This window comes from Cyrtonyx montezumae, unplaced genomic scaffold, assembly GCF_038088225.1.
Source record: "Cyrtonyx montezumae isolate F1298 unplaced genomic scaffold, pur_monq_1.0 scaffold_29, whole genome shotgun sequence".
NCBI lineage: Eukaryota > Metazoa > Chordata > Aves > Galliformes > Odontophoridae > Cyrtonyx > Cyrtonyx montezumae.
Window position 1 is genome coordinate 7,096,824 of NW_027072033.1, and position 144,179 is coordinate 7,241,002.

Consider the following 144,179-nt stretch of genomic DNA (forward strand, 5'->3'; position numbering starts at 1 on the left):
CTTCCGGCCGGGACGGCGAAGGAACCAATCAACGCCGCGGCAGAAGCACTGCCGCGATCACGCAATGCATGATGGGAGGCGGGTAGAGACGGATGTGTCTGTGGCGCCGCAACGGCGCCATATTGGATGGGTCTCCGTGGAGCTGGCCTCAGTTCACGTAGCCAGCTGGTTTGTCTGTGGCTGATCCTTAGCAATCTCCACTAACTGTTCCCTGCTTTAGTGCTACACAAAACAGCAAATTGCTCTGACATTCATCACTTTTCCTGCCTCTAAAGTACACGCTCATCAGGCTTTCTGCCCTTCCTTCTGTGCAGGGAGCCCTGATTGCAGGACTTGGAGACTTTTCTGTGAGCCAAGAGCAATTTCACAGCAAGAGAAGGCATTTGTGGGTTGAAGGCCTGTCTTCTGGCTAGATGTAAATGCGCTGTGGCTGTAGGACCTGCAGTCTTCCAGTTAATCCCTGATGAGAAAGCAGCAGCTGCCTTCCCTTTCCCACCCCCACATCTAGCAAGGTGTGCTCTCCCTGCTCTTTGGAAAGGGCTCAGGGTAGAGAATTGTCTGCAAAGGTCAGGGTACAGCTTGAATTCCACCAAAAGAAACCACACCCCAAGAGCCCTTTCTCTAAATGACCTTAACATCGCGTGTTCCACAACAAGCAGCGTAAGTTTTTAATAGTAAAGAAAAATATGAAGGATGAACTTTAAAAATAATTCAAAGGGAACACAGGAAATAGTTTCATTTTTGTACATACTGTACTTCTATTAATTTATACTTCCATAAACACATAAAACAGAGGGCTCATGAACTCTACCAGTTACTACGTTTGTATGTAATTATATTAGCATGGGGAGCAAGCAAGCATCCTTCTATTTTTGTTTATACAGTGATCCATAGTGATAATTTGGTTATATACCATTCCTATATAGAATCATTTGATACTGGGACTATCTGTATGCACTTCTGTCCACATTCCATTATTGTTTTTTCTAAACTTATTCCTTACGCCTTCTCTCAGTTTCCATGGCAGCACTGCCGTTAGCACTAGTTAGTGCTTGTTTGTACAAGCATTAAAATTGCTGGTTTGTTTAAATGGAGAAGCCTTTGAAGAAGAAGTGTCAAAGCAGGGAGATTTTTGTTTTGTTTTGTTTTGTTTTTCAGGTTTCAACACTAAGGAATTCTAATTATGTGGTGAGGACTTCAGTCATTTAATCATTCATGAGAGAGCAACTAAAGTGGCTAAGGAGACTGAAAGCCACAAAAAATAGTCCATTTCTATGGGTGGATACACATTCAGGCCTGGCAGTGCAAATGGTAGAAGAAGCAAAGCAGCTTCAGTCTCACTGACTGCTGAAGAAGACTTGTGCTTTGATTCGTTGGTGGGAAAAGGCTGTGATAACTCAAGTCTGTCAGTTACTGCTGTGTTTGGAATCATCTGAACACGAAGAATCAGTGCCATTCTGCAAAGCAAACTAACTGGAAATGTCAGAGCAATGTCAGTGATGGTGACTTCATGCACCTACTGAGAAGGATTTCCAGACCTGATTTGATACCTATGCAGCACTGAACTCCAAGTAAAGACCTCAGGTTTGTACTCTTAGTACAAATAAGTATCTCAGGTCAGTATTAATTAAAGGCAGTGTTCTCATTTGTGTATTGCAGAACTGGGCTAGGGAATGTGGATGAGACAGTGACCCACTACAACCAAATTTTTGACCCAGGAGATAAACAATATACAGCTAAGCACACAATCTTGGATTCCCTAGAAGACTTCACTTCCCAAAAATATCAAAAAATGCTACAAAATCAAAGCAGATAAAAAGATAGCCTCTTATTTTTTTCTTAATGTACATACTTAATGCTGACCTGTTGATATTACCTTCTTTCCATGTGGAATAGAAAAGCACACACAGAGTGTTCATGCTTTTGAAAAGAATATGCTCAAACTGGCTATATTGAAAAGACTGACTGAAAAGGCTTACAGCAGCCGAAAAGCAGAATATAATTCCCACAAATGGAAACAGAAGGAGTACCACAAAACTTGCAAGGATAGAGCAAAGACAGTTAGAGCCTAGTGAGACTCAGAAAAATGAATGACATAGGTTTAGCAATTGGAGAACTAGACAAAAAATCCTGGATACCCTCCAACTGGAGTGTCTTCATCTGGCCTATGACAGAATTGAAGACAAAACTTACATAGCCAGAAATGGTACAGACGTGGGCAAATAAAAGCAGCATGCCCATCATGAACACAACATCAGATGGCTTGTACAGTCAATGAATACACTCACAGATCACATTCAGTAGTTCACATTACTCTAAAAAACAGACACTGACTTATCTGTTGTAGAATACCTATTGCCTCCTTATGTATCTCACGGAAACAAAGCAACAGTTAATAATGTTCATGATGTATGTGTTAGGATGGGCAGTTACTTCCTAAAATGCAATCACCCCTACCAAATGCAGGCAAATACCTGAATTTGTATGAAGGCATTATTGTATAAAATCTTAACATCAGATCAGTTATTGCCATCAGACACAAGACAGCTCAAATACCAACAGCTCCTAAGAAAGCTTCACAAAGAGAATTAACTAAAAACATGGCTGTATGTTTTTGTAATATATTTACTGTGACTCTTTAATTCCCTTAGGCCTCAGTAGAGCCCAAAATCAAATAAAAAACACGATGGTTTCTAACAGAAAATATAAAAATAATAATAAAAAAACCCATAAGATTTCCATTACATCTAGCAGGTGTTCTGAAACATCAGAGTAATACAACATGCATCTGGGTCAGAAGTAACAGATACAGGCAGTCCTACTGTAAATGGAAGGAACTGATTAAAAGTAATGATTCTACATTACAAAATTGATACTATCATTGTACCATCTTGTGTAGATAACTCACACAAAAAAAGAGATAACAAACATGAAGGCTGTCTTAATTTTTAATTTATTTTTAATCACACTTAATACAATACACGTTTTGTGTTCTTTTTTCTCAAGTGCTGTACTTGATCATTGTCACTGATTATGACACTGATCTGTATCAGTTGTTCATTTCCATAAGTAACTATAACTTAGGTATAACAAAGGTAGCACTAAGAAAACATGATTAGCTATTCATAGGATACCCTGAAGCTTTTCCAGTGCACCTGGGGCTACCTAGGGTACTCAAGGGAACTCACCCAGGGGAACTGCCTTTCAGCCAATCAGACCCCACCAGGAAAATCACCTCATGTACTGTAATAATGGGAAAACTGCTCTCTTCTCTCAGACATGCATTGTTTGGCACAGATTCTTCCATAGCTACTCTTTCATGAATTGCATGCCATTTCTGACTGGTCATTAAAGTATTCATAAATTCTGGACATAAAGCTTTGTAGAGCTAGTACTGAAATCTTTAAGTTATTAAATTCATGCATATCAATGCATTTACCAGGGAGTAAAACAAACAAACAAACAGTATTCCAGAGAATTACATGAGAACATTCAAAACTAGTTTTAATAAAGGACACATTTGCCATAGGATACTAGTCCTCACAAGACTTCACAGAATCAAAGAATTGGAGGGGTAGCCCCTACAGATGACCAAGACTGACTGCCCCACTAAAGCAAGTTTCTTACAGTAGGTCACAAGAGGAAGACATCCAGACAGGTTGTGAATATCTTCAGGGAAGGAGACTCCATAGTCTCTCTGGGCAACCTATTCCAGTGCTCTGTCACTCAAAGTAAAGTTCTTGTGTTACACTGGAACATTCTGTGTTCCAGTTTCTGCTTGTTGCCCATTGTTCTATCTCTGCAAACCACTGAAAACAGTCCTCATCTACTTATCTCTTACATTTTAGATATTTATTATCAGTTACAGGATGTCTTCTCAACCTTCTCTTCTGCAGACTGGAGTCCCAGGTCTCTCAGCCTTTTCTTGTACAGGAGATGTTCCAGGTCTCTATTCATCTTAAGACCCTCGCGACTTAAATGAATTCAAAGAGGAACATACATCCCTACATTTGGGATACTATTCACAGTGTCTACTTTAAAACAACATTTTTAAAGCTCCCTAGAGCACTCTTAATTTAGCTTGTGCTAAATTTTCTGAATCGTGATCATGCAGAAACAACTTGAGTAGACTATTATTTTTGATCTTCCCCAGTGCTCAAGGAACAGCTGATAGTTTATGTTCAGAATACAGCCACAGGACATTGGGAAGGTCCTTTACCACAGGGGTCATGGATGGGGTCATGGATATCCCTGTGTTTCCACTGGGACTGACCCTAGCTGTGTTCCAGTGTGGTACATTCAGACTCATCTCAAGACAGAGAATACCATCCAGCCCCCATAATGATGGGGATCATGTGTTTCTTAGTGGCTTTTTTTTAAATTACTATTACTTTTTTTTTTTTTTAATTTGTTTTATTGTAGATAACTTATGAGTGCAATAGTGAGAGTGGCAGAAAATGGCTGGATTACCCACTAGTATCACAATAACAACACAGGTATGACAAAAGTGGGTGCTTTTCCTGTGTTACCAATGCAGCCTCAAGAATTAGAACTATCATGTGTTATCTAGGCTGCTTCTTCAATTCTAGTAGTGGATCAAATGTGAATTGAACACGATTTGATGTTACCAGCACTGGTATGTATGGGAATAGCTTTTTTAGTGTAATTTCACCACTTCATTATCTGCAATGCCTGGTCATGGGGCTATTAACTTACCAATTAGCTTTTTCTTATTTTGCAGAGGCAGAACCTGGAAAGGAATCTGAAGCTGAGCTAACAGTGGACCCTGTACTATAGAGTGATTAACTGTCTTTCATCCCACTAATGAGAATGCAATTAATATGACCATACATCACTCAAGACAAAGGTGCACACTATTTTACTTTCATTCAACATCTGATTCTTAAATAGAATTTTGGAATAGTGCCTGACAAATTTTTTGTTTCACTGATCCCTTCAATTGGCACCTATGTCAGGGACCTAGAGACCCTGACTGAAGAATGATCCTGGGTGGAACAAGATATTCTGAAGTTTTAAAGGAACTGATATTTGTGAATGTAGCTGTAAATGCTTTGTTTTGTAGGATAGGAATGACCTTGGTAGATTATCCTATTTTTGCAAAGGCTTGTTTTACAAGTATTCCTGAATTGCACTACAATTCAAGGTGGAAGCTGAAGACTCAAATCCAATATCCCAGAGCCACTGTTGACACCAAACTCACGAACACAAGTCCAAGTTGTGTTCAGGAATTACTCCAGGATGAGGGGCTGTTATTGGTCTTTAAACAGATAGGAGTTTATTATTAATACAAAATACTATATTAATTTATCTGCTGTTCTAATTTGTGACTGAATGCAGCCTGATTCAATGTGTGTGATTGAACAGTATTCTATTATGATTGTCAGGTGACGAAGCAGCAGAACACGGCCAATGCAGGGGGAAGGCAGGGGGAAGGAGGGAAGGGAGGGAAGAGAGGGGAAGGGGGAAAGGGGAAGGAGGAAGGGAAAAAAGGCAAGGAAAGGGAAAGCCTGGAAGAGGAATGGGGAAGGAAGGAGGCAAAGACAGGATACCTGCAGAGCAGCCTAAAAAGCAGTAACAGGTTCTGGGAGGACTGTAAAACGCCAAATTCTGTGATGGGTATATATATGTGTGTATACTGCCATTACCTGTTAAGTTTGGGGTCAGGGTGGGTGTCATCGCTTCTGAACTCCTGCAGTGGGAAGAGCTCAAGCAACTACAGTAGTCCATGCAGACCAATAAGATCAGGAAGTGCTTGGTAATGAAAACTCCCCAAACCCAAGCCTTGGCTGAACAAGCTTCCTTTGTGTGCCCTGCTCCAGCCCAGAACCCATTGCCTGCAGCTGCATCTTTGCTTCCTTCCATCCCCCACAGAGCCCCAAGTGCACTCCCACAGTCCCCTGCCCACACCCAAAACGCCAGAGAAGACGTTTGGCAGTGAGACAGAGGAGTCCCAGCACCCTGTTTTACCTCTGCTTGCAGCACTCTTCTCCTCAGCCTCAAAAGGCTCTGGCCAGAGCAATGGGAATGGCCTGGGGGAGAGGGAGTGCTTGCAGGAGTAACTGTAGCTGGCTGAAGAGGGCCTGCATGCCCTGTGACCTCATGCTCTCACTCCAGCTGCAGCAGAACTGGAGAAGGTCAGATGAAAAGCTTCTGCTGAGCCTGATGGACCTACACAACTGCAAAAGGTTAATTTCTTAATTAGAATTACTAATTACTTCTCTTTGATTTGAAAAATAAAGTAAATTTTTGTCTTCTGTTTTCAGCTGCCATGACATGACTTATAAACAGAGGAAGGCAAATCAGATCTGTTTGAGTTACCTACAAGCACACAAGGTTCATGGAGTTAAGATAGCAAAGGCTCTCTGATGTCTCGGGTTGTTGTTGTGTGGGGTTTTTTTTTTGTTTGTTTTGTTTTGGTTTTTTTTTGTAAACATTCAGGGTAGCAACATCTATGGAAAAGTCTTTTATCTGACCTACTTTTGGATTCTTTCCTACAGTTTCAATCAGTAACCTGAGTGACTCGAGCCGGAAGGCATTACAGAGATTACCTACTGTGTTTCAGAGACCATGAAGGAGGCCATTCAATGAATTCAGCATCAGGCATCTTACTTTTCTCTAAATGAGCTGAAGTGGCTGTTTTTGCTGTTTTTCAATCCTAGATAAATGACATAAAAACCTCAAACCTTTATCTGAACAGATGAAGCTCAAAAAGACAAAACTCTCAGAAGTATTCTCTCACATGTATTGCCAAAAGGATAAAACTAATATCCACTGAATCTGTGTTAGCAAGAGATACTCCAGCGTGATGTCAAGGTTGTTATGAAGATCAACTGATATTGTTGTAATGGGATGACATTGGTAAAGTTGTGCAAAGAGAAGGTAGTAGTTGAGGCTGAAGAAAAACTTGGCTCCTGATAGTACTTCTGTTGCTGAGAAACAGAACCAAATTTTGAGGTAAAATCAGCAATGTGGACTGACCTAGGCAGTCCTCTTTTTCCTCCCATTAAGTTTGTACTCTGTTCCACTTAGCACATATCCCTAGAAAAATGACTGTAGAAGAATGATTATAGGAGCAGCAGCAAGAAACAAAACGCCAGAAAAGAAAACACTCACTGTAGGGTAAGACACAAATGAATAATACTGAATGGTATAGTTAGTAAAAATAGATGGTATATTTTAGAGGGATTATCCAGATGGTAAAGAGATGATCAACAATAGAGGAACACTCTTCTGTCTCCAAAGACTGGGGCTCACAAAAGGAAACTTCACAAAGGAGGGACCTCCAACAAGAGATCTTTCCCTGGTGGTGGTCAGTACTTAAATGGGGTCTGGGAGAGGTGGAGCCAGGCTCCACCCCTTCTGGTCACACAGGTGAATTGCCTTCACCTGTGCTCCCATGGCTGACTCAGTGCTTGCCTCAGGTGATCAATCAGTGGCTCAGGCCGTGACTCAACAGTTCTCATACACCTACCAAACTATACTGACCCAGTGAAGGCAGCAGACTGAACGCTGGAAGGCTTTGAGGATTGTTTTGATGTCTGCTTGTTGTTAAATTAGTCACAAACTTGCACATCTTAATTTCTTATATTTTGGATGCTACAACAGAGGGAGAGGTAATTTCAGAGCAGGAAATATACTCAGTCCACTTGGTGTTTGATGATTGATGAAAGCTTCCTCTGTCACTTTGTTGATGATTAATTTCACACACACACACACAAAAACACAGCACTGATGATGCAGCAGTGCCTTTTTTTTTTTTTAATTCAAGTTGAAGTTCTGTTCAACTCCTCATTTGGTCCTGAATAGCATGGCACTAGGCTTGACCCAGTGTAAAATCTGAACTGTAGAAGTAAAATTTAGCTCTAAGCTAAGCTCCAACTCTGGCCTGATGCTGGCAGCAAAAAGTGCCATCATTCTCAGAGTGTGTAGCGATAGTGGGGCAACAAAGTATAAAAAAAGGGGTTGGAGCTTTAAGCCCAATTTAGAAAGAAATGTGTTTTCAAGCATCTTCGGGATGCTACCAACTCTGATAGTAATCACTGCTCAGAGCAATTAGTCATTCTAGGGTTCTCAACAAACTCGGGAACTGGGGGACAAAATGGAGAACTCTGCTATAACAAATGACATTCCACTTCATTAGCCCCAGGCACACCTTGCCTCTGATTTCTCCACATACAAGAAAGTTTGTGGATTTGGTCATTGTCATGCTGTGTAACTGTGCGTGCACTCAGTGAGAGGAATATCTGTTCTGTTGTTTTTTTTCCAACAGCACGGCAGGAAGAGATTGAGTACATCGTACGCAGCCTTGCTGTTGCCTCAGTTTCAACAGCTGCTAGAATTGAAGCTATTCTTGTGTGATGTCCCACTCTAATTTGCAGATAATACCAAAGTGTCCCTGCATTCTATTCATCTTGTTTCACAATTGTCCATTCTGTAATCTGGAAAAGAGGTATTAACTTTATTCATTAGCGATTAAGCCGTTTTTCTTTAGAGCATGCTCTGACACTCAACAAGGCGCTATTTTTGATCTAATGCAACAACTTCATAAAATGCAGTCTGATCTAAATTCTCTGACTAGTTACCTTTCAAGACCTTTCAACAAGCTGCAGACTCAGGCTTCGTGGTCCAGAGATGGAGCTAACACAAAGGCCTCTGGATTTTCAAAAACAACTGAGAATGCTGAGAATCAGATGCTTTCTTTGGAATTTTTGCTGGCTGTGTAACTTGAGGATTCTGTCTGTCCTAGGCACCCTTGTTTTTTTTTGTTGGATCTCAGGAGCATGGTGCTTATGACTTCAGTTCTTTATGATACAGAGCTGTGCCACTTGCTGTGAAGACCAAAACCACATAATGTTGGAGGAGATGACTCTATGCATATTTATTTAATGCTTTTAAACTATGAGAATGGCATATGCATTTAAACAGGTAATGTCTTCAATAAATTTTTTTTTCCTTTTTCTTTTCTTTTTCTTGGAGTATAGTTCAGGGAAATGTAGCTACCTTATTCTCTGCTGCTCTGTTTCCTGTAGTGGAGTGCCTTCTGTTGTTGATTGCTTACTTTCTTCTTTTAAACACTAAAAGAAACATGCCATTCTTTCTCTTCTGCCTATGTGTCATGATCTTATGATTTTTGGCATTGGTATTCAACATCATAACATCATGTGGTGTATTGGGAGCTAAAGAGTTAATGCTCCAGCTCCGTGGATCATCGATAGTTATGGGTATACCTGTCTCAGAAGAGAAGAACTACATTCCCCAGAGGACTGTGCGATGCTTTGCGTTCTTACGTGTTTACGCTCAGAGGGAAAGATAAAAACTGTCTGCGATCACGGGACGCTCTCTTTCCTTCGGGATGGACTCAGCAGTGGGTGCTCGCTGCCGTCCGCCTTCAGCGTTAGCGTAAGGCCTTCGGTTTATCGGACACTCTCTCTTGCTCATTTTATTTGATTCATTAGCCTCAATTCCAATTATATTGTATTATATTGTGTTATTTTGCTTTCTGATATCTTATTCAGTAAATTAGCTTTCCTCCTCAGATCATTGCCGCTGTTTTGTTCCTAGGCCCATCTCCCTTTTCCCTTTTCCCTTTCCCCCTTCCCCTTTCTTGGGGCGTGGGTCCGTGGGTCCCCTGCACCAATTGTCACGGAACTGGGCTGAACCTGCCCGTAAACTGTTGACATTTTTGGCACCCAAGGTGGGGCAAAGAACTTTTAGAATGAATCTCTCTTTGGTCTCAGAGAGAGCTTCGTTAGGAAGCTTATCTGTACTGTAGGTGCTGTACAGCAAAATACGACCGTGAAGTCTGAGTGTACTGCCAGTTGTTCTGGGATATATGTAAACTTTTTTGGGTGCTGCTAGTTTGTTTTAGTAAAGAAAAAATGCTTTATCTTTTCAAACTGCTCTTAAAGGGGCTGCATTTTGTTGGTTTTTCCCTTTTAATGCTCAGAACGTACTGGGACCTTTTCCCTGAGCACCTGCAAGATCCTGAGAATTTAAGCAGATACTTGAGACAGGGATGTTGCGGCTCAGACAGATCTGAGGAGGCCCAAATTATTTGGGGTCTGGCTTATGCCAATCAGACCTTATTCAATACTATCCCAGAGAGGCATAGAGTTTCTGAAATAGAGCGAGAGAGTTTCCGAGCCGAAAGGGATAGTGTCCAGATCCAGAAAGAGAGTCTTTTAGCTGATAGTCAGACTCTCCTGTCCAATTTAGACAGCCTCCAGTCTGATCAAGACACGCTCCAGAACAAGCAAGTTGCTTTTTAGTTCGAGAAAGATGCCCTCCAGCCCAAAAGAGATGCCCTCCAAACTGAGCGAGATGCCCTGCAGTCCGAACTCAACAACCCTCAGTCTCAACAAGATGGTCTCCAACCTGAGCAAGGTGCCCTCCAACCCGAAAGAGATACCCTCCAGTTTGAGTGAGACGTTCTCCTGTCTGAACAGGACTCCTTCAGAACTGAGCGAGGTACCTACCAGCCACAATAGCCCCTGCCCCCCAGCCAGGTGGGGGAAAGGGATAATAGAGTGTATTGGACTGTGTGGATTCGATGGCCTGGCACATCAGAACCATAAAAATATAAGGCACTGGTGGACACTGGTGCACAGTGCACTCTAATGCCCTCGAGTCACCAAGGGACAGAATTAATCTATATTGCTGGGGTGACTGGGGGCTCCCAAGAGTTGACCATGTTGGAGGCTGAAATAAGCCTCACCGGTAAAACCTGGCTAAAACATCCTATTGTGACTGGCCCAGGGGTTCCATGTACATTGGTATTGATTACCTCAAAAGGGGATATTTTAAGGATCCCAAAGGGTATCGATGGGCCTTTGGAATAGCTGCTGTGGATGCAGACAACGTTAAGCAGCTGCCTGCTTTGCCTGGCCTATCAGAAGATCCATCTATTGTGGGGTTGCTCCAAGTGGAGGAGCAACAGGTACCGATTGCTACAAAACGGTGCACAGACGGCAGTACCGCACCAACAGGGATTCCTTGCTCCCCATTCATAACTTGATCCGTCAGCTAGAGAGCCAGGGAGTGATCAGCAAAACTCACTCACCTTTTAACAGCCCCATATGGCCGGTGCGTAAAGCCAGTGGAGAATGGAGGCTGACGGTAGATTACCGTGGCCTGAATGAAGTCACACCCCCACTGAGTGCTGCTGTACCAGACATGCTACAACTCCAGTACGAACTGGAGTCAAAAGCAGCCAAGTGGTATGCCACCATTGACATTGCTAATGCCTTCTTTTCAATTCCTTTGGCCATAGAATGCAGGCTGCAGTTTGCTTTCACTTGGAGGGGCATTCAGTACACCTGGAGCCGTTTGCCCCAGGGGTGGAAGCACAGCCCAACTATTTGCCATGGGTTGGTCCAAACTGCATTGGAACAGGGCGGTGCTCCTGAGCACTTACAATACATTGATGATATCACTGTGTGGGGCAATACAGCAGGGGAAGTTTTCAAGAAAGGAGAAAGGACCCTAATCCAGAACCTCCTGCGAGCTGGCTTTGCTGTTAAGTGAAGCAAAGTGAAAGGACCTGCACAGGAAATTCAGTTCCTAGGTATAAAGTGGCAAGATGGACATTGTCACATCCCTACAGATGTGACTAACAAAATCACTGCCATGTCTCCACCCACCAGTAAGACAGAGACCCAAGCTTTTCTGGGTGTAGTGGGCTTTCGGAGAATGCATGTTCCAAACTACAGTCTCATTGTGAGCCCTCTCTTTCGGGTGACGCAAAAGAAAAATGATTTTGTGTGGGGCCCTGAGCAGCAGCAGGCTTTTGAGCAAATTAAGCAGGAGATAGCCCGTGCCGTGGCCCTAGGGCCAGTGCGGACGGGACAGGATGTAGAGAACATCCTCTACACTGCTGCTGGAAAGGAAGGTCCCACTTGGAGTTTGTGGCAAAGAGCTCCTGGAGAGACCTGAGGCCGACCCCTTGGATTCTGGAGTCGGGCGTACAGGGGGTCTGAGGAGCGCTACACACCAACTAAGAAGGAGATCTTAGCCGCGTATGAGGGGGTTCGAGCTGCTTCCAAAGTAATCGGTACTGAAACGCAGCTCCTTCTGGCACCTCGACTGCCAGTGCTGAACTGGATGTTCAAAGGAAAGGTTCCCTCCACCCCTCATGCTACTGATGCCACTTGGAGTAAGTGGATTGCGCTGATTACACAGCGAGCTCAGATGGAGAACCTCAGTCATCCAGGAATCCTAGAAGTGATCAAGGACTGGCCTGAAGGTAAAAAGTTTGGAACAACACCAGCAGAGGAGGTATCACATGCCAAAGAGGCCCCACCATATAATGAACTACCAGACAATGAGAAGAGATATGCCCTGTTCACACATGGATCGTGTTGCATTGTGGGTAAGCACCACAGATGGAAATCTGGTGTGTGGAGCCCCACACGATGAGTTGCAGAGGCCACTGAAGGAGAAGGAGAATCAAGACAATTTGCAGAGGTAAAGGCGTCCAACTGGCCTTAGATATTGCTGAACGAGAGAGGTGGCCAGTGCTTTATCTCTACACTGACTCATGGATGGTGGCAAATGCTTTATGGGGGTGGTTACAGCAATGGGAACAAAATGACTGGCAGTGAAGGGGTAAGCCTATTTGGGCTGCTGAACTGTGGACAGATATTGCTACACAAATAAAGAATGTGGTTGTAAAGGTGTGCCATGTAGAAGCTCATGTTCCTAAGAGCCGGGCAACTGAAGAACAACAAAATAACCATCAGGTAGATCGAGCTGCCAAAGTTAAGGTGGCTCAAGCAGACTTGGACTGGCAACACAAGAGTGAATTATTTTTAGCTCGATGGGCCCGTGAGACCTTGGGCCATCAAGGAAGAGATGCAACATATAAATGGGCTAGAGACCGAGGGGTGGACTTAACTATGGATGCCATTGCACAGGTTATCCATGACTGTGACATATACGCCACAATTAAACAAGCCAAGAGGATGAAACCTCTTTGGGAGGAAGGGTGATGGCAAAAGTATAAATATGGGGAGGCATGGCAGGTTGATTATATCACCTTGCCACGATCTCACAGTGGTAAGTGTTATGTGCTCACCATGGTGGAAGAAGCACTGGGTGCCTTGAGACATATGCAGTACCCCATGCTACGGCCTGAAACACCATCTTAGGGCTCGAGAAACAAGTCCTATGGCGACATGGCACTCCAGAGAGAATTGAGTCCGATAATGGAACTCATTTTAAAAATTTTCTTGTAAATACTTGGGCCAAAGATCATGGCGCTGAATGGATTTATCATATCACGCACCAGCTTCTGGTAAAATTGAAAGATACAATGGGTTGCTAAAAACCATGCTGAAAGCATTGGGTGGCAGAACATTTAAGCACTGGGAGAAGCATTTGGTAGAAGCCACCTGGTTGGTCAACATCTGAGGATCCATCAGTCGCGATAGTCCTGTCCAATTTAGCTCTCTACCTACTGTAGAGGGAGATAAAGTCCCTGTAGTACATGTAAAGAACATGTTGGGAAAAGCGGTTTGGGTCCTTCCAGCTTCTGGAAAGGGCAAACCTCTCCAGGGAACTGTCTTTGCTCAGGGACCTGGGTCCACTTGGTGGGTGATGCAGAAGAATGGGGATGTTCAATGTGTACCAAAAGCGAATTTGATGCTGGGGGAGTGCAGTCAGTAATTCCATGTATATACTTGTATATATAGTATGTGTGTGTATCTAATGCATGTTAATCATTGTCCATATCTATGTATCGAGCATGATGTAGTGATGTGGAATAAGGGGTGGGATGTCATGGTTTTATGATTTTTGGCATTGGTATTCCACATCGTAACATCATGTAGCGTGCTGGGAGTTGGAGAGTTAATGCTCCAGCTCCGTGGATCATCACTAGTTCTGGGTACACCTGTCTCAGAAGAGAAGAACTGCATTCCCCAGAGGACTTTGCAATGCTTTACATTTTTATGTGTTGTGTATTACATGTTTTATGTGTATGTCTGATTGCTCAGAGGGAAAGATAAAAACTGTCTGTGGTCACGGGACGCTCTCTTTCCTTTGGGATGGACTCAGCAGTGGGTGCTCGCTGCCGTCCGCCTTCAGCGTTAGCGTAAGGCCTTCGGTTTATCGGACACTCTCTCTTGCTCATTTTATTTGATTCATTAGCTTCAATTTCAATTATATTGTATTATATTGTGTTATTTTGCTTTCCGATATCTTACTTAGTAAATTAGCTTTCCTCCTCAGATCATTGCCGCTGTTTTGCTCCTAGGCCCATCTCCCTTTTCCCTTTTCCCTTTCCCCCTTTCCCTTTCCTGGGGTGTGGTTCTGCAGGTCCCCCACACCACTTGTCAAGGAATCGGACTGAACCTGCCTATAAACTGTTGACACTATGTAAAACTCCCTTTGATTCCTTTGTATTTTTGAGCTGTACTCATAATAGAACCAGATCTAGAAGAACTGCTAAAGAGGCATCCATAAGAAAATGGTGCCAGATTTCCTAGATGGAGGTCATAAAGTTCCTTGTCTCCTCAAGAAGTGTTCCTGTATTATCCTCATATAGCATTAAATGGTACTGATGTATTGAGATGTGATTACAAATCCATTATGTTTCCCAAAGGTGATGCTGACTTATGTGTACCTCACACTTCCTATTAATTCTTTCTTCAGGTCAAAAGTTGTGAGTTTCAACTGTGGTTCCTGTGGTCAGGACACCCTGAGGCAGATCCCACCATCGACTGTGAAGGAAAGAACTGACACTTTCAGTCTGGCTAAGAGGAGGCTCAGGTGAGACCTTACTGCTCTCTATAACTAGGGAGGCTCTAGAGAGCTGGAAGTCACTCTACCTCTCGTGTAACCAGTGATAGGACTACAGGGAATGTGCCAGGGAAGGTTCAGATTGGGCATTAGGAAATAATTCTTCTCTGAAAGCGGTCAGGTGCTGGAACGGGCTGCCCAGGGAGTGGTGGAGTCACCCACCCTGCAGGTATTCAAGGAATGATTAGATATTTTGTTAATGGACTTAATTTAGGGAGAACTACTGGTGATGCAGATTGTTGGGCTGGATGATCTTGCAGGCCTTTTCCAACAACCTCGGTGATTTTATGACACCAGACCACTCAATATCAAAAGTGATCCAGGAGATACTGACAAACCTGGGGTGAATCAGAATCTCAGACGGGTGAGGCCATGTTTGGAAGCTGTTACTGCTATGCTTTTTTCCCCTAAAAGCTGCTCGGCTGTTTGTGCTTGCATCGCTCTGTGAATTATTCCAGACCATTCTTGGCTTCACTGCACGCGTCTGTCCAGTTGATACCAGCTTTTTCCATCACTTCAGATGCTGAAAGCCCCCCCTTCCCCTTCTAATTTTGCCTTCCTCCCCTGACATCCAAAGCAAGCCAGAACGGAACCGCAGCGACAATCCCTTGGGAGTTGTTGTCTCCGCGGTCTCGGCTGCCCCCGTGCGGCCGATGCGTGGACTGCGGCCGTGGCTGCGGCGTGCTCCCGCAGGCGGCAGGACGCTTGCTCGCGGAAGCGGCGCTTCCGACTTGTGCCCGCTGTTGCGCAGAGTCCGCCGCTCTTTCTTCTGTTGAGCCCCCTGGTAGCACGGAGCATGCGTCCGCAAACTCATAAACAGCACCTTCATTTGCGACGCACCGCGGTGCAGGCAAGCAGTCAATTCTCGGTCCGGAAGCTCAACGACACCTACCCCCACCACTCCGTACCCCCATCGTCATCCACTCGCCCCGTCCCTTTCCGCGGTTTTACGCCCGACTCCGCACGCCGCAGCACCCGATTGGCTCAGCGTTGCATGTGACCGTAAGCGCCCCGCCCCAGCATTGCGCACGCGCAGTACCGCAGCAGTGCTTCCCGCTAGTGCGCGTTGGGGGCGGCTCCGCGGTGCTCGTGGTGCTCGTGGTGCTCGTGGTGCTCGTGGTGCTCGTGGTGCTCGTGGTGCTCGTGGTGCTCGTGGTGCTCGTGGTGCTCGTGGTGCTCGTGGTGCTCGTGGTGCTCGTGGTGCTCGTGGTGCTCGTGGTGCTCGTGGTGCTCGTGGTGCTCGTGGTGCTCGTGGTGCTCGTGGTGCTCGTGGTGCTCGGTGCTGGCGGCTTCCTTTTCTGTAGCTGCTCGACCCCGCTGCCGCTCTCTGCTCTGTCCCTCATCCCTTCCGCTCTCTGTTCGATCCCTGTACGCGTTCGCAGCCCCGAGAACGGACCGGTTCGGTTCACAGCTGCTCCTCGGCGCCTCACGGCGACCGATTTGCTCAGTGCTGCGAAGGACAGACTGGCGTCTTCCTCCACTCCCATCCCTGCGCCGTCGGCCAGCCGTTCAAAAGCGCTCTCAAGAGCGGTGGAACCCGAGCAGCAAGGAGATGGGTGGCACGTAATGCGGCCTGAAGCTGAAAACACCGACACAGTAACTTGACACGTCAGTGAGTTATGTCAAGCAGGTATTCCCTTTATGTACAGCACCGGGTGCATGGGGATTGCTCACCAAAAATGCACCTCGAAGAGAGAAAAGACTACGTATTTAAAGGCATAGCACATACATTTCATCCCATTCCAAGGACATGGACAGACATTCCAAGAAATGATTGACATCTCAGGTGCTCGTGGGATTAAAATTGGGTCATTTTTGGTGTAAGTTTTCAACCTTTAAGGGGGGGGTAGTCTGAACTGGTTCCCACTGATGTTATGTTGATCTGAGGCGTCTGTTTTGCCTTCTTCTATCTTAAACAACAGGACATTTATTCTACATACTTATCTTCACTTGGTAACAAGTTCTGTGGCCTCTGTGTTTCATTGTTGAGCTTGCATTTACAAACCTCCTGTCCTTCAGCTTGTATCTGCTCAAGTTTTTCACAAAATAGAGTCCCATGATTCACAACCAACAAGGAAACAGGAGGAATTCTTAGCATCTGGGGGACAGGGTCTGTGGTGTGTTTTTGATTGTGAACTCTTGCTTGCAGGACACCCACCACTGCAATCGCAAACTAGGTTTTTCACAAATGATCTTCTCTTAGGAAAATCATTTATTTCTCATACATATGATATTAACTGTTGATACTGTTTGTTAGCTGCCCCTTATCAATGCTTGGATCTCATTTAGGTCTCTTTCAGAAGTAAACTGTTTAGATCTTCCGTTGCATTTATCCTCTTGTTTTTCTCATTAGCTTTCTCTAAAACGAATGGCTTTTCCTCAGAATAATAATGTACTCAGCAAAACCTGTATACCTTTCCAGTTGGGGTTACAATTTAAAATAACCATTTGAAGGATTTTATGAACCCTCACCAGGTGTTCCCTGTAGATCCAGTGGACTCCTGGTTTACCAAATCAAAGATAGAAAAGGGAACCGGCACCAATACAAGCGGTCTGGAAGGCCTCACAGCTTGTCTCAGCAGAGGCTGAATGATTGGTGATTGTTGTGACCTAGTCCATAGCAAGATAGGACTAGATCTTTATGACCCCACTGCTTCATTTTCTCTTAGTTCCTCCTCAGTATTTCTCAGCACATCACTGTCAGTTCTTTCCCCTATGCAACCGGCCACTAGCAATTGTACATATTCTTCTTCATCATTTTGCTTGATGCAGTTTTTCCCAAAGTTCACATACTAATTAACCAATTATTAGTGTTGATAGTGATAATTCTGATATTAACAATTGTAAACTCTTTGGTATAAATTTGCAGTGATTAAGCATGAGCAATATGAGCTTTTGTTAAAGAACTTACAAGTTTATTTTAAATGAGGAGACAATTTGAAGAAGTAATTACATTAAATATTCTGTTTATCCTCTTAATGATAGCCACTTAATTGTTGTATAATATGATTAATGCTTGCTTACAACACCAAAACAGCCCTTAGATGTTGTGCATAATTGCACTGTAGCATTGTAGATGGGGAGGCATGTTGTAAAGCTGTTCTGCTTTAATAAGGCAAAAGAAACAACTGAAAACCTGCATGCCTATTTTTGCAGAGTCCTTATGAACAGTTAGACTTATCAACATCTAAAGAAGCCAGGACCCCCAAATACACTGTGCTCTCAGGCATCCCTGTATATAGCCAAATACCAAATATCAGCTAATTATTAAAAACAAAACAAAGCAAATCAAAACAGCAAAGAAACCCAACAAATCTAAGCCTCTTATTCTCCCTGACATCATAAATTCAGTACCTTGATTTAAGCATTGCACTTCAGTCATTTAATGCACCACCAGGAGAGAGAATTAAATTGAGTCCTCAAACGTAAGACCAGTGTGTGTTGGAGTCTGATCACTCTCCCACTTCCAGCTGGCTGCAGCAAGGCAATCCAGGCAAGGCCACACAACTGTTCCACCTGAGTCATCAGAAGACTTGTCTGATAGGCAGATTCAATACCTGGTGTGCAGTAAGCTAATCTCACATAGACCTGATATTGATCTATTGCAAGGTTGTTGAAGTCTGGGTGCTGGGTGACTTTCCACAAAACTAGCACACTCCAGAGTTTTGTGATGCTGTTTTTTTCCATATTTTTTATCTATTGACCACTACTCTGATTCAGTCTCTGGCCTAATGATATAGGTTGGCTTGCTTAGCAGTAGGGATTAGCACCTTAGTTTAAGAGCCAATATATTAGTTTGGCAAAAGGAATCCATAAGTGATAGTTCTAAGCTTTCCATTTCAACATTAGTGGCTGAATCGTCTTGTTTTTTCCTCAGTAATTTTGCACTGGGGACATAATAGAACACTTTCATCTTCTGCCTCAGTCAAGAAGTACTGGAGTCACAATAGAAGACTTTTGTCTTTTGCCTCAAGACGTGCAAGGTTGTTTTCCTCGGGTTCCACAAGCACTGCTTTTAAGAAGTGGCTCACTGTGGCATAACAAGCAATGCAAATCTTCTAAACTTGGGAAATGTGGATGAAAGTGAGTCAAAGGTTTCAGTGATGAAGCTGATGGTGAAAAAAGGTGAAGAAGTAGGTGGGCACTTGACCACCCTAAACACCACTGAGCATGCCCAAAGGGACATTAGCACATATCTATGAGTCCTTGAAAATAAATGAATATGTATGCCAATGTACTGTGTGTATGTCTTAAGTGTATAAATTGGAACCAGAACTCGGGGAGGGCACACTTGCTTGCCACGTTGCCTGATGCGCATAATGAGGAGTAAAGGAATGCCGCTTTCTAACACCAAATTGGAGTTAAGTTTTCTTCCCAGATTTCAGATGACACTGAAATTGTTAAGTTAAAGATAGGGCTAAACTCCCTACCTGCAGGCTAAGCTACTCATGCTAATTTTTTCAAGGTGCTTTTATCTTAAAGAAAGTTTAGCCATCACATTGTGATTAAGAATTCCTCTACTAAGTCACATTAGCACTTTCAAGGATGGTCATCCTGACTTAGATGAAAGTACATATTTGTTGTATCAAGCAGTAAACATATGAACAATTGTAACCTTTGTAGGTTAGTTCTTACTTGACTGACAACATTATGTACTTTCTTTTGAAGAAGTAATTACACAAAATATTCTGTTAATACACCCTTATAAGGATAGCCACTGACTTGTATAATATGATTAATGCTTGCTTACAAAACCATAGTAGCCTTCAGATGTTATGGATGACAACTGATATAACACTGTAGATGGGGAAGTATGTTGTAAGACTGTTATGCTTTAACAAGGCAAAAGAAAACACAACAAGGGTTTGTGGAGTCTTTATCAACAACAAGAGGAGCTGGGACTCCCACACCAGGCTGAATTCGCCTAAAATGCAACAGACAATATCAAGACATTTCCCTTTGTATTCCTTATCTGCATGTGCAGAGTCTCCTCTGTCCTTGCATTCTGCAGCAATCTTTGGCTGGACAAAACGAGTGTTTTTAAAAGATAAATACTGTTGGAGGAAGTAAGGCTATGCCTGTTGGGCAGCCGTTGGGAGTGAATAGGACAATGATTTGGGGAATGTAATGAATATGTAATAGATGTGAAAATATAATCTGTGCACAATCAATCAACTGGTGGAGTATTTTTGAAGAGTTGTCCAATGCTACCCAGCACTGCCAATAAGAATATGTACTTTATGGTAATACGTTTTTGCTGTCAATTCTCTTCATAGGTTTCTTTGAATCAACTTTTTCAGTATTATTTTAGTATTATTCTTAGGTTCCCCTAGAAAGCATTAAAGTATATACCACAGACAGCACATGTATCTCAAATTTATTTCCAAGCCTGCTTTAAAAATAAAAAAAAAAATCAGGATGAAAATGAGCATCACGTATTTGCAAATTAAGCTGCTCATCAGGCTTCTCAGGTTTCATATCATAGTCCATGTAAAGGCAATAATGAAGGGAAGATATATTTTGGAGTTCTATCTTCTTTGTTAGTGGTAAGTTTTTCTCATACCTACAAAACAAAAAACAAAAAAAACACCCAAAACAAACAAACAAACAACAACAACAAAAACCCTGCTATTCTTTGTAAACCAAAAGCCTGATGACTGCTACCTCTATGTGTAAGTGGAAGAGAGGAGGGAAGATAGAAGAGTGAGAGCAGAAGGGTTTAAATTTCTGCAATAGTAGTATGATTGAATTAGTATTCTCTCTTGCTGTGACCAAAGAAAGTCTGTGAATAAGGGTCTCATCTTACATGACAGAGTCACATCTGTTTTAACAGGATGTCTGGTTAATGTCAGTGACTCCTCTTCAGGCACATTTACTAGTTATCATTCCGTGATAGATAGTAAGGGGTCATTTACTTAACAAATGGATGTAACTACACTAGTAAAAAAATGAAGCATTTTGTTGGAGCGTTTTTGATGAAAAATCTAACGGTAAATAAACTAAGAAAAAAACAATTTTGTCACTAAAACTTGTCCATATTAACCAAGTACTGGAAACAAGAATCTTGCCTTATTTATAGTTTTGTACAGTAAACCTAACGGCTCTCTACAATTAATGTTTGTTTTTGAAAATCTTTTCCTGAATTGAACTCATTGAACCCAATAAACCTGAGGCTGAACTAAAAGAAACCTCACAAACACAGATAGCTTTCAGGTTTTACTAGAATTGTCTACTATGAATCAAGGAGACTTGTGTAGACTTGTTAAAACTAAGCCTCATAGCTTGTGCAAACAGGTAAATGTCTCACTCCAATTCGTAGGAGGGTGAAGTGGTTCTTTTAATATATGTATACCCAATGGTGAGATTAAGACACAGCGGGTCAAATGTTAGCCCGGCCAGTTTTCTTACAAATGCTAGTTACTTAGGAATATGGGGAAGGGAAAAAGGGCGATAGAAAAGAGATAAGAAATAAAAAGCAAGGGGTTTGTAGAAAGCAAGAGAGAGATAGTCATCACCTTTGGTCCAGGGAGATTCATAGTTCAGATACAGGTCTCCACGCCCGAAGAGTCGCTGAAGGTTGTGTTGTTCAGTTGACTATAATGACTTCTTTTTCCTCCTCCACTATTTTCTCGACGAACGTACAAACTTATTCATGTAAGCCCAGAGTGGTAGAGTCAGCTCTTTTTGGAATGCCAGCTTCTGACTTTTGGATCTCCACAGGAATTCCTTTGTTCTCATCTTTTGGGCCTTGCCAGCAGGTAAGAGGGGGAACGGATATGCCCAAATTGTATCTTGCCTTCACAGGATACAATGGTATCATCCCCCAATCTCCAGTACCAGTTAGCCAGTCATAGGCCAGATCTTCTGTCATTAAACACTCCTGAGTACTCTTAAAGGCAAACGCCTCCAAAGAAGTGCTTTCAAATGTAAAACTGTCCACAAAGTGTTGCTGCTGACACCCACCACTCCCCTCCTAGATAAGCCAGAGTCTTATCACAAAAAATGCCTCAGAAGTCAAGCTTTGAGACATGTGAACAAACAGTTGTTGTCTTTCACGGTAACATTAGAAAAGGAACACAGGGACTTGGTGGTGCAGAATCCAGCTGGGGGCCTGTACTTAGCAGTGTTCCTCTGAGGTTGGTGCTGGGTCCAGTCCTGTTCAGCATCTTCATCAGTGACCTTGATGAGGGGATGGAGTCCACCCTCAGCAAGCTTGCTGATGATAAAAAGCTGGGAGGAATGGCTGACACACTGGAAGGATGTGCTGCCATTCAGTGAGACCTGGACAGGCTGGAGAGTTGGGCACTGATGAATCTATGAATCTGTGAAACCAGATGAGGAAAGAGCAAGTGCAGAGACTTGCACCTATGGAGGAATAACAGCATGCACCACTACGGGTGGGGGGATGAGCTGCTGGAGAGGAGCTCTGAGGGGAGGGACCTGGGTGTCCTGGTGGATGACAGGTTGGCCATGAGCCAGCAGCGTGCCCTGGGGGCCAAGATGACCAATGGTATCCTGGGGTGCATTATAAAGAGCATGGAGCAGGTCAAGGGTGGTGATCCTCCTTCTCTACTCTGCCCTGGTCAGGCCACACCTGGAGTACTGTGTCCAGTTCTGGGCCTTCCCGTACAAAAAAGACAGGAAGAACATAAGAACATAATAATACAAGAACATAAATGAAGTAACAGGACCAGTTTTTATGACGGAGTATTCTAATCATGAGACTAAGTACTGGGTGTTTGTGAAAGGTGAAGAACTGTATTGTTTGACTTGTGGGTTTCTAAAGGAGTGGGACAAACTCTTTTGATAGTGTATGGAAGTGTAATTGTTGATGGCATACGGAAGTATAATTGTTGATGGTATATGGAAGTGTTAATGGTATGTGGAAGCATAACTGAGGGTACAAACTGTGGAAAAAGATTGCGAAAGGGTTAAGGAAAACGGTGAGTTTGAGATCTTGGAGCTTGCGATCTGCGCCGGCCGAGGCAGACGAGTGCCGGCAGTGAACAACCCCCGCACCGCCCCTGCGCTGCGGCTGTAAGCACAACTCTCGGACTAAGAGAGAGAGCCAGGGCCGGAGACTGCTGCCCTAACAGTGTGTTACTGCGAACGGGGCGGACGGGACATTAGAGGTGAGAATAGCCATCATCCACAGAGATCTAGGAAACTTGATATCCCAGGGATAGCACTGGAAGCTTCCAGGGGGGAGGAGGTGAAACTGAAATGTAATGTTAGTAGTTTTTGTAATGATGAAAATTTGGAAAGAGCAAGGTTTGAGAAAGACACAGGCTGAGGAAGGCAGAGATGAGCAAGGTGTAACGGGGATGTCAGGACCGAGAAGTGTGGGATCTGGAAGAAAATGATTGAGAAACAGAGGTAGCAAGGAAATTGGCAAGAACAGCAGCAGTTGCTACTTGTTGCTGCACTAGAGCAGGACCCCAGGACCCAGAGATCTCCTCAGGAAGAGTCAAGGGGAGGGGCTGAAAGGGACCAGAAAGGGTTCTGCCGTCGCTGAAGCAAAAGCACTGTGCGAACTGCAGGGAAATGGGACATTGGTGGAGCAAAGGTGTCCCAGGCTGAGGGGGAGGAAACTGTCTCTGACCGCAAAAGCTGAATGATGGGAACCTGGGCAGTTTACCTGTCAACGGTTTACGGGCTGTTTTGGCCCAATTCCATGACAGCTGGTGTGGGGGACCCGCAGACCCATGCCCCAGGAAAGGGGAAGGGGGAAAGGGAAAGGGAAAAGGGAGATGGGCCTAGGAACAAAACAGCAGCAACGATCTGAGGAGGAAAGCTGATTTACTGAATAAGATATCAGAAAGCAAAATAACACAATATAATACAATATAATTGGAATTGAGGCTAATGAATCAAATAAAATGAGCAAGAGAGAGTGTCCGACAAACCGAAGGCCTTACGCTAACGCTGAAGGCGGACAGCAGTGAGCACCCACTGCTGAGTCCATCCCAAAGGAAAGAGAGTGTCCCGTGACCGCAGACAGTTTTTATCTTTCCCTCTGAGCAGAAACATGTAAAAATGCAAAGCATCGCACAGTCCTCTAGGGAGTGCAGTTCTTCTCTTCTGAGACAGGTATACCCATAACTATCAATGATCCACGCGGATAGAGCATTAACTCTTTAGCTCCCAATACACTACATGATGTTATGATGTTGAATATTAATAATATAGCAGAAATCATAAAACCATTACGTTACCCAAGCAGAGTCACTGGTTAAATTGGAGCAGGGTGAAGACGTTAACTTTCTGGTGGATATGGATGCCTCTTTCTCTGTGCTACATCAAGAATTATTACACATAGAGGATGTAACAACAGTAGGAGCTACTGGCCAAGAAGAAAAGGCTTACTTTTTGAGAACAATTAAATACTGGCTGGGAAATCACTGTTGAATCCCTAGAAGTTACAGAAACCTTAAATCAGGTATACCCAGGAGTGCAGGCACCAGAGATGCCTGGCAGAGCTGAAAAGGTAGCCCCAGTAGAAGTTGTTAAAAGCAAGAGCAAGCCTAGTCAGGGTTAGGGCAGTGCCCTTTGAGGATACAAAACTGTAGAAGGATAGAAGAAATAATAAGTAGCTTTTTGGAGTTCAGATTATTAATTGAATGTAAATCCAAATATGACACCCTGATCTTACCAGTGAAAATCAGATGGCAAAGGGCTATCATTTGGTACAAAGTTTCAGAGCAATTAGTAGAATTGTCCAAGATATACACCTAGTGGTGACAAATTCACGCGCTTTTTAACCAAGTTAAGGAATGAGTAGGTGGAGTTTACCATTCCATATTTGAAGGATGCCTTTTTCTGACTGGTTTTGCCAAAAGAAAGACTGAAGCTATTTGCCTTTAAGTAGGAAAACCCCAATATGGGGAGAAAAGACTCAGTTTAACATGGACAGTGTTACCAAGGGTTGTAAGAACAGCCCAGCGATGTTTCAGAACCAATCAGCTTGTGAGCTTGAGACTTGGGTTCCTCCATCACAAGGTGGAACGTTACTGCACTATGTGGATGACACAGTAACAAGAGGACTGTGTACAATGGACTGTGAGTTTGCTGAATTTCTTGGTTTACATGTTTATCAAGTTTCTTAACAGAAAGCTCAACTGATAAAAGAAAAGGAAGGAAGCAATTTGCTGAATGCCCAGAACACCGATGCAGAGCTACCTCCGATCCAGCAGTACATGACTGCTTGGAGGCTGTCTATGCCAGTCAGCCAGACCTATAGAAGGAACCATTGGATGATGCTGAGGATTCCTGGATTCATCGACAGAAGCAGTTTTGTGAGACTGCTCACACACAAGGTAAGCAAATCCCACATGGTGTAAATCTTACCAAAAAGCGTGGCTATTATACATTGTAACACTCTACAGGAAATTGGAAATAAGATGGTAGATGGGGTGGCAAAACAGGCAGCTGAAGGAAATTAGATTGGCTTTATTTCCAGACAGTAAACTTCAAATCCCTGAACCTAAGTCAGAACCTGTAAAGAATTCTGGAGAGGATAGGAAACTAATTAATGATTTAGAAAGGAAGAGAGCAAGCTGACAGATGGGTGCATACCCATGTGGACACATTGTTGTGATAAAACCTACTGGGGCATACACTCCTTATAAGTATTTGAACAAAGTAATTGTAGAATTGTAGCACCATGCTAGGAACAGGGTACAGAAGGTGCCTAACAGGAAAGGGAACATTCCATGACAACAACGGTAAATAGATCAAAATTCCATAGAAAAGGGGAGTATTGCTACTTACTGCTGCTGACAGATACTATTTCAGATTGACCATGTCATAAATGCTCAGAGTCCAATCGGAGATTTTGGAATATTTTATTACAATCAAAAGGTGAAAAGCAATAAGCAAGCAGCGCTGGGTGTGCCGGGGAGTCTCCGCTCCACCAACGACGCACACCAAGAAGATGGTTCTCTTTTCTTTTATACAGTGTGTTATTTAACATAAAGGAGGAAGTCCCCTCCTCCTTTCAGTTAATCATTTTATTCTTCTACGCCTGCGTGGCTAGGGGGTCGCACATTCCTTCAGGTGGTCTTTGGGATGAAGTCTGTTAGTCTTCCTCAATGCCCTCTGATTCATCCCTCCGGGGCTCGGCCTTGCAAGGTTTGTGTTTGAGATGCTTATCTCTGCCACCCCTTGATTTGAGGAATGCCACTCCGGCTCCACCTTGCAAGGTTTTGTGTTTGAAATGCAGATAGAGTTCTGTTCTCAGTTTATCCTCCCATGCCATATAAGGAAATTTTACTCCTTTTTTTTCTCTGCCGATTATGGTTAAGGCTAGTTTACAGTTATTGTGTCAGCATCCTTGACACTCTGTCTTTTGACACGAATCACATCCACATGTTTTACAATCCCCCATTTCTTTTTTTGATCCCATCAGTGATTCGTGTCTTATATCAATTGGCATTGCAGAAATCTGCATTCCTTGTATCACTGAATATATTATCCGAATAAAACATGGAATCATACAGGATAAGATTAATATTAGTCTAATGTTAGACTAATATTAGTCCAGTCATCCCATAAAATATCATGAAACACAGTCATTTTCACCATGCACTCCCAAGTAATTGATTCCACCAATCATCTTTTAGAATTTAGTTCCACCTCTGAACGGAACACGGGCAATTCTTTTTATCTACCCCGATAGTACAAGTGCTTTTCCAGTCCTTTGGCAATCGGTTATATGTTCGTTTACCACAGATCCAAAATAGCCAAGAGATCCAAAATGATCCAATCTGAGGCCTTCCTTCCCAGCTCTTCCCAAAATTCTTTTCTCTCCGGGGGGAGAGTCTGGTCACCAATATCCCGGTCCCTCCATGGAGTTTGTGGTTAATACCATTTTGCAAGGGGTAGCTCCTAAATATCGCTTGAACTGTTTTCCTTCTCTACATATATAGATTTGTCCAATAACCTCGTGACTAAGTATGAGACCCTCTGCAAAACCAACATGAGGATATATTTAATTCCGTGGCAATTTCTTGCATACAGTTAACAAACAGGTTAGCCCACTTGGTAGATCCAGATTCCCCTAGGATTTTTCTCACCTCGTCATAGAGAGGTGATTTTGTTTTCCTGTATCTTGTTTTCCTGTGTTCTTTGCCTGACCTACAACTGCTTGGTAACATTTTTTACTACCTCTTCCTCGTATTGATCCTGGACTCCGCTGCTATCGGAATATCCCCACATTTCTGATTTGGAAAAACAGATATTCTCCTCTCCTTTTGGACAAACACAGCCATTTATGGATCCGCCTTTTCCTTTGTCAGCTGCCACCCAGAGGTTATGCCCAGCAACTATACAAGTCTCTAATGAACCCCTGTCATAACAGGCCACATTTATGTGGGTATGGAACGATAGTGCCCATTCTGTAGTTCAAGAATATTTAACATATTGGTAGCACATTGAGCATGGGTTTGCAGTCCCACTGCTGGGATAGCTCAGTATGGTCAGGAGAATTATTATGCCCCACCACTTTCTCATCCCTCTGCCTCCTCTGCCTACTGGGTTGCATACAGCAGCGGGGTAAACTGTCTTCTCGGCAGCAAGGATAGTCTTCAGGGGCTCCATACGAGCAGTTATATCCTGCGCACCCCTGCCCAAGATTTCCCAATTTGGACTCTTGCTAGTCAGACACTACGGGGCACCCAGTTTTGTTGTTGGTACTCTATTGTTATATTTTCTGCTCCCTTACCTAGCTGTCCCTTGACCCTGGGAACGAATAGCTTTTACCCCTATCAGGAGTCTAAGTTTCAAAGTTGTTGTCCACTTCTTTTTTTTTATTTTTATTTTTTTTTTTACTTTGGTATAAGATGTCCTACCCTCAAATAATCACTGCAAAGCCCCCTCCTTTGTGGACACCCCTCCTGCAATGGTATCACCGCTTCTCCTTACAATTAACAACATGTATAAATCATACAAAAGGGTAGCATCCACACTTACACTTTAGGTAGGCAATTTATTTCTTTGTGTGAGCTTTATCGTTGAATTCATATTTTCAGTTCTCCTGGAGATGATGTAACTTCCCAGTCTTTAGTATCTATGGGACCTTTTACACAGGAGATGTGAGTCCAGCCTCTCTCCACGGTATGCACCGCCGTTTCTGTAGTTAAGGTAACAAGAAAAGGTCCCTCCCAACATGGGGTTAAGGAAGTTTCTTTCCAGGTTTTTATTAGCACTCTATCTCCTGGCTCCAGATGTTAAGGGGATTACATTATGTTGTCAGCAAATCTGCCTCCTTATCTTCACAGACTCCCCCACTGAGTTGCAAACAGCAATTCCTCTTATCTTCTCTGGACCCTCCATTGTGTTGTAAACAACCATCCTAACCACCATTGTGTTGTCCTTATCTTCATGGGATCACCCCTGTACTGAGATGCAAACAGCAGCTCTCTTCAGCAGTACCTGCATTTCTATAGTCCCTGAGTTTGTTCCTAAAGTTACCTGTTTGCTCAAGCTATGATGCCTAGTTTAGATTCAATCCAATTCAATTCCTTGATTCAATTCCATATAGTATCTCATAGGGGGATGTCCCGTGTTCCGAATTGGGCATACTCCTACCCTTAAAGTAAGGCTAAGGATAGGCATTTTATCCAAGACATCTTCGTTTCTAACATTAACTTTGATAACTGGGCCTTCAAAGTACCATTCATCCTCTCCACCCACGCCAAACTCTGTGGATGCCATGGGGTGTGATATTCCCACCTTATCCCCAAGGCTTCCGCTAAACCTTTTAAAATTTGGGAGGTAAAATGGGTTCCTTGAGCGGAACCAATTACCCCTGTCAAACCATATCTAGGAATAACGTCTTCCAAGAGATTTTTGACCACTGTTTCAGCAGTGGCCCTAGTTGTGGGAAACACCTCTACCCAATGAATTAATAAGTCTACTATTACTAGCAAATACTTATACCTTCCTGCCTTTGATAATTCAGTAAAACCTATCTGTACTCTATACCTTCCTGCCTTTGATAATTCAGTAAAACCTATCTGTACTCGTTTGCAAGATCTGTGTGCCAATGGTCTCCCTCCTGAGGGTGTTTTTCGTAGATTTCGTTTGTTAACCTTTTTGGCAAATTAAGCAACCTCTTATTTCTTGCTTTGCTATTTCAAATATCCCTACACACCCATAGAATTTTAAGAAACGATCTGCCAATGCCCTACTTCCCCAGTGGGTTCTCTGGTGCATTTGCTGCACAATTCTTTGGGCAAAGTTCTTGGCTAATAATTCCTGGCCATCGGGCAAAATCCACTTATTATCAGTCCATTTTATTCCTAATTTCTCAAAGCTCTCTCTTTCTTTTTGAGAATAGATTTTTGGTGTTACCTTTTTGTCATCTTGGGTTCTTATTTCCTCTCTAGTTAGCCTGCCCCTTTTGCCTCCTCATCTGCCCGATTAACTCAGTCTCTATTAAAGGATGCAATTGAGCTGGGGAGGCTTCTAATTTTTCTAGCCTTACTTTTATTCCTTCTAGTCCTTCTGGAGGATACTTTTTTTTTTTAGGTACTCTATGTATAAAAGTGTCACTGGTATCCATACAATTACCCTTCAGAGCCTCTAGTAAGAGAGTTGCATTATGTTTTTCATTTTCTAATCGTCTTTTGAGTTCATCTGTCTATTTCTGCAGAGTTTTAACCAATTCCTGAAGTGATTCTGTAGTTTGGCTTTACTGATTTCAACTGCTGGTCACGGAATTCTATGGCTGCAACCGGAGCCGAATCTAATACTGCATAAATAATTACCTTCCCGTTTCCAGCTCGGGTACGACCGTTTTTCTGCAGGATACCGTCTGAAACACTCTGCAAATTATGCCAGTTCTGCCGTGCCCAGTCTGTTAACGAGGGTCTGGCACCATGCCTTTCTAAGAGGTCGAATAATACATCTTCACTTTTCATTGTGACTACACTGTCGCTCATTTCTCTGTACTCAGAAAAGGTCTACACTGAGGGAGAGGACATACTCAAAAGCTCAATTAACACCTCACCACCCCCCATCCAGGAAGGCACAACACACCTATTAAACAAATGTAAATACTGTTCCAATCACTCCTCCCTCTTGCTGAGGGGAGCACACAAAAAGACAAAAGCTAAAAACAACACTTTCATAAGCTACAGTAAATAAACTTCTTGGAGAGCTACACAGTTCCTCACTTCCCCAAGTTTAACGCTTATGGGTGGAATTCCCAGTTTTCCTGTGCTTTCTTTCGAATGCCACAGCTGGGGATTGATTTCTTCCTCATCTTTTTGCGTGAGAACACAGTCTTGAAACTCTCTCCTTCATTTATGGCAAGGTTTATTCCTAATGCCACTATTAAATCCCTCCCCAGTAAGTTATATTCTGCCTCGGGGACCACTAATAAATTCCCTAAACAAATTTTTGTTTCAGCTTCAATCGTTACACCTTTTTATTTTTTTATTTTTTTCCCTATTGGGACCCATAAGGGTTCACGTTTTGCCCTGACTACCAGGCTTTTATCCTTGCTTACTATACACCCTTTAGGTAGTTTCCGTATTGTGGACCTTTCAGCTCCTGTATCTATTAAGAATATAGTTTCTTCCACCTGGGGACCTACTTTTAACCTTATCATGGGCTCTTTAGTTGGTCTCCTCCCCAGGATGTATATAGCCCCTACACCCCTATTCTTTAAATGCATCCTTCCTGTCGTGTTTATTTATTCGTTTATCTATTTTAATTATCTATTTTAAATTTTGATTCAGTGTCCTTTCTTCCCACAATAATAACATTCTATTCTTTGTTCGGATCCCTTTTGAGGAGGCTTTCCAATGCTCTTATTAATATTCCTAAGGTTTTCTCTTTTCTTAGGAATTTCCTCCTTTTTCACCTCTCTTACAGCCACGACAAATATTCGGGCCTTTGCTTTTTGTTTCTCCTCATCCCGCCTTACATATACTTTCTGTGTTTCTCTCAGTAATTCATCTAGTCCCTGTTTCCTGCCAATATTCTAACTTTTCCAATTTCTTTCTAATGTCCTTCCAAGACCTGGCCACAAACTGGGTTTTTGCCTGCCCACTGGGGTATCAGGGTCTCCTTAACCCTTTTGCCCACAATTCATACCCTCAATTACACTTTCGTATACCGTTAACAATTGCATTTCTATATGCTACCTTATCCCATTTCCCTTCACGCCTAAGAAACAATGTTAGTTGATCTTATAGCGTAAAGTCCCATTTAGGGCTATGGACACCTTTCCTCTATTGGTCTGCCCTCCTCATTTAAAAGACAGAAACTCCCATCTATGACATACATACAGACAGAAGACAAGTGGTGTACACACAAAGAGAAGAATAATGACAGTTGGACGGAACCGCGGATCGGGACTCCGCACTCGCTCCGCACGTATCCAGCACACTCATTCACGAGTGTGCATCGGCCAATACACCCAATCGGGTCTCATTTGTTTTCCACCCCACATTTCAATAATTTCAACAGATTCACAATAATGGACCATCATTTTTTGTTTTGTTTTGTTTTTCCTTTCTGGGATGGCCCATTTCCCCAATATTTTATCATTAACCCCAGCGGACTGTCTGGGGGTATTTCAAGTAATTTGCTCTCTTCCTTATCCTTGGGGCCTCTCTGTGGGTCCCTCCTGGGGTCAGCAGATTTCAACTTCCTCTGTCCTGTGTCCTTATTCCAGGGTTCCTTTCTTTCCTTAACCTATGTCTCCCTCCCCTTAATTTTAGGTGATTTGTTCCCTTCTCTGGGCCTCTCTGTGGGTCCCTGGGAATTTCCAACCACCCCTTTAAGGGTCTTTCTTCAAACTAAAGCTCTCCACCCCGGAACTCACCCTCCCAACCAAGTGGTACTCACAGTCCGATGTTCTCGCCTGGATCTTCGTGCACAAGAATTATGGGATTTTAACTGCAGTTTTTCCAAGGGAGCTCTTTTCCTTGCTTATTGCCTTTCCAAGTTCGTGTGGTGCGAAAGGTCGGGCAAGGATCCTTTTCTCCCGAGGCTACCGAAAAGGTAGGGCACCTCCCCGGGAGTCAGGATGTCCCGCTGAATCCAGTCACATCACGTCGGGGTCACCAATTTGTCATAAATGCTCAGAGTCCAATCGGAGATATCGGAATATTTTATTACAATCAAAAGGTGAAAAGCAATAAGCAAGCAGCGCTGGGTGTGCCGGGGAGTCTCCACTCCACCAACGACGCACACCAAGAAGATGGTTCTCTTTTCTTTTATACAGTGTGTTATTTAACATAAAGGAGGAAGTCCCCTCCTCCTTTCCGTTAATCAATTTATTCTTCTACGCTTGCGTGGCTAGTCGCTAGGGGGTCGCACATTCCTTCAGGTGGTCTTTGGGATGAAGTCTGTTAGTCTTCCTCAATGCCCTCTGATTCATCCCTCCGGGGCTCGGCCCTGCAAGGTTTGTGTTTGAGATGCTTATCTCTGCCACCCCTTGATTTGAGGAATGCCACTCCGGCTCCATCTTGCAAGGTTTTGTGTTTGAAATGCAGATAGAGTTCTGTTCTCAGTTTATCCTCCCATGCCTTATAAGGAAATTTTACTCCCTTAAGCAATTTTCTCTGCCGATTATGGTTAAGGCTAGTTTACAGTTATTGTGTCAGCATCCTTGACACTCTGTCTTTTGACACGAATCACATCCACATGTTTTACAGCTGCCAATTTCCTTGGGAGAATGCAATTTCAAATTTTTGCTGAAGTCTAGGTTGGCTACATCAACCGCCTTTTCCTCATCCACCAGGCAGATCACTTGATCACAGAAGGAGGTCAGGCTGGTCAAGTAGCATCCCTTATATGAACACACACAACTCTTTTCCTTTTTACTGTTCCGTGTATAACAAGAACGACCTTGAAAGGAATCCTACTTGAAACTACCCCATCACAGATACAATGCTGCCTCTCCTTAGGAAGTCTGCTTAGCATAAAATGCAGTCCTCTATTTTGTCTTTCTTTCGGAGATCACTCTACAGTTAACCCAAAAAATTGATGCTGCTATGTCCCAAATTTCTTCTGAGTTGGCCTCTATTACTTACACACATTCTCTAGACAGGTGATAGGCAAGGAGCCTGCCCCAACTTGGTCTTCTTTGTACAAGCACAGCCACTCAGCTTCCCAGAAACTGGAACATCATTTGGAGGTAGTATAACAAAGAGCTACAAGCTTGCACTCAGGCAATCTGCTAAATCACAGTCTGAGTCTGGCTGCAAGGGTTAAACAGGAAGGTTTTACCTTGCCTAGAGGTAAGTCAGGAGCTGTTTGCAATACAGAAGAATGAGTAAATGGCCTTGATGGGTTGTCTGTCTCCGGTTTTCTCATTCAACTGGACATTCCTTCCAGCCATCTCAGGGATCACAGCACCACTGCTGATGGGCCTAGGGTGGGAAAGCACAATCATGTAATTCTCTTTCTGTGCAAGGTAACAGCATTCTTTTGTGGACAATGCCTAGCACCTAGGGATCAAGAGGATATTCTGCCAGATCTCAGTGAGCCTGATCTGGATGGATTTCCAAAGTAATGTCTCTCTGAAATCTCCCTTTTGTTCCTAAAAACCATTAAGGACTGCCATCAGCAGCAATCCGTTATTCTCTTAAGCTACCGCAGCACTTTTAGCTAAGGGCCCCTTTCTCTTAGTTCATGAAAATATTAAGATTGCAAGTTTTCCATATAATTATAGGGTCTGTATATAGCAAGAGATAAACACAACATGAAACAAAATTGGAAAGATCCAGACCAGATACTTGGATAACAAAACTTCGAGACAGGTATAATTCTCCTCACTGGGCTCTTTCTTTCATACACATGCTTTGTCCTGATGCTCTTGGAAAATTCTTTAGTAATCTTTGCAGAAAAAAAAAATCTTAAATTGTAAGTAGATAATAGTGCAGGTTATGGGAGACCCTAAGAAGATTTCCAAGAGAGACAGCCAGTGTTTGATGAAATTACAAATCGTGAAATTAACATTCAGATGACTATGACTTACAGAACCAGACTCTATAACCACAGAGTAGTTAGAAAGCAGGCTTATTCGGCACTGTGCACACACGCTGGGTGCAAGAGGGGTAGCCCTGCCTAACTTGCACACCAAAGAGAGAAGCAACTACATATTTAAAAGCATAAAGCATGCATATTCCCTACATTTCTGAGATTTGGGACGGATTACTACAATTAAATCCAAGAAGTCATTTCCATAAGGCCCGCTTTGAATTCCTTGGGCTGGGCATGCGCTGTGCCTGCTGGTGGTTGTGGGTCCTGAAGATGAGGGCCATAGGTCTTCCTTGCTGTGCACTTCTTCACCTTGCTGCACTTGGAGATGCTGATTCAGTTTCATCTGGTTGTTGGCCTATTGCTGCTTTGCAGTTTCAGCTTGCTCCATTGTGATAGCCTTATCAGTGCATCCCATCCTCTTGCTCAGTTCTTAAGTTTTATTTTAATACGTTCCTGTCCCAACTACAGTTATGAATGTTTCTTTCATGTTTTCCCATAATCACTTTTAAGCAAAATATACGCTTACACATGTAAATTCCATGTATATTCCATATGTTCTGGAATTTTCTCTCAAAAGACAATGGTTGGGAATTTAGACCTCACCCAACACACTTTCTGATGCTGAACTTAAGAGATCTCAAACGTGCACTGACTTGAACTAGTTTGTCCATATCAATTTCAGCTTTTACACACCAACTATACCTGTATCTCTCAGTCATGTCCTACACACGACAATTTCTGATGGGTCTCCTCATGCATTAAACTTCGTCTTACAAAAAAAAAAAAAAATTATCTATATATATACCTAACAGAGGGCTTACAGCCCACCCATGCGCACTACGACCACCAGTCCCAACGGGGCGGGAGCGCACTTCCTGCGTTCCTGTCGCAGTTCAGGCGTCGCAGTGCGCCTGCGCGACGGCGTGGAAGGGAGAGGGGGGGTGGCTGAGTGTGGGGGGAGCGCCGCGACGGAGGGCGGGGCTAGGCCCTGTGTTTTGAACGGCTCTATGCGGTTGGCTCACTATTTGGCAGGAAGGTGAGGAGGCCTCTATACTGGCGGCTGAGCTCGCGTAGGGAGAGGGGGATCCAAATGTGGCAGAAGCGAGCAGGAGGCAGCGGTGGCGACGGTGGAGGGGTGCAAACGAGACGAGGGGAGCGGTCGTCCACGCTGCCGCCGCGGAGGAGCTGAGCGGCCCGGCGAGGCAGGGAGGGGTGCGGCGGCAGCGCTGGAAGCCGTGGGCCGTCCGCCTGGCACCCCCGGGCGCCCGTCCCGGAGGCAGGTGAGCGAGCTGGAGGGGAGCGGGGGGGGGGGATGGGAGCGGGAGGGGGCTGGGGGGGAGGAAGCGCGGCCCGTCGCGCCGCCCTTGGCCGGGCTCGGCCCAGTACCGGGCAGCGCCGGAGGGAGTCGCTGTGGGGGGGACCGCGGCCGCCGCTCCCAGCCTCGCCTCGCCTCCCTCCCCCGGGCCGGCGCTATGTGCTTGCCCGCGGTGCCCACACCCTGCCCCCGACGCCCGCCCGGCGCCCCTTCCGCTCCGCCCGCCCGGAAGCTCCGGGGAGCGGGCGGCTGTGGGCCCCGAGCTAGTCCTGCGGCGCCCCAGCGGTCCCCGCCCTTCCGGGTTCTCCCCGGCGCGGTCTCGGTAGCCCCTTCCCACCGCGAGGCTGTCGCACCGCGGGCTGGGGCCCGCTCAAGGGGGGAGGGGGCCGGAGGCCAGCGGAGGCGGGGAGCGGCGCCGCGGGACGGCGGGGCGAGGGGTGTGTGCTCAGCGGGGCCGGAGCGGCAGCGGCGGCCGGAGGCTGTGGTTGCGGGACGCGTTGCTCTGCCACTCTGCTTGCTGCGCGCTGGGCTTGCGGCCACCGTGAGACACACGAACGTGTGCGTGAGCGCCAGGGTGTGCACTGCGCCCGGCGCTGCGCGGTCCTTTGTCTCCTGCCGCTGCTGCCGCCGCTTCCCCCTCTTCCTGCCCGCCCTTCTCTCGCTCTTCGGTGCCTCTCTCTCCTCCCTCCTCGCCTCTCTGTCTTCGTCCCTGCTTTGCCCCCTCTCCCAGACTCCAAGCGTTGCCGCAGCTGCAGGTTTGTAAATACTCGCCTAACGCACACACGCACAACATGGCTGACGTTCGCCCTGCGCCTCCGCTGGGCTCTCCGCCTTCTCCCTCTGCCTGCGCCGCTTAAGCCTCTCCTCCATGTAGGCTTTGTTTCTTCCCCCTCCCCCCTCAGCGCCCTTCAAAAAAAAAAAAAAAAAAAAGGAAAAACAGTTCACCCTCCTTGTTGTTGCACGCACGGTGGGATTTAAAGGGTAAGGATCCTTTGGGTGCTTTCTCCTTTCATTTTGCCGTTTACAACAAAATGAAACCTAAAATCAGAGTGGGTTTGGGAACCTGGCAAGGCTGGGGAAGGGCAGGAGGGAGGGGGAGAGCTGGATGATCCCTGCAGAGAGAGGCTTGTTTGGAATGTGCATATCGTTTTCTCTTTTTTTTGGGGTGGGGGGAGGCTGGTGCACCACACTGCTGGCAGAGATGGTATGCTGTATTACACTTGTAGAACGATCGAGGGCCCTTTCCTGCATTCCGGGGTGTAGTTCAGTTAAATATAACAACTCAGCACAGTCACGTTTGAAAGACCTGAAGTAGTTAAGTCAGAACAGGCATTGTGTAGGTAAAAGCAATACCACAGGCTTTTTGTATTTGTTGTTGTTGTTGTTTTGCATTTCCTGTTTCATCTTGTCAGTTTCTCAAACAGATGATATATCATGGAATACAAACCAGAACTAACACTTGCCAGGTCTTAATGTCGATATTCTGTCACAGGTTACTTTGCCCTTGTGAAGACAATGGCAAATTGAAGCACTTTGTCCCTGTTGGAAGGAGCACTTCTGCTTTCCAGCTTCTTTTTTAGTTGTTGTTGGAAAGGTATGGCATCATGGCTTAAGGGAGCTCCTCAGCTGAAACAAGACGGCATGCTTCTGACCTCTCATACCACCAGACAAGTACTCAATTCAGTATCACTGGCCTCAGTTATTCAGAGCACCTCCTTCTGGCTTTGATGAAAATTGCTTCTTTTATTGCTTTCTTGCAGCCTAAAACCAAAATAAGGTTCTTTTTTGGGCTTGTCCAAAGTGACCTATGGCAGAACAGATTGATATGTCCGTTTTGACAGGAGAAGTGGATGCTGAAGGTGTAGAGATAAGATACTTGCTTTTGCTTTCAAGATGTGTTACTGTAACTCGCAGTAAATATTTAATTCTTCAAATATTATATTTAAGACATGGGCTTTATTCCAGGCCTACTGATGTGAATGGCCACAGCTTCTCTTAATACTTGAGCATTGCTATGAAGTAACAAATGCCATAGGCCTGTCCTCTTTGTCTGTTTTGCTTTGTTTTTTAGTTTCCAGTAGATGAACGCAGGAACAGCATAGTCATATAATACATAGTTACTTACTACACCTCAGTGTTAGAATTATCAAGTAGAAGTGCTTCCTAATTTTGTGACTTCTTTTCACCTGATTTTTTTTCTTCTGTTCTTACTAGCAAGTGCTGATTAATTGGGCACATGGAGAAAATAAATGATAGTAATGAGTTTACAGCAACGTAAAATCTGTCTGGAGTCATCCAGGTTACAAGATCATTTTGGAATGTGTTTCTGTGTCTTGGTTCCTGAGCCAACTGTACTACTCAGATGGAAAAGTCTGAGCAAAAGTCTGTAACATGATATATCTTTAGATTCCTGCAGCAATTGCAGTTTGTTTACATTTAACAACTTGTCCAAGAAGGCAATGATGTTAAAGCCACTAGAGTCGTTTACTAGTGGTAGATAATACTGTTTATTAAAGCCGCTATGTTTTGCAGTCGCACTGTTTTTCTGCTGATGTATGAAATGTTTCTGGAATTAAACTGAGATGTGCAGCTCCTGTCTCTATAGTAGGTGTTCTGGATAGATGCTTAAGTTGGTCCGTAGGCTTCTGAACAAAATGGCCAAACTGTACAGAATAAAAATACACTGTACACAGAGCATCTTTTTAGACATTGGATTGTCTGAAAAGAACCACTTCAATGGTCACATTTCTTACTTGGTGACTTTCTAGTTTTGTTTCTAGAAATCATTCTGTAAAGTTCACTTCCAGTTTGTTGAAGTTAATTGTTTGACACCTAGCAGATAGTTCTTCTGTCTTAGATCTGTTGAGTTGGTTAAAAAAAGATATACATATATCTTGATACCAGTATTGTTGGTAGAAGTGTCCCGTGATGATCTGATCTAATTCAATAACTTGCCAAATCGTTGTGCCTCTGGTGTCTTGAAGTGAGTACAGTCGTGATTTTTTTTTTCCACTGTGTCTAGCTAACTTAAAAGCTAAAGCTTAGTAAAACCTACTTTTCTGAAACTGTTCACTTTCTTGTATTGGGAAAAAAGCCTGAGAGAGAAACCTTTGTGATCAGTTTGTTGGTGACACTGGAAAAGAACAGATTCATTTTTACGAAGAAGTATTTTTCAGTGAGTTTTGAAGTCATGACTCACAGTAGTTCTGTGTATCTGAAAATATGAATTAAAATGTCAAGTCCTGAAGGTAACACATGCCTTTAGTTTATTTCATACCTTACTATTTTCTGTGTATTATTTTGATTGATGTAGCATCCTTGTGTTGTCTTCTCGTTCTTTACCTTCATTGCTTACAGTTGGCAAACTCTGTGCTCTTTGATGTCTTGATCTGTAAATACCCAGCTGACGCAATAGCTGGTCTAAAATGTTTAGGTTTGTTGATGTTGTTTCTTTTCTTTTTTTTTTCTTAATGTAATGCGTTACTTGCCTTGCGTTAGAAGAATTAAAGAATTTTAGTGAAGTTCCATTCTGAAGAAAAGACCAGTTTTTACAGATTTCAGGGCTTGTGATAATGCTTTCATTTTTGTTTTGCCTGGGTTACTTTCTTCTCAGGTATTAGATCAGACTTGACTTGCTGGTCATATGGGCATATGAATATGTTTTTTTAAGTTACTCTGAAACTGATGTGACAAATATACATATATTTTTAAAGTGCTTAATTGTTAGCTGACTTTAACTAAAGGGAAGAATCGCTGTAGTTGAAGGTTTTTTTTCTATGATCAGACAGCTTGTTTTTTGTAAGAGGTATGAGAAATTTGAATTATAGTTATGTTTCACATTTTTCCTGTCTGACTACTCTTCAGAATTTGGTAGTTTTATGATAGGAAGGTATATGCTGATCTTTATTGACTTTGCTGGTAAGTCCTTTCTGTGGATCAAGATGCTTGCTGTGCTGATGCTGCTTAGATGTCAGCAGGTTGCATGACTTAAAAGAACCGGGGAGTCTGACCTCCCTCCCATCAGGCTTCAGACTATTCCCCATTCCCCTCATTCACATCTTCATAACATGGATAAGTGTTTAGTTCCTTCAAGCAATGTAGTTAACTAATTTGTATTCACGTGCATACAGTTGATTGTGGTGACCAAGAGACCTCATGTCGTTAAAGCTCTTTTCAAACAAGGGTAAAAGTATTCAAACAGTTCTTTCATGATGTGGTCGTGGTTTGATTTGATTTAACTTCCCATTATAATGTAGAATGTGAATTTGCTGAAGAATCTAGGAGGTGAATTGATTTGGTTGTTGGGTTGCTGCGCATCCTTCTACAGATGCGCAAGCATCTTTATTTTGGCTTTGTACTGCTAAATCCAAGCTGTGTGAGGTCTTGTTTGACCTAGATACTTGGAAACCTTATTGTAGTGGTTCCACAAAATGTTGTTAAAAATTGTCATTATTTGTGGAGAATAAATACCGCCTGATTATATATTCCAACATTTGCAGTTACTGGAAAGTGTTGGAGATTATGTTGAGTATATATGTTATATATATATTTAATTTTTGAGGTCTGTCTGCAGTACAAGAGTTACTGAAGTACTGTAAACACTCAAAGACAGATTTTTATAGCCTTTTGGTAAAAGCTAGTTCCTGAGTTTTTCTTATCACTTGGTTGTTGTAATTTTTTTTTCCTTATTTGTTTGTTTCCATTATTTTTGAATGCTCTGATGTTGTTCAAGTTACACACCTACAAATTCTGCTTAGAGTAGTATGTATTTTAGGTGTAGTTGCATGGATTTCAGTGATGTAGAATGTCAGTTGAGGTTTAGATCTTTAATTTTGTATTGTGGTTTGATCAACAGATTTGTATTATTTCGCTTGTTCCTGTGTTGTGTCCTCAGTTTTGCATTAGCTGTAATGTACTGACTTAATGGTAGCTTTTTTTTTTTCATTATGATATTAATATAATAATAACTGGTTAAATCGTTTGCTGTCTTTGACATCTAGTCTTTGTTTACCCTTGGTTTCTGGCATTGCTGTATGCGTGTAGTATTCTCAAGATGATTTTGTAGCTGGTAGTCCTCATGCAACTGTGCCAGCTAACCCAACTGAAGAGCCTTAGGTTCAGTCACCAGTGATTAGAGGCATGTGGTAACAAAAAAGTTCTTAATGCTTGCTTCCCAGTATTTTTTGTTTGACTTTGTGCCAAGCCATTGAGGAGCTAGTTTAGTCTTAAGACTAGTTTAGTCTTAAGGACTAAACTAGTCCTTAACTAACTAAGTTAACTAACTAACTAGTCCTTAACTAACTAAGGACTTAGTTTAGTCTTAAGACTGCTTGTGTCTCTAAATTTGAAAATGCTCGTGCATTAACTCGCACTAATAAAATGCATTGCTGTATTTATGGTGAAAGGTAAATCTTCCTTTTGTTTTCAGAGTCTTCCTAATGCTTCCTAACTAGTCTTGCATCCTTACCAACCTAGACAAAGTAAGAGTGTAACTTTGGAAGTAAGTAGCCTGTTAAGATTCCCTCTGAAGCTCTCCTTGTTCTGGCTTCAGCTGGGACAGAGTAGATCTTCATAGTGTCTGGTATGATGTTGAGTTTTGGCTTTTGGTGGGAAACAGTGTTGATAACACACCGAAGTTTCACTTGTTGCTGAGTAGGGCTGTACAGAGCCAAGGGCATTGTAACTTCTAAGCTTCTCATACTGTCCATCTAAGCTAGGAGCCTAGAGGGCAAAAGGAGCAGTGACAGGATGCAACTCTATATGTGGATGTAGAGTTTTTAAATATTTTTATATATTAACGTACATACATACATACACATGTGCATATACATATATATACATACATATATATAAATTGTCATCACTACTGTTATTTATCTCTTCCCTTACTTTCTTAAGTTTTCTCTAAATCTACAAATTCTAATTTTTATTTATTTATTTCTTTTCCCCTGTTCTCCCCTTAGGGGAAAATGAGTGAAAGGTTAGTTGTGTTAAGCTGCCTGCTCAGTTGAATCACAACAGGATGTTCAAACAGGGCTTTTTTTTTTTCTCCCTGATTTCTATCCTTTACATTGCTTGTTTCTTTTTCTTGCCTTCCTAGTTTCATGTTAGAGCAGAACAATTAATGAATGCAGGGAATATTTGTTATTTAAAACTGTTTTAAGACAAATGGTTTGTAAAGTGTACAATGGGCTGTTTCACTTCTAACCCTGGTGCTGTTTCGTAAAGTGATACTGTGTTGCTCAGGTGAGGTTGGTCACTGTGGAAAGTGGTAACAGTGTTGTTTTGTTTTTTTGTAGTGTTTATTGACTAGTTCTGAAGCATGGGAAACTATTCTGGCTGATCTGTCTAACTGTACTGAGTTTGGAAAACTTCATCCTCATACAATCACTTAAAAAAAAAAATCATCAAATGCAACTGCTATCTGCAGCTACAAGTTCACCTCTAAACTGTGTATCTAAATGCTACATCCATACTTCTTTTAAATATCTCTAGTTCTGTCAACTCCATCTCATTCCTCGGCAGCTTGTTCCAATGCTTACCCAACTGTTCCGTGAAGAAATGCTTAATGATATCTAATCTGAATATCCTCTGGCATAACTTGAAACAGTTGCTGGTGTGCCAGTTTTCATGCTTTATCTTTAGATAATTATAATGGCCAAACCTCTCACTTTTGAACAGGACCCCTGTAGGAACATTCTTTTTAGAAGAGCTCAAACCAATCATCATTTCATGTTCTTGGTGGGAGCCTTTTATGTTGACCAGAAGCTCTTCAGTGTTGTGTCCCAAAGGTAAATTTCACTTGCTCAAGCGACAGATTATTTGCTGCTACAGTCAGGAACCATTCACAGCTCTCTAAAGTGGTTATGAATTTACTTTTGGGATGGGAATGAACTTTAGGGTCTGAGTCTATCCTCTCTAATAGTGTATAAAATCCAGAAAAATACTTCCTGTGCCATATTTTTTCTCATTGGTGATCACTGTTATGTTAAGATGGAATTACAGAATCATTAAAGTTGGAAAAGACCACTAAGATAATCTATTCCAGCCATCAGCAGATCACAGCTATGCCCACTAAGTCTTTATTGAGCGCCTCCAGGAACAGTGATTCTACCAGCTCCCTGGGCGGTTTGTTATAATGCCTCACTGCTCTCTCTGAGAAGAAATTTGACCTTGTATCCAACCAAGTTAGCTTAGTCACTCTCAATCTGTGATCCAGGAATTACTAGAAATGGTTATGTAATCTAGGGAATGATGCCTATTTACACACGTATTTTTTTAACTGTCAAATTCAAATTACTTTTTTCTTCTTGAACTTCTTGTATTAATGCAGTTTAAATGTAAAAAATAAATAAATCTGATTAGGTCACACTCTCATACCCTCACTGGCTAAAATCTGAAAAATATATCAGATTTCTGTCTGGCATTTAAAATTTATTACTTTTGTTACAGAACTCATTCTATTAACTTTGTGTATATTTTTCCCATGCAAAATTCTTCTCTAATATACTGAAGAAAGTTAGCTTAAGTACTGTCTGTATAATTATATTTGCTGTTGAGATTTTTAAACGTGGAAGTTTCTAGGTTTCTAGATTTAGATGTTGTGAGCTGAGTGGCATACAGGAGAGAATGTTCTGGAGTACTCATGTGGTGACATTTCCATAAGTTTGAGTTAACCTTTATCAAATGCCTTGACAAACATAACGCCTGCTTAAATTGCTTTGGTCTCCAATATTTAGTGATACGCACCTATCAGGGTTTTTTTTTTTCTTTTTTCCATGAGTGGAACGAAGAAAGCTAAATGTGGGAGGGTGTAACTCATCTCAGAAGACAGTTGGCTCTGTTTACATGATTCTGGATGTTTACTTGCCCATCTCGCTTCATAATTTTGTATTTTTTAAGCAATGATGTGAATAGCAAAGTGAAGTAAGAATTGAGGCAGATACAGAGGTTAATGTACTGCTTCCTTTTCAAAACCTTTCAGTTGCAGAGGGCCTTATTAATGGACTTCTTAACTTTTTGTTCAGTGATAACCTTTGGAAATTTTTTTGTCTTCCTCTTGGAAGGTGACCCAAAATTTTGTTAATGGATGTTTTGCCATCAGTAGAACTGCAGTTTGGAGAGTTCTGATCAGTTAAAATACATGACTTTGACAAGATGACTTTTTAAAAATAGCAGAAAATTGTGTCTTTCATGAAACTTGATTACTTCATTAAAAATCTGACTTTTGAGTGTTTTTAGAGTTAAGGGATATGCCAATGCCTGGTGTAACAAGAAACCAGTGGTAGATGCTCCTGCATGATAATGTTGGTAAGTGGATCTCACATAGGTGAGTCTGAAGGTCATAGTCTCCCCTGCTGAAGGGAGGAAGAAAGAGCTTCACTTGGAGAAATAATCACAGACCAAGTTTTGGTCTCTTGGCTATTGGACAGATATAACTGCCCTAGGATAAATTCCCATCTTCTGTAAGTTCTTTTTTTACTTCTATAAATAAAAAAATGTATTATTTGGGGTGCCAGCCATAAGGCAGTGAGTGAAACAGACTTCTGGTTTATATGCTGTCCTTATATTATAGTTCAAGTCTTTAAGTCAGTATTGGTTTGTATGGAAAGAATGGTGAGACAGTTTTGTTTCATACAGCTAGAGACATTTGTCTGCATCAGCAAATATTGTGTGCATTTTTGAAGCTGGGTTAATTTGCAGGTTCTTTTCTGTGTTGTTTTGTTATTTTTCCCCATATGTATAAAACATAGTTGAAGGAGAATAAGCAGGGAGAGAGACTGCTGCAAGTAAACATCATAGTTTTCAGTCATGCATAGGCCTCTGAACACATTTCTGGAAGACTGTACATTTGGGTGGAGTTGGCACAAGGTTGGATACAAAGCAGGTATCAACATGAAAAGCAGGAGCTTTGTTTATATATTGGACAAACAGAAATCTGTAGATAAAAGATTAGCCATAGGAGTGGATAGTCTGCCTTCTGGGATGTTATTTTCATTGTAAGATGCATATCTTTTTCCCTTTCTTTTTCCCTGTCAATGAGAGATGGTTTCTGAACCCTTTTTTTTTTTTTTCTTGGCTCAAAAATTCTTTGTGAGGCCTTTTGGCGATAAGGTTTGAACTGGCAACTGTGACTTATCTTAGGAGGCAAGTGGTGGGAGTCACCATTCCACAGTACTTCCCCTTCTGATCGTAAAGATAAGCAGAAGCTGGACACTTTTTTTTTTTGGGTGGGGGAGGAGGAGGGGTGGAGGGCTGGGGGTGGGGAATTACTTGAAGGAGCTGACCACTGCAAAAGAAGTTAATGCTTGTGCACTGGTGAATGAAGGACCACTCCCTCCTGGTTTATCTGGAAGACCAAGAGTGTCCTGCTAACAGAGAGAAAAGAAGGAAAAAGTGAAAGAGGAAACAAACAAAAACCAACTGAGAAGCAAGGGATGAAAGGCCCTGACTAAACTGAGTAGCTGGGGGAATTCCCTGAGGGGAAAAAAAAAAAAACATCATAAAGCTTCTGGGCTTTCTCCCAATCCTGCTGGTGACTGGACAGGTTCCTCGGACCAGTGGATGCACTATGAGCAGCGCTGGATCCATGGTGGTGACTGTATCTCTTGTTTTCTACAAAAACTAATTGCTTTTGTTTCCTTTCTCTGTTCTTTCAGCCCTCTTCCCCATCTACCTAAGTGATTAGGATTTGTAATGAACCAGTTGGGCAAATATTTGACCTGTTGTGTCTTAGTCTCACTGTCAGGTATACATATGTTACAGAATCTCCTCCCTCCCATAGCTGGAGTGAGGCACTCTGAGAGTAGATTCAATCTTGTTTAAATACTACTGATCAGTTTAGATTTTCTCTCTGCATTTGTACTTGAAAAGAAAGAAGGATGTGTTTTTTGTTGTTGTTAACTGGTGTGATTCAGAATCGCAGAAATGAGTTAAATTTTTGTTTGTATCTGTCCTGATATAGATCAACTAAGTTTTATGCAGGGGTTGCCAAACTAGAAGGGAGAGAAGGACCTATATCTGTCTACCTGTTGTTGCTACTGAAGATTTACTTACTTTGAAGTCCTTACTTGATGAATGTGCTTTCTTATTTCTTTTTCTTTTTTGCAATACATTATTTTCATACACAGTAAAAATAATTCTAGTACAAGATTTTTGAACCAGAGCTTAATGTCATAGTCCAGTGAATGCATATGATTTCAATGATTTCAAAGTAGTTTTCATTCCTAGAAGCTTCACCTGTTTTTTTTCTCTTTTGCCTCTCAACTTCTACATATGGAGGATGTTTTATTTTCCACCAAAAAATCAGGAAGACCTGCATGTAAGCAAAATACTGCATAATGTTGAGAACTGAGGGTTCTCATCTTCTATTAAAAAAAAACCCAACAAAATTAAAAACGTGTAATCAGTGGGTGAATTAAGTTCTTGTTGTTCCCTTTCACATTAATCCTGTGTAGAGGGAGTATTCAGTTAATCAGTATTAGAGATCTGGGTTTTTTTCCTCTACAGCCTCACAACTCTTCTACAAGTAAGTGTTTTCATTTTGAAGTACTCTGACCATCTCAATTTATAGGAAAAGAACACACACAAAAAAAGCATATTTAACTATTGCTGATAATATAACGCTGACATTAGTTCTCAGTGACTTGCTTATTGCAGCTATTCACCATATGAAAATGGCAGTCTATTTAGGCTGGTAGTTACACTAGCATAGATTCAGAATGAATACACTGCAGTTGGTCTGAAAAATGAAAAGCACATTATTTATCAGTGGCAGTGGCAAGAGACTTAAAATTCTTACTTTCCATTGCTTAAGTGATATACTTTGTAGTGTGGATAGCTGCTTGAGTACAGGAGAACTGCTTTAAAGAAGAGTACTTTAAAAAAAAAAAAAGTTAAATACCCGGAAGTGGAGAAAAATAGGTAAGACAAATTCAGTTGCTGACTGTAGTTGCTTATTTTTTTCAATTTGAAAATAAAAGTCAAGATATCAGCAAGATATCATTTCCCGAGTCCTATTTTTTTCTCCTGATCAGAGAAAGGATGGAAGTGATTACTACTGATTTAAATTGTCTTTGTCCATAAGCTTTTCTTAGAATCAAATGTGTATGTAGAAATAACTTCTTTTCTGTGCTTTCTTTAGTGGCTTAGGATGTCCCTATCAGCATCAACCTGCAAAATGTTAATATTTAGTCTTTCATTGCAGTAACTTTTCAGTGAAATGTCCATTTTTCTTGCGATTAGAGGAGATTTCTTCAGTTGTAACTTACTATCTCCATTTCCTTTCCCAGTTAATTTAAAAGAAAGAGAACTAAGTTTTCAGACGTAGAGGCAGTTAATATTTGGATAAGACAGAGATACAAATCAGTGCTTCTAATACATTCAGTGCTTTCTGTTATGGTTTTGGTTAACTGTGGTGTTAATTATGAGTGAAGTGTAGGCATGCATGTGTCAAATTCGTGAGTGAAGAGCTCACAGAACAACTTATCATCTTTTTGATTGTATGTAAAGATGTAATACATTGTAATTCCTTCTTCAGTACTGTTCCCTGGCAATTACTTTGTGACTATGTATTTTTGTGCCAAATTCATATCTGTTTGTCTGTATCCTTATTGGTTATGTAGATCAGTTTCTAGCAATTAATTACTTATTTTAAATCAATGTGAACAGCTTGTAATGATAAAAATTTTGAATGTCCATTGCCTTTGCCTGCTTTTAAAATTAGCAATTAGTTGCTGTGTATAAAGTCTTAAATATTTATATGAAAGCAAGTAATGTTATCTGCCTGGGTTTCTGCAAGACCTTTGACGTGGCGCTGCTCTACTTCGTTATCTTTAAATTTAATAGAGATGAGTTTGAAGGTTAGACTATCAAGTGAATAAGGAAAGGTTGGATGGTTGCAGCCAGAGGCTGTGGTAATTGATATGTCCAGGTGGTGGCTGGTCATGTGAGAGATCCCCCAGAGGCCAACCTTGGGACTCTTAACATCTGTATCAATTACATAGGTGATGGGTTTGAGGATTTGCTCACAAAGATTGCAGGTGACACTAAGCTAAGTTGTATAGTTGCTACAACACATGGAAGCTATCCAGAGGGACAAACTTGAAAAGTGGGCCCATGTAAATTTTATAAAGTTCCACAAGGTTAGTTGGGTTGGTGTAGTCCCATATATCTATACAAACTGGGAGTAAAAAGCCTTGAGAGCCCTTCTGAGAAGGACTGGCAAGTGAAAGACTTAACTTGAGTCAGTAGTGAGCACTAAAGGCCAACTGCATCCTGGGCCGTATTGTAAGAGGAGTGGCAGGAGGGCAAGGGTGATGAGCGCTCTTTTCTTCTCCTGTGAGGTCCCATGTACTATGTCCAGTCTGGGGCCTCCAATTCAGGAAAGATATGAAGCTTCTGGAGATGGTGTGGTGGAGAGCCACAAGGATGATCAGAGGACTGGAGCACCTCTGCTACAAAGACGTGCTGAAAGAGCTGGTCTTCTTCAGTCTGGAAATGAGGAGGCTCCAGGGAGACTTCATTGCAGTCTTTGAATATTTAAAGAGAGATTATAAATGGGAATACCCATTTAACATGAGTAGATGGTGGTAAAACAAGGTGAAATTATTTTGAATTAAATGAAGAGAGATTTAGATGTGGGGGGAAATGTTTTCTGAGTATTGTGGAGCTGGAACAGGATGTCCAGAGAGGGTGTGGGTACCCTAACCTTGAAGGTGTTTTAAGGCCAGGCTGGATGGGGTTCTGGTCACCTTTATCTAGGGCTTGATTCCAGTGGTTGTCAACTAAATAGGCTTTGAGATCCCTTTCAATTGAAACCATTCTGTGATTCTCTATGGTGTCTAATTACTTCGCTTATTATACTTCACGTTGTTGTTGGATTGTTCTGACATTGAATTCCCTAAATTGATAATCTGCTGCTGCTTATCTTAGGCAAAAAGTGGTTTCTTCATGAGTTGTAAAACAGCTGCAGAAGTTGAATGTGGGCTCTTTAAGAATCAACAATTCCTGAAGACTGTCTTGTCTGAGGGCAGAAAATGAAATATGTTCTTGATTGTGGAAGTTCATGAATGAAACTGTTGAAGCCTTAGGAAATAATGTTCCAATTATGTCATCAAAGTAATTGCTCTAGAAAACTAATGTCAAAAATTCTTAAGATTTGCTTAGAAAAATTACATTTCTTTTCAATTAAATGTCACAGAGGCTTTTCTTAGTCTAGTACATCTTTGAGAATTCGGGCATACTGCATTTGTAAGTTCTGAAAGTGAACTGCTCAAGAAAAAAATCTCATTGTCTATAGAGCACTGGTGAAAGTGGTCTGTGAAATGGCAAATACTTTTTTTTTTTTCTTTCTATGAAAATATCAAACTTACAGCTGCCATTGAAGGAACACACGTAGCAGCATTTGCTAGCTTGATTTCTTGAACGCACTGGCTGTTGGACCCTGGAAAACATTAGTGAAAGATCAAACAACCTCTTGAAGAGGTATGAACTCAGAAGTTTGATTTACCTAAGTTGCCATTCTTAATTCAGTTTTACCACTCTGTTACCTCCTAGCAGCCAGGCTGATATTTTTGCCCTGGTTTTGCTCTTCAGAATATTTGGGGCATCCTTGTGCCTTTATTTATTAGACAGTAGCAGTTAAAACTTGCGTCATCAGCCTCTGTTTGAAGACAAGCCATCACCTATGAGGAGGCACTTAAAGAGACAACAGAGAAATGTCTCAACTTTTAGGTAGATGTTTCCTTGTCTGATTTCCAGATATCTTGGTAGTAGTTACAAAGCAGTAAACTTTCTTATAAATATATTAAATGAACTGTATTGACTATCTTTAGTAGAAGAACAAGTAAGGATAAAATGCTCGAAGCTGTGTTTTACCTTAGGATGGTAGCAAGCATGATGATTGACAGCACTGTATAATAAAGTATCCCACACAGTGCTTGGTTTTGCATGTATGCGGGTTACAGGGAGGAGAAGAATGGCTGCCTATTAGCAATTAGAAGCTAGGACAATTCATATTTGCTACAGTGCAGAAGTTGGCTACCTAAGGCAATGACTGTGACCTGTAACAACTTATTACCCTGATGTCTACATCTTCCTTCCCTGTAGTTGAATCCAAGATAATTTTAAACAGGCTGAACCAATTATGATTACTTTAAGATTACCATTCTGTTTTGGACTTCAGATTTGCCTTTGAATAAAGGTATACAGGAAAGGTTATGTGGGATTTCCCTAAATACTACATTCTTACAAGATATTTGTAAAAGACCTCTAGGACTTTGCATTTATTAAATATCAGTCACTAGAATTGGAACATGCGCACAAGGTTCAGTCAGTGAGTAGTTTTGCATTGCTGTTTAGAGTAACGGGATGATCTGAGAATCCTACTGTGTGCTTCAGAGTCCCGGCATGTTCTGTAAAGCCAAAGGAAGAAACGTAGCAATGGGCTGCGCAGAGAAGTCATACCTGAATGTTATTGAGGGACATTAACATTAGGGAGGGGTACATTTTGCTGTTTTAAAGCAAGGTGGTTAAACCAGCTGTTCTTGGAGTAGAATAGGATAATGCTGAAATTGAGCTCATAGTTCTTTTTTTGTTAGTAAAACGTATCATTCCGTAGCAATAGAAGTTTTTCCTACTCGAACTGCTTGAGGAAAGAATGAAGTACAGATCTAAAAGAACTATTTAAAAATACTGTTCTACACTTGTGTCTTCAGAGTTCTAGTATTGAAAGTATGTACAGTATTGCAGTAATGAGCAAAATTTTTTTTTTGAAAATCAGTTTGTGTATTGTGTGTACATAAATATGTGTATATATATACTGTGTAATAAGTGTTCTGATTTTTATTCCCACCTATTGGGAGGGAAATAGATTACTAAGTTTTTTTTATTATTATTATTTAAAAATCTGTACATGGATTAATAGGGAAACTAAAGTTTTGTTAATGAATACATTTTCAGTGATGCTCTTGCAAGCTCGTTTGACTTTAGTCTGTTCTCTTATTTTTTTAAACTTACTTCCTTTTCAGTGGAACAGACAGTGTGTGTTTTTAGTACCAGACTTCAGATACACTCTTTTTGGATTTTGTATTCTGTTTTGGTTTGTGTTATTAGGATTAGTATGGGAAACAAGGAATCCTTTGAATAACAGCCGTATGGCAAGATGTTATTCAGTCTGTTAGCTAGATATTATTAAATGTGATTATGATGTTACTGATGCGGGAGACAGGTAAGATGAGTAAATACAACATTTAAATCAGTTTAATTTCAGACAAATCCTTGATAGCTAGCTTTGTTGATAGTAAACTGTAAAAGCAGACTAAATCTGTGAAACATTTTTGCAATACGTTCTTTTGGAGAACTTGGCTTTCTTTTGTTCTCTAGGTTTTTATGTATTCTTAAAGTGCAGCCCTTTCTCCTGATGCCTGGAGGGAATTTTAGAAGGATAATTTTTATTTAAAATGGGACCAAACTTCAAACTTACTATTTAAACAAGGTTAAAATGTGGCATGCATGTATGATTTCCCATTGCCAACCCCTTTGCCTCAAGATTTTCATTCTTTCATGATTTCATTCCTTCAGTTTTGTCAAGATTGTTTGTTTGTTTTGTCTTTGTTCTCTTTCAAGAAAAATCCTAAGCCTGTGGTTAATTGTGAACATCAGTTGACATACAGGTAGCTTGTCTGGCTTAGAGAACATGTTGTAGTAGTGCCAGTTGCTTACTGTCAGCCCCTGTGACTTGAGGATTGGCATTTTAATACTACGTTTTTGGTTTTAAAACCCACTGGTGCACCATTCTTTCTGCAGTAGTTTATAGACCTTTCTTCCTTCTCTGTGGAACTCCGGGAATATGTAGAGTGGCAGGTAATTAAATGTAATGCAGAAGGGTTTGATCTGAAATTGCAGTTGGGAGATCTTAGTGTACATGACTGTACGTATGTGTATGTCTGCGTGTGTGAAAGGGTCTACAGGTTCTGAAGTTCAGAGAAGTTCTGTGATTTGCTGGGTATACTGTAGGCAAAGTTGACTATAAACATTTTTGTACTGCTTTGCCTTTAGTGTTTGTTATTCTTAACTATTTAAATAAGGCTGTAGCTTGAAAAAAGCATGCTGGAGTATTTTATGGACACGATGTTACAGATTTTTCAGATGATTTCTGCAAGTCTCTGCCAGGGGATTATTCTTTTCTCCTGTCAGTAAAGTGTTCTTCCCGGAACAGTTTCAACCACAGTATCAACCACTAATAGGTTGGAATGTTTTACAGTTCTCTGTAGGGATTTATTGATTTCTGATGAGTTTACACTCTCTTAAAGTTAACTGTCTTTTAACACTTCAGAAAACAGGTTTTAACTGCTGATTGTCTTGTGTCTTGAACTATTTTGCTACTTAGTTAGCCACATTTCCACCACTGCTTGTTTGGGGATTGGAAATAGTTTTTCCAATCAATTAATATTATTAAAAGCCTGCGAAGGCAAAAGAGGAACTTTGTTCCTGAAATTAGTTGGGTTGATTTTCCTTTTTGCCTGTGTTCGTTCAGATACGAGGTATACTTAAATGCTTTGTAGTGATTTTTCAGCTGTTTGTACGGCGTGTGTACATCAGATTGCCAGTGTGTAAGTTTGTTACAATGCCATAATTATCTACTAGCTGTATTTTTATAAACTTAACTGTATTTTTGCTCCGTAAGATTCTGTCACAGTGGTTACATTTTGTTTTGTGAATTTTGGGGGGGGGGGGGGGGGGAAGAAAAGAAAAAAGTGTAATCTAGGTATTCTTAAATACAGTGATTCTGTGAAGTCTGGTGATGGAATTGCATTGAAACAGATGGCTGGCTACTGCTGTTTTACATCAGTACACATCTGTCTGTAAGTCTTTACATGTTCCCTGCATACTCAGATGATTTATTTTCGTAGGTATTTTGCCAGTGGACGGGATCAGCACAAAGGTCACAGGCACCAATTTAAGGAAACATTTACCTTTATTTGTGTTTAAAGCAGTGAGATAGTAAGTGAAACTATACAGCTAGAGTAATGCGCAACAAGGCAATGTACCTGACCTTTACTGCAGGAGGATAGCAGTAGCGATTAAGAAAGGTACATCATTAGTTGTCCTAATACTTTGCCATCATCCAGATCTGTAGTTATTGGGGTGCCCTGGTTGCAGCGAGGATTTGGAGAGCCTTTCTTGGCAATTGGAAGGTCCTATGCAATGTCCACTCATAGCCGAGGTCTCCGCAGTTGCTGCAAGATTGTCCAGCTTTTATAATGATGGATAAACAAGTTAATGTGACAATTAGGTGGAAACTTCTGGTTTCACTTGCCCTTTGGATTCCATGTCAGGGCTCAAGGAGGAACAAAGAAAGTTTGTGTATTTGACACTATGCTTCTAAACAAGGAAAGGTTAATGCATTCTCATAATGCAGTATCTAAGCTACATCTCTTGCTAATTAGGTGTTTTGTCAAAGATGCATACTTTGCAGTGATTGTACATATTTTGCAAATGATCATATACTGGTGATATATAATGCTGAGTTGTGAGATTCATCTAGAGATAGCTTGGTTTGAGTCCTGCTGTTCAGGCTGTAGTACTTCAGTGTTTCATAGAAAATCCATAGAAAACCATATATAACGGTTCAGAATTCTTTAAAATGTCTGTTTAATGTAAAAAAAAAAAAAAAAAAAAACCAACACAAGTCTTTACTTGACTTTTTAGAAATAACTAGCATTAGTGAGCTATAATGATAAAACTTGTGAAACTTTTTTTGGTGGATGGTAGATGCCGTTATTAGATGTATGAGGAGTTTCCTCACTGCTCTTAACTGAAAGGAAATCTTACTGGATAGCGCTATACCATGTGAATTAAGAAGCAATACAGGTCTTATATTGATTTGAAAAAGAATAAGGTATATTTCATCAATCACTTAGTCTTCTTTAAATGAAGAACATTGGCTTGCTTTAACCTGTTTATGGAAGCTCTACATATAAAAAATGAATTACAGATGTGCATTAAGAGGTAATTTATTAACAAAGTTAGCTTCTTCCAGCTGAAGATGGTTCTTGTAGGTATAAAATGTAAAATAGTCTCCTGCGAAGTATTAGTAAAGCATGCTTATCATGTGTTTGGATAAGCTTCCATTCAAGTTAGTCAGTGATTTGAAAGGTAAAATGGAAGTACGATTATGTAGTCTGAGAAGAATTTTATGCAGCATAGTTACTTGAATTCGGGGATGGAAGATATATAGTAATAGCAAACAGCAAATTCAGAGTATGGTCAGCTGTCTGTTAATTAAACAGATCAAGGGGGGCAATGATTTTGGGAATTATTTAAAACCTACTTCTCTAAAATACTATTCCATTATACTTGTTGCAGAGAGGAGGGGGAAAACACTTGCCTGTCTCTGCAGCCTTCTGCATACCACAATAGCTGGACTGTCCAACAGCAGTTGGAGCAAATAGATTGATAATGTAGCCATCGCTTGCTTTGTTTTTACATGAGCTCATAACCACTATTTTCAGAATCTTTAGTAAAAGAAAATGCTATTAACTCAAGTACAGCTCGAGATCAGTTAATAAGGATGTACTTTTACTGTAAAAAAAAAAAAAACACAAAAAACAAACAAAATAACACCCCAAAATATTAAGTTAGAAAATCTTTTTTCTTCTGCTATATGGAGAGAATTTAACAATGATAAATTTATCTTGCTTAGAAGACAGCAGTTATCATATTCTGTCAGAACTGGACTTCGTGTTAGTAGAATTATTAGGGCTTCTAGTGAAAGAAATAAAATTCACAAACTTGGTAGTTAATTCATAATTTCTGGTATTCTGGGGAATTAAAGGAATAGGAGAGAGATTTGCTTTCTATCTAATCTTAATAATTCAGTTAGTTTTTGTTCTTGTTTTTCATGTTACTACTGCAGAAACATTTGCTCCAACTCTACCGGAGGAAAAAAAAAATCTTAAGTAGTTATTTAATACAGGTTTTGGTTGATAGCAAGTTGAATCTGAGTAAGCATTGTGCCTTGGCAGCCAAAAGGTCCAACCATACCCTGGGCTAAGTCCCGACAGATCCCGGCGTTGCCAGAGCAACGGCGGGGGCTTTAAAACGGTCAGAACCCGGAGGTATCACTCAGTCCTCCTGATCAAGTGCTTTGAAATCGGCACAGCCGGAGCTGCAGTGTCTGATTGAGGTACAGGGCGGGTTTTCGGGAGTTTACTGTTTCTCGGGAGCCGAGTGAGAGCGGCTAGTCCCGACAGATCCTGGCAGCTCTCTCTCGCAAGAGGCTGACGTGGCGTAGGCGTTGCCAGGGCAACGGCGGGGGATTTAAAACGGTCAGAACCCGGAGGTATCACTCAGTCCTCCTGATCACGTGCTTTGAAATCGGCACAGTCGGAGCTGCAGTGTCTGGTTGAGGTACAGGGCGGGTTTTCGGGAGGTTACTGTTTCTCGGTAGCCGAGTGAGAGCAGCCAGTCCCGTAGGCTGTTTTCGGGAGAGGTTAACGAGGCGTTAAGGAGGCGTAGGCGTTGCCAGGGTTTCAGCGCCCTCGCCCTCACCCCTCAGCTGAATAGGGCTCAGGGAGGGCAGCGAAGTGTCATTACCCACTGTTTGTTTGCATTTATTTTACATATACATATATTAATTATTATTATTTATTTATTTTAAGTTATTACAATTCATATATATATATATACATATTATAAACTTTTATTTATTTATTTATTTACTTCCAATTTTTCATTTATTTGTTTTTATTCTTTTTTGTGCCATGGTCTCTACTAGACAGAGGGCTTGCCTTAAAAAGGCTGTGGCGACCCAGACAGAAGGTCTGCCTAGAAGCGTGGCTACACAGGTCTCTGGTTGTAAGGAGTGCCAGAGCCTGCTACTGCTGGATGAGGGTGCTAAGCAGTTCCCCTGTGCAAGGTGTGAGCAGGTGGAAGATCTGCTTAGCATGGTGGTTGAACTGAAAGAGGAGGTTGAGAGACTGAGGGCCATCAGGGACTGTGAGCGGGAGATTGACTGGTGGAGGAGCTCCCTAGAGCGCCAGAGAGAAAGGCACCGGGGAGATCCCCCGCAGTTGGTGGTGGACTCCCTGACCTGTCCCCGTAGGGCAGAAGGGGGATATATCTGAGGGATAGGGAGGGCTGGCAGAGAGTCCCTGCTCGGTACCGTGGGCAATCTCCCCCTCTGCCTCCCCAGTGTCCCCAGATACCCATAAGCAATAGATTTGCAGCATTGGATGTTGAAGAGGTGATAAGGGGTGAAGTGCAGGAAGATTCCCGCAGGAGGTCACCAATGGCAAGACAGTCAACTCTGTGCATTGAGACCGCTACTACTAAGACAGAAAGGAAGGTGATCGTAGTGGGTGGCTCCCTTCTAAAGGGAACTGAGGGCCCCATTTGCAGACCGGACTCAAGCTGTAGGGAAGTGTGCTGTCTCCCTGGGGCTCGGATCAGGGACATTGCTAGAAGACTCCTGGATTTGATACGCCCCACCGACTACTACCCGTTACTCGTAGTTCAGGCAGACTGCAATGAAATATCTCAGAGAAGTCTGCGAACTATGAAAAGAGATTTCAGGGGATTAGGGTGATTAGTTCAAGGGGTGGGAGCACAAGTGGTGTTTGCTTCCATACCTTCTGGGATGGTGAAGGACACAGAATGGGCTAGGAAAACACAGGTGATGAATAATTGGCTGAGAGGCTGGTGTAGAGACAGGCACTTTGGGGTTTTTGACCACGGGGCAGTTTACTCAGCTCCTGGCCTGTTATCTGTTGATGGGATGCACCTGTCTCAAAGGGGGAAACGAATCCTAGCACAGGAGCTAGCTGGACTCATTGAGAGAGCTTTAAACTAGCTGTGACGGGGGAAGGGGATAAAACAGGGCTCACCAGTAAAGAGCCTAAGGAGGCTGTGCTGGAGAAAGGGGTGAGGCAGATATCTCAGCTGAAGTGCATCTATACCAATGCACGCAGCATGGGCAACAAACAAGAGGAGCTTGAAGCCATTGTGAGGCAGGCTAACTATGACTTTGTGGCTATTACAGAAACATGGTGGGACCTCTCCCATGACTGGAATACCGGGATTGATGGCTACAAGCTCTTCAGAAGGGATAGATAGGGAAGAAAGGGTGGTGGCATAGCTCTCTATATCAAAGAGTGTTTTGATGTTAAAGAGCTTGAGGTTGGAAATGATAAAGTAGAGTGTCTATGGATAAGGATCAGGGGGATGGTCTTTAGGGGTGACATCGTGGTGGGGGTCTGTTATAGACCGCCTAGTCAGGATGAAGAAATAGACGAGGTGTTCTATAAACAACTCGTAGATGTTGCACGATGGCCAGCACTCGTTCTCATGGGGGACTTCAACTTCCCTGACATATGCTGGAAATATAATACTGCGCAGAGGAAGCAGTCCATGAGATTTCTAGAATGTGTGGATGATTGCTTCCTGACACAGCTGGTGCAAGAGCCTACCAGGGGAGATGCCTTGCTTGACCTACTTTTCACTAACAGGGAAGGACTAGTAGGAGATGCGAAGGTTGGAGATTGTCTTGGCCAGAGTGACCATGAAATGGTGGAGTTTGCTATTCTTGGTGACGTCAAGAGGGTGACTAGCAAAACTACTACCTTGGACTTCCAGAGGGCAGACTTTGAGCTGTTCAGGATGCTTGTTGCAAGGGTCCCCTGGGACTTGCTCCTGAGGGTTAAAGGGGTCCAGGAAGCCTGGATGCTCCTCAAGTTGGAAATCTTAAAGGCACAAGAGCAGGCTGTCCCGGAGTCCCGTAAGTTGAGCCGGAGGAGAAAAAGACCAGAGTGGATGAACCGGGAACTTTTGTTGAGACTCCGAGCGAAAAAGAGAGTCTATGTCCTTTGGAAGATGGGTCAGGCTACTTGGGGTGACTACAGAGAACGTGCCAAGATTTGCAGGCAGAAAGTTAGAAATCCTAAAGCCCAGCTTGAACTTAGACTGGTGTTGTGGTTTTGTGGTTTTGATGCCGGTATTCCACATCAGAGCATCACGCAGCAGTGAAGGAGTTAATGCTGTGGGAGCAGCAGAGGGGCGGAGCTCCGCACCGGATGCCAGGCTGCGCTCTGTCTGGGCGCGTTCCTCTGGGCTGCCGTGGAGGTTCAGCACGTGTGCTTCCCCTGCAGTTTCCTCCTTAACGTAAGCTCATAGCTTTTGGTTTGGAAATTTTTATCTCTCTCTCAATTGTTCAATTTTATTAGATTTAGTAAAGTTACCGTTCCTTCTCAGATCGTGCCGTTGTTTTCTTGTAGACCCATCTCCCCGCCGTTTCCCCCTCCCCCTCCCGGAGCGCGGCTCTGCTCGGGCGGCCGCGCGGCCACTGACGCAGTTTCTTTTTCTCTCCCCTCTCCCTTCTCGGTTTCCCTTGGGTCACTGTCACGGACAACACCGTGACAACTGGCTACTGCTGGAAAGGAGAGCAGGAAACCCTTTTATAAATACATTAACAGCAAGAGAAAAACTAAGGAAAATTTCTCTCCTTTACTTGATGAGGCAGGGAATGTAACCACAGATGATAAGGAAAAGGCTGAGGTTCTCAATGCCTTCTTCACATCTGTCTTTAATAGTCAGAGCTGTTGTCCACAGGGTACTTGCCCTGACCTGGAAGTCCGGGACAGGGCGCATAATGCACCCCCTGTGATCCAAGCAGAGATGGTCAGAGACCTGCTCCTCCATCTGAACTGCCACAAGATCCACCCAAGGGTGCTGAGGGAGCTGGCAGAGGTGATTGCCAAGCCACTTTCTGCCATCTATCAGAATTCCTGGTTATCTGGTGAGGTCACACAAGATTGGAGGCTTGCCGATGTGACTCCCACCTACAAGAAAGGCCGTAAGGAAGACCCGGGGAACTACAGGCCTGTCAGCCTGACCTCGATATCAGGGAAAGTTATGGAGCAGATGATCTTGAGGGAAATCACACGGCATGTGCATGGCAACAAGGGGATCAGACCCAGCCAGCACGGGTTCAGCAAGGACAGGTTGTGCTTGTCCAACCTCATCTCCTTCTATGACTGGGTGACCAGACAGGTAGATGAGGGAAAGGCTGTTGATGTAGTCTACCTGGACTTCAGCAAGGCCTTTGACAGAGTCTCCCACAGTATTCTCCTGAGGAAACTGGCAGCCCATGGTGTGGACAGGTTAACTCTTCTCTGGGTGAAGAACTGGCTGGAGGGCTGTGCCCAGAGGGTAGTGGTTAATGGAGTTAAGTCCAGCTGGTGTCCTGTTATGAGTGGTGTCCCCCAAGGGTCAGTTTTGGGGCCCATCTTGTTTAATATCTCTATTGATGACCTAGATGAGGGAATTGAGTGTACCCTCAGTAAGTTTGCAGATGACACCAAGTTGAGAGGATGTGTCAAACTGCCTGAGGGTAGGGAGGCCCTTCAGAGGGATTTGGATAGGCTGAACAGCTGGGCTGAGCTCAATGGGATGAGGTTCAATAAGACCAAGTGCCGGGTCCTGCGCTTTGGCCACAATAACCCCGTGCAATGCTATAGGCTTGGGGCAGAATGGCTTGAAGAATGTAGAGAGGAAAAGGACCTGGGGGTGTTGGTTGATGCTCGGCTTAACATGAGCCGGCAGTGTGCCCAGGTGGCCAAGAAGGCCAACGGCATCCTAGCCTGTATTAGAAATAGTGTAGCCAGCAGGAGCAGGGAGGTGATCATCCCCCTGTACTCAGCTCTGGTGCGGCCGCATCTCGAGTACTGTGTTCAGTTTTGGGCCCCTCACTACAAGAAGGACATTGAGGCCCTGGAGCGTGTTCAGAGAAGGGCAACAAAACTGGTGAGGGGCCTGGAGCACAAGTCTTATGAGGAGCGGCTGAGGGAGCTGGGATTGTTTAGTCTGGAGAAGAGGAGGCTCAGAGGAGACCTTATTCTACTCTATCACTTCCTGAAGGTGGGTTGTGGTGAGGAGAGGGTGGGCCTCTTCTCTCTGATAAATAATGACAGGACGAGAGGGAATGGCCACAAGTTGTGCTGGGGAAGATTTAGATTAGACCTGAGGAAACATTTTTTTTCTGAAAGAGTGGTCAGGCACTGGAATGGCCTGCCTAGGGAGGTGGTTGAGGCACCATCCCTGGTGCTGTTCAAGAAGCATTTAGATGAGGTGCTAAGGGATTTGATTTAGTAGTTGGGTAGGTATAGTGATAGGAGGATAGTTGGACTAGATGATCTTGTAGGGCTTTTCCAACCTTATGAACCTATGAACCTAGGTCTAGCACTGCCACCTGTCAAGGAACAAGGTTGTTCTGCTCTATGCTATGTGGCCTCACCTCAAGCGCTAAGTTCAGGTGGTGGTGTCACAATATAAGGACGTGAAACTGTTAGAGGGGGCTACAAAGATGGCAAAAGATCTGGAGAGCAAGAGGTATGAGGAGTGGCTGAGATCTCTTGGTTTATTCAGAATAGAGGAGGCTGAGGAGGGTGTCACAGCAACCTGCACCTTCCTGTGGAATACATGCTAAGTGTGTCTGGAAATTAAACTCACAGTAAAGATACGGCATTGTTCACACATCAAGGAAAGGTGCAAAAACACAGTGCAGCTGGTATGCAAGGAATTGGTTCCTTGAAGTTCCCTAGGGTGTTGACAGCATCATAGAGCTTGGTTTGCTGACTGTTAAGAGAAACAGCACAGAGGATGGTGTGAAGATGCTGTAGTCAGGCTCCCTTCCTTTGGATGAACTTTGTTCACTGCTGTCTCATAATACCACAGCACATCTCCATCTCAGAAGCTACCTGTTGTGATGATACACCCATTTCTCATGCACTATAAGTTCTTCTAAATTTATACCTTTAAAAGTAAAGCAAGAAAATTTTACACTACTTGTAACAAAGGTGTGTGTCACTGGAGTAACTCAAACTCTACCTGGAAAAATAAGAAATTTTCTATAAAAATAGATTGAGAGGGTTGTTGTCATGCGCAAGAACTTCTTTACGGTAAGGGTGACGGAGCACTGGCACAGGCTGCACAAGGGGGGTTGTTGAGTCTCCTTCTCTGGAGATATTCAGGACCCACCTGGACGCCTACCTGTGTGACCTGGTGTAGGGAACCTGCTTTGGCAGGGGGGTTGAACTCGATGATCTCCTGAGGTCCCTTCCAACCCCTATGATACTATGAAAATACCATTGTATGTCAGGCACAGTCTACCTATGACTTCTGAGATCAGTTGACAGGCTGAGCTTCTTTTTCATCCACACAGGGACACCTTGGCTTAAGATTCAAACATTTGGTTGTGTCAGGTGTTTCCCTGGAAGGCTTGAAAATCTCTATGTTGTTTATCACTTCATGTGCTTGTGTCCACAGTGTATTTGTCTCATTCTTCATCTTTGCATGTGCTTTGTAGACAGCAAATTTATCACTGGTAATCCAATAAATGTGTAGTTTAAGCAACAGATGGACGCTATTCATTAATCTAGCTGTGAGAATTCTTATTGAACATGACCAGATTTCTTTAGTATGGCTCTGGGAGTTCACTGAATGCTACTAACCTGAAAGTGTAGTGTTGTTAGTACATCTATAGTGGTGATTCAGCATATTGAATATGACCAGACTATTAACCCTGAATTAGTCATTCAGAATGAAAGCCAGGAATCCTCAGCCCCTGTTGTATCTGAGGAAAAGCTGGAGTGCAGCAGTGTCTATTTTCTGCCAAATTACTTTGTCCTTTAACTTGCTGGGGAGCAGAGGGGCAGAAGCTGGTCTCTGCTCTCTGGTGACTGTGACAGTACACAGTGGAATGGCATGAAGCTGTATCGAGGGAGAGTCAGGGTGGATGTTAGGAAAGGGTTCTTCACCAGATGGCAGTGGGCATGAAACAGGCTCCCCAAGTCTGTGGCTGTGGCCCCAAGCTGCCAGAGTTGAAGGAGCGTTTGGTCAGCACTCAAAACATAGAGTTTGAATTTTGTGTGTTCCTGTATGGAGCTGGTAGTCTGATCCTTGTGGGCCTTTTAACTCATGATGTTCTGTGATGCTGGAGTGGAGTAAATGTAATGGGTGAAAGGCTATCCTTTCAGTATTTGTTTAATTCTTATTTAATAGTAATGTGTTGTAGCAACTAACAAGGATCCTATTACTGGAAGAAAAGAGGTTGTACTTATATAGCTACCCACAACAGCTTTTTTTTTCCAGAAACTTCTGTAGAATGTTTTATAAATTTCTTGAACAATCTTTGAATGAAAAAAAAAAAGTTGAATTTAAGTTTGGTTCGGTGTTTGATTTTTTTAATTGTGCTTTTCCTAATTTTTTTTATCTAAGGCTTAAATATTTTTTATTGTTTTCAGTATTGTATGCAGTTTCTGTATTGTATGCTGCATCTTCTCTGTGTAATTTAAATTTAATTACTCTCAAGTTTTTTCACTACTGTGAAATGCGAAAATAAGTGAAATGTAAACATTAGTTTCATTGTTGTATTGGAGCTTCAGCAGCTCTGAGAGTTTATATAGTGTTTCTGTAATAACTTGATCTGTATGTTCTGAAACAAGTTTATTTTCAGATTTCTTAAATCGAAACCATCTTGGAGTTCTGGATCCCATTTTCACTTCAGTTTAATAGGTCTTAATCTTAAAAAAAAAAACCAAAAAAAAAAACCCTGCGTGAAATTAACTTCCTGCAACTGATCTCTATTGAAACATAGGTCTAAGAAGGAGTGGCTGAGGGAGCTAGGATTGTTTAGTCTGGAGAAGAGGAGGATCAGGGCAGACCTTCCTGCCCTCTACAACTGCCTGAAAGGAGAGTGTGGTGAGGTGGGAATCAGCCTCTTCTCCTGCATAACTAGAAATACAACAAGAGGCAATGGCCTCAAGTTTTGCTGGGGGACGTTCAGGCTGGATATTAGGAAGAACTTCTCAGAGGGATCAGGTGCTGGAATGGGCTGCCAGGGAGGTGGTGGCAGTCACCATCCCTGGAGGTGTTCAAGAATTGTGTAGGTGTGATACTAAGGAGTGGTCATTACTGATGGTAGGTGGACAGTTGGGCAAGATGTCCTTGGTGGTCTTATCCAACCTTGTTGATTCTGTGAGTCTGTGATTATGGTAAAATATTTATCCAATTGTTTATGCTAAAATGTTTTAAAAGTGTTTATAAATAAAACATGTACCGTGCTACGTCTTGCATTTTGTGTTGTTCATGCAGAGAACTTTGCTGAAAGGTAAAAACGCCTATTTTTAGTTAATTAATATAATTAATAGATTAATTACATATAATTGTAATTATTAACATATTAACAGAATAATTACATATTATTTGTCTGTGTTGATAGTAGAGTGTATTTTACTATGTTAGGTTTTAAAGAAGTTGTCTCTGTATAGTATACTGCTTTCTTGAAGCATCTTCTTTCTTAAAGCAAAACGAAGTGTTTCTTGCCTTTTGTACAGAAACTAGTATTTACAGCCCAATTCTTAGTAAAAACCATTCCTATTCACAAGAAATGGTTGCTTACGTTTTGTCTTTTCAATCTTATTTTGAATCATCTGCAGCTATATCAATATAGCACTGTAGACAGAAAATTTATTTTCTAAGTGTGTATTTTTGATTTTGTATATGTGAATGCACAGCTGTATGCCAATGTTATTTGTTCCTGTACAGTTTTAGGCAAATAAGAATGCACCTATGACTACAAGAAAAACTGTAGAGACTGCTATCAGAAAGTAGTACTTGATTTAGTCTTCCAGCTGATTAAAAAATCTGTGATTTAAATGTATTGCTCTTCTTGACTGTCAGCTGAGAATCACCTTTGTGCTCACTGAGTTTATGTACTATTATCTTTCTTGATAGGTGTTACTGCTCATCCAAAATCATAGTGATAAGGGAGTAAAGTTCCTAACAGAGAGGCTGATGAGCCTTTAGATTCCTTCAACAAAGGCTTAGATTTTGCATGACTACATTCTCACAACGCAGGAAAGTAGGATTTTGTTGTTAGTTTTCATGTTTTTGAAAGTAACAAAGTAAGAGTGGGCAGATGTTTTTATCCCCCAATTATGTAGGGGATATTTTAACATTATTAATATCCTGTTTTGGAGAGGGAAGATTGCATGGGATAATCAATTCTGTGCCTATGATAAAATTCAAGTCTAGATGAGGTACCTGTCTCATCCAACTAGTTAGTGCTGAAGTTATAGTTACTCACGTGTGGTATATACTTACAAGCTCAGAGCTGAGTTCCTGAAATGAGACTGAAATGTTAGGGAGCCAAGAAGATCCTTCAACTGACACACTTCATTTCAGTGCAACTTCTTGCCCTAAGCAGTTTCCTGACTTGTTGCTGGCCATTGCTGAGCAGATTAGCAATGCAAATGAATGGAGAATTGTGAGCAAGGGCAGTGTTTTCAATACCGAACTGAAATGTTAAAAGCCCGCTAGGTGGTGCCAGAAGTATATTCTTCCTAATAGCTCTTAGAGCTGGAGCAGACTTTGGGAGGCAGAAGACTTTTGATATGAGAGATATATATTCTGAATCTGTGATCGTGTATCTTGAGTTACAGAAGGATCACATGATACTGCCCTCTGTCTCTTCCTAAGCATTTCTTCCTTCACTGAATCAGTGCCTCAGCAAATTTACTGTTTCCTTCTGTGTTTGTGTGATTGAAGGTTAGATATGCTGTTCAGGGCTGAAGCCTTCAAGGTTGCATTTATTAGTATTAATTATCACTGCTATATTTTTGTGCTTCCTAGGTACCCCTCTTCCTTGGTGGTAGTATACTCCTGCTTTCACAGGAATTCAGTAAACAGTTTCTGTACTGTGGATTACAGTGAAGGGCCTATCATTTGGTGGGGAAGCGAACATGAATGTTAACCGTAAATTAAGCTAGGAAATTACTTTAAATGGTTATATTTAATTTTACAGAGCTGAAAGCTCACATAAAGTATTTTCATTTTAAGAAATATTTAAGTATTTACAGGGGGCTGTTAGTGCTTCACAAGGAAAGCCGCATAGTTTAAATGCATCCTGTTTTTTCCTCCTTTTACTTTTTTGCTGGAAAAGTGCTTCTTTTAACATAGCTCTGTTTTTAGACTTGATTTATCTTCTTCCCCACTCTGATAGGATGATTTTATTGTTCTAAAACTGTATGATTGATAGTGCTTGCTGGTTTTAATCTTAACACTTAACATTTCTTGTGTGAAGCATACTGCAGTAATTAAGCCAATATCAGACAACATATTCATGTAGTTTCCATATTTTTTTTATACTTTTGCACTGATCTAGGTAAGTCAGGAGTGGATGGGGGTCAGAGGGAAGCGAAAAATCAGTTGCAGCTGATTACAAGTCAGACTGCCTTTTTTTTTTTTTTAATGAATTCTGCAGCTGAATTGTTGGTGACCTGTGCTGTCAGGTGTTGGGGACATCAGTATGAAATAGGTAGGCAGTCACATTTCTCTTCTAGAAGTTACCAGCAATGTATAGACATGGTTTGTTTTAAATGTGGAAAGATGCATTCAAAAAAGCTGTTTGACTTTCCTTTGCTATGTAGTTGTAATAAAGGGCTTTGCATTTCATGAGATTTTTCTTTTCCTTGATTTTCCATATTAATAGCCTAAAATATTTAAATGGTGGTATTAACTGTGTTTTGACATTCATCATATTAAAAATCCAAAAATGCATTGATGTTTTTTTTGAAAGGCTGAGACTGAGAAGTTGCATATGCTTTAGAATTCAAGATATTTTCCGAGTATATCAGTTTGTCTTCAGAAGGCCTGATTTTTACCCTCATGTGGTGAGAACATGGAAATGGAAATGTAAATTGAATTCAGAATAATAACTCTAGAAAAACTTGTTCCAGTGCTTTTCAGCAAAAGTCTTACATAAGTCTTTGAATTAGTTAAAGTTACTCCATACTGCTCAGATCTTGACCTCAGTATGCTTGAGCCTTTAGTTTAAGAGAGTGGTGTGAAACAATGATAGTCAACACATTTTTACTTTAGAGGATTAGGAATTCCCTTTCTTTTTAAAACAAAATTAGTGTGTATGGCATAGTTGTGACTGGAGCTACATGTTTTCATTAAAATGCCAAAGGTTTTCTGGTGCTTTAGTTACCTTTATAAATATAGCCTCTTAACAACTGATTAAAATTATGTTGTACATCATATTTTTTTACATAGACTGGGAATCTGGTGGAAGAATAAGCACAACATGTAATACATTCTAATAGTAAGTATAATTGTAGATTGAAACCAATTCTGTATACGCTGTAGGGAAAAAGGTGTATTTCTCTTACAGTGTACACACAGTGCCTATGATATTCCATACAGTAATACATCTGAGTGTGTCTGTGAATTCAGAATTTGCTTTCATGATCAGGAATGCTGCTGTTCTAAAATATTTTTATCTGTAATACAATTTCCTTTTTAGTTTGATAAGGAAAAATGAACTTCGTGCTGCATTCTATAAAAGTGGTCTAAAAAATCCTTCATGTTCTTTAGCATTGTTGTGTGTACAGTAGTAGATTGCAGTAGAGATGAAATATGGAAGGAATGGTACAGTCTTTTAAAGACCTTTGACTTTACTAAAGAGTTTTGACTTCAGGTTTGTAGAAGTTCCTGACTGAATGTCTACTGTAGTTCTTCCAAACACAGATCTTTCATGACTAACACTTACTTGAGCAAAAAACACCAACAAGCAGTCGTTTTGTCTCCGTATTACTCTTTATTCTAAGGAGTGCGCCTTTGTATATTTCTAATATGCTTAGAATTTAAGGAATGTTAGTTATGGAAGAACTGGCAAATGCTGGTAGATTTAAGTGGTTCGGCTTAGCACTTCTATCATACCTCAAGGCATGTCTGTTACATTGTTTTTCAATAAGACACAAACAAGATACTCCTTGTCTCTTAGTTGGTTTACTCGTTTAGAGGTATTCTATTTTTAACCTGTGTGTCAAAACTCACAGCAGGTTCCAAAACTGAAGTAAAAGGGAAAAGACCAGCTTCTGAATAAAAGATTAGAGAACATTACTACAATGATCTTTCTTAAGGAAACGGGGCTAAAAGGGTGGGTATTTGGAAAGGACACAGCAACAAACCAAAGGATCTTATCTTTAAATTTGATACCAGCTGTATCCTGGTCTGCTTCAAAGAATATGTGGATAGCAAGTCAAAGGAGGTGATCCTGCCCCTCTGTGTTGGTGAGGCATCATCTGTAGTACTGCATCCAGATGCAGAATCCTTGGTGCAGGAGAGACATAGACCTATTGGACCGCGTCCAGAGAAAGGTCTCAAAAATTATCCGTGGGATGGAATGCTTCTTCTATGAGGATAGGCTGAGAAAGCTGAGGTTCTTCAGTCTGGAGAAGAGAAGGCTGCAAGGTGACCTGACAGTGGACTTTCAATATATAATAGGGAGCTACAGGAAAAAAAGGAACAGACTCTTAAGCAGCATCTGTGGTAATAGAACAAGAGAAAATGGTTTCAAGCTCAGAGAGTAGATTTTGAATAGATATATAAAGAAAAAAATATTTTACAATGAGAGTGGTGAGGGACTAAAAGAAGTTGCCCAGTGATGTGGTTGATGCCCCATCCCTGGAGACTTTCAAGGCGAGGCTGGGTAAGGCCTAGGCAACCTTATTTAGTTCTGGTGACCCTGTTCATTGCAGGGAAGCTGGACTAGATGGCCTTCAGAGGTCCCTTCCAAGCCTTAAGGGTTCTATAATGATCTGTCCCAACCTGCAGTTTTTTGTTATCCTGGTGCTCCGTAAATAACAAGGAATCAACCACTTGTCTAGCAGCTCTGTTCCAGTGTTTGGCCACCCTCATGTTACACAGGAAAAAACATTTAAACACCCAAATTTTTCCAGATGCCCAGTCTGAACCTGCCACTGCTTTATGCCATTACCACATCCTGCCATCAGTGACAAGGGAGAAGAGATTATCACCTCCCTCTAGGCTTTCCTTCCTCAGGGAGTTGCAAAGAGTAAGGAGGATGCCTCTGAGCCTCCCCTTTCCAGATTGGATAACCCAAGTGTCCTCAGCATCCCCCTGTAGGATGTGTGTTTTGTCAGCTTTGTTGACCTCTGGAAATTTAAAAGTACTTTATCATCTTTTTTATTTCGTGGAGCCCAGAATTGTACACAGTATTCAAGATGAGGCTGCACCAGTGCTAATGGTAGTGGGTGACTCCACCTCCTTTGACTTCTGGCTGTGCTGTGTTTAATGTGTCCCAGAATGTGGTTTGCCCCTTGGCTGCCTGGGCACACTAACTGGCTCAGTGGTGAGCCTGCTTGTTACCAGCACCTGCAGAACCCTCTGCTGAGCTGCTCTTCCTGCCACTTGTCTACAGTCTTTCTTTCTCTGGCTTTACTCCATCTCAGCTGCAGAACTCAGCTTTTTCCTGTGTGGAACTTCATTTTGTTGCTGGTTGACCACCGTTCCCATCAACATAGATTCTTTCTCAGGGCCTCTTGTTATTTCAGGTAGTAACACTGCCTTCTAGTTTAATATTGTCAGATAGTTTTTTGTAAGGCTGCTTTCAACTTTTCTGTCTAGATAACTGATAGAAGCGTTGAAAATGCTCAAAAATTGTGCACTGAGGAGCACTGCAAGTGACTGTCAGCCATGTGTAGCCCCATTCACAAGCTTTGCAGCTAGTTCATCACAGTTGGACAGTTTGTCCAAAAGGATACAGTGGGAAACGTATCCATCCAAAAGGATACAGTTGAAAGCATTGGTAAAAATATAGGGAGACTACATTCACCACCTTCCCTTCATCTATTAATTCGGTCATCTTGTTGTGGTTTTACTCAGCAGACAGCTAAACCCTCTCTCAGCTGTTCACTGGGTTGGTTGAGAGAACCAGGGGAGTGGTAGAGAAGTAGGACTCATAGATTGAGATGAAACTATTTTCTAAGATGGAAAAGAGAAGTGATAGCAATGCTAATATATATTTATGCAGAATTATTACATAGTACATATTACCTGTCAACGGTTTATGTGCAGATTCGGCCTGATTCCGTGACAATTGTTGCGGGGGACCCGCAGACCCACGCCCCAGGAAAGGGGAAGGGGGAAAGGGAAAAAGGAGATGGGCCTAGAAACAAAACAGCGGCAACAATCTGAGGAGGAAAGCTAGTTTACTAAATAGATATCAGAAAGCAAAATAACACAATATAATACAATATAATTGGAATTAAAGCTAATAAATAAAATGAGCAAGAGAGAGTGTCTGATAAACAAAAGACCTTACGCTATCGCTGAAGGCGGACGGCAGCGAGCACCCACTGCTGAGTCCATCCCAAAGGGAAGAGAGCGTCCCGTGACCGCAGACAGTTTTTATCTTTCCCTCTGAGCGTAAACACGTAAGAACGCAAAGCATCACACAGCCCTCTGGGGAATGTAGTTCTTCTCTTCTGAGACAGGTGGTATACCCGTAACTATCAATGATCCACGGAGCTGGAGCATTACTTTTTAACCCTTAATGCACTACATGATGTTATGATGTGGAATACCAATGCCAAAAATCATAAAACCATGACAATATGCAAGTAATATTTATGCATATTTTAAAAATGAACAATACGTAATACAGCTGCTCATCACCTGCTCAGCCAGTCCCCAAGAAGCAGATGACCCTCATCATCAATATCCCCACAGTTTTATAGTTTTTTCATGATGCCACACGATGTGGAATATCATTTTACATTTTAAAACATTCATGTGTTACCACCATTGTTTTTCTTCTAAAGCCGAAACATAGCATTATACTAGATGCTGTGAATAGAGTTGTGAATAGTTGAAACTAGGACAGTTACCAAATAAGTGAGACAGACTTTTCCATTCAAGAACCCATGCTGTCTGTGCCTGGTGATTACTGTATCCTTAAAGTGCATTTTTTTCAGGCAATGAATTTATACTAACAAGTCTGTAATTACTAGGTTTTTGTCTTGTGCCCTTTTTTAAATTGGGATCATGTTCTCTTGCTGACCTGCAGTTCTTCAAACTTCCAGGTAGTCAGAAGGTTTCTTTTAACTTAAACCCTAAACAGAACTTCTGAAAGTTCTCCCTTACCTCTTTGGTTATCTAGATGAATGTGATGACTAAATACTTTAAGAATCAGATAAATTTAGATGAAGAGAACCACGAAGAGCTTCTGCAGGTCTTCTACAAACCAGTGACTCATTCAGATAGTTGAGTATAGCAGTGGAGTTCATGTTTTTGATATCTTAGCGTTTCCTTTTCTGTTTGAAGGATTTCTTTTTCAAACTCAAGTAGTATTTTTATTGTTTGTTTTGTTGTCTTCTGGTCTACATGCCCTCTGCTGAATGTGTTCAGTGACTTCCTTTCAGGAAAGTAAAGAAATACTTTGTTTCATTTTAATGCTTATTTTAAGTTAAATCTCAAATCAAGCTACTTAACGCTTTACCTGTTTTGTTTTTCAGTGTATCCTCTACATTTGAGGAAGAACAAATTCATGATTGAATAGTGGATTAAGTAGCTGTTTCTATTCGAAGAGTGAGTTATCCTGAGAGCTGGAAAGAACTGGATTTTCACCCTAGTCTAGCAGCTTTGCTGCTCACTTAAACACAGATGAATGAAGACCCCATTTGGAAAATCACCAGGTCAGCGATCCAGAGCTGATGCAGGTAAGCCTGCTTTTCAGGTTTGTGGATTTTGTTTGTTTGCTTACTTTCACTAGGTAAAAAGCATTCTTGCTTTCATAGATAGTTTTTATGCTTTAGTGTCCTTACACAGGCGTTACTATTTGCATCTTAAAAGAGTGTTTGCATGTTACAGAAGCTGACAAAAAAAACTTGAGCAAGTTTAATTTAATGTTACAGATCTGCATGCAATAAGTGTTTACTAGCCTATTAATGTAAAAATATTAATGGATCTGTAAATTAAGCACAATTATAAGGAGGAAACAAATGAGTTTGTTACAGACCTACACTTATAGACATTTTTGCAGGAGGCCTTTTCTTTTATTTATCCCAGAAGTGCTAAAACAAAAAGAAAGAAATGTATATCCCATGTATTTATAACTTGCTGTAAAACTTCATCAAAAATTGTGGAAGAGTATCTGTTAAGCATTACAAAAAGGTTTGTGTAGATCTACAAACTGTTGCTACTGTGTGTCTATCAAAATTGAATATTAGTCACAAGTACTTCAAAATCACATAAATGCAAAATGTGGGTAAGCAAGCTTTATCACCATTTGGGTTTATTTAAGATTTTACAATTTAATAGACTGATGAATCTTGGTCTAGTGTACTCTGTAGTAAGGATTATTAGCAATGAATATTTTCAATAAAAGCATGAGGTGACTAAGGATTGCTGTGTATTTTTCTACGTGGTCCTCTAGAAACTAAGCTAGTTCAGTCTTTTTTTCAGTTACCTTTTAAGTAATGTAAATCATTCTATATAATCAGTCATTTTTGTGCTGTGAAATTATTTAATGTTTTTCAGGGAGAAATAAAAATGCCATTTTTATTGTTTAGTGAAATGGAAGTCATTAATAGACAGTAAAAATATTTGTAGGTGGGTGAGGTAGCACATTACCTAAAATCAACCATTGTGAATAGTTGCTTTTCTAAAAATGTCAATAAACTAATTGAATATAATGTAAAATCGGGAAAGGCCAGTCATCTTTAAAAATACCTAAGTCTATTTTGCTGTTTTCAAATGCTTGCCCAATTTATTCAGAACTGAAGCACGTAATGAAGGAAAATTTCTCTGAAACCTTTTGGTAACATACTGTTTTTGCATGCAGCTAGCTTCCACTAATTTTAATTTGCTGTCTGCCATTTGAAACATACTGATTTCAAATGTGACTTTTGCATATATTTTTAATAAATGGTTCCAAAGGAATGTTCCATTGCAAAGACTTGGGTACTAGCTTTGAGTTTTTATTCGGCCGAATGAGGAGTGATCCTTCTTGACAGCAGCAGAATACTTGTGAGAGGAGAATTATATTAGTGAGAGAATAGAAAGTAGCTTTAAATTTGGTATTTGATTTCAGTATTGTTGACTTACAAGTGTTAATTAATTAAATGCTACACCAAGATAAAAGAATTCAGTATCAGACTTTAAATTTTTAAAGGAAATTGTTAGAAGAATTTTTGTCTAATAACTTTATTGTGATGCTCAATTACCAAGAACATTACAGCACAGATTTCAAGTGTCATAAATGAAAATTTATTCAAAGGATGATGATGCAGGTAAACATTAAAAAAAAAAACTGAAAATTTACTTCAGTGTTGTTTAGAAAAAATACTACTTCCTGCTTGTTCTTTCAACTGTTTATGATTTTTAAAATTTTCAAACATATTTTGTACACTCCATTAATCATAGTTTATCTAACACAAAATGGTTATTTCTTCAGATTCACCATTTTCTTTTTCGTATCCTTATGCAGACTTTTCACAATGAAGTTTTCTGATCTTAGCTGAAAAGTCCTTAAGTCTATATTAATTTGATGAATTTAGGATCACTGTCAGCTAAATACAACCTGTTAAGTTACATATAATCGGTCATCATCAACTCTTACGTAGCTACTTGCCTTGGCTTCAGTGTTGCCAGCTTTCAGCCTCTAGCTTTTCTTTTCTTGAAGTGGACAGCTTCTGACCTTTTCTTGTTTTTCATTATCATTATATATGCTGGCTTCTTGCTTTTTAGGAAGTGAAATATGCGGGTGAAATTGTCTGCTCTTTATTTCCTGATTATGGATAGGTAGGAGGCACTTCTCTTTACAAGGACTGCATAGCCAACTCAGCAATGTTAGGTAGATTTTGTTTTAAGACAGCTTCTGAGCAAGAAAGAGAGCATTATTATAGCAGTAGTTTTACTAAGAGTGATCTTTCCCTTTTGTAAAGAAAAGCAAAAATAATAATTGAGTTCATCTGAGTTAATAAAATCATTTTGAAGTCAGGAAGACAGTTGCAATGGGATATGAATTAGGATTTTAGTGGGTTAGTTGTATTTTTTGTCTCCTTGGCAGATAAGTCAAAAGTACAACTAGGTCAAGTGACAGAGTGGTTGTGAGGACTGCCTCTTCCTTATAAGATTTTTCTTTGTGAAGAGGTGAAGAGTTGTTCTTCACTCAGTTGCATGTTAATAAGTTTGTTTTCCAGGTAAGAATGACTTAGCCCTTTAGTTGCCACAAAATCAAACCTGCTCTGTGTATTAGGATTAAAAATATGAGCAGTCTTTGTGACTATTTATTGACTTCATTGTATTACTGTTTTTTCTAGTTTGGGAACATTGGATATTCACCCTACTATTGATAGTAGTGATCCTAATAAGTATAATTGTAATAGGATTTATTCTTCTAGAGGTTTTCAGAAGAAAGCAAGCACATAAGTGATTACTGGACTTGGCAGTTATTTTGTTTAAAGTAATTGAGAATGGTATTATCACTGTGGAGGGAATGAGATATTTAGTACTTACACGATACTGTTTGAACAACTGTGAAATACTCTTGTGCATTTATAAGTATCTTTTAAACAGCATTTGCTGCTTTTAAGCAGTGTTGATGCAGATGTCTTTGCAATTTTGACATTTATTGCCTTCCTTTTTTTGAAGATAGTTGCCGCTTACAAGAAAATACGTGAACTGGTAATTTCTTTTTGCAGAACAGCTGGATACTTCCAATCAAAAAATGTTTTTAAAGTCTTGCCAACAGAAGTAGTATCATCTTGGGAGTATATTAAGTTGGTATATTCTATTGTTATTTTTTCTCCTAATTTAAGAGAAATCATGAAATTATTCCGTTTTTAAAACAAATTAACACGCTTTCTTTGATTTGTAGATCATGTAAAACAATATAATCATGGAGTTGTAGGAGACTTTGGGATCATGTACAGGCTGTGTCAGGCATTCATGTGGGTGATGAGGATTACTGTTAAAATTAATACATTACCAAAGCTTTTTGCAATTTATGGTGGTAGAGACTTACTGATTAGTGACATTGCAGGTATAGCAGCTTCTTTGATTTAAAACCTGATTTTCATCTGTCCTGCCTGCCTACAAAGAAAGTACTTTTCTTTGCTATAAAGTGTAAAGATACATTTGAATAAAAAACTTTGCTTTCTGAAATCCTAACTCTAAAGAAGATCGTGCTTCATAGTTCTATATTGAGAAATAAAGGACAGGATTGAGAATGGGAAGAGAAGGATTTGTTTTTTTGTTTGGTTTTTATCACAACAGCTTCCATGACTACAGTCTCTGATTTTCTCAGAAGTGTAGAGAAGTTTTCCAGGATACAGATTTGGTAGATCAGCCAGCTGTTGTGTATATTGTGTTCGTGCATATCTATCCTCAATAGAGGGAAGTACAGACTACTAACACTATGTATTACAGTAGACTGTAAAATAAATTGTTTACCCGTGTTGTGTTTACTCCTAGTGTTTGACCCTTTGTGTAGATTGTCTGTTAATACTGTAAGAAGCCCGTGGTCTTCTACAGTTCTTCTTAGCAGTTATCTTCTAGAGGCACAGAATCCCAGCAAACTCTGATTGTCTGAAGCAGGCATAATGGTTTGAAAATGAAGTTGGTGATTTTAGTGAAGAAAACTAATAGACTTTTAACGATGCAGATGCTTATCTGTTTTTTCCCTCTTAAAAGCAAATGTAGGTTTCTGCCCCTGCAGACTTGGTCCAAGATGTGACACACTTAGGATTTCAGTGACATATTTCAGCTGAGTAAGAGATTTATTTTGTCTTAGTACTCTTCATTGGTTTTGATTGAAAAGAACCCTATTCCTTCCCCAATCCCTTTAAAGTTGTGGTTGGTCAGTATTAGGTGCACATAAGAATGCTTTTAGGTCCCAGAAGGTAATTCTAAAGTAGCCCCCAGATAAAAAAAAAAAAATAATTATGGGATTACTGCTGTTTCCACCACAGCAGATTCTGAAATTCAGCTTTTAAAAGTCCAGCTTTTGCTGCTAATTTTAAATACAGGGAATATTGAGAGAAGTGAAATAATATTGAGAGAAGTGAAATTCTGTGGTGTGTTTTGAAAGGCTTGTCTGATTTTGATGGCTCAAAGAGAGAAAAATATGATAATAGTAAAGACATTGCTAGTAGCTTTCTTCCATCCTTTACTATGATCTCCTTTTTGCTACTCCTCAGCTGAAATAACACCTACATTCCTTAGAGTCAGAATACTGAGATAAAGTATTACTGTCTTGTTTTATTGTTTTCTTTTGTCTTTGTGAGGCAGAATTACTCAGTTTCTAGTTTTGAATTTGAATTTTTAAAGACTTCTCTTAATAGTCTGTTTTTGAGCTGAAGTGGCGTTTAAAAAAAAAAAAAGAAAAGAAAAAAAAAAACTGGCCATGTAAGAAATGTTTAGTTCTGTTGCTTCTGACTGGGAGTTGGTGTTCACATTCTGTTAAGAAAAATATATCTTTCCATGCTCCCATGGTCAATACATATTTTCTCCATCAGATTCACTCAATTTTGTCTTGTCTGTTACAAAGAAGCATAAAACAAATGCATTTACTTTTAATTCTTATTGAGTATTAATTTACTCTTCTATTTTTATGCGCAAGGACGTTTAGTTACATAGAGCATTTGGAATGTTACCTAAAATATGGCATTTCATGTACTGTTTTAGTTAGAACATGTCATTTTGTATTTAATAAAAGGTAAAGAATGTGAATTGAAAACAGATTCAGTCATTGACATTTGTGCCATATATATAATAAACGAGAATCATGACATTCTTCTCTGGCAAGTATTAACATCTGGTAACATCGGCAACTACATTACCGTTTGTGATCACATTTATTTTTTTTCTCTACTGAAAGATTTTTCTGAAGGTGTAATCCTTGAAATAGGGATTTTTAAATTTATCTTTTGGCTGTGAATTGAGCATTTGATGAAGAATGATTAATGCGACAGGTGGGTTTAGACATTACCAGGGATTTCAGCAGAATCTGTGTAAGCCAGTTTACTGCTTTATTTTCTACAATCATTAGTCGAAGAAGGATATTAGCAATATGTTTGTTAAGAAGTACTTGTTTGCTGTCGGCATTTTAAGTCATAAAGACGTACTGTCAATCTGGAATCTGGGAAGAAAACTCTATAACTCCAGTGTGGTGTTAAAAAGTGGCATTCCTTTATTCCTCATGCTGCATACAGCAGGCACACCCTCTGAGTTCAAGTTCCACATTTGAACTATTAAGACACATATATGCAGTACAGTGGCATACATATTCATTCTTTCTCAAGGACTCATAGATATGTGCTAATGTCCCTTTGGGCACGCTCAGTAGTACTTAGGGTGTTTGAATGCCCTCCTACTTCCTATTTTTCACCATCAGTTTAATCACTGAAATCTTTGACCCACTTTCATCAACACTTCCCCAATTTGGAAGATTTCCAATTTGTATTAGGCCATAGTGAGCCACTTTTTTAAAAGCAATGTTTGTGGAACCCAAGGAAAATGTCATTGCACAATATGAGGCAAAAGATAAAAGTATTCTGTTGTGATTCAGTGCTTCCTGTGAGGCAAAATCATTGAGACAAAATATCAAAATATTTATTATGCTCTTAGTGCAAAATTATTGAGAAAAACAAAGACTCAAGCTGAAATGGAAAGTTTTAGAATGATCAGTTACGGATTCCTTTTGCTAAACGAACGTATTGGTTCTTAAACTAATGTACTATTCCCTATTGCAAAACAAAGGAACCTGTATCATTATCAATACAACACTATAGAGGTAATTCATTAAAATTTTATTAATTTAAAAATGAGCAGCTGGATAAAGAAAGTTGACAAGCTTTTTGTGGTTCTGAATAGCAAAGAAGAAATATCTATTGCCAGTGAAGAATAAGTTTTCTGTCTTATTTTATAATAGTTTTATTTTTTCCTTTGGGAAGAGATTAAATGCATAGGACTTAGTATGTCCTAAAACATTAAAAGAATTTTCATACTTTAAGTTCATTTTTTTAATTCCTGTAGGGAAAAGAAATATGGAACAGCATTTCTAAATGTAATTTATTTTAATGGACTTTACCACTTAAAAGGGATAATGTTTACAGCCCCTCAAGACTGCCCCATATTAGCTGCTTGAAACAAATGTTTTGTCTTGACAAGGATCAGATGGTATTCTGTGATTAAGAGATGGGCAGTATGGGTACTTAGTGTATCACCAGTCCTGTGTGTGACAGGGGTTGTTCAGTGTATATTTTCCTGTTCTTACTAGTAGTGCTTGTCTGTGGAATATACTGGGTTTTTTTGTGCCTTCTCTGACCTTTTGTGTAAGTACCTAATAAAGAAATGTTCTTCCACACGATGCTGTTACACAGATAAGAATGCGTGTATCTTGCTAAAGCAGTGCTGAGTGTTATATGGCCTAGTGTTATGTAGTATGTAGTCTTCAGCTGAGAAACTTGTTTTTGAAGGTTGAAAACTTCATTTACTTCTTTAAAAAATACCTTATTTTTTAGCTGTTATTTTTTAAAAAGAATTAGTTTTAAAAACCTTTCTTAATGGGAAAAATAGTAATATGACAATTCATAGAATCACAGAATGGCCTGGATTGAAAAGGATCTCAGCCCCCCTGCCATGCTTACCAACCACTAGACCAGGCTGCCCAGAGCCTCCTCTAGCCTTGCCTTGAATTCCTCTAGGCATGGGGAATCTACAACCTTGCTGGTGACCTGTTGCTGTGTCACCACCCTCTGAGGGAAAAACTTGCACCTAATCTCTAACTTAAACCTCCTCTGTCTTAGTTTAAAACCATCCCCCCTTGTCCTATCACTGTCAACCTATGTAAACAGTCTTTCACCTGCCTGTTTATACATTCAAGTACTGGCAGGCCGCAGTCAGGTCTACCTGGAGCCTTATCCTTTCTAAGCTAAATGAGCCCAGTTCCCCCAGCCTTTCTCTGATCATCTTAGTGTCCCTCCTCTGGACCCATTCCAGGAGCTCTGCATCATTCTTTTGCTGGGGGCCCCAGACCTGGATGCAGTATTCCAGATGGAGCCTCACAAGAGCTGAGTAGAAGGGAACAATCCCCTCCCTCTCCCTGCTGGACGCCCCTTTTTTAGTGCAGCCCAGGATACAGTTGGCCTTCTGGGCTGCAGGCGCACGCTGCTGACTCATGTGCAGCTTCTTGTCCATCAGGATCCCCAAGTCCTTCTCCACAGGGTTGCTCTTAAGGAGATCTTCCCCCAGTCTGCAGCACCTTGCACTTGGCCTTGTTGAACCTCATTAGGTTCACACAGGCCCACTTCTCCATCCTGTCGAGGTCCCTCTGGATGGTTTCCCTTCCTTCCAGTGTATCAACTGTGCCACTCAGCTTGGTGTCATCTGCAAACTTGCTGAGGGTGCACTTGAATCCATCATCTATGTCACTGTTAAAAATGTTGAAGAGCACTAGTCCCAAGACTGAACCCTGGGGGATACCACCTTTGACTGGCCTCCACCCAGACATAGAACTGCTGACTGCAACCCTTTGGCTGTGGCTGGCCAACCAGTTCTTATTCATCAAACAGTCCATCTTTCAAATCCATACCATTCTAATTTAGAAGAATGTGGTGAGGGACCGTGTCAGAGGCTTTGCATATGCTCAGGTAGGTGGTATCTATTGTCCTTCTGCTGACCACTGCTGCTGTCATTCCATCACAGAAGGCCATCAGATTGCTCAGGGAAGATCTGCCCATTGTGAAGCCATACTGGCTGTCATGGATCACCTCTTTGTGTCATGTGTGCCTTAATATGACTACTAGAAGGATCTGCTCCATGATGCACAGAGGTGAGGCTCACCAGCCTGTAGTTTTCCAGGTCATCCTTTTTCCCTTATTAAAAATGGGAGTAATGTTTCCCTTTTTCCAGTCACTAGAGCTTTCCCACGGCAACCACGATTTATCAAATATGATGGAGTGTGGCTTGGCAACCACATCAGCCATCTCTCTCAGAACCTTGGATGCATGTACTTAACATAAATTCACTCTCATGAGAAAATCTCAGACTGTTCCACTGTTACAGTGGGACAGAATCTGCTCCTGTCACCGGGACCTAGAGGTTCAGGGTCCTGGCAGACACAGGGAGCCTAAGCACCAGTGAAGACTGAGGCAAAGCACTTACTGAGCACCTCAACTTTTTCCATGTCTGAGGAAGTCAGTTCTCCATCTTCATTAATCAGAGGGGGAACACTCCTTGGTCTGTCTCCTCCTGCCTATATACCAGTACAACTGCTTCTCATTATTTTTCATGTCCCTTTCCAAGTTCAACTCCATCTGTGCCTTGGCTTTCTTGATTTTATCTCTCTACACATGTGGACCATCTCCCTGTATTCTTCCCAGACTACAAAACCTGCTTCTGCTACCTGTACGTTTCTCTTTTTTCCCTCAGTTTAAAGTACAGGTCCTTGCTCAGCCACACTGGTTGCCTGCCTCTTCTGCTTAATTTCTTCTCCTAGGGGATGGAGAACTCTTCTGCTCATAGAAGGGTGTCCTTAAAGAGCTGCCAGATCTGTTCTGTTCCTGTGCCCTTAGGGACAGTTTCCCAGGGGCTCCCATCCAGCAGCTGAAAGTTTGTTCTCCTGAAGTTCGGGGTACTGACTCTACTTTGTGTGAGGCCTGCCTTCTTCCAGATCACAAACTCCACCAGGGCATGGTAACTATCAGTCCAGGCTGTCTCCAATCTTAACCTCTCTAATACTCTCCTCTGTGTCAGTGAGCACCTGGCCTAATAAGGCTTCACCTTGGGTTGGTCCCTCTAATACCTAGACCTGGAAGTTATCCTTAACAGACTCCAGGAATCTCCTGGATTGTCTGCCACCCGCAGATTGTCTGTCACTGCAATCCCGGCAGATATCTGGGTGATCGAAATCCCCCATCAGGACAAGAACCTGTGAGTGTGATGCTTCTTACAGCTAAATATCCACAGTCAACAGGCTCCCTTGATCAGGTGGCCTGTAGTAAACCCTAGCGACTAGATGTCCTTTACTGGACCAGTCCTTGATTTTAACCCTTAAGCTCTCAACCTGATCATGACTGTTGCTCAGACATAGCTCTTCACAATCTGTCCACTTCCTAGTCTACTTCCTAACACAGAGTTTTTGTTTTACTGCTATTTTACCTAGACATATCATCATCTTCCTGTGGCTGAAAGACAAACCAGGCAGATAAATCTGTTTTGTGACTTTTTAACTGTTAACAGTACCACAGCTGTTAAAATGAGTTTTATTCTACATGTGTAGTTAGTTGGGGCCCTTCCCACCATGTCTTGATTTCAGAATTCTCACTGATAATTGCAAGGGTTATTGAGGATCTCTTCACTGCATCTTGATTAGTGGTAGTACAGTGATAAATAATAAAGTGTCATCAGTTACATCTCGAAGACGCTTTCCATTCACTTTGAATTGTAGCTACAATTCTGAATTGTCTGTGGATGCTCTTGAACTTTCTAGTTGTAATGCAGAAACTATCACTGCAGCAGATGTCCTGAATAAAGGAAGACTTGGGCAGGCTAATATGTTAGATTATTTTGTGTTTGGCCATGTTATATAAGGTTAAAATTAGCATATGGACGCTTGTTTCATCCCCCTTAAGGAAGAGAAACAATCATTGATCAGTGAACTATTGCAACAATTAGAGATCTGCTAGCTGAGTGAAGTGCTACATAATTCAGTAATTTAACCTAAGATGTCTTTAAAGTTAGTTTGCATCTTTCTGAAATGTTAGTGGAAAATATGGAATTGACTTCAGGGCAATAGGCTTATAATCAGTAGTGCAGTGGGTTTGTTCTATTAGGATTTTTAAATACGTATAATCTTACCTTCTTTTAAACTTGATGTTTCTAAATGCTGTAACTTATGTAATAAACTGTTTAAAATATTGGCGTGAGGAGCTGAGCATTAGTTGGTCTCTTCAGTTTAGAGTTTACTACAGGAGTTCCTTCAGGAGCTGTCAAGCTTCAACTGTCAGCAAAAAAGAGTAAAAGTCACCTCTCAAACCCTTGGTAGACTTTTGTTTTTAGCATCTGTTAGCTTGGTATGATGCTTGTGTGCTTTGGTGAAACAGAGTCAAAGAATGCACCTACTCAGCAAAGTACTGAGGAATGACTCCCAGGCCCAACACAGGATTTTTTGAGAAACACAGTTCAGCACACAGCTAGACAAAAATGTAGTGAGATGGGTATGCAGTTGGCTGATACATCAGGCTCAAAAAATTATAGTAAATGGGATTGCATCATTCTGAGAGCCTGTCACTAGAGTGCTCTTCAGGGCTCAAAATCTAGAGCCAGACCTTTCAAATTCTTTCAGATTTTTATAAATGATCTGCCATTTTACTTAGTCTGCGTCCAAATGATACTCAGCTAAGAGAAGCTGGTGACTCTCTCAAGGGTGGAGAAATCCTGCAGGGAGACCTTGACAAATTGGAGGGCTGAGGAATCACAAACTACATGAAGTTAGGGCCACAAAAATGATCAAGAGATGGAGCACCTCTCCTGTGAGGATGGGCTGAAAAAGCTGTTCAGCCTGGAGAGGGCTCTGAGGTGACCTGATATCAGAATTTCGGTACTGGCAGTTTTCTAACACTAGTTGCTAATCATTATGAATATAGGTACTTGGCATAGGTGTTTTCCCCTTATCAACTGCTGTCAGGAAAACATAGGCAACAGTTACTGAAGAAAAATGAGTAAAAGATCAAGGGGAAGAGCAGACACAGACAGAGGGAGAAATTTCACCACTTAACCAGGGTTGTCTTAAGTCTTAATCCATGGGTGATGGGTGAATGTGCATATTCAATATTATATACTGTAGTTGGTCTGAGACTGCCCTTGGGGTGGCAAAACACTTGTGTGTTATCTTTCATGCAATAATTGGATGCTAAAAAAAGTTATCTCCTTAGTTAAGTACTGTTCACAAGCAACATTCTAACAACCATCATTAGCCTTCTTTTCTCCTTTTCTTTCTCTTATTATAAGCTTTTAAGTTTACAAATTAATTCCAGTTATCACTGGAATAAATTCAATGCCCTTCTATCCATGAAAAATCACATTAAAGATTTCTGTCCTTATTTCAGATTTATCTGCTAGATTCTTCCAGGCTTTATTTGCACTTACTGATTGTTCCTTACCTTTAAGGAGCCCATCTGCAGCCATTGTTTTCACTACTTTTCCTTTTTTACTTTTTCCAGCATGAACTACTCTGAGACTCTTATTAATGCCTGTTTTACTGAATCAGGATTCTCACTCAGTACTGCTTGATGTCTCTGCTGTGACTTCATGGACTATCTTGTGCATTATGCCCACTACTGGCAAGAGTGCGGCACTCTCTTACCAGATTCTTAGCAACTTCATAAAAGGAAGTTGTAACTCTTTAAACACCTTATTTTAAGTCTTTAGACATTTAATTGCTGTTTGATTTAGCAGAATATTACAGCAATTAAATCACAAGTATAAGTTATGCTTGGTGGAATTAGTATAGTAATTGCGATGTGCAGCTGATTCACAGTACAAATATGATATATTTAACTGTGTCTGTTAGATCCTCCTCATCATAATGCTAGACATTCTTGTTTGCTTGGAAAGAATATGTGAGTTGAAGCTAGCTCAAGAGACATGCTCTCTTCATGGCTTTTTTGTTTATTGCTTAGTTTTCTTATGTTCCATAGTCGGAATCACATTTGGTCTGATTAATTCAGCAAGACATGCATTTGCATTTTTTGGTTAGCGTAAGAACAGACAGTTGCACAGTCAGTTGATTCACTTAACTGCGGTAGTTAACTGATCATCTCAACAGTTTGGGCCATTTCTTTAGAACACAGACCGTTGAGGTCCCTGTTGTGTGAAGTTCAGCTTTCTTTTTGGCTACTGTAGCTGTATCACTCTTCAAGCTTCATGAGGACGTAATCCATTCCTATTTCTGTAGCACCTTTTCACTGAGTTCACTGATCAATCACAACATGAAGTTTTTGAATTGTGTACATTTTACTGTTCATAAGGAAATTTTTATATAATATTTTTATATAGATTTTTGTGACGTTGTGCACAGGCTTTTATTTTTCATTAATTCCATCATCATTTATATTGTAGGTCATGCAGGAGTTTCTGCCAGCATGATGAAGAAAAGAACTTCCCACAAGTAAGTTATTAATATTTTTACAAAAATATAGCTGTCTGTAACTGGAAAGACTGTTTTAGATATATATCTGCATTGTTCCAATCACTTCTGTGGAACTTAGGGAATAGCATTCAGTCTATTTGTGCAGTCAGACTTCAGTTCTTACTGGTAGGAAAGAATAAGCCACTAAGGGAGTTTTATGCATCATTTTTGAATGTTACAGTGAAATTATCTTGTGACTACAATTTACAATTACTCTGGAATTGAGAGAGAAGCAGTTGCAAGCCAGAAACTGGTCACATATACTCAGGGACCTCTTAACAATCTGGCAAAATGTTCACCCATTGTTAACAAGCTGACAAAAATTGTAAAGCATGTTTACTCGTAGACCAGTATGGAAGTAACTTTAGGTGTATTTTATCTTCCATTCACTAGAACTGTAGTTTTGAAAAGGATTTTTCACTTTTCTAAAATAAAGAACATACTGAAATATGTCTGTTAGAAGGCTGCTGTTCATGTGTGAAGGCTATATTCTTATGCATTCTCGTGACGTGCATTATTTCCTGTACAAGATCTTTTAAGTATTAGCAGCTGAATGTTGCTGAGTAGCTGTGAGAAAACAGTTAATACTCTGGGCATTATTAATCTTAGTGTCAAACAGTGAGATGTATCTGACTGCATCTCTGGTGGGAGAAATCTAGGTTGCTTTAGTGTAAAACATATTAAAAAGTTAATAGTTCCATTTTAAGTGTAAAGTCCAATAATGGTGATATGACATGCATCAATCCAAAGCAGTTTGCCAAGCAAGTGTGTTTTCAGTGATTTAACATATTTGAGTAAGTAATAATTGTTTCCCAGAGGCAACACTTGATGTAAAACTACTCTAATCCCTTCCAACAACTCATCATTATCCATTCTTGTCTATCTACGTAGATGGCAGAGACATACGTTTATTTGTCTAGAGGCAGGTAGAGTTGGTTAAAACTTAATTTCTCTTGTTCTTTTTCAACCGCTCAGAGAAAGGAGTGTATGATGGGAAGACTATCAGAGGTGGGTTGCCTTTTGTACTTGAGGGTGGCTAGATTTGTCTTTACTGTTGTGTTGATATACAGCTTTTAAATACCTAAATAGGTTCTGCGTTTGTTAGCATAAAGGCTATATGCTATGATTTTGAGGAATTATCTTAACTGTCCAGCTTAGTTGTATGTTAATTTAGCCTAGTTCATTAGTTTCTGGATCATTTAGTAAAGGTTTTATGTGCTAAACAAAGATACGTGCTGTTCACTGACTTATCAGAATAAGAGACTAGCAGAGAATTGTTCACATACGTAGTTTACAGTAAGAAAGTGAGATATGGACAATTCTTAAAAATACGTACTTATAACACTCTGAGCTGTTACAGTAGACAGTAAGTAGTAATGCGTACTTTGCTGTCGATTTGGTTACCATGACTTTTATAATCCTCATTTTAAATAAGACAAGAGGAACGAGCTTTTTTGGTATGTTTAGGCCATAGGAGAGACTTCATACATGCTCTAGAATTTTTGTAGCAGAGGGAAGAGCTGAGAGCATGTAAGAGAGCGTGATTCAAGGAAGTGATCATATGAGCAGTGCGGATTACTCTTCTGAACTGATCACTAAGTGGTGGTCAACTGTTGAACGCTTTGGAAAGGATTCCCACATGGTTATAGGTCAGTTGCAGAAGGACAGATCTTCCAGATGGTGTCAATGGATAGTTATGATCTTTGTGAATATGAAGCTGACCTTACTGGCATCAGATCAGCTAGTAGTGTCTCAGATCTCATTCTTTTTCCACACCTGGTGCTTAAGAAAAGAGTACGAGAAATGATGTGTGTATCAATCCTTTCTTCTCTCTGCATTTCCTGTAGTTTGCAATTTGAGGATCTCAAGGTGCCAGTTGTACCGACAGTTTAACTGCCAGTGAACCTAGCCTTTTGAATTTCTGATCCCTCTTTAAACTAACTTGTCATCTTGGCTCCTTCAGCGTCATAAGTTTTGCTATTGAGTGATGAGTTTTGAGGGAGTACAGAAAGCACTTTGTCTAACATGGCTCATAGTCTGAATATTGTGAAAACTAGTTAATAATAATTCTCTCATTGCCATCCTGCTATTGGTGGTAGTCTGTAATAATATCTCAATTGTAATAAGTTCAAGTGTCCTATTTTTAATGGCTTTTCTGCTTTATATCATGAAAGCCTGAAATTGTTTGGACCATTATGCTGTGCTTACACTATTTCAGAGTTTTCTTCCCAGTTCTTCTGCAGCTCTGCCTTTCTTTGTTTTTGTTTTTATTTTGTTTTGTTTGCAAATCCTAGGGGTATGGCTTTCTTTCATCCTTTGCTGTTTCTTTCCTTAGTTCTACTTCATCATGTTTCTCTGAGAGCTGGAAAAAAGTTTAAATTTTTAAAGACATAATTAAATGGACAATTTGTTAGACTATTAGAGAATGCCATGCTCCTTTTATAAATACCAGTTTGTCTTGTAAGCACAATCCTGAAGTAATGGTTCTCAGCTGCCCATCCAAAGTAGTTCTGCTGTACACTGTTCTTTCCTGATGGCAGCTGCCAAATTAAAGTTTGTATGAGGACCATCTAAACAAAATTTGAAGAAATAGGAAGATTTCTTTCTGCCTGTGTTGTGTCTGCAAACCTGGTTTCAATAATTAAACCTTTCCACATTACAAGGTTTTCCCTACCAGCTTAATGCCTTCAAGATATAGAAGAGAATCTGAAACACACTGAGGATATATCTGATGTGTTGAGAGCTATTTCTAGGTCTTGCTGTTTTTTGGTTTGTCTTTCTGCATGTGTTGTATGTATCTAGAAAAATTGTTACCTCAATCTGAGTAGAATTTTTAATGAGGTAAATATTTTGGGTCTTCTGAATATAGCATCTCAGGAAGTTATTTATATTCTTATTAGTATATTACAGAAACAGTGTACTGCTAAGGAGTTACTTGGGTTGGTTACTTTTTGTCTTGTATAAAAATAAATTTGTAGCTGTTACTTAAAAAGCTATACATTCTTTCTTAATACATGTTCATATGCAAGAAAATAGAATTTTTCCTTGGAAATGTACTAGTTTAAAGATCTCATTTCTTGCATTAAAAAATACTGCAAATGAAAGTGAAAGACTGTTTAGTGGAACAGCCTTCAAAAACAGCTTTGTCTGCAAGTATACTTGTCTGGTGTTTGACTTGTAACTACATTTACAATGCTTTTTGCCCTCTCCAAGTTTGGACTCACCTATGTAGTATTTTCCTATCATATCATTTGGAGTGACTGTGAAGCTTTCCACTTAATAGTTTAAACATTACCGGGAGATTATACTCTATAGGTGAAAAGTAGCAATTGTCATTGAACAGTATCTTTAAACTTGTCAACAATCAGATAATTAGCAGTATGTACAAACTTAAAAAGCTGATGTTATTGTAACTATTTTCAGATTTTTTTTAACTTCAGTTTGTTTTATCCTACCGTAAATGTAACTAAGACTCATTAGAACTAAGTAAATATAAAACTCATCTCTATTGTCTCATCTCACTTAGTTGTAATAAAGTATTAACTGGTACTATTGTAATTTTAAAAAAAGAAACACTTGAGCAAGAATTTGAAAACGCATTCCGGTTTCTGCATAAAATTGAAACCATCTGTTAGACTCTCAGCCAGATAGTTCATAGTAATTTGTGCTGTCAGAAGTTAGGACTACAAATACTGTAGGCTTCTCTTGCTGAAAAAGTCAAATCATAAAAGAGGAATTTTGGTAAATTATACTACTGAAGTTCCTGCTAAGATCTTTTTTCTGGAGGTGGGACAATCTAGTGAAATAATAAACTGATGGAATAACCATACATCTTTCTTTTGGACAGAATTTTGAATACATTTTCAACATTAATGCATTCTAGATTCATATAGTGAGTGCATTATTCTGTAGCAGGAGACTTTCCTGTTACTTGTTTTCTTTGTATCTCTATCATACGTAACACTGCTTAGTGAGCTCTGATCATTCTTTGAGACATTTCTCTTCAATTACCGCTGTCTTTAAAGAAGAATATTTTGTTTCCAACCTATTTTCATTCTTTAGATGTTGCTTTCAAGAATGTTATTGCATATTTAACTGCCATATAAATGATGTAACAGGTAGTAACTAATCAAAACAATTATTTTAGTATTAGTTGAGGCTCACAACTATTTTGATGTCACCCTCCTAAATAATCATTTTAAGAATTAAAATTATTGTAACATGCTAAAACAGACACAGTACTAATTTCTTATCCCCATTATACTGTGTATGAAGCTGTTAGTGCTTTGAAACTGTCCAGTAGTTTACGTGATTGCTGATCAGATCAGCTGATGTTCACTAGAAGGAATTTTCATGCAACTTCTGTGAAAACAAGAAAGGCAGAAAAATGTATTTAATCAATTCAGTAAGCCTCCTGTTGCCATTATCATTACATATCATTTTAACTGTTGCAATAAAAGGGAATGGTAGAGGAATTTTATTGCTGACATACCTTTAAAAATATTTCAACCCCAGAATAAGTGCAGAAACAAGCTAAGTATCCTTCAGCTGAAAACACAGGTTACAGGAGAAAAAGAAATGCCTAAGAAGAATTTTAGTCACCTGACAGAAATATTTTTACCTATTTCTTCATCCTGATGTAAGGGATTTAGGTTTCTATTCACAAGAGAGAGAAACAAGATGGTAAAGTTACATGACGTTGTGGTTTGAGGTGTGATCAGGTGAGTTTTACAATTGGTAGTGTAGCAATTTTGTTGTTAAGCAGACTAGATCTATAATTATGAAACTTGCATTACAAAATGTTGTTGGGAGTAATCCACTACTTTTTAGTATGTTTCTGTTGTGTTTTTTTTTCCAGCATGGTGTAATAAGCTTTATGGTTTTATTTCAGTAAGGTACACTGTGCTATAGGCAAAGTATACACTTCTTATCCGGAGTAGAATTTTGAATATGTACTTGTTTAATATTTTGTTTGTATCTGTGTACAGAAAGCACAGAAACAATGTGGGACCAAGCAAACCTATTTCTCAGCCACGAAGAAACATTGTAGGCTGCAGAATACAACATGGATGGAAAGAAGGGAGTGGACCTGTAACACAGTGGAAGGGCACAGTTCTTGACCAAGTTCCTGTAAATCCCTCTCTTTATCTTATAAAGTATGATGGATTTGATTGTGTATATGGACTAGAGCTGCACAAAGATGAAAGAGTTTCTGCTCTTGAAGTCCTTCCAGACAGAGTTGGTAAGTATTTCTTTTTTTCTTAAATACTCACATTTAAGCTGACACTTATTTTTGAATATTCTCTCTCAGTGTCTCCTCACACCCCCAAGATGACATCTGAACACTTAGATTTTATTAATAAATTCTTGTTAAAGGCAGAGTAATCCTTAGTGTTAGTTTTACACTTTCGGATTTTACCAATATTTGACAATACCAGAGAATCCAGTAGGTTTTTTTTTTTTTTTTGTCTTTAAATAGCCTATAGTACATTCTGTAGGTTTTGCTTAGGTTCTTACCTTAACAAGATTTTGAAAACTTAGCTTTGATTTTTCCATTAACATTTAAATTGTAGGTCCTGGTGTAGGGAGCCTGCTTTGGCAGGGGTTTGGACTAGATGATCTCTGGAGTTTCCTTCCAACCCCTACAGTTCTGTGATTCTGTGATCTTGGTTATGCTGTGTGCAGCATGTCTAGCAGTGATATTTTTCCTTCTGTACATTCCCTTAAGTATTTCTAATAGCAGCAGAAAGCATTTTCAAAGACTTCAGCTTCTTAGAACTTCCCTGTGTTTGGCTTCTCTTCCTTTTCCTGCTTTCCTGACCTACTCCCTGCCCAATACCTAGCTGAAATATTAAGAGTTTTCATTGCTGTGGCCTGCACTGGTTTTCTGTTACCTTGCATTATGATTATTTGATCTTGAGCAGTACAATGATTTGTTTTAACAATGCTCCTAAAATTCCATGTTTCTTCACTAATTAAACTGTCTGGAATTGACATTATTTACTTTGTATGTGAAATAACTAACTTTGAATAAAATTTGTGAATCATGAAAAAAACTGTTTTTCCCAATGGCATGTATCTGAGCTTTTGAATGAACTTATGGAATGCTGTCATTGCAGCTTCATCTCGAATTAGTGATGCCCACCTGGCAGACACAATGATTGGCAAAGCTGTGGAACATATGTTTGAGACAGAAGATGGCTCAAAAGATGAATGGAGGGGGATGGTCTTGGCTCGAGCTCCTATTATGAACACATGGTTTTATATTACCTACGAGAAAGATCCTGTCTTGTACATGTACCAACTCTTAGATGATTATAAAGAGGGTGACCTTCGCATTATGCCTGATTCAAGTAAGTAGGCCAGTTAATTTTTTTTTTCTTCTGGAAAGTATCACTTTTTAATATAAATATTTACCTGTTGTTTATTTATGGATGTGGGAGTTTGTTTTTGTGAACATGGTTTCGTACAAATGCAGTTCTGTTGATCTGAGGAGTTGTGGGGGTGGTTTATTTGTTTGTTTCTTTAAAAACTGCTCACTCACTTTAGATACAGTACTAGAGATACTACAAGTATCTCAACTAGAGCTGATTGTGGATACAATTCCAGATTTGATTCTATAGCATTTGGGTTGCATGGAGCTTGCATTTGGCAATTGTGTAATTGAGATCCTCTGCATAAGGACTAAGGAAAAGCAAATTTGTGGATGAACAGTTGGCTGATGTGTTGGTGTCAAAGTGTTGTAGTAAGTGGGGTTACATCAGGTTGTTGAGATTCCCAGGGCTCCATTTTAGGGCCAGTTCTCTTCATTGTTTTAATAAGTCATCTAGACACAAGTACTCAGAAGCACACTGGCTAAGTTTGCAGGTGATGAAGATAAGAATTCACTGTTGAGAAATTTCATTTTTAATCAGCAGAAGGGTATACTGTAAGTAGAGGAAGGTCATTTTCCATAATTATTCCTAACTTTGCTGAAAGTATGTACTTGCTACTGTGGAAGAGGTTCTGTCTGGAGTTTTTAAGTAGAAACTGATGAACCAGAAACTTTCCACTGTTGTTCTGATATAGAAAGAGGTATCGTAGCTCACAGAGATTGCTATTGATTTGTATTTCTGAAGCTGTTCTTAAAAGAATAGTATTTGGGGGCTAACTAACATAGTCAAATTAGTTTAGCTGTGATAGGTGTCTTCAAAGTGGAAAACTTTTGAGTAGTTTATGTCAGGAAAGAAGTGCTTAAACTATGAAAGTTCATTTTCTTCCACATGTTGCAAGATGAAGAAAAAAATGGGCAGATTAGTGGAATGTTTTTTCCTTGTTTCTTAAAGTGGAAGTTTTTGTGGCTTTTCCTAATAACGCGAAGAAATTTTGCAGAATATTGTTGGAGAGTATTGGGTACTCTGTACAAAAATAAAAAAAAAAAAAAGGAAAGCTTGTAAATAATACTTCAGTTTGATGTCTCCCACACATCTAATACACTAGATAACTTAAGGTCAAATTAATAATCAGATAACTGTAGTAGCTGATGTAGTAGCCACAGATGTTAACGACACATGACCTTCCTGTTCCTAACAAAATAAAGTCAAGTGACCACCTTCTGCTTCTCTCTCTTTCTAAAACTCTTCAAAGTATGTGCTGCCTTCCCTGAACCTGGATGATTTTCAAGTAGTATGAATTGTCCTTATATTAATGTTTGGATGGTGACAGTAGTAGTATTTTTCAAATCAGATTTTAGTCTACTTAGAAGTATGTCTGTAAGTATGTTAGAATTTGCTGTGGTGTTAAAACTAAAACTTACAGGGAAGTTTCATTTCATTTTCTCAAGTACAGGTCGTTGCTTGTCTTTGTGTATGTGAGGACACTAAAATGTTAATAACTTCTTTGAACATTTTTTTTTGTAAGGGGAAAATACATTACTGGATTTGATAAAGCTGTGTAAATACTACACAATTCTTTCTAAATTAAAATGTGTTAAGGATATGTTTTGTCAATAAACAGTTAATATAAAACTGATTTTTGAGAGAATTTTAAGAGAATGATAACTATTTGTGATGCATTAATGGAGGAACTGTCCATTTTCAGAGAAACATCCTAAAAAAAGTAGGGAAGGAGTGTAGTGGGTTTTTTTGTGAGGTTAGCTTCCAGTTCTCCAATACACTGTTACTACTGCTTATTTGTTTTGTAATTGACTTGTCTTTTTGCGTCCACATTTGGCATAGACATTGTCCAAAAATATAGGTGTACTTCTGGGTAGATCTTGCTAGCCAAGCAAATAATATGGTTAGACTTTACTAATGGTAAATATTCTAATGTCAAATCAAATGTCCTTTTTAACAAAAAGGTTACACTTAATAGACATCTTAGAGGTGTGCTTGTTGCATATGTTCAAACATCACGTAATGTGTATGTAGGAGGTAGAAGGGTTTGCTGATGAGATCCTGTCTATTTCCTTCTGGCATCTTTGATTAAGTAATGCACAAACATTTTTATAAGATGTATGTAAGCCTTGATAAAAGATAGTCTAAGTAACCAAAAGTGCTGGTTTTGACTTTGTAAAATTGAACTGTTGTTTTACTGTCAGGTTAAAAATGTATGCTATTGTAGTTTCCAGAAGTACACTGGTTATTAAGTGTTTGCCTGAACAAAACTAACAGTACACTGTGTATTTGAAAGTTCTAATAGATCCTTACTGATTTTTCAGATGAGTCTGATGTTGTTTTCTGTATACTGAAATTCCATCTATGCCTACCAAAGTACACTGTTTCTGTGTTACAGATGATTCACCTCCTGCAGAACGGGAACCAGGTGAAGTTGTGGACAGCCTGGTAGGCAAACAAGTGGAATATGCCAAAGAAGATGGCTCAAAACGAACTGGCATGGTCATTCATCAAGTTGAAGCCAAACCATCTGTCTATTTCATCAAGTTTGATGATGATTTCCATATTTATGTCTACGATTTGGTGAAGACATCCTAGGCGTCATTGTGAACTTTGCCAAATTTGTGGAACTATTAAATGTAAAATTTGTAGACACAAAGACTTGACTGCTTTCCAGTTTAATGAAAGCTTAAATGTCCCTGCGAACCCACAATCTCTGCCAGCAAAACTGTTTTGTTCAGAATAATAGGAAAAAAATTACGTGAACATGACACATTTTGTGTAAGAGAACTCCTTTTCTTGGAGGAAGTCAGTATATCTGGGCAGGAGGGAGTTAAGAGCAAAAAACAGCTGCAAATTCAGGCTGTGTAAAGTTGATCAAGTATTGTAATCCTTAATCTAAATTTTTTCATAGATTTTAACTTTCTTCAACTTTGCACTCACCTCATGCAAGTGTAGTTTGATATTTTGATATGCCTTCTTTTGTAACATTATATTTTATTTCTTGGCTACTGGCAGCCCTTGTTTTCAGGGTTGGGACAGGACTGATGAAAGGTTTGAATGATTTGTGCAGCATTTAGGAGTGCCTGACCCAAGTAACACCTACTGTGTTTCTACACTTTATTTTAAATATAGCTTCTTAAGAATTTGCAGTACATGGAAATACTTGTGCATTTTTAGTAGTCACATGGCTGTAGGATATCAAGTGTTTGACTTGCGCACCTTTCAGTGAAAAGTCTTTAAACTATAAAAATGTATTTAATCTCTATAACCAGTTAATTAGAAAATGCAGGGTTAATGGCCCATATTTACAAGTTGTAGGAACCAGTAAAAAACACTCAACAAGGCTGCCTTCAATCCTAAATGTTGTACTTCTTTATTTGTTCATTACTCTCTTAGAAAAACCCAAGTGCTTGGTGCCACGAGTTTAACAGTTTATATGCTACTTCAGAAGACTTTTAGACTACACATTGGCAATCAGTAGTCTCTTATCTAATACCAAAATTGAGCAACCTGAATGTTTGTGTGGATTAGATGCCTAACGGTAATTAATATTTGTTACAGTTTTATGATTGTTGTTGTATTATTGATATTCCACTTCATAACATCATGTGGGGTATTGGGAGTTAAAGAGCCTACAGCACCCGGTATTCCCAGGAGGTCTCCCATCCAAGAACTGACCAGGCCCGACTCTGATTAGCTTCTGAGATCAGGTGTTGCCAGAGTGGTATGGCCGCAGACAGTTTTTATCTTTCCCTCTGGGCAGAAATATGTAAAAATGCAAAGCATCGCAAAGTCACTGGATGTTCAAAGGGACAGCTCCCTCTACCCATCATGCTACTGATGCCACTTGGAGTAAATGGACTGCACTGATTACACAGCGAGCTCGGGTGGGGAACCTCAACCATCCAGGAATCCTGGAGGTGATCATAGAACTGATCAACAACGTGGCAAAAGCTCACGGCAGTTACTCAGTGTTTGCCAGTGTGGGGGAGAGAACCCGCGAGGGCAACGACTTGTACCATGAGTTAATGCTGTGGTGTAGTGGCTAGGAGCCCACAGCCACGGCCCAGCTTCGATTCCCGGGCAGGTATACCCAGAACGGAGCTGGAGCATTAAGTCTTTAACTCCCAGTACACCATATGATGTTATGATGTGGAATATCAATAATACAACAACAATCATAAAACCATAACAATATTTTACATAATAAATACAGTCTCAAAGGGGATGGAGGGTACAGGAGCCATTTTTTATTGAAGACTTAATTGTAGAGAAGGAGAGGCATTCGTTGCCTTCTGTTCAGTCTGTTGCATTCTGTTGTCGTTTGCTTGATTTTTGTTTTGTTTTCTTCTTTGATTTTTTTTTGTTTGCTTGTTTCTAACCATTTTGTTTCAAAAAAGCACCTTCCCAACTTAAATCTTTTTCTGTCTTTTCCGCATAAGGAGTGTCCAGACAAATCTACAGCGTAAATCTAATGTTGCCTTTTGTGGTGTACATTGTACTTGCTTTGAGGTATGCTGTTACTTGAATTTCATTCTGTGAACACTACAGTTCTGCATGCCAGTGGTGTGCTATCTCATGGAAGCTATAGGCAGTCTCAGTGGTTCAGCCATCTGCGTTAGATTGTGGAAGTACATAGCAGCCCACAACAGCAAAATCCTTTCTTTCACAGTTTCAGTCTTGCAGGATAGTTGCAAATGAAGATTAGGGTTGTTGGTGGGGCTTTTCTTGTTTGTTTGTTGTTGTTTGTTTTGTTTCTGCTCTTCTAAGTGTGGCAGCTTTTGAAAGCATAAGAATGGCAACAACGATCAGCACAGCAACAAAATTGTCATGTTACACTAAGGCGGAGCTCTGCAAGTTTCAAAGAATTGCTTCATGGAAGTGCAGTTTTGTGAAGACAGCGCTGTTGACGGAACGTGTACTCTGAAATCCGCCCTTATGCCATTAGTGGAAGGATGCAGGAGAGATGCTGTTAATCAGAGATCAGAGGTCTGTGTGACCTCTCATTTGGGTGTACCGGAGACTCGGTGGTTTAAGCCCCTTTCTGTCCATTTTTTTGCCTGATTTCCTATTTTAGCCTTAAGGCTCGTGCCTCATTATGCTGTTGAATGGTAATAAATACTCATCATATAAATATGATACCTTAATTCTTCGTCCATTGCTGTTGTATTGCATTATGTCCAGCTATTTCATCATGGGCAACCAAAGGCAGGCTATTGTCTTATAGTGAATAGCTTCTCAATGCAGTCCTTAAGCACTAAGTACCTGAGTAAATGTTCCTTGTGTTTTGAACAAAGTGAGCAGATTTGCAACACAGTGTTTTCATCCTGCAGATCTGTTTTATGTGTTTTCTATTGACTCTTAAGAGTCCTGCATGTAAATCTCAAAGCTGAGCCTGGCTCCATGAGCCCAAGTTGATATTTCTGGCACAAGAATGAGTGAGTGTATTGATTACACGCAAGACAAACAAATAACTTAGTACACTGAATTTGGGGCTATACACCTGAGGATCATGAGGTTTGTTTCGAAAGATCAGAGGTTTAGATCTACCAGAACATTTTTATCACTAGGCTTGCATTTGTGGGTTGTGGGCAAGCCACTTTAATACACCACATATTCTGCCAATTAGAGTATAATCTATAAACTGTAAATTTTATGGTTGTTTCTAGATGTCCCCATTGTCTATTATATAGGTATTTCCTTACATCTTTTCTTCTTTCCTTTTTCTTTCTTTTTTTTTTTTTTTTTTATCAGTAGCTTAAACCACCTTTTTGAGGCTTGAGACTAATTCCACTCTTTGCCCATCTTCTTTGGGCTTTGATTTAGGCTCATGTTTCAGATCTGCATGCAGTGCTTGCGTTACCCTGGTAACTAAATGTTGGTTCCTTGTTCTAGGGGTTCAACATTACTTTCCAAAATTACATAGGGCCTGTGATGGCACAGGCCATGGATCTTTGTATAAAAGTTATTGACCTTTCACATTTACCTGCTGTAGTATTGTTGTATATTGTGTGTGTGTGCGTGTGTGATGTCAGGCTGCCATGTAAAACTTTTTAAAAGGAAAAAAAGTTAAATGCAGACCATCCTTTTTTGCATGCTTAGAGGGTTAGGACGTTCAATGTAACAAACTAAAGTTGCATGTTAAAAATGTTTAGGTTTTGGTTTTGTTCTGTTTTTATTTTGTGTTCAATTTTTTGTGAATTTGCTTATTGTGCTGTTTTTATGGTTGTTAGTAGGATTAAATGCACCGGTGAGACAAGCATAGTGCCAACAGAAGGTAATTTTCCAGTTGTATGTGTCATGCAGCATTTAAAGGGACCGTGTATTCTGTTAACAAATAAAGAAAATCACACCTAATCAGTAAAACACTACATTTTTCTTTTGAGTGCCAAACCCTAAGCTAGGTTGGAATGAAGTATGGGGAAATTCCCTTTTTATTGAAACAGGTAGAGAATTTAATTAAAAAAAAAAAAAAAAACGATTAAAAGGTTCCACACAAATGTGCTCAAGAACTTCTTTACGGTGAGGGTGAGGAGCACTGGCACAGGCTGCACAGGGGGGTTGTACAGTCTCCTTCTCTGGAGGTATTCAAGACCCGCCTGGATGCCTACCTGTGCGACCTGGTGTAGGGAACCTGCTTTGGCAGGGGGGTTGGACTCGATGATCTCTTGAGGTCCCTTCCAACCCCTATGATTCCATGATTCTAGGAAAAATGAAGGCTTCAGATAAAATTAACTGCTTATGGGAAAAGAATGACAGTAGAAACAGTTTCTGGATCCTTGAAAATGCTGTGTTTTTTGTATTTTACATCATTAGTGCAATTTGGATGGTTCTTGGTATGTGTATAGTTCAAAGGTCTTCGTGTTCACATTTTAAAATTAGGTAATAACTTCATCTTTAGAGCTTGGTTTCATTATTTTTATTTTATTTTGAGCAATGTAGACAGTTCCCTGTTCTCTGCATTTAGAAGTATAAACACTTTAAATCTGTTACTTAATTCTGTAAGTAATTTTTATAATTATGATGTAACTCTATCCTTAAAACATTTAAAATAAACCCTTTATGTGCAACTTACGACTGTAAACTCTGTTCTCATGAACAAAATGTAGTGACATGTTTTCAGATTGTGAAGAAGCAATGTTAACAGTTTTCTAATCAATACTGAGCAATGTTTGCTGATTGGATACCTTATGAAATAGGATTGCTTGCAGAGCTAAATCTTTATTTGACGAAGGTGAAGTATAGTGCTTAAATTGTGTTTTACCAAACACAGAAAAATTCCCCTTTGGAGGGTTACACAGTGCTCTTGTGAAGAAGTGTTTATTTCTAGAGCACACAAGAAGTATTTCAGCAGTGGAAAAATTCAGGAGCATTTGGTAATTGTTAGATGATAACGTTTGTCTGTTTGACTTACTCTGTTAGATGATTTTAATTTTGATTTTTTGTTTTTGTTGTTGGTTTTGTTTATTAAATGATAAGGAGATCCAAAACAGAGGTGACAGGTAGTGAGTAGTGTTGTGATCCTGCAAATTTTCTTAAGCTATAGGAGCTTTTACACTACTATATGAAGACTTCATTCTTTTATGTTGGTGAAGATGAATTACTGAGGCAGACCATCTGTGTCGAATCTTTACTTCATTCATCCCTCAGAGTGAAAAGTACTGTACAGATACCCTGAAATAAATATTTTGTCACAAAATTTAGAAAGCTCATTAAATGTAGGATAAAAATCTATACTCATGCTCTAAGCAAGCAAGCCACTATTGGCTTCAGCATACTGCATTGCTTTTAGGAAGGAATAAGCTTTTGTAAGAGTATTTTGGAGGAACTTGGGTTGCTGTGATTTAAGGTCTCAAAAGAGTTGTAAGAATGGGGTTACAGAAATGGCAGTTACGTTATTTTATCCTTAATAATAAAAAGTATTAACTTTTTGCACCCAGGTGAATTTTTTCCATCTTATTTGAGGAGTTGCCTTATTTTTTCTTAAGAAGGGTCCAAAATAATCACTGTGACTTAAAGCACACTTTAGTTTAAATGCATATTCAAGTTAAATCAGTGCAAGATCATGGAACTAGCTGCTGGTAGGGGAGGGAGAGAGATTTGAGTTTGGGGTTTTTTATTTGTTTTTCCTTACGCTGTTTGTGTGAATTGCCTTTAAATATGAGGAAGGAAGAATCACAGAATCACAGAATGGTATGGGTTGGAAGGGACCTCCAGAGACCATCTAGTCCAATCCCCTGCCAAAGCAGCTCCCTAGCCCAGGTTGCACAGGTAGGTGTCCAGGCGGGTCCAGAACATCTCCAGAGAAGGAGACTCCACCACCTCTCTGTGCAGCTGTGCCACTGCTCCGTCACTGTGCTGGGAAGAAGTTCACACACACATTTCTGTAGAACTTCCTATGCCTCAGTTTGTGACCATTCCCCTTCATCCTATCACACACACTGCTGAGAAGAGTCCAGCCTCGTTCCTTTGCTTATCTCCTGCTCCTTAGATAATTATAGCCATGGATCAGTCCCCTCTGAATCTTCTTTTTTCAGGGCTGAACAAACCCAGATCTTTCAGCCTCTCCTCATAAGAGAGGTGTTCCACTGTTAAGCACTCCACACAGAAAACAGCTTTTGGTTTACTGATTTTTGTCCTGCTGCACTATCTAGAAGAACTAATCTATAGCAGAACTGCACTAACTATACACATGCTATGTAATTATCTGTGAACTGGATTGTTGACAGCTTCTTACGCAGTTTTCATGAAGATTTTGATCTTCCACTGAAATTGTGTGTCCGAGAACACTGGTTATTATACTTCTATAGATCTAATGACTGAATTTTTTAACACTGCTTTACTGATTCCTAGACATGTTTAACTTAGAAAACAGGTGACTAACAGTCAGGAATATGACAGATTGGAAAATTAATCAGCCTTTCAGGATCTATGTGGCTGGGAGCAGATTTGTTGAAGGGAACCTTTTAAAAGGTTGGCTACCAAGCAGACACGGGCTCTAACTTCACAAGGAGACACATGGAGAAGTTGGGGACAACAGATAGAGGCTGCACCAGGAAAGTTTTCATTGTCACAAAATAAATTTTCGTAGTATGGACATTTGGTCACTGGAACAATTTCCTCACGGACTTGATAGAAACTCCATTTTTCAAGGTGTGATTGAACAAGCTGCTAGACAATCTCACATAGGCTCCCATTTCCCACAAAAGGTGGGACCTGATGACTTCTGAAGTTTTATCAAACCTGGGCTTCTCCATATCTCCATCTTTTAAGTTTAAAGAACAACAACAAGAACAAAAGAAGTCAATAGTAGAAGCAATATAAAAGAAACTTATGATTGAGACGTTCAAAAGCTGTGAAAAGGACTGCAGCAGCAAGTCAAACAAGCAAGTATTTATCCTATATAACCACATACTTTCTTATGGAAAGATGATATTGTATTTTGCTAAAACTATGACCCAAGGTTTAAATGTTCCAGCACCCATTGCTCTCAGCATAGTTTTTAACAGTGTACTATGTAGTTCATTTTTTTCCAGAGGCTGTAAATGATAAGGGATGTTATATATCCACTGAATGTCATGCTCTTTGTCCCTGGTTTTTTTTTTTTTTTTTTTTCCAGAAATGAGTTTCACTGTCTGACTCAATTCTTTCTTGAGTGCCATATCACCACAGTTTTACTTTCCAAGGCCCAGGATAGTATTTTGGGAGGTGGAATGGAGCACATGATATGTTTCCAGCCATCCGTTGGTTACTTCCACCATTGTAAGAACATGGTGTTTGCCATGGTGAGTTTTTGGGAGTATGATATAATCCACCTGCCAGGATTCCCTGTATTTATTTTTCAGCCATCACCCTCCATACCTAAGGATTTTCATCTACTTGGCTTGCTTAATTACAGCGCATTTCAAATTCATGGATAACTTGAGCAATAGTATCCACAGTCAAGTCCACCCCTCAATCGAGAGCCCAGATGGGACTATGGTGCATCTCTTCCTTGATGGCCTGAAGTGTCATGAATCAACTGAGCTAGCAATAGTTCAGCTTTTGGTTGCCAGTCCAAATCTACCTGAACCACTTCAGTCCTAGCAGCCTGATTCACCTCCTGATTGCTTCAATGTCCTTCTGTGGCACAGTTCTTGGATATGTGAGCAACTATGTGAAGTATCTCTACATGCATTCTCTATCTGGGCAGCAGTATTTTTCTACAATGCTTCAGCCCAAATGGTATTTGTTTTTAATCTATACACTTCTTCAGATTATGTCATTTTACAGGGCTGCCATTCTGCCCAGCTGGTGTTAAAACATAGGAGGACGCTTGAGGGCCAGTTTTAATCTGACTTCTTCAGGGATTACATTTAGTTTTGGTCAAGCAAAATTTACCTTGACTAAGTTTGTCTCTTTCAATTTTTAATTAGAGTGTAATGAAGTACATGCACTGCATATACAGTGTGCTAATGACTAAATTCAACAGAAATCCAACAAGCCTCCAACCTCTTAGCATTCTCCTCTGAGTATATTCAGTGAGCTCGTCTTATGGCTCCACTCTCTGATTACTTGGCTTGTCAGTGTCAGTTGTACAATATAGGTATACATTTCCTACAGACTTCTTAAGAAAAATAAGCATATTGAAACCCTGAGTCTGACACCTTTTCAATTGAATACTGAGTATCATATGTACACTGCAAGTGCTATCTTGTGGACTCTTAAAAGACTGTGCATTGGAAATGCTTACTGAATTATATCCTTTGCTTCTCAGAGTAGTCCCAGCTATGACAGAGATAGATAAAGGAGAGAGGGAAGGTTATGCTCAAAAGACACTCAAACATTTTTGAGTATTCTTATATTTTAACTTGCATACAGCTTGCAGAGCTATATGTAAAGTGTGTATACTTCTGTAAGCTATATAATGGAGATATTTGATTTTTAGCCAGAGGGGTATGGAATTATACTGCCTTGAGGGTAATTACAATATGTAGGAGTTAGCAAGTTTGAACAATTTTTGCTTGGTTGTCATTTCTTCCATGTCCCTTTCTCAGAACACTGCCCTCAGTCACTGAAAACATAATTTGATTTATGTGATTTGATCTTGAAATTCTTGTTAATTCTCATAGGCTTGTCAAAATTCAGATTTATAATTAACTCATTTATAGTTAATTGAGGCTATTTTCCTTCCAATATGAGTACAAATAACTTGAAAGTCTTCCTTTCAGATTAAAAGACAGAACTAAACAATGTAACACTAGAATATTATGGTAAATTCAGTATTTAAGAGCCTACTTTTTAGGAAAATCAGCAATGCAATGTTTTATCATGGGAAATTTAATTTTTACCTGAATTATTTTACTCTGGGTTTTTCCAGAGTCTTCTACTGAATAAATACCATTTATAACCTTTCTCACAGTGTCATCTTCAGAGCTAATGCCATTTCCCATGAGAAAAGATCACATGTTCTGCATAAAGAGCTCCAATTTATCAGGAGACGAGGGAATGGAATAATCACTGTAGTTATAACACCTCTAATGAGAATACTCCTGCAAAACATTTCTAGCCAAAACAGGTTCTAGCCTGCTCATAAAATGAGACATTTTATATTGGCCCATGCTAATAATTTTCTTCATAGAGAACTTTCTTTATGGTCAAAGGTCAAGTAGGTGCAAGATACGACTTTTTGCTATATGCTGTATTTTCAGTGAATCTTGATGTTCTGACTGAGATGAATACATCAAGCTTCTTGGGGAAAACTGTTTTTTTAATGCTCTGTAGCTATTATATTCAACAGATTTATCATAACTATCATCAAGATTTATAACCTGGAACATATCAACGAATATTTTTTTTTATGTGGTACCATGCATGCATATACCTATCTTCTGCACAGACAGAATGTGGCTCTATCCATGAAGCCTTCCACAAAATGCTTAAAGAAGAGGAAAATATATCCAGTCAAAATGACATCAGAGGGCAATACAGTTTCCTTCTCATATACAAGATCATTTTTTTTACCAGCTACAAGAACTACCAGAAGAAAAAAATATGGCTGTTTTCCTTGCAGTCAGGCTTTCAGCAAGTTACAAACACAGGGAGAAGCAAAGCACTGCATTATTTATAGCTATATTCCCTATCAGCTTGCATTACCTTTCATGCTTGTTAAGTTTGTTAACAACTTCAGTACAGACAACTGCGAGCTCAAGCCTCGTGCATCCAGATTTCTCCCTGTGGAGTTACAGTTACTTGCCTTCCCAGCAGCCCTGAAGACAAACTTGGTATGACTTTTCCTCATGGAATAGTACAGTATCTGGCTAACCAGTTTTCTAATGTACAGTATAGGATGGTTTGTTCCTTGAGTTATTGCCTCAGTTTGTAATTAAGGAAAAATAAAGGCTTTCACTGGCAGGACATAGTGGCAGGAGTACCAACTTGTGGAAGCCTGAACTTTTTTGTGCTTTCCTGTAATTCCCCAGTCCCCAAACGCCCTCCTGACTCCATCCTTTTTCACAGGTAGTCTCACAAAGGCAGACAGTAGAGAAAAAAGGTTGGCCAAATGGCCAGTTTAGCTAAACCTACCTTCTGTGTCATTTTAAAAAGCAACAATTTTCCACAGCTACTTTCATCTTCTCCTTTGGATGTCAGGTGGAAGTCTAAAGGAGGACAGCACAAAACTGCATTCTAAACTTGGAGAAAAGATTGATAAGAGATATGGGGACTAATTCATTTCAAATGCTATTTCTATTTTGAAAACAGATGCTTGGATTTGAAATCAACAGCAGTCCATGAACATGGATAAATGCTATTCTTGAATCAAAGACAAATTCTTGCACAATAATTCTTTTTTGTTGTTGTTTTTCAGTGAAATTACAGAACAGTGATTACAAATTAGTCAGATGTGAGATCACAATTAAAAAGACCCTCATTCCTAAGGACTAATTTACATATGGATAAATCATTTGTAAAAGAACAATAATTCCAACTCTTGATTATGCTTTTCTTTAAAGGTGCATAAACTTCCACACAAGAATAAGCTGTATTCTCAATAGTAGTTAAATAGTATTATCCTTCACTCCTATAATAAGAGAAAAAAAGCAATGAAGACCAGACATGTGGATGCATTTCTCAAATCAAACTGATCCATGCAAATGGTTACAAAAACACACATAAAAATAATATTGCTGTGCTATTTCTGCTCATTTTTTAAAAGCTATTCCTTCTTTCTTTCTCTAAACACAAAAGGTGGGAGTAACTAAGTAAAAACCAAGTTGAGTGGAGAAGAAGAGTGCTTCAAAGAGATCTCAGAAGGAGTGAGTGAGGGACCTGTCCTCAGTTTCCTCTGGAAACAGACTAGATTTGAATATTTGACTTCTGATATTGCAGATCTCACAAATGATAGTAGATGGTCAGGAGACATCAGTAGGAGTTGGATGTCACTTCACCGAGGGCTTAGCTGCAATGAGCCAAACTACACACTTTAATCAGTACTGGTTTTTGGTACTTTAGTCATGATGTAGTTGATCACAACTCTGTCTTTTCCCAAAATAAAATCGACAGATTTTGGAAGCTCTGCAGCTGAAAAAGTAGGATCAGCAAGTGGAAAAGCCAGTTTTAATGTGAAATATTGTCTCTGGTAGCTGCTCCAGGATTTGAGCTCAAAGTATCCAGTGGAAAGAGCAGCACTTGCATTGAAGCAGTTAAATCCCAAGAGGATGCGGTGCGGCTATTGAACACGACACAACGCATCACGTGTGATCATCACCCCCACCACGTCCCTTTAGTCAAACTTTAGAAGTTTTCTAAAGCTCATGGGGCTGCCAGGTCCGTCCAGGTGAGAATGAAAGGTCACCTTCCCCTCTCGGGGCTCGCTCCCAGCCGAGGTCGCGTCCGTCACCACACAGCACGGGAGGGGCAGGGGCAGGGGCAGGGGCAGGGGCAGGGGCAGGGGCAGGGGCAGGGGCAGGGGCAGGGGCAGGGGCAGGGGCGCGGCTACGCTCTCCTGCCGCTGCCACTGGCCAGCTCTGCTGTCAGTCAGGGAGGGCAAAGGATAAGGTGGGTAGTGGCATTACCGATGCCAGTGGTGCGGTGCTGTGCACGTGTGCCTTCGGAGGGAGTGAGCGCTCGAGCCTGGTGCCGCCCGCGGAAAGAGCACGTTTATCGCCCCGGAGCCTCTCGTTTCTTTCGCTTTGTCCTCCAAAAGCGGCATGGTGGACGTGTTCAGCGGGCGGCTGCTGGTCAGCAAGGACGGCCGCAGCGTGGACCCCGAGGAGGCCCTGCAGAACAAGGTGGTGGGTCTCTATTTCTCGGCCGCCTGGTGCTCTCCCTGCCGCGACTTCACCCCCGTGCTCTGCGATTTCTACACGGAGCTGCTGGAGGAGAGCCAGCCGCCTGCGCCCTTCGAGATCGTCTTCATCTCCTCCGACCACAGCGCCGAGGAGATGCTGGGCTACATGCACTCCATGCATGGCGACTGGCTGGCTCTGCCCTTCCACGACCCCTACAAGCAGTGAGTACCGCCGGAGCCTCTGCTCGCATCCCTCTCTCCGGCTCAAAGGATTTCTCAGACCCCTGCCTGCCCTCTGTGCAACCTTGACTGGTGCTCTGGCAGCTCCAGGTCGCGCCTCCCTCCCTGCGGGATTTCGGCCCCATCAGCCCTCTGCTGATTTCGTTGCCCTGCCCTTTGGGCAGAGCTGCTGCCGCCTCCCCGACCAGTGCTTTTCCAGGGAGGCGGTAGTTCTGGGTTTCCCGATTTGGTAGTGCTGTGGAAAGAAATAAAAGTGAAGGAGTTGCAAAGCTCATTGCTGATGAACTGAAGGGAGAGTGGAGTAAGCTGCTTTGGCTGCGATAGTTAATTTTCTTCGTAGGGGCTTTCTTGCGTGGTAATGTGCTTTGGATTTTTGATGAAAACAGTGATAGGACACTGGCTTTTTGAGCTGTTACCGAGTAGTGGTTGTACGGAGTCAGTGACCTTCTTATTTCTGCTGCCCTGACAGCAGCAGTGCACAGAGAGCTGGGATGGGTCACAGCGAGGAGCCAGGTGAATTTCCCATGCTGCGTGCTGTCAAGCTTGACAATAAATGCTGGGGTGAAGTTTCAGAGTGGTGGCATTTGCCTTTTCAGGAAGCAGTCATCTGTGATGAGCCCTGTTCTCCTGCCTGCTGATGGGACGTAGCAGGCGAATTCTTTGTTTTGCTCTGCTGATGTGAGTGGCTTTTGATTTACCTAGAAAACAGTCTTTATCTCGGCTCACAAGTTTCTGTATGCTTACCTTCCCGATTCCCTGCCCAATTGCACCTGGGGAGATTGGACAAGTGGCTGTGTGGTGCTTAGCTGCCTGCAGGGTTAAACCACAATAATTGTAAATGATTTGAGATATGCAAGTAAGCTTGGTAAAAAAAAAAAAAAAACAAAAAACTAGTTCAGTTGATAAACAAGGGACAAAAATTTCCTCTGGTAATATCTTTCAAATGGGCATTACTCAGGGCAGTTTGCTCAGCAGAACAACAAAGGGGAGGAGACGTGAGCACGTTTCAGGAATGGGGTCAAAGATGGTAACAAGGACTGTTATAACGACAGAGGTTGAAGATATATATGCATTTTAACTACTCAGAAACATGATTTAGTTCCTTTTGAGAATTACAGATTAAGGGGATACAGAGATGGTATTGGGAAGGCTCTGAAATTTCTGTAGGTTGAAAATGTTTCTTCAGCTTTGGGTTAGATAAAGTTTAGTTAGATTCAGTTTGTTTGTGTGAAGTTGTATATTCATAAGAATGTATTAAATAATGGAAGTAAAGATACAAGTGGTCCATATATTATCCTATGAGAACAGCAGTGTTTGAGTCAGTGAAGTCCAGAAGTAATGAGTTCAATACCAGTGAAGAATTTTTTCCCTTTGAACAATGAGCAGATTTTGGATACATGCTACCTACTTGGTCTGTGTACTTTGACAGCCTCAACAGTAAACAACCTGAACTCAGGAATTACGTCATCCTTCCTTGAATCATTCCTGGATGTCAGAAACCACTTAATACTATATCTTTGTTTTATAATGGCAGTTTTAATGCAGTCAAAAATAGATTTAAAAATACTTTTTCATAGTTCTGCAGATGCTTCTCAGGCAGTAATTGTTTTAGCAGATACTGAATACTAGTAGAATTTGGCCCAACTTCCTGAAGATAATGTAGTATCTGAAGTCACTTCATCTAGGAAGCCATTAAGCATAGGCCACTGGAATGTGCTTATAGCTTCAGACTCAGTGGATTAGGGTTCTATTTTGAACTCTGTTGTGGCTTGCCCAAGTCACATGAAGTGAAGGTATGGAGACAACCTAATCAGCTTTTCTGTGGCAATCTGTAGTGACCTTCAGACACCTGTAGTGATATGGTTTGTGTAGTCAGGGGTAGCTGTGAGACCAGCATTCAGAATGTCTCCTGGAAGAACAAAGTATGGAGGAATAGAAAAGGCAATGGTTTTGAATCTTTCTTGCTTCCAATAAAGGCTTGCATGAAAATGTGTAAGATTAGGTTGAATTAGCTGGCAGTTTGGCTTTAGAGATATTTAAGAGTTACTGTAGACATCCAACTTGTCCAGCTGTAATTGTGTCCATTTCTTTCAGAATCTAAGTAAGAACACAATTTTAAACTTGCAACAAATTGGTATTTTTACATTTTGTATATTAATTTATTAACCATAATTCATTAACCTTTTACAAATTCAACTGTAAGTCATTCAGGTTGGTTTCTCTCTTGTGGACTCTTTCAGTGCCTGCAGTGAAGTTGGTATTCCTGCTGGCGACTTCAGTAAGATCTGGAACTTGAACTACTGTGCCTTATAGAACAAAAGAGCTGACTTGAAATTGGATAAAAAGAACTTTGCACATGGAAGTGCAATGCTTTTTGGGACTGAATTTCTTCCTATTTAGAAGAAGCCTGTAAGGTAGTGGGCAAAATGTACATTCCTGCAGAGTAGCAAATAAGGTAAATTCATAGCAATATCTGAGGACTCCTGTGCTGCCAGTCATGATTGTTTTATCACAGATGGCAAAAGGTGTACTTTACTACAGTAGATGACCTGTGACATGACTAGCAGGAAATATTACTCCTGTTGCCTTGACTGCTTGCAGCTTTAATGTTGATTTTGATTGCTGCAGACACAGGCTTTGGTCCTTGCAGAGGTGGGACAAAGACATTCTAGAAAGAAAGGAGCAATAGAAGAATGGGAATAGAGAGCAAGAGAAGGAGTAGAAGGGAGTATATTAACAACAAATTTTAGTAAATAGGTACTGCTGTGTTCATTATGATATTTGAAGACTGCTGTGTTTATACATAACCCAACTATGAATTCAGATGTTCTTTGTGTAGCTGTTTGTGATGTGCTAGTCATTCTTCAAGCTGACAGCTAGACAGGCATTTTAACTCAGCACATGGGTTCCAATCAGTGAAAACTAGAATCCCAAACAATCACAAATGATTTCTGGAAAAAAAGGGGAAGGGTATATACATTTTATATTAGAAACTTTGGATTTGAAAGTCTAAAGGCTTCCTTAGAAGTGTGTCAAGGGGACTGAAAAAGGAGGTGAAAATTATCTATGAGCTTTTAAGAGTTGTAACCTGTTGAGGCTGATCCCAAAGTCTGAACACTAAAATTGAATCTCTTTCTTACAATGTGCATCTTTGATATCAATTAGTGATTAATACTTAACAGTGCAGAAAGTTCACTGCTAAAAGAAAATCCACATTGCTGTGGATTACAGCACATACTACAAGAAGCAGCTTAGCAAGATTTCCATTATTTTCAAGCAAGAGTACTTCCAAGTGAAAGCTGTTAAAACTGAAGGGAGGTTAAATATAATTTTAACCTAGTGTATGAGTGCACTGTATATGTTTCTGTTATGATATTAACTTTGCCACATGTTGTTTGTATCCTTAAGAATGCTCTTACCTATAGATCTTGAATTGTCATAAAATTGTTCACCTATGTTAGGAGTAAACCCTGTTAAGCTGCTTAGCACCACTCAGCTGCTTGTTCAGTTAACTGGCTTCCACCTCCCAAGTGGGCTAGGGAGAGTAGTCTGAGAGGAGGAAACTGGTGGGTTGAAGTAAAGGCAGCTTAAAAGATGAAGTATAACTGCATCCACAAGCAAAGCAAAATTCAGTTGCTACTAGTTGCAGGTAGATGTTGAACCATTTACAGAGAAGTAGGGCTTCATCATACATGACAAAAAAAATGACAGTGACAATGAAATCTGAATTGCCTCCTTCTTCTCTCTCCTAGCTTTCATTGCTGACTCTTTCATGAGGTTCATGAGATCCCTGTGGTCAGTTGGGATTCACCGTCTCAGCTGTGTTCTTTACCAGACTCTTGCCCACCCCTAACTTCCTCACTGGCAGGACAGCATGACAAACGCAAAGACTTGGCTGTGTAAATACTGCTCAGCAACAGCTAAGACACTGATGTGGTATTACCAACACTGTTCTAGCTCCAAATGCAAGTCCCAGCACTGCTGGGTTTCTAAGAAGGAAATTAATGCCACTGCAGTCAAAAATCAGTACATGACACTGTAAAATCTTTGTACCCTTGGAAACACTCCTCTGTAAGATTCTCCTAAGAAACAAAGGCCTAACAAACTGCAGTGACTTCTAGTTTCCTTAAATAATGTCTTTTTTTTTTTTTGTATTTTATATGTGAATAAAGGTTGTCCTCTTGTGTTAATACCCTCTGCATGGCCAAAAAGCAATGGCTTCAAGGATTTGGCTAAAAGATTATTTGTAAAAAGGCTGCTCATCTAGTCTTCCCCAGCTATCCTTTTTTTTTTTTTTATAGCTTCCTTTTCTGTTTTGACTATTTGGATTTTAGATTTCTCAGTCAGAAACAGTACATACTTCTAGGCTTCACCTGGGAATATATTCTTTCAGCTGGAATTTAAAAATGTAATTACTTATCATGTTTTGCAAGAAAATTGAGTTTTCCTTCGAGGCACATGGTATTTCTGCTTATGGCTGGTGATTATTAAACTGTCATTGTTAGTTCATCTGATGATGCATATGTTTTTTGTACAGGTGAGTCACAGCATTGAGATCCTCATAGGTGATCTAACAGGTTTTAAAATGCTTTTGTAAACACCTCTAACACATTCATGATGATGAAGAAGCAATATCTGCAGATCTGTTCCTGAGCATTCTTCAGGTCTAGTCATACAGTGACCTACACACAAATGTGAGCAGAATCTGTGTGCATGCTTCAGTCTGGTTTCATGCAAGCAACCTTCTGTCCAGGGCTACATAAACTAGATGCTGTGCTGGTGTATGTGTTCCCTTAGGAGAGCAAACTGTTCATTACTTCTAGTCTCAAAGCAAATTAACTTCAGTTTCCACAGTTCTGCCTGTGCTACAATTGTTAGGCACCTTAAACTATTTTATTGTCTACTGAACCACTACAATGCATCTTCCATCTTGTTTAACTTCTCACTGGAATGAGATGATAACCATTTACATTCTTAAAATAATTTATGTTGGGTTGTTTTTTACTGCCATTTTAGTAAACTTCAGAACAGTCTGTGGGTATCCTTGGTAGCTTGTTTTTATTTCAGAGTTGTTGGAACAAGCCTATTTTGCTAGACCTTATTGTTGTTTCTCTGCTAAAATTTGCTGCTAACCTACTGGCAAAGCAGCATCCTTTGCCTGTTTAGGGTTTTTTGGGGGGGAAAAATGAGAAGGGAAGATGTGTTTCAGGAATGTTTTATCTGGTCCTGTGCTTCATGTAGGATTTTGAAGGCTTCTCCTCATTTCAGTGAAAACAGAATGTCTATATGCTAATGTCTTCTATTTTTAACAATGCCTGTAAATATTTCCTTGGTCACAATTGTGAGTCCTGTACATCTGATGTTCTGCTTGTAGTGATTGCGCTCAGGCACAAAATTTCTGTTTGGACAGCCAGGTTATTCACATGTCTGATGTCTATTCCAATGAATATTGCTTGCTGTGTCTGTCATCTTGCTTTTCTGAAGGTGCTTAGTTTCTGCTCACTTTAATGATTGCAATGCAGGAAGGTCATTTCCCATAAAGGAGATAGTTATTGGTAGTTCAGACAGGCAGTGATGAAGTTGCTCAGGGAAGCCTTCGAGCTATCAAAAGATATTTCAGGGCAGTAGGGACATTAGCTGAGGGAGAGGGAGTGGAAGTTGTACTTTCCTCTCTCCCTTCTGAGGGTGGTGAGGAATACAGAGAGGTCTAGGAAAACTCAGGCTCTGAGGAAGTGGCTGAAAGGCTGGTGCTGCCATAGGAACTTGGGGTTCTTGGGTTTACTTGGCACCTGGCCTGATGGCTGTGGATGGATGTCACCTGTTTCCAAGGGGAGAACAGATCCTAGCCCAAGAGCTAGCGTGGCTTGTTGAGAGAGCTTTAAACTGAGTATGAAGGGGGAAGGGGATCAAATGATGCTCATTAGGATTAAGCAAGAAGTTCAGAGTTGTCATCTAGATTTAATGGGAGAAGAGGGTGGAGGTCAACAGGACACGGGAGTGCTTGAGGATGTTGTTGTAGGAGATTGCAGGGAAATACCTCTGGTTTGTACTGTAGTCTTGTGAGGAATTAGAGGAGTTACCCTTGCCAATTCCCCACCTGAAATCTTCTTGTGTCCCTTTAGAGATAGCTGCAGCTGTTGTTCCCTGAAGTGTCTGTATACTAATGTGCGCAGCATGGGAAATAGACAGGAAGAGTTAGAGGTCTGTGTGTGTTCGCAAGGCCGTGATCTCATTGTGATCATGGAGACATGGTGGGGTGGCTTGCATGACTGGAGTGCTGTCATGGATGGTTATGTCTTTTTTTAGGAAAGACAGGATGGAGAGGTGGGGTGGTGGAGTTACTCATTGTGTGACAGAGCAGCTAGAATGTATCAAACTTCACCTGGATGAGGGTATTGTACCAGTGGAGAGCTTGTGGGTAAGAATTAAGGGGCAAGCTAGTGTGGATTGTCACAGTTGTGGGAGTGTATTGTAGGCCCCTGAGTCAGGAGGAGGAAGTTGATGAGGCCTTCTACAAACATCTGGAAGTAGCTTCAGAATCTGAGTTACTGGTTCTTATGGGAGACTTCAATTACCCAGATATTTGTTGGGAAAGCAACATGCCTGGAGCGTGTGTGCCTGGCTAGTTCCCGCAGTGCGTTGAAAAAACTTTCTGATGCAGGTGATGGAGGAGCCAATGAGGAGTGGGGTGTTACTGGACCTTGTTCTTGCTAATAAGGATGGGCTTGTTAGGGAAGTGAAGGTTGGGGACAGATTGGGATGTAGTGATGATGAGATGGTGGAGTTGAAGATCTTGAGTAGAAGAGGCAAACCAAAAAGTAGGATTGCTACCCTGGACTTCAGGAGAGCCAAATTTGATGTCTAACAGGACCTTCTTGAAGCTATCCTGTGGGGCTAAGGTGTTAGAAGGTAAGGGGGCCTGTGAGAGCTGGTCAGCATTTAAACAGCTTCTTCCAAGCAAGGAAGCTCATGCATAATTCAAAGGGAAGAGAAAGGTCCATTAAACATGGAAAAAGGGTCTGACCACTTGGGAAGAATATAGGAATGTTGTCAGAGCCTGCAGGGATGCAATGAGGAAGGCCAAAGCCAACCTGGAATTGAATCTGGCAAAGAAAATAAAGGATTAATAAGAAAGGCTTTAAGTATGTCAACAGTAAAAGGAAGACTACGGAAAATGTGTATTCCCTACTAAATGAAGAGGGTGTTCTGGTAATGGGGGATGAAGAGAAGATGGAGATTCTGAATATGTTTTTTGCTTCTGTCTTCACTGCAAAAACTCCCCCTTGGGATTCCAGGGCACTGGAGGTAAGTGAGAGGGTCTGGGGAATGGAAGAATCCCCTTTGGTGAGGGAGGAGATGGTCTGACAGCATCAAGGAAACATCAGTGTACATAAATCCATGGGAGCATATATATGTGCTGAGGGAGCTGGCAGAGGTGATTGCTAAAACACTGTCATCTTTGAGAGGTCTTGGAGAGTGGGAGAGGTGCCTGAAGACTGGAGGATAGCCAATGTCACTCTAGCCTTCAAAAAGAGGGCAAGAAGGAAGATCTGGGGAACTACAGGCCAGTCAGCCTCACATCTGCCCCTGGAAAGGTGATGGAACAGTTTGTTCTGGATGCTGTCTCCAGGCAGTTGGAAGAAAAGGATGTTATCAGGAGTAGTCACCATGTCTTAACAAAGGAAGTTTGTGCTCAAACTACCTTGTAGCCTTCTGTGATGTCAACGCTGGCTGGATGTGAGGAGAGCAGTGGATATAGTCTACCTTGATTTCAGGAAGGTGTTTGATTTTTGTCTCCTACAGCATCCTGTGCTGAGGAAGTGTGGAATAGATGAGTGGATGGTGATGTGGGCTGAGAACTGGCTGACTGGCAGAGCTGAGAGGTTATGATCAGTGGTGCAGAGTCCAGTTGGAGGCCTGTACATAGTGGTGTTCCTCAGGGGTCAGTGATCCAGTTCTGTTCAACATCTTCATCAATGACCTTGATGAGGGGATAGTGTTCACCCTCAGCAAGTTTGCTGATGATATGAAGCTGGGAGGAATGGATATCATGCTGAAAGGCTGTGCTGTCATTCAGCAAGACCTGGACAGGCTTGAGAGTTGAGCAGAGAGTAACCAGATGAGGTTTAATGAGTGCAGGTGCAGAGTCTTGCACCTAGGGAGGAATAACCATATGTAGTGATACAGGTTGGAGAATCTCCTGCTGGAGAGGAGCTCTGCAGAGAGGGACCTGGGTGTCCTGGTGGACAACAGGTTGATCATGTGCCAGCAGTGTGCCCTGGCGGCCAAGAAGGCCAATGGCATTCTGGGGTGCATTGAGAAGAGCATGGCCAGCAGGTCAAGAGAGGTGGTCCTCCCCCTCTACTCTGCCCTGATGAGGTCTGACCGAGACTTAGTTTGTCTAGTTATGGGCTCCCTGGTACAAAAAAAGATGAGGATCTCCTTGAAAGAGTCCAGTGGAGGGCCACAAAGATGATAAAGGGCCTGGAGCACCTCTCTTATAAGGAAAAGCTGAGTGACCTGGGTCTATTCAGCCTTGGGAAAAGAATACTCGGGATCTGATCCATGTCTATGGATATTTAAGGTGTGGGAGGCAAAGGGATGAGTCTGTGTGTGGCAATAGGACAAGGGGAAATGGCCACAAACTGAAGCATATGAAGTTCCACATAAATCTGTGTGGGAACTTCTTCACAGTGAGGGTGATGGAGCACTGGCACAGCCTGCACGGAGAGGTTCTGGAGTCCTTTTCTCTGGAGCTGTTCAAGACCTGTCTGAATGCTTACCTTTGCAACTTGGTCTAGGGAGCCTGCTTGGGCAGAGGGGTTGGACACAATGATCTCTAGAGGTCCCTTCCAGCCACTGCAGTTGTGGTGGTTGAATGATTCTGTGATGATTGAATAATTCAGTGGCTTTCTGTCCTTTAGAAGTCTTCTCTAGTTTTTCTTGGACTACTGGCTCATCAACAATTTGAGCAGATCCTAATTTCTTTCACAGATTGTTGCTGTTGCATGGCTTTTTAATTTTTTCACCTGTAGTTTAACTGTTCTGTTAGAAAGCAATTGACTGTTAGGTAGTTGTTTATTCTGTCGGATTTCTCCATATCCTGACTTAAAGAAATGACTACCATTTATAATACATTACCTTTCTTGCCATTTTTATTTCTGTTGAGATTTCAGCTTGTGTCATTGAAGGGAGTTAAGGCATCTCTCTTTCTTTTTTTACCGCTTTAAGTAAAGCATTATGCTCCAATGAGTTTTAGAAAACTCCTTTACAGACTTGATTAACCACAACATCTCTGTATGGGAGAAAATAGCCGATACTAATTTAAGTAAGGTATTTCCTCCTGTCCAGCAAAAAGAGACCTCTAGTTCTGGCTAATAAAAACAGGGTAGATGAGTATGTTGCATTATAATCGGCCTCTTTATAGTTGCTGGGGTTAAGTCTCCACTGGTCTGGCAACTACAGACAGTGATGAGGAACAGTACTGGGAATGTTGCTTCACCTGTCTTAGCTCCCTTAGCTAAGTTTCACTAGGAAGATGTCCAGTTCTGGTCAAGCCTTCCCCATCTTTCCACACTACCCAGTGCTATGCGTCAAACTCTGAAATGTCTGGGTGAACATTGCTTCTGCTGTCCCATGTGCATTTTCCTAGAACGATCCCTAATTATTTCTTTATACTTAACTTTTTTTTTCTCTCAGTGATCTGAAGAAGAAATACAACATAACAGCAATTCCTAAACTGGTGATTGTGAAGCAAACTGGGGAAGTCATTACTGACAAAGGAAGAAAACAGATCAGAGACAAAGGGCTATCCTGTTTTCGGAACTGGCTTGAGAGTGCGGATATATTTCAGAATTTTTCTAGCTAAATAGAAGTTGACAAGACAAGCCATCATGAAGGATTTTGTAGAGCTTTTGAACAACTTGTGTTCATCAGAACAAGAAGAGTAAGGCTGTATTATTTATCTTTGTTTGAAAAGAGAACTTGTTTTTTGACTTGAAGATTTATTCCAATAAGTCATAAGTGTTTTTTATATTAGCTACTGTAGGAAGTACAAAAATGTTCATAATAATACTGAAGAACTTCAGGAAGTTATTTCAGAGAGTAGTAAAGAAGCACTATGAAATCTATGCAAGTATCTTATTCTGCAAAGCTGTATAAAGTAAATACACAAAGCTATCTTTCTTGTCAATCTTTTCTAATGATTAACACATTTTATCAATAAAATTGTTTGCTTTAATAAATATTTGAAGTATATGAATCTGAAGTCCCAGATTTTTATAGTCTAATCTATAAAGAATATTAAAATACACCTATTTAATGTTTGGTACTTGTACTTTTTGGGGGTGGAGGTTGTGTGAGTTGCTGGGTTTTCTTTATTTCTGGAGTTTTAAATTTGGCACTGCTGCTTCTTGGTTGCATATCTGTAGCAGTACACACTATCAGAGCTATGTTAGTCTGTCTGCTATCTAGGTTTGTAAGCACTTGACCAGTTTCTGAATGTACCAAGGCAGAGCTGCCAAAACTTCATCTGTTCTCATGTGGAGTGTATTTCCTCTTTGCTGCCCCAGCCTGTGATTCCCTAAGAGACTGTGTCTATCCATTGCTGCACTTAAGTTGTGTAAGCTGCTCACCACCCTGCTGTGATCCCAAAGAGGTCATACCTCTGTAACTGCCCACATATTTCCAACTCCCCACCTATTTCCAATGCTGTGTACACTAGCAGAGAGGAAACCCAGAGTGTGGATTCCTGAGAATGATCTTGATGGCTTTCCCCATAAAGCTGTTCTTTAGGTACTTCGTTGTTTTGATTTTGACAGTTTTTCATATAAGTATTTAGAGTCTCAGAATTATGATTCACTTAATAGATGTCTGATGTAGAGGAAATACAGGCTATTGGAAAATACTTGCTGATTAGCAGCACTTTGTAAATTGAGAGGGGGCAGATCTCAGTGAGACAACAGTAAAGGTTTGTTACTATTTTGTGTGCGTCCATTGCAAGATAGACATCAGTGTGCTGACACTTGAATTTACTGAAATGTTCCCTTAACTTCTGTATAATTTATTAGCAGCTTTCTACTGTCTATATTTTGTCAGTAACATTGAATAGTAATGAATACCAAGCACTTTTTATCAATAAGGAAAGATACATATTATGTTTGTATCTTATACCAGTAGATTTAGCATGGTTGCATTGACTGAAGCTGTGCACTTGTCATGGTTGTCATGGTTTAGTGGTTTGGTATTGGTATTCTACATCATAACATCATGCAGTGTACCAGGAAATAAAGAGTTAATGTCACTGTCTTGGAAGAGAAGAATGAACCACAATTCCCAGAAGACCTTGGTTTTTCATTTCTGTCTTCAGGAAAGAGGGAAAGTTAAAACTGACTGGAATTCTTCTTTTTGCTCTCTGGTGCATCAGAGTAAGAACTTGGGTTTTCCAAAACACTCTCTCTCCCATTTACTGGATTTATTAACTTCAGTTTCAATTGGCTTGTATTTTGTTACTGTAATTTGTAAAGTAAGTTCGTTGTCTTCCTCAGATCATTGCTGCTGTTTTTTATTTGTTTCCCTTTCATTCCTTTCCTTCCCCTTTTGGGTTCATGGCTAGGTGATAAAAGCAACCTGCCACGCCTCCCCACATTTATATTTTGCCACTGCCCTTCCTCCCAAAGAAGTTTCATTTTCATGGCTTGTTTAATTATTGCACAGTCATGTTACATAGTGTTTCACAGTCATGAATAACCTGTGCAACGTGTCCATGGTTAAGTCCACCCCTCTGTCTCAAGCCCACTTATATGTTGCATCTTTTCCTTGATGGCCCGAGGTCTCTTGGTCCCATTGGACTAGAAATAATCCACCCTTATGTTGCCAGTCCAAGTCACAGACCGGATCATGTCTGCTGGGATGTGATAATGCCCATCTTGCTACTTTATTCCTGAAACTGAATTTCCTGTGCAGGTCCTTTCATTTTGCTTTGTGTAATAGCCAAACCAGCTTGTGGAAAAATTTGGTTTATTTGCTTGAACAAGAAAACATTTGCCTTTAATATCTGAGATTTTTGGTGGTACAGGTGAGGAGCAGGGTTCATCACCTTTAATCATTTTGATCTGTGTCTCACTCCAATTTATACGAGGGAGAAGATGTTCTTTTTAATATACGTATATGTATACCCAATGGTGAGATTAAGACACAATGGATCAAATGTTCACTCAACCAGTTTATTACAAATCCTAGTTGCTTAGGGATATGGAGAAGGGAAGATGGATGATAGAAAAGAGATAGGAAATAAAAAGTAAAGAGTCTTGGTAGAAAACAAGAGAGAGAGAATCACCACTGTGGGTCCTGCAAGGTTTGTAGTTCATATGCTGATCTCCTGTAGCGATGGGTCATTGGAGGTTATGTTGCTTGGTTGACAGTGATGGCTTCCTTTTTTCCTCTTTTTCTCTCTCTTCTCTCTCTAAATTCTTAACAAAGGTATACTTAAGTCCAAGGTGGTTGAGTCAGCTCTTTTTGGAGAGTCAGCTCCTGGCTTTTGGATCTCCACGGGAACTCCCATTTTCCAGGCCTTGCCAGCAGATAATGCGGGGCTGGGAAATTACAAATTGTATCTTGCCTTTACCATATGCAATGGTATTATTCCCCGTTGTCCTGTACCAGTTATACAGCCACAGGCCACATCTTCCACCAGTAAACACTCCTGAGTGAAATACCTCCAGAGAAGTGACCGGCTACGTAACACCCACCTAAATAATTTGTAATTGTCAGTTAGAGTCTTATCACCAGAAAGACCTTAGGAAGCAAGCTTTGAGACAAAGAACAACAGTTTTTGTCTTCCACAGTCCTCTCCTTCAGAAGATTCTTCTGAGCATCCTTATCTTTTCATCAGGTGTTTTTTGATACTACCATTGGTTGGTTCATCAACATTAATCAATAGAGACTGTGTACTGTCTTGCTTTTTCTTATTTTTGTCTATCATCCATTTTATCTAGTCTTTGTGTTACTTTTGTCATGGCAGAAACGGAAGCGTGAGATGGAGGTAATTGGTGTTCAAAGTTTTGAAGTGTAATAATCAGTTCAAACACTAGGGATCTTATCTGTTGTTCCTCTTATCTTTCAAATGTTGCTGCTAGTGTACCAGCGTACTTTTTTGGTGCTGTTCTTCTAAGTTTCCACCATATATCTGTCATATTCCTAACTCTCTCAGGATCACAGTCTTGGCATGCATTGTTAGGAGTGAACATGGGGTCATACAACATTTCTACCACAGCTGTTTCCCTCAAATACTGGATATCGTTTTCAACAGTGGTCCACCTTTTCATCTCAGGCTCATTCATTTTAGATTTGGTTCAGTTATGCCTGCATACTTCACCAAAGCTGTTAATGGTTTATGGGATGGTTTGGCCTGGTTCTGCAACTAATGGGGTGGGGGAACCCATGCCCTGGGAAAGTAAAATAGAAAGACAGAGGGGCTGGGTGGAATGAGTAGGGAGGGGAAGACAGCTCACGGTGAGAAATTTAGGGAGATACTACAAAGGTTATCCTGGGAGAAACTGAATTTTGGTCTTGCAGCAATATAAATCTGATCTGGGACAAAGCAGCAATGTAAAGACACAAGAGGTTAGAGCACAAGTAACAGAGGCTGTGTGTTACATCAGGGTCTGGAAGCAGTGGAGTTGAAGTGGGGCACTTCCTCGTTCTTCCACACAGGGCTTGAGTTTTGGAGCTCACACCCAAAGCCAGGTGCAAGGCCCAGACAGACAGGGACTGTGTTCCCTTGTGGCACTGGAAGGTTGTACCCAGTGTGCAACAGACATGGCAGAAAGGAGTAGGTTCACACCACAGCTTCACGTAACAGCCCTCTGCATGGTCACTGGTCTTTCCCTAGAGTTGTGAAGGGCTCTGTGGATCTTTGCTGCCCAGAGGGCTGGTTAGCTCTGTGCAATGAGGATGTGGCTGTACAGCTGCATTAATGGTACAGGTGGCTCCAGCACAAGACATGGCTACTGTCCTGTGTGTCGCAGTGTGGGAGCCAGCACCAGGTCCTACAGAGGCTCCATTCTGCTCACTTCAGTGTGCTTCATTTCCTGACTAGGATCCATCACGCTCTGGAAGTATACCTGAATTGTTGACAAGATGGGAGAAGACAGTACATTCCTGCTTGAGGGTTAGCTGAACCAAAACTGAAGATGGCTATTTGTAAAACAAATCTGTGTGGTGAGAGGTGATGGCCTCAAGTTGTGCTGAGGAGGTTCAGGTTGGATATTAGGAAAGATTTATTATCTGAAAGAATGGTGACACATTGGAAAGTGCTGCCTGGGGTGGTGGTGGGATCACAGTCTCTAAAGAGTTTGAAGAAATGTGTAGATGTAGCACTGAGTGGCATGATTAGCAGGCATGGTGGGGACGTGATGAGCTGACAAAAGGACTAGATGAACTAAGAGGTCTTTTCCAACCTAAATGATTCTATGATTCTGGCCCTGAAGCATTTCTCTTTGCTCACAACTTTTGTACAATTGACTTCATTTAGAGGCACTACCAACCTTGATTTACCTCTCTTTAAAAGTCATATACCTGGAACATCCAATGCAATAAAAACAGCTGTTATTTAGAAGTGTTTGTTTTATTCTCCACTATAGTGCTTTGAAAAACATGCAATCTAAATGTGGCTTATTCTGTGTGCACTGAACTTTCAGATAGTCTTTTTATCTCCCATTTTATCATTCCAGCAATCAGATGGGTCTTCAATGCGCCAGTTCTCTAGGCCAGATATTGCTTGCTCTTTCTCCATTTCTTCTCCATTCCGAGTACACTGAAATTGAGACAGTCAGAACAAGAACTTTCATGGACTGAACTTTTACTGAGTTCTGCACATCCTACCAACATTCAAAGATATGTATACATATATGCCTATATGCATTTACAAATACATATGTATAGGGAATATATAGGGAGTAATGTTTATTTAATGAGTACTACTCCAGCAGCCATACTCATCATAAAAGATCTGTTTGTCATTGACACTGTGCCACTTGAAGGAGCCATGTGTCTTTTTCCCAAAGATATTCTGAGATTAGAGAGATTACAGAATGTAGTGTTTCAGTTACTGCAGCAATACATACTTCAGAAACATTTTGGGGTACAAGGAGCAAGCAGTCATGTTCAAGGCAAAACCAAGCTAGCCCGTCCTCAGCCTTCTTGTCCTCCGACTGTCCTCTCCTGCTTGATTTTGCCCCTCCCCCTCCATCCCCTTTTTACCAGCTTACTCGTTCTTCTTCTGTCAGGTTATCTGAGATCTGGACAAGACCGAAAATCAGCTCTCTTCACAGTGTGCAACTCCTAAGGTCAGCCCATTTTTAACTTCCACAACCATCATGGTGGGTCAATCACCATCATGGACTTTCAGTATGGTCATGAACAGTTCACGTTTGCTCAGATGAATCTAACCTCTGCTGCACCTCTCCACAATGCTCTGCATCAACTCTTCTCTCAGGAGATGTGATCTAAACTACCCAGGCTCAGGCTGAACACTATGAACAGAAAAAAAGGGTGCTCTGAAAGCAAATCAGACCTACTCAGATTTTACTGTCACAAGCCTAGCTGAATTTCTTAGCTCCTATCTAAACCACTGAGGTGTGATACTTCTTCCTGTCTTCCAAAAATAAAAGAATCTGGATCTGAAATACCTGGCACTTACAGAAGTTTGGCTCCTGGGCCATGGCCTCACAGAGTTACTCCTAGTCAGCATACAGCAATTTCTACTCAAGAGGAAGTCCTAGCTCCACAAAACACAGTTCTCAACTGTGAACGGCCTGAGCACACAAAATGAAAACTTGGAGAAGCTGAAGCACTGGCTGCAGTGAAACTTGCAGCGCTAACGAGGCCAGGCCCATACTAGGACTGGAGCCGCTGTTTTCCATTTCATCGATTACCCACGAGAGGGCAATGTCATCCCTATATTCAACTGCTGAGTAGAGGAAAACCTCTGACACAGCCACAAGATGCTCACTGAGATCTTCTTGCCTAAGAAGATCGAATTAATAGCATCTTTATCAACTATCAGTAATTGAAAGGCCATTTGTCATTGATGGCACTGGCTCATCAACAACTGATTGCTGTGGATCACTGTCAGTGGCTGTGTTAGGCAAAGGTTCATTGCTGTTACTTGAGCCCCAAGTATGTGTGAGCTCTGCTGAAATCTTGTGAGGTGCTTTCTGAGTATTAGAGGTTAGTGCCCTCAGACTTTAGTGCTGGCTTGACATCCTTAATTATCATGTCTCAGTAGATTAATGCCATTCCAGTGAGTATTTGAGACTTGTGGGATCTGTTGTGGGAAGGTGGAGGAAAAGAAAGTGATTATCACTGTTCACTACCTAGTGATAGACACGAGTGAACTGGTGCACACTTACATAAACTGTCCTTTACACCAGCCTTGAGCTTATTTAATCTGCAATAAGAGCTCTTCCTATGTAATATTTAACAGCATATGTTTGCTCAGTTGAGAAAACACTGTGAACAAACGCTGAAAACTGATGGGTCCGTCAGTGCCTTGTCTCTTCACAGTTCAGCACTTCAAGACTGCAGCCTTCACAGGCAGTTTTCCTTCTCTCAGCCTGTATATACCGAAAGGACAAGCTAACATTAAGTATTAAGTATCCATATTAAGTATCCAATTAAGTATCCATTCCAGTGCTGCCAGCTGTTTTGCCATCTAGCATGTCATCAGTGCAAGCACAATATTGCAACATCCAGATCTTCCACATGTTTCTCTCCTCACCAGTACAGTGACAAAGATAAATTATGTTCCAGAAAAGAAACCTCAGCAGAAACCCATGCCAGGCACGTATCTCTGTGTCTCACAGGAGGCAGTGGACATCCTCCAGAATCAGGCCCACACAGCTTACCCAAGGGAGTCTATGTCACATCCAGGGTTAGGTAGCAGGGCTTCCTGTCTCTTGGTCCTCCCTTCTGACAGAATCCTTTGGAAAGGAAACAGTGGCTACATTTGGAAGGGGAGCATGCATCTTTTAAAGTCATAACATTAAGTACAACAAAAAGCATTCCCATTTGAGATACAGCATTCTAATTATTCCATACTTTTTTTTTTTTTCTTTAACTGCCAAAATAAGTTCCCTGAAACAGAGAAAAGTAATGTAACTGGAATAATATATACTTCTCAGAGATTTTTTTCTGAAATTTGTTAATTCAGGGCTTTGGGAATAAGGAAAGTTTGAATTGCTGATGTTTTTTTGTCCAAATTTAAAAGTGTTTCCAGAAAATGTCTTTTTTTGCATTCCTTGATGCCATTTATCATGGCAGATGTTATACAGTAATGTGATTATTTTTGTGCTGTGGCAGTGATGCTCTCTGAAGCATTCAGTTACACCTGCAGAAGCAAGAGGAAAAAGGATCTCTGTTGCATCACTCCGAGCAACACACTAAGGTCTCTGTTGACTGCTTTATGATTTTCACCACCTCAAAAGCTATGTAACATCTAGCCAAAGTTTTCTCTACTACCTCAATACCATGAAAGGATCAAATCACAAAAAGGAGGCCATAAATGTTCATGTATTTAATATCACTTTATAGCTTCCTTCTCACTTCTAAAGATTATTTGTTAGATTTATTCTCCAGCTGTTTTTCTCCTTTTTTTTTCCCTCTTTTTTAGTTGTTAGACTGGTCTGCTTATTAAAAATGCAAAAGTCACTTAAATGCTGTCAGTGGTTTATGGGCTGGTTCATCCCAGTTCCATGACAAATGGGGTGGGGGGACCCACAGACCTATGCCCCAGGAAAAGGAAAGGGGAAAAGGGCAGGGAGGTAGGCCTGAAAACAAAACAGAGGCAGCAGTCTGAGGAGGAAAGCTGATTTACAAAATAAGATATTGGAATGCAAAATAATACAATATAATTGGAACTGGAGGTGATAAATCAAATAAATGAGAGTCAGTGTCCAAAAACCAAAGGCCTTACTCTAATGCTGAAGGCGAGATGGCTGGAGTGCATGCACTGTATATGAACAGTAAGGGAAAAGAAGATGTCTCGTGATGTGCATACAGTTTTATCTTTCCCTCTGAACAGAAAGCAGAAAAGGAAACTCCTCTGGTGTATGTAGTTTTTCTTCTCTTCTGAGATGGGTATACCTGAAACTATCGATGATTCACAGAGCTGGAGCATTAACTCTTTAACTCCCAGTGCACGACATGATATGGAATGATATGGAATGAGTTATGATATGGAATACTGATAACAAAAATCATAAAACCTTGATAAGTGCCAACACCTAAATGCAGCTCTCAGTTTCGTGTCCTTTTCATATTATGTCTAGATACAGACTTAAAAAAAAAAAAAAGAAATTAGCAGTACAGTGCAGAGCCTTGCTCGAAGTGAAGAAGCTAAATGTGAGACAGAATATTCTCCTAGCACCTTGTCTTTACTTACAGAGTACATCCAAAGGGAGACAGGAGATGGTCTGACAGCCAGGCTGGCCAGGGAAGACATGCATGAAGTTCTGCAGTGGTGGGCAAACCTGTTGGACCACTGCTGTCATGTGCTCATGAGTCTTCATTTCTTGCACATGATCTAAGCTTGATGGGAAAGAGTAGGAAGCACACTTCAAGTTTTCTGTTCTGATAAAATAAACGATGTATTTTATTTGGCTTGTCTGACTTACTGTCTCTCATATTCTGTGAGCTTCATCCCAAAAACACACATTTAGGGACAGAAGAAACCCAGAAACTGTGCTATAGACTTTGGGGCCTGGCTTAGAGATATGGTACGTGTGATGCATCACGAACAGATTTCCTTTAGCTTCTAGACGGTTTTCAAAAACACTATTGCACAGCCAGTGGAACAGTACTATAGAACATGATGCAGGCAATTATGAACTTGGGCCTGGAGCACAAGTCTTATGAGGAGCGGCTGAGGGAGCTGGGATTGTTTAGTCTGGAGAAGAGGAGGCTCAGAGGAGACCTTATTGCACTCTACCACTTCCTGAAGGGGGGTTGTGGTGAGGAGGGGGTAGGCCTCTTCTCCCTGATAAGTAATGACAGGACGAGAGGGAATGGCCACAAGTTGCGCCGGGGAAGATTTAGATTAGACCTGAGGAAGCATTTCTTTTCTGAAAGAGTGGTCAGGCACTGGAATGGCCTGCCTAGGGAGGTGGTTGAGGCACCATCCCTAGCGCTGTTCAAGAAGCGTTTAGATGAGGTGCTAAAGGACTTAATTTAGTAGTTGGGTAGAGATAGTGATAGGAGGATGGTTGGACTAGATGATCTTATAGGTCCTTTCCAACCTAATGAACTTATGAACTTATGAACTTATGAAAACCTTTCTGCTAGATTTGCCAAGTCACATATTGCAAAAATGTTTAAACAAGGCTGTTGACTAGTCCAAATAGCAACACAGGCTTTTAAGTCTCTTATATGGTTTCTGGCTACCTGAATATGCTTTGAAACAGAACTTTTTGAAATAAACAGAAAAGCACTTTGGAAAATGATGCAGTTTGGAATCAAGTGGGTTTTGATGGATTTGTATATTTGTTAGTTAGTTTGTTATTTTGATTGGATGCTGTAATTATTACCCTCTATGTGGCTAGAAAAGAAATTTCAGATAAAAGCATCAGTGCACTCAGCTGACATGTTTCCACTTAATCTTTCATGGATTTCAGCAGGGGATTTCAAATGTACATGTAGTTCTGTTCTTTGATTGTAACACGATACTGATCAAGGAAATTACTGGTTTGTAAATAAACACAGAACATAGAATCATAGAATGGCTTGGGTTGGAAGAGACCTCAAGGATCATCAAGTCCCAACCTGTTTGTGATAGGCAGGGTTGCCAGCTACTAGATCAACAGCCCAGGGCCCCATCCAACCTGGCCTTGAACATCTCCAGGGATGAGGCAACCACAACCTCTCTGGGCAACTTGTTCCAGCACCTCACTACACATTCAGTAAAACACCCACACCTAATCTAAGTCTCCCTTCCTTTAGTTTAAAACCATTCCCCTTTGTCCTATCACTATCTACCTGTGTAAAAAGTTGATTTCCCTCATGCTTATAAACTCCCCTTAAATATTGGAAGGCTGTAATGAGGTCTCCATGCAGCCTTTTCTTTTCCAGGCTAAACAAGCCCTGTTCTTTCAGCCTATCTCCATAGGAGAGGTGCTCCAGCTCTTAGGTCAACATCATGGCGCTCCTCTGGACCCTCTCCAGAAGCTCCACATCTTTCCTGTGTTAGAAGCCTCAGACCTGGATGCAATACTCCAGCTGAAGCCTCATGAGGGCATAGCAGAGAAGTACAATCACATCCCTCACCCTGCTGACCACTCTTCCTCTGATGGAGCCCAGGATATCATTGGTCTTCTGGGCTCCAAGCACACACTTCTGGCTCATGTTGTTTTCCATCAATCAGGAACCCTAAATCCTTCTCAGTAGTGCTACTCTTGTGTTCTTTGAGTCTATGTATGTATGTATGTATGTATGTATGTATCTATCTATCTATCTATCTATCTATCTATCTATCTATCTATCTATCTATCTATCTATCATCTCTCTATCTATGGATTACCTTAACCCAAGAGCAAAACCTTGCACTTTGCTTTGTTGGACTTCATTAGGCTCACAAGGGCCTTCCTTTTGAGTTTATCGAAGTCCATCTGGATGGCATCCCTTCCTTCTGCTGTATCAACCACTCCATTCAGCTTGGTGTCATCTGCAAACTTGCTGAGTTATGCACTCAATCCCTTCATCTATGATGTTGATAAAGATGTTAAAGATCACTGGGAAAGGTAATTATCGAATCAAAAAGTCAAATGATTTTGACAGGGTATCTTCAAACCCAGTGCTATTTTAATGGCCACATGTTCCCAAAGACTTTGAATTTTATTTGTTTATTTTGATTACATTAATATTTGTCTGAGGGCATGCAGCAGAAGTCCTATGTATAGAAAGAATCCTAAGAATGATAGTTTTTATTTCTTAAACACATTTGTAATTAAAGAAAAAAAAAGGCAAAAGATCTTTACAACAGACCATTCTGTTCAGTGATAGGCTGCTGGTAATCACTGATGCAACTGTCCCTACTAAGCAGCATCACTCAAAACGAGCATGCAAGAGTTTTAAAGCAAGGAGTGCAGCCCACCCCTGCCTCACTCCAAAAGCGTCGGCTCCTTCTTTCTGAGGGGCCCGCCTCGGGCAGACAGCCGTCACTCGGCAACGACCGAGCATTGGTGAGCTATTAACTCTATCTGGTCTTTAACAAAGGCATAGGGAGAGCGCGGTGCAGTGCTAACTCAAGTGATGGTCAAGAATTGTGTTTGGCAAAACACAGTCCTGTGAGCGTCAACAAATATGCAGCCGTGCTTTCTGCGGTGAGAAAGGAACTTCAGAGATGTTGGAGATGGTCCAGAGGAGGCCATGAAGATGATTAGAGGCTAGAGAATCTCTCCTATGAGAAGTTGAAGGAGTTGGGCTTGTATAGCTTAGGGAGATCTCATTGTGAGAACACAAGAACACAAAGGGAACTTAGGAGCAGGAGGGGGACCAACTTCTTACAGTCTTAAAGTGATAGAACAAGAGGGAATGGCTTTAAACAAAAGAGAAGATTTAGGTTAGGTGTTAGGAATTTTTCACTCAGAGGGCAGTGAAGCACTGGCACAAGCTGCTGAGGGGACCTGTGGATGCCTCATCCCTGGAGGTGGTCAAGGCCTTTGGATGGGATTCTGGCAGCCTGATCTGGTGGGTGGAAGCCCTGTCCATGGCAGTTGGTAGGAATGGAGTGAGTTTTAAGGTCTTCTCCAACCTAAGTCATCCTATGTGTCTATGATTCTATGAATTTAAGAACAAGTTTCAAGATTGCAAAAAAATCATAATTTTTATTTTTATTTTTTGTGACTTCATTTTCAGTCAACCTAAACTCATAATCTGCAAATTTTCAAATTGAATTTATAGAGTTGCAATCACATATTCAACCCCAAAATGTGAACATGTCTCTCTACTGGACTTTTATAAGTTCTGTCTTAGCAGATATATATCCCTTGTTTCACAGTCACAACCTATAAATGTAATCACTGACACTTGCTGAACATTTAAGGAGACCAAACAGTGAATGTGAACACAGTGAGGCGGTGAGTGGTGCATCTCAGCAATAACATTATCATAGCTGCTGCAGATCAGTGAGTCACCTCCACTGGTGCAGATTTTTAGGAGTGCAGCATGCAGGGTCTACTTAATGGCTGCTGAAAATGAAGAGCTAATGGTGATTACTATATTGAAAAAGTGTTCTTCAGTTGAGAATTTGCTCTATCAAAGTGTTATTGTTCTCTTAGTATGGATTGCAGTTTCCATAGAAATAAATAGGAGTCATTACTTTTGGAGTGTCCTATGTATGTGCAGCCCAAGACAATTCTTTTTCACTCAGTGCAGCCCAGGTGAGCCGAAAGGTTGGACAACCATGGTTTAAAGCCTTGTTGAAGTGCTACAGTTCATTATTTTCCTATGTTGATAAATGCAAGAATCACAATGTGTAAGAAAAATGTGTACGCTCCCTGCCAGTTCCCCTCCCTGCCTATTTCCTGATGCAGCTCCTGGAGTATCATTGACTTTCCTATTTTCTCACCCAACACCCACTTCCTCTCATTATAACCACTGGGTGTTGCTTCACTGGAGTATATGTTCCAGGTGCTCTTTGCCAGCCATATCCTGATCAGTGGTTACTTCTGGAGTTAGGCAGGAGTTATGTAGTAGCAGAGTGATAGACTCCAACTTCCTTTGGAACTACCAGTGGGAATATTCCTTCTCTGCTGAGCACCTGAGATAGAAAAGGTGAAAACTGTGCTCCTCCAGTGCTCAACCACAGCACAGTTTTGGACGGATAAGCATGAATGTAAAGTTTCCAAGCACTTACTGATAATAACAAGAAGATGCTCCACTGCACCCACATACGGACTTCTGCTACATGTTATCAAGTTCTGGGGATTGAGTCTCCACTGTTTTTGGATGCTTGCCTCTACTACAGACATAGGCAATCCTTTCACTCCCCAGCTGGTGAAATCTCCTCCAAGAGAAGCGGAGCAGAACATTTTCCCTACATAGAATGCAAGGACTGGTGTGGGAATAAGAACTGATTCTGCTTAAGGACAAAAAAATTTTATTTCATGGTCTCTGTGACCATCTAGCATCACAAAACTTAGAAATAAAGATTGCAAATTAGTTGGAAATATACAAGTATAGCTAGTAACAATTTATGTTTAGCCAGTATGAATGTATATGTAATATTTTGTCACAAAACATGCCCAAGGAAGTGAAGGCAAGTTGGAACTTGCCTGGCCAAAGAGGCATCAGGAAGATCTGACACCCCCATTTGAAAATTTAATTAAACTTTTTGTTTAACAAAAGAAGTGTAATGCAGTTGGGTTAGCATGCTGGAGTAACCGGAGACCCCATCCTGCATGGGGTCAAATAATTCTTAAGTGCTGTCATTGTTTAGGGGATGATGGTTTTCTGCTACTTGATTTGTGTACTGCTTGTAGCCATTAATGCAAAGCAAAAGACCATCTAATTTCATTACTAGCTTGTGGGTTTTAAAACAGATGAATTATATTTAACAGTTAAAATCATCAGTTGATTAAGACTTCGAAATCTTAAGGTGACTGAGAATAGCTTAATGATGTAAACTGCCTGCAAGTTGAAATCTCAACATTCCCACAGAGATTTGTTGTTTTTATCATCTGAGCTGCATGAGCTTTCTAAAAATACAGCGTTAATAAAAGAAAGCAGTGTCATGACCTTTATTATAGTAATAAACTGCTGTCCTTTCTCAGGGGGCTTTTATAGAACGCAATGAGCTCATTCTATTGTAAATTCTGCGTACTGTGTGTCACTTTCAGAGGAGAGCTGTTGGTCTTAGGAAAAGTTGGTGCAGGTTAAAAGCCATGATTGAAGTGGGACACAGACAAGATACAGTTCTACCTCCCATTTTGTGATCCAGAGGTAGGAAAAGCCTGTCCTGTGACTGAACAGGCAATGAAAGCAGCTGTCTCCCAGGGGAAGGCTGTATTAGTGTGAGCTAGTGATCAGAGAAAGATTCTGAAAATCACACTGGTATACTGGCTTATTTTCTTTCCAGTTTCTGAAACTCATTTGCTATGTGATCTTGTTCCAGCTGCTGTTTCCTGTGAAACAAATGGATGTTGTTCTTTTTAACCTTGAAAAAGTCATTTGAAATCAAAGGATGCTAAAAACTGTAGAATTTTTCTTAGAAATCAAAGATAACCTGTTATGTCCAGGAAAGTTAAAGTAGAAATAGTCCTTCACTTTTTTGCTTAATGTAATACTAGTAACATTTTATAGTGGATTTCTTTTTGTTTCCCAGATTTTTAGTAGTTTTTTTTTTTGTTTTTTTTTTTTCCTCTGACCCCCTCCGGCCTATTTTTAAAGCTTTTGGTATAGCACTGGCACAGCATCAGACTTTAAAAGTAAAGTAACAAAACCACAAAACAAAACAAAACCCCAGACAGCCACCCTTTTCTAAATGCCCACAGCAAAGCATCCTTGAGCTGCAGAGGGGCTAGTGATGCTAGCCTCTGTAATAATGAAGAGTTACTGCCAGCAAACTCCTCTATGGCTCCACGCAGGGGCTTGGGATCCACTGCTGCTGCTTTCCCCAGCAGAAGATTCTCAGTCCAGCCACTGGCGCACTGCGTGGCCTCAACATTTGTAAAATGGGTCACCTTTGTTGCAAAGCGCTTTCTGTTGGGAGGAAATCAATTATTTGTGTACCCACAGAGAAGGGACACAGGATCTGGCCTTCTCAGTCCTTCCCCATCGTACAGAGGGTACACTGCAGTCTCTGAGCTAGGCAGGATGCAGAACTGCCTGGGACTTGGCATTTTTTTAAAGAAAGCTTTTGTTATAACCACTGATCCACTGATAGCAGTGTTGGAAACTTTTTATACCCATACCAGTGTGTTACATCTTGTAGGCAAATATACATTTAGTTTTAATAGATGCAAAACAAATAAGTTATTTTTCTATGTCCAGCAAAATTGTTAGTGTACTGTCTCCTTTTCAACTCTGCTAAAGTAAAAAAAAAAAAATTATTCTCCAAGCTTCAGACTGCAGATGGTTCTTGTTATTGTAGCCTTTGAGATAAAGGGATGATTTGCAAAAATTTGTAAAATCCATGGTGAATAAGTCTTCATGGTTGTGATAATTTCACAATAGAGAAAGTGATCATCATATCTTTCAGCATTCCCATTTCCTCTGTATTTCCTGTCTTGTCAAAATTGGAATGTGTTGTTTTTCTTTTCCTTCTCTGCTACACAATCACTTTCTACCCTCTGCCAACATTCCCACAACGGTGCCCATGTTCATTCAGTTATCCTTTTCACAAACAATTCTAGCATCACTGTTTTTTCAGAAAACAAAATGTAATCACCCAAATTCTCTCAAAAGCCCATGACACTGTATTTCAGTGGGCATTAAATACACAAACTCACAGAAAATTATTTAAAGGCTGCAGAAAAGAACAGCCAAATAATCAGTCCTGCCTATGGAAGGACCAAATGGATGGTAACTTGGAGGAGCCTGATTTCTCTGGATAATGGAAAATAGATAGCACAGACACCTCCAGTGCAGCCGAGGCCTGTCTGACTTGTTTCTCTTCATCACATCAGTAGGACTCCCTGCCTGCTTACAGCACTGATATCTTCAGTGGTATTTACACAACATTTGTTCAAAACTGTTATTTACTTCTTTGTTTCTGAATCTGAGCTAAGTAAGAGAGAGCGCACCAATTACCCTTTACGAAGAAAACTTCAGATTACATTAGTTGCAGTCTACATTTACACATCTTTTCTCTCTACTTGGCTAAAGGCTGAGAATTATGTGTGAGCAGCTGTTGCCCTCCAAGTTGCTGTACCCCCTTCCCTTGTCCTACACAAGCTTTCCCCAGCCAGCCCCTCCCTAAGAAGTGTAGCCTGCTCTGTGCAATGAGACAGTGTGGATCTGCTGATACGAGGACAGCCTGCCCTCCAAAGTGCCAGGAGGACAGAAAGACAGTATCCTGGCAGGAGTGTGCTTTCAGCCTCTCCCCATAACTCCACTGGAGGCCAGGTGCCACTGACATGAAAAAAGAGGTCAAGAGTGGATCAAATGTTATTTCTTTAAGGAAGAATTAAGTAATAAACTCAATTGCAGTGCTTGGTATCCTAACCATTATCCTTTCTTGTTGAGGCATTTTAATAAAATGCTACTATTTTTCTGTGGAATGCCTGTTTTCCATAGATAGATGGCAAAATGTGGGCAATACTCATAAGGAAGTTGCTCAGACTAAAAACAGTTCTACCTATATGTCAAGCCACAGTCTGTGAGAATGCTTGAGGCTTTTGGCAGTCAGAAGACTACATTTAGTCTTTTCATTTTGCATGAATATTACCTGAAAATCAATCTTTGGGTAAGCAGTGAAGAAAGAGCAATCAGAAAGAAGAATGAGCTCTTCGAACACAGCAGTTCACACAGTGAACTGTTATTTTACACTTTATGTACAGTATAGCACAGAAGATGGCAGCTGCTGTCTGCATGAGGATGAGATATTCATGGATAATTTTGGTTATGGGCAGGCCTTGTGTTGTTGCCCTGTTTAAAAAAATTTATAAAGAACTTGCACAAGATTTATCTGAATGAAAACTGAGTATACTTCTGCATCTTCTTTATTATGAACAGATTATTCACTGCAATAGCATGAAAATAAAATTTAAAAAAAAAGCAAGGGAAAAACAGAAATTAGTAAATTTCTTCTTTATAATGTATATTTGCCAAATACCCAGTTTTGTGTCAGTATCATCAGCATTGGGCATAATTCTTCATACCGTGATTCTTGAGACAAACAGATCACAGGAATAACAGAAAGGCAAGAGTTAGAAGAACTACATAACTGACTAAAATGAATAGAATTACATGCAGAATCTGGTTTTAAATTCTGACTAGTCCAATAACACCACTGGTCTTAACATGTCCTTGCTGAATGGCAAAGGGGGATATCAGTTTGTCCTGGGGCATTAAACTTCTTATGGTTCAGAATTGTGAAAAAGAGAGAAGATCATGTGCCTAAAAGTCTACCTCCCTGAGAAAGAGGGTATTCTGAGAAAAGTAAAAGTAATGACCGAATTCATGCAAGCTGTAGTGGACTTTCAGGAACTGTCAGCAGTACTAAGTATGATGTTTGTGTAGTAACAGCCTGGTACATGTTACAGAAGACAGAGAATAGATGAATCACCTTGTTTCTCTCAGCATCTCTGTGCTCTTTTTAGCATTGTGCAATATGTTTGATGGTCAGATAATCCTTTGAAAAGCAGACATATGTTTAATAAAAAAATCAACCTTCAAGTAGTATATTTGACCCCCATCATATTCATAAAAAAGAAACTAGTAAGGCAAGAGAGTCTAAGGCGTTTGAACAGATCACACGATGAGCTGATGACTCAGAGCTAAGATTAGATGATTGCCTCTATATCTCTTTACTACCCTAACCATAAGATTCTCCTTTCAGTACAGTCTGCATAACTTGGTAAAAAAGTTAAAAAGTCAGACTGAGTTCATTCTAAATCGTTTGAACCACTTGTGGAATGTAAACTCTCTGAACAAGTTTGTATTTAACCATGAATCTTCATAGAGTTCTGTACAGAACAAAAACTGGTTGTGCAGCAGTCCAAGGATGCACAAGCACAGGCCAAGGGTGCAGGTGGATCTTCTAATCTACTGGAACTACTGGAAAGATTTACTATTGGCAGACTCATTGTATTTTCATTAGAAAAGTCAAACTCAAGAGTACATCAGTACATCAGAATCAACTAAGACATATAGCCTTGCTAAACAAGGTTTGTTGAAATATGTAAAACTACTCAATCAGCTCTTACGGATGATGATGAAACATTTATGATGTTTCCACAATTTGGCATAACAATGAAGCAGTATTCCAGAAGGAAAACAAAAGGGCACACCCTACTATCAGCAGGAATAGTTACACCACGCACAAGCATTCTGAATCCATCCAGGCTGCATTCAGAGCAGCTAAAGCAGAATGGGAATGTACACTGTTTATCTCCAGGCATAACCCAGCTCCAAAAAACCTTGGTGGAAAAATAAGAAATGCCTTAACTTCTGCCCCTAATATTTGCACTGTAGTTTCCTTCAGCTAGAAAACATTGCATTTCACTTTCACTCTGCAACCAGGAGATCCCAGCATGGGCAGCCAAGGCAGGCAAACAGCTGCCCCGTGCCATGTCCACCCCATGAGCCAGATACAGGAGAAACTCTTGTCAGGATGGCATCAGCTGCCTCAGTGGGGTGGAAGCTGCTCAGTCTGTTCTTGGCCATCTTCTCCCTGTCTCCTTCCCACCTATCTTCCCTCCTCTCCTGCATAAATGGAATTGTATCCATCTTCCTGCTGTTATTTTTTTTTCCTTCCACTGGGTTGGACAAATCATAAAAGAAGTAAATTGATCTCTGAAATACTTTTGAGAAAAGCAGGCCACCATTTTTTTATGACTGTTTTATAGTTAGGGCTTTGATTTTGATGCTGCAAAGTATCTTGGAACATATTTGTTGTGAAAAGAAATTTGAGAAAAAATTTGAAGATGGCAACAACAACAAAAACAACAACAACAACAACAACAACAAAACATTTTTTGGTGTATTTGCAAATCCATTTTCAGTTGACATAAACACATTACCTGGGAATTTTCAGATGGAGTGTATGGAGTTGCAATCAGACATTCAATTCAAAAATCTGACCATGTCTCTTCACTTTTATAAGCCCTATCTTATCAGAGAAAAATATCCATCCCTTCACAATCACAGCTTATTTGTGTCATCACTGTTAGGCAGTATGCACATTTGTGAACAACTGTTTTCAAGAATGAAGTATGGAAGAAGTAAAATGTCATCAAAAGTCTGTGATGAACACCTCGAGACCTCAGTGAGAGCTGTAGCCACTGCCATTTAACAAGGGTGATATGATAGTTTCACAAAAACAAGGTCAAATATCACACTAGTTCTGTGTTTTTGCTGCACTCTTTTTTTGTGTTAATGAAAAGTACAAAATATGATAAGTTTGATTACTTATATACATGTACTATATGGTGCATTTTCTGAGCTGCTTCAAAAGTAATGCCTGCTGTTTTATTATAGTAGCCCATGGTGTCAGAGGTGGATGTTGGTGGCATGGCAGTAGACATGGAACCCTCCCACCCATATTCTGCTATGTTTTGTTATGGTGTGACAGATGTCAATGGAGGGGCAGACTGACAAATTGGCAGCTGTCTTGGAAAGGTACACAAAGCAAAGGTGTGTAATTGATTTCCTACATGTGGAAAAAAAAATGGCACCCATTGGCATTCATTAACACTTGCTGAACATTCATGGAGACTAAACAGTGGATGTGGGCACAGTGAGGTGGTATATTTCAGCAGTGGTGACGGTGACAGTGACAGTGTGTCTCCTCTGCTGGTGCAGATATTTACAAGTACAGATTGCAGGCTCTTGTTTGTTGCTGGTGAAAATGCATAGCTAAGGGTAGTGACTATGTTGGAAAACTATTTTGTTGCTGAAAATTTGCACTATCAAATAGTGTTATTGTGCTCTTCGCATATGCTGTAGCTTCTATGAAGATAAATAGGAGGCATTACTTTTGAAGTAGACTTGTGAAACTTGTGTATGCAACCCAGGACAATATCTGTCCACTCAGTGCATCCCAGACAAGCCAGAAAGTTGGATACACATGATTTAGGCCATTCTATAAATGATTTCAAATGACATGGAAAGTCCCACACCTGTTGTGCTTTGCTGTACCAGAAATATTCAGTTGGCAAGCAATGCCCATTAAAAACAAAACAAAGCAAAAACCAGCTCAGCCAGCTGCCTAAAGCATTTCCTCTGCCCAAGATGTGAACACAAGTGAAATCAAAACCAACATCAGTCTTCCTCTTCTCACTCAAACAAGCTGTCTTCTGTTTTTACTCCATTTTTCTGATGCTCTTCCTGAGTGCAGTGCATCCCTGACACCCCATGCCTTCCTGAGTCATGATCTCTAGCATTTCTTGCAATCACCTTGCTCACTTCGCCTGCCTCTTCTACCTCATTCTAGTCATTGAAGTGTAATGGGGCTGCATGTCTGTGCAGCTGCTACTTCTCTCATTAAATAAGGCAACTGCTGTAGTCTTTTTCCATTCAATTCCCATGCCCTGCAATGTGGTTGAAAAATGCTTGTCTAAAATCTCCACCATAGCATTTCCTAATGGCATGTATTTTGCTTGCTAGCTTAGGTTTATTGTCAGTGAGACCATCAGCATTTACAGCTTAGTATCTTCTACTCACTTCCTTAAGTGCAAAACTGCTTTATGTCAGAAGGAAAAAATAAACAAACAAACCAACAAAAACCAACAGAACAACACTTTATTTGGTGTGAAAGTCTATTACAGCAGAAGATAATAAAACTACAATTTGGAAAGTGACTGGGTGAGAATAATGTGCAAGACAAGACATGAACATGCTCAGCATACCCCAGTGTGCAGCAAGGCCCTTGCACAGGGCAAGGAAGGCCTGGCTTGAGGAGGCTGTCTGCTGGCTGCAGGGAGGCCTGCTCTGGGGAAATACTGCTTGCCTGACCTTTTTTCTCATTCCTTCCTCATGGAGGTGCCGATAAAGTAACCAGAAGGTGGAGGAATTTGCACACTTGGCAGGGGAGGTGCAGCTCCTTCAGCCTGTACCCTCTTCCTCACTGTGCAAAGAGCAGGTTTTTCAGGGGTGACAAAGCTGCAATTTTTTAGGGAAGAAAGAAAAGGGAAATTACTATGAAATGTCTTATAAAAACCTCAGTTAAAGCACAGAAGCCCTGCTGATTTTCTAAATATGATGTGAGCACACTTAACCCGGACCAGCTCCTTTTTTCTCAGATGTCATGTATTTTTAGGCTGGATAAGGGGTATATCCCTCTCAAAGCTGGAAGGTTTCGCTGTCATTTTGCTAAAAGGCTTTGTCAGAGACTTCCAAAGTGAAGGATCATCAGTAGAAAATAACAGCAATATAGAACTTGCCCACTCCCAACATGCAAGGGAGGTGGCAAAGTGACGGAGAATTACCAACTAACAACTCTGTGCTGGTGCCACTGGGTGAATGTGTCAGTTTCATATAAAGGTCAGATGTTAAACAGTGCCTTTTTGTGTCCCAGTAAAAGCACATTTTGAGTGCAACATTGTGACATTCAGCATAGTGAAGAGCTCCTGAATTTGCCTTTATGAAGAGACGAGTAGGCCTGACTAAGTCCTTCAGTTCCATGTTCACAGGAGAGGGTGTTGTGTCATTGTTTTAGATAACAGGATTAGACTGCAAAATGTTCCTGTCCTCAGGAGCCTGCTCCAATGTTTAGAACTGGTAAGAACCATCCTTGATCAGCAAAGAATCCTACAAGTGGAACTTTCTATCCTGAATAAGCTGAAAAGACTAGAGGGTTCAGCTAAAGGTCACACCAAGAGGACCACCAGCAGAAAAAGATGGAAAAAAAAAAAAGCAGAACCCCATGTTAGTAATTTCAGGGGAGATACTGATAATATATGTACTGTCCAGGAAAACCTTTACTTATATAACTGAAGTCATGTATATATAAGCTGAAGATCTTTTCTGCCATATGTGTGCATTTAGGTGAAGCGATCCCTGTGCATCTGGTACCACAATTAAGAATGCCTGCTTCTTAATACCTCATTGGTCTTAAGGAGTTTTCTTTCAGACTGGAGGTTGGTCATTAACTAAGGCAATGTCACTGAGCTCAGAACAGCCATGTACAAATCAGAAGCTGTGACCTGAATCACTTGGACTGTATTTATGAAATGTAGTATCAACCTGGACACCCAGATTTCTCTCTGCTTTTGATTACAAGCAATTGTTATCCACAATTCTGAATCACACCCACACACACACACACACACAAAACCGAAAAAATACCAAAAAAAAACCCCAAAACAAAAAACCCTGAGAAATACAAATAGCCTCTTTTTGCAAAGATTTTTTTTTCTCATTTTTCTCCTTTTGCTTCATTTATCAAACTCACGGCCAATTATTGCTGACTAGTATACACTAAGTGACATAATCATCAGTGAAATGCTATAAAACGTTATAAAATGTTTCCTACACTGAAAGAATATTTTTGGTGTACTGCTATTCAGAGAGAGGAGAACGATGCTAATCTTGTCTATCTATAGTGCTGAGAAATACAAAAGAGAAAAAGTTTCAAGGTACACATGTATCTAACCCAGCTCAAATATGGCACTTTTTCCTGTTATTGTCACTGGCAGCTGCCCACATTGTACAGCAATGTAGCTGATGAAAGTAAAACATTATCTGGGAAGCTCTCATGAAGAATACCTGGGAGCTTCTTTTGACACGACTGAAATTATGCTTATAGTGAATAGGTTGCATGATATCATAAAGAAGGGGGAAGGAAGGGTGGAGATACAATAAGAGAGATGGCTCTTGATTTTCTGTTCAGCAGGGTGTTTTTTATTTTATTTTATTTTATTTTATTTTATTTTATTATTTTATTTTATTTTATTTTATTTTATTTTATTTTATTTTATTTTATTTTATTTTATTTTATTTTATTTTATTTATTTTATTTTATTTTATTTTATTTTATTTTATTTTATTTTATTTTATTTTATTTTATTTTTTTGTTAGAATGAGGTTGACTAGAATCAAAACAAACCATTTTATTTGAGTCCTAATGGACCATTTTGTTATACCAGACAATTAGGTATTTCATCCTTTTATTGTCAGTTTGGATCATGAGAGGTACTTTTGCTATTGTTTTTCCCACAGAAAACAGAATTCATTTTTTTGAAATCAGTAGCTTAACCTTACAAGTAATTATCAACATCAATATAAACTGGAGATTTATTTCAATCAATATATGGTAAAATCCTACTAAACGAATTCAGTACTAACTCAAGAAAAATAATCTGAATATTATAATTCTAAAGTAGTAGTCCAAAAGATGAGCAAACATTAGATAAATATACAACTTAGTGTTTTGATGGGAGCATGCATCTGTTTCTCATTAACTTTGTCAGAAACAAGCAAGTAATCAAGGTTCCCATGATTTAATTTGAAGAGGAATTTAGATTTCCTGTGCCTCAGCTGCAGGCATTACTGGTATGAGACCATAAAAAAGGTCCTTACTGTCCTGGGAGGTTCATGTTTCACAAAGAATAATGCCTACAGAAATTCAAACAGAATGTCAAGAAGTGTTATGTGGGAATTCCCAGCACTCTCCGGTGTTTCCAGTATATGAATTCACAAGGCTAAAAAATATTAAACTGTGAGTTTATTCTTTATCCTTGTCACACAAAAAATGAACAGCTTGGGAAAAGTTAGTGAATATTGCCAGTCCGTCATCCAGGTGGGCTTCTTTCCTATGGAGAAGGTGAAACTCCAGAAGGATTCCCTGGAAATGAAGGCATTTTTTACTAATACTGTGCAAACTTGGCTCATGGAGGAGGACACTGGCTGGGACATGAGGTTTCATTACTCAGGTTTTTCAGAAGAGACTGAACACTCCAGCTGTGAGAGCAAGCTCCCATAGCTTTTCTCAGACTGCACACAGAAATAAAGGCACTCCAAACTTACTTTTTCAAACAACAGTCTTGACTAAAACATTTCTGATTATATAGCTGTATGAATAGCTAAACATGATTAGTGAGATAATGGCCATCTGTTGCCTAATCTTAAGGGATTTTTTACTAAGTACACTTCACTGTCCTTTAAGCCATCTGAGCCATCCTGCTCGTTTGGAAGTTAATGTGCCAGTGCCACTTCAGCTATTGTTTCCAGGTGAAATCCCAGTCCCAGCAGTCAGCTCTGCATTTTGCCATTGGTCTCTACAAAGCTGATGTTTTTACCTTTGAGGTTTGGTGTTGACTGAGTGGGTTCTGGACAGGCAAGTGGGGAAGCTGTGATGTTTTGATGACTTGTGCTCAGGTACATATGGTTTTCTGCATTCCTGCATACAGGTTTTCAGCTAAAAACATTCACCATTTATTTTCTACTCTTAACCACAATAATTCACAAGGTACTGAACTTTACCTAAGCTGCTTTACTCCAGCAGGGTGATGCAGGTTATTATTTGTACTTCAGTTCCTTTTAGCCATTCTTATTCTGAAGAGCTTGTAAATAACTATTTTAGAATTCGATCACTCGGTGGAAAAAAATGGCACAATTTCTTTAACAGTGTAAAATTCTACTGTTTCTTCTGGCTATGGTTAAGCTGTGCTGAGACCATTAAGATGACATAACTATTGGATATTTAAGGGAGCTTCCAATAACTCTGTTATTTTATGGTTCAGAAAAAAAGAAATCGGATAAATAATGTAAAATTGTTGGTTTAATTGTGAGAGCAGCACTTGAAGCACCGTAACTGGCCGAATGGGTCCTAATTTAGACTACGATTTTGCAAAATTTATGTTAATTTGTAAAAACCACACATTTGTTTGTTTTTGTTTTTGCTGGAAAATGTTGACTTTGTATCCAAAAAGCTGAAGTTTTCAGAAGGAAGACAAGAGATTTTCAGCAGAGAAGCTGAAAATTTTATAGGTTGAATTATCCTCAGAAAACAGGAAAGCAAACAGAGAGAAAATATTACAGTTCTTTTAATTCAGAAGCTACATACATCTACTAACTAATGAAAGATTATTTTTTTGTAAATATATTTCTAATGATTTTTTACCTTTTTTAATGCATGACATTTTTATATTTTATATTAAGATCTACAGTGCTAATGATCTCACAGCTAAGACATTTTTATGATGTGTTAATCGTAGCTTATATGTGACATTTGTCATATAATTCCACATAAAAATTATTTCAACACTGCAGAAATATTAGCTAATAAAGGTATTTCATGATAAATAGAACTTTTACACAGACTCCGTAACATTTTACTGAAATTGGAGCACGTGCTTAAAACCTCCTAGACATGCAACCAGAAATTTGACACTTGATGTTCAGTAGTAAGTACATGCTATTTAGTAACATAAAGGCATGGAAGCCTTGACATTGTGTGCTGTGTGATCCAAGAACCAAGTTGCTTATAGAAAGTAATTTGTTACATTCATACACTGTTTTTAAAATGGATTGATATACACTTTCTGAGAAGACTCAGTGACATATCCCTGCCTAGGCTGTTCTTCAGAGGAATAATCTGTACATGGTTTATTTCAATCCAATTTTGTCCTTTTCTGGAATTTTTCAAAAACTTCCATATATTTAAAAACAAACAAACAAAAATCCAACAGAATAAAACAAAAAAAGATAAAAAAATTGAAGTTTTTTTTTTTTTGCTAAATAAATAAGATAGATTTGATACTAAATCAAGCATAGAGAGCAAAGTGGCCATTATATAAATATATATCCAGTTATTAATGTGAGAAAATGCTTTCTTATATTGGTAGTGCATTCCCATAGATGTGCCATAAATCTGAGTCTAAACTGGCAAATAAGACTAAAAGATCAAATGCTTACTCTGTATTACAGTGTATCTTTCATCAAGAAAAGAATGATCTCTCATCCAGAGAGCTCGCAAACAGCCATTCATGGACCTCAGTGAACAGCCCCACACGATTTATTTGCACAGGCAGTTGCTAGATTTCATCTCATCTAAATTTAAACTTTCCCATACCAGGTATCTACAAAGTAATGCCAATTAGGAGAAAGCTAAGAATGACTTTTCAGTAGTACTTTTTCTCCACATGAAGCCAGCCTTTTGTGTAGACATCTTCAGCGTACACATCTCCATAGCATCCCATCAGGTAGAATACTTCTTCCCTTCCCCATGCATTTCCTATGTCTGTCTTCCTTTTGTCTAAAATATCGAGGTCAAAGATGAAACATTTCTCAGATTCATCTACAGAAGTTAACACTAAAAGCATAAAGGTTATTACTGCATGTGTTGGTGTTGTCGAGAGCATGATGCTAAGCACCGATTTGATAGCTCACTGTGGAGCTGTTGGGGTTTGCAACTCTGTTTTCTGATTCCCCGTAATGTAGGACTTGTACCAGCTCTTTCTGGAGCTATAGCTCTAAGCTCCATCACACATGATGCAGACCAGTCAGCTCTTGTATAATGCCTGTCAAGACTTTAAGAATTATGCCCATAGAATTCTCAGCAGTGAAAGCAACTAAGAAGGCATTCTGCACTACTAGTTGGACTGAGATTTCTTAAAGGGTAATTTTTCCAGTTATCTGATCAGTAAAAAAGACAAATGAAAAAGACACATGAGGGGAAGACATACTAAAATGTAACAACAGCCATTTGTAAAAATTGGTCTATTAGGTCTTTTTCTTGCAGGTGTTATTACCCCATGGTTCTGTCTTTAGAATTCGGCCTTGAGAATAAAGCAAACCATTTCAATAATTACACAAAAGCACTTTTATTTTTGTCACCCATGTGATATTAATTATGCCAAGAAAAATAACATACATAAGATAAACTACATTGAAATAAAAAAAAAAGTGTTTTTAGCACCATGGCTTAATAATCTTTGTAATTTACAGGCTCTGAAGAGTACAGATATATGCTTAGGAAGATTAGAAACCTGGAATTTCAAAAAAATACAGTGATTTTCAAAACTTGTGTTACCTGTGCACTTTTCGGCAATTATGGCAAACCTGTTTTGTCCACTAGACATGAAAATAAATATTTCATAAAGGAAAAGAGTCAGAAGTTTTGATATAGATTTATAGATATGGATATGGGTTGGTGGTTATGGGATGGTGTTAGGAGGATGGTTGGACTAGATGATCTTGTAGGTCCTTTCCAACTTAATATACCTATGAACCTATGAACCTATCATCATCCCTACCCAGAAAGCTACTAAATCAAATCCCTTAGCACCTCATCTAAACGCTTCTTGAACAGCGCTAGGGATGGTGCCTCAACCACCTCCCTAGGCAGGCCATTCCAGTGCCTGACCACTCTTTCAGAGAAAAAATGTTTCCTCAGGTCTAATCTAAATCTTCCCCAGCACAACTTGTGGCCATTCCCTCTCGTCCTGTCATTATTTATCAGGGAGAAGAGGCCCACCCTCTCCTCACCACAACCCCCCTTCAGGAAGTGGTAGAGTGCAATAAGGTCTCCTCTGAGCCTCCTCTTCTCCAGACTAAACAATCCCAGCTCCCTCAGCCGCTGTAAGATAAGACTTGTGCTCCAGACCCCTCACCAGTTTTGTTGCCCTTCTCTGAACACGCTCCAGGGCCTCAATGTCCTTCTTGTAATGAGGGGCCCAAAACTGAACACAGTACTCGAGGTGCGGCCGTACCAGAGCTGAGTACAGGGGGATGATCACCTCCCTGCTCCTGCTGGCTACACTATTTCTAATACAGGCCAGGATGCTGTTGGCCTTCTTGGCCACCTGGGCACACTGCCGGCTCATGTTAAGCTGAGCATCAACCAACACCCCCAGCTCCTTTTCCTTTATACATTCTTCAAGCCATTCTGCCCCAATCCTATAGCATTGCATGGGGTTATTGTGGCCAAAGTGCAGGACCTGGCACTTGGCCTCATTGAACCTCATCCCATTGAGCTCAGCCCAGCTATTCAGCCTATCCAGATCCCTCTGAAGGGTCTCCCTACCCTCCAGCAGATCGACACATCCTCCCAACTTGGTGTCATCTACAAACTTACTGAAGGTACACTCACACCTCTGCCTTAGTAACCCCTCAGCACCCTTGGGTGGATCCCATCTGGTCCCATGGACTTGTGGCAGTTCAGATGGAGGAGCAGGTCTCTGACCGTCTCTGCTTGGATCACAGGGGGTGTATTATGCACTCCGTCCCAGACTTCCAGGTCAGGGCGAAAAGTACCCTGTGGACAACTGCTCTGTCTATTAAAGACAGATGTGAAGAAGACATTGAGAACCTCAGCCTTTTCCTTATCCTCCATGGTTACATTCCCTGCCTCATCAAGTAAAGGAGAGAAATTCTCCTTAGTTCTTCTCTTGCTGTTAATATATTTGTAAAAGGATTGTCTGTTCTCCTTTACAGCAGTAGCCAGTCTAAGTTCAAGCTGGGCTTTTGCATTTCTAACTTCCTGCCTGCAAATCTTGTCAAGTTCTCCGTAGTCACCCCAAGTAGCCTGTCCCATCTTCCAGAGGACATAGACTCTCTTATTCTCTCGGAGTCTCAACAAAAGTTCCCAGTTCATCCACACTGGTCTTCTTCCCCTCTGGCTCGACTTACGGGACTCCGGGACAGCCTGCTCCTGTGCCTTTAAGATTTCCATCTTGAGGAGCATCCAGGCTTCCTGGACCCCTTTACCCTTCAGGAGCGAGTCCCAAGGGACCCTTGCAACAAGCGTCCTGAACAGGTCAAAGTCTGCCCTCCGGAAGTCCAAGGTAGCAGTTTTGCTAGTCACCCTCTTGATATCACCAAGAATAGCAAACTCCACAATTTCATGGTCACTCTGGCCAAGACAATCCCATATCAATTTCCAACATATATCAAGGAATTTGAAGTCCCCCATGAGAACAAGTGTTGGCTATCATGCAACATCTACTAGTTGTTTATAGAACACCTCATCTATCTCTTCATCCTGACTAGGCGGTCTATAACAGACCCCCACCACGATGTCACCCCTACAGACCATCCCCCTGATCCTTATCCATAGACAATCTACTTTATCATTTCCAAACTCAAGCTCTTCAACATCAAAACACTCTTTGATATAGAGAGCTATGCCACCACCCTTTTTTCCCTGTCTATCCCTTCTGAAGAGCTTGTAGTCATCAATCCCAGTACTCCAGTCGTGGGAGGGGTCCCACCATGTTTCTGTAATAGCCACAAGGTCATAGTTAGCCTGCCTCACAATGGCTTCAAGCTCCTCTTGCTTGTTGCCCAATGTATTATCAGTATTACATTATGAAAAATGTGTCAGGAGTAGGATAAATGAAATGCAGCACATGGAAAGCCATTTAAATGAACATATAAAACCTTGTAACTCTTACCTTTTATTCACCTACATGGTGGCAGGAGCATTCATTTAGCAGCAGGAGACCTGAACTGTAAAAATTCAAGAAACGGCATTTTTGCATGTATCTTTTTCAACACCTGGAAAAAGGAGTATCCAGTACAGTAACTGAGACCACAGATGACATAGGAGCATTTTGTTGACAGTTGTACAATTCTGGAACCAAAAATTGAGAAAAATTTTGCAGCACAATGTTTACTGCACTTATTCATGGGGGTATAATGTGACATGTACATGTCTGTGAGCCATCTCATGCTGGACGAGTTTATTTGGTTACAATTGTATACAAAGTACAACATTGTATGTGCAATTGATTTCCTTTCTTGCTCTCTATTTTTGAAAATATGTAAAATCCTACACTCTGAAATTCATTAAAATACCATCTTCTTCATAGCAATTTTTACACTTTAACATAATCCAGACTGCTACTTCAGGAAAATTAAAAAATCAGAGCAAAGATTCAGGGAATTCAAGAAGGTTCCAGCAATGAAAATAAATGTTTCTATCATCTAAATGGCAAATTCATAGAGGAAGGGTAAAAAAGGTATGTATAATGCATGGTGTCTGCCACACTTCTTAGCTTAAAAAATTAATGCTCTCAGAACAATATCATAACAGTAAAAATGTAAGGTCACATCATACACAGCTGAAGATTTCTCCTATTAAACTAATATGGTAGCTAGAGAAAAAATAAAAGAATGCATAGAAAAATGGATTTGCTTTTCTGCTGGTATTTAACAGACAGAAAGTTCTGTTATTAACTAAAAATAATTGCAAGTGACTAAAAGTGGTTTTGAATTGCTTTAAGACTATTATATAAACTAATGCAAACTTCTATAGGTAAAAAGCACCTTAGTATTGATTTTTATTTTATCATATAAGCATGGACAGTCTGAAAATTAATGTCAATCTTTTCCTAAGAAGTGATGGAAAGTAATAGCAATCCTGGAAACAGTTTATCTTGTTCACGATACAGGACCAGGATAGATGCTAACTGACTTCTGAAGGCTCTCATCATTCTCCATGGGTCACAGAAGAAGTTTAGACTGTTGCCCAGTCGGTGAAGTCTGAAATTAAGTGCCATGGTTTTATGATTTTTGTTATGTTATGTATTTTGTCCATATCATAAAATCATGTAAGGTACTGGGAGTTAAAGAGTTAATGCTCCAGTTCCATGGACTGACAATTTCCTGGCTACCTGGCTTTTAGAAGAGAAGAAGAACATACGTACATACCCCAGAGGACTGTGCGTTCCTATTTTCCCCTCAGAGGGAAAGATAAAACTGCACGCAAGTCACGAGACTGTCTCTTTTTATTTTGCTGCTTCTCTCAGCATTGTGTGCTCCCTAGCCATCTCATTTTCAGCTTTAGAGTAAGGCCTTCAGTTTTGGACACTCTCTCCCTTTATTTGATTTATTAGCATCAATTCATATTATATTTTATCATATTGTTATCTTGCATTACGATATCTTATTTAGTAAATTAGTTCTCCTCCTCAGATTGTTGCCGCTGTTTTGCTTTAAAGTTCATCTCCCTACACTCTCCCTTTTCCCACTTCCCCTATCCTAAGGTGTGCGTCTGTGGGTCCCCCCACCCCATTAGTCATGGAACCAGGTCAAACCAGCACATAAACTGTTGACAATAAAAAACTACTTCTGCCCTAGAACAATAGTGATTTAATCTATTAAAGGGATGATTGCTGAACATTGCTACATTAGAGAGAGATATCAGAAGTCTGAAAAGATGACTATAAGAATGGAAGTGGATTTATTTATTTCAGGTTAAACAAAGAGCCATCAGAGAACTGAATTTGAAAGGGACAAAAATAAAATGTTCATATTCAGGAAATGTAACCAGGTCTTTTCTAAGTAGTAGAGGAAGAATCATAGTGATTGAAATATAAAACTCTCTGAAAATAGGAGCATTTATTTTTGCTACTCTTGATTTTGGCATAATTTGTATGAATATTTTCTGCCATTATTTCTAACCCAGAATATGATTCAACAACTTGAAAGTAGAATAAGTAAGTT

General features: G+C 40.5%; 2 protein-coding genes, 1 long non-coding RNA gene and 1 pseudogene across 4 annotated transcripts; 2 read left to right on the top strand and 2 right to left on the bottom strand.

Annotated features, from left to right (window-relative positions):
* Positions 1-27,613: 27,613 nt before the first annotated feature.
* On the bottom strand, positions 27,614-31,846 carry LOC136051311 (uncharacterized). The gene is made up of 2 exons (XR_010622460.1): positions 31,675-31,846; positions 27,614-27,946 (listed from the first exon to the last, which is right to left on the bottom strand). It is a non-coding gene; the product is annotated as an uncharacterized LOC136051311 (long non-coding RNA).
* A 2,942-nt stretch (positions 31,847-34,788) lies between these two features.
* SPIN1 (spindlin 1) lies at positions 34,789-92,114 on the top strand. Of its 2 annotated transcripts, none has more exons than XM_065740674.1 (6): positions 34,789-35,096; positions 69,511-69,714; positions 82,121-82,169; positions 87,179-87,432; positions 88,310-88,543; positions 90,963-92,114. In XM_065740674.1, exons 2-6 carry the CDS (start codon positions 69,663-69,665, stop codon positions 91,160-91,162), a joined length of 789 nt encoding a protein of 262 aa, XP_065596746.1. In that variant the 5' UTR covers positions 34,789-35,096; positions 69,511-69,662; the 3' UTR covers positions 91,163-92,114. The 2 variants fall into 2 exon arrangements, with proteins under 2 accessions (XP_065596746.1, XP_065596747.1); XM_065740675.1 differs by lacking the exon at positions 34,789-35,096 and adding an exon at positions 35,909-36,112.
* Positions 92,115-92,196: 82 nt separating this feature from the next.
* Positions 92,197-92,305, bottom strand: LOC136051342 (5S ribosomal RNA; annotated as a pseudogene).
* Positions 92,306-102,756: 10,451 nt separating this feature from the next.
* Positions 102,757-112,944, top strand: NXNL2 (nucleoredoxin like 2). The gene is made up of 2 exons (XM_065740571.1): positions 102,757-103,058; positions 112,776-112,944. Exons 1-2 carry the CDS (start codon positions 102,757-102,759, stop codon positions 112,942-112,944), a joined length of 471 nt encoding a protein of 156 aa, XP_065596643.1.
* Positions 112,945-144,179: the final 31,235 nt, after the last annotated feature.

Excerpts from the sequence above, each read along its gene's own strand:
- SPIN1 (XM_065740674.1), top strand. The coding sequence starts at position 69,663 with ATGAAGACCCCATTTGGAAAATCACCAGGTCAGCGATCCAGAGCTGAT. Across the intron at positions 87,433-88,309 it reads AGTCCTTCCAGACAGAGTTG|CTTCATCTCGAATTAGTGAT; the intron begins GTAAGTATTTCT and ends CTGTCATTGCAG. Across the intron at positions 88,544-90,962 it reads TCGCATTATGCCTGATTCAA|ATGATTCACCTCCTGCAGAA; the intron begins GTAAGTAGGCCA and ends TCTGTGTTACAG.
- NXNL2 (XM_065740571.1), top strand. The coding sequence starts at position 102,757 with ATGGTGGACGTGTTCAGCGGGCGGCTGCTGGTCAGCAAGGACGGCCGC. Across the intron at positions 103,059-112,775 it reads TTCCACGACCCCTACAAGCA|TGATCTGAAGAAGAAATACA; the intron begins GTGAGTACCGCC and ends TTTTTCTCTCAG.